The sequence below is a fragment of the Diabrotica virgifera genome, chromosome 7, assembly GCF_917563875.1.
Source record: "Diabrotica virgifera virgifera chromosome 7, PGI_DIABVI_V3a".
Classification (NCBI taxonomy): Eukaryota; Metazoa; Arthropoda; class Insecta; order Coleoptera; family Chrysomelidae; genus Diabrotica; species Diabrotica virgifera.
In genome coordinates, this window is record NC_065449.1 from 139,366,613 (window position 1) to 139,510,791 (window position 144,179).

General features: G+C 33.5%; 3 protein-coding genes and 3 long non-coding RNA genes across 6 annotated transcripts in view; 2 read left to right on the forward strand and 4 right to left on the reverse strand.

Annotated features, from left to right (window-relative positions):
- Positions 1-35,907: 35,907 nt before the first annotated feature.
- LOC114333897 (zinc finger protein 664-like) lies at positions 35,908-77,482 on the reverse strand. The gene is made up of 2 exons (XM_028283894.2): positions 77,100-77,482; positions 35,908-37,305 (listed from the first exon to the last, which is right to left on the reverse strand). Exons 1-2 carry the CDS (start codon positions 77,347-77,349, stop codon positions 36,350-36,352), a joined length of 1,206 nt encoding a protein of 401 aa, XP_028139695.1. The 5' UTR covers positions 77,350-77,482; the 3' UTR covers positions 35,908-36,349.
- Positions 77,483-80,439: 2,957 nt separating this feature from the next.
- Positions 80,440-81,651, reverse strand: LOC126888058 (uncharacterized). The gene is made up of 2 exons (XR_007699369.1): positions 81,297-81,651; positions 80,440-80,951 (listed from the first exon to the last, which is right to left on the reverse strand). It is a non-coding gene; the product is annotated as an uncharacterized LOC126888058 (long non-coding RNA).
- A 336-nt stretch (positions 81,652-81,987) lies between these two features.
- Positions 81,988-87,624, forward strand: LOC126888059 (uncharacterized). The gene is made up of 2 exons (XR_007699370.1): positions 81,988-82,092; positions 87,506-87,624. It is a non-coding gene; the product is annotated as an uncharacterized LOC126888059 (long non-coding RNA).
- A 2,117-nt stretch (positions 87,625-89,741) lies between these two features.
- On the reverse strand, positions 89,742-92,279 carry LOC126888060 (uncharacterized). The gene is made up of 2 exons (XR_007699371.1): positions 91,707-92,279; positions 89,742-89,922 (listed from the first exon to the last, which is right to left on the reverse strand). It is a non-coding gene; the product is annotated as an uncharacterized LOC126888060 (long non-coding RNA).
- A 70-nt stretch (positions 92,280-92,349) lies between these two features.
- Positions 92,350-114,052, forward strand: LOC114336167 (phosphatidylinositol-glycan biosynthesis class F protein). The gene is made up of 3 exons (XM_050656076.1): positions 92,350-92,479; positions 94,960-95,896; positions 107,411-114,052. The coding sequence occupies exon 2, from the start codon at positions 95,240-95,242 to the stop codon at positions 95,894-95,896; it is 657 nt and encodes a 218-aa protein (XP_050512033.1). The 5' UTR covers positions 92,350-92,479; positions 94,960-95,239; the 3' UTR covers positions 107,411-114,052.
- Positions 114,053-129,628: 15,576 nt separating this feature from the next.
- The window catches only part of LOC114336164 (CAD protein), a 206,016-nt gene continuing 191,465 nt past the window's right edge, over positions 129,629-144,179 (reverse strand). Inside the window, exons 11-14 of the mRNA XM_050656981.1 lie at positions 141,163-141,374; positions 140,864-141,072; positions 131,838-132,012; positions 129,629-129,907 (exon numbers count right to left, since the gene is read on the reverse strand). Coding sequence (XP_050512938.1) covers positions 129,710-129,907; positions 131,838-132,012; positions 140,864-141,072; positions 141,163-141,374 — 794 coding nt within the window. The 3' untranslated portion in view covers positions 129,629-129,709. The remainder of the gene's footprint in view (positions 129,908-131,837; positions 132,013-140,863; positions 141,073-141,162; positions 141,375-144,179) is intronic.

The window sequence follows — 144,179 nt, forward strand, 5'->3', positions numbered from 1 at the left end:
TTAGCGTCGCAACCACTACAACTACATAAACCATTTCGGCGATAATGATCAAATGGATTATACTTTTGGAACTAGATACCTTCTAATCGGTATTACCGAATTTGATCACTAAATATGAGTTTGAAACGTATTGAGAAGTAGTGTCTGATGCATCCAAGGTCAAGTAGGATAACCGAAGGTATTATAGGACTATTGAGCTTGAAAAACCGGTTTTCCTATAGGAAATAGATTTGATCACACTTATGAAGGCTATAACTTAAAAATTCGAATTTTTCCAGATAGAGGTATACACCGATAGACGCATCTGGAGTCCTCCTTATTTGTTGGCGCAATTTGTAGGTTGAAATTTTGAGTAATTGTCTAAAAACCAAAATTTTCAAAGTTTAGTTTTTCGGTTTTTCAGCTGTACTGAGCCGTGTGTATCTCTGATCTTAACCACTTAAGCACTATTTGAAAGCTTAACTCAACGCTATTAATTTGGTGTACTTTTGGTTTTCCTGTCTCTTCTTGAACCTAAGATTTATACCCCCAAAAAATATGCCGTTTTGTACCTACCAACTCCTATAGCTGGCTTATGGGTGGTCGAAAGTCACAAGCTATACCGGTTCTGAATCGGCCCTGACCCCCTCTTAAAACATAGAAAAGAAATTCAGATCGGTATAACTTTTCCACAAACATACACACAAACATACAAAACATTTTCCCCTTTTTAAATAGAAATTGAGTAAAATTTCTGAGATCGGTAACTTTTGAATGATATATACAATTTTCAAAATGGCAATGGGATAAGACAGAGAGATTCCCTGAGTCCTCTGTTGTTCAACCTGATCATGGACGAAATAATAAAAAAAGTATTAAAAAAGTATATTATTCAAAGTATTATAAAATAACAAAAAAAGGATACCAAATGGGAGAAAAACCACTTAAAATAATCTGCTATGCAGACGACGCAATACTAATCTCTCAAAGTGAAGATGATTTACAACGTATGCTGCACGAATTTAATATAACCGCTAGAAAATTTAACATTTTAATTTCCCCAAAAAAGACTAAATGCATGGTTACAACAGTAGATCTAATAAGGTGTAAATTAGAGCTGGAGGGTCAAATAATAGAACAAGTCATGGAGTTTAAATATCTAGGCATCAAACTATGCAACTACGGAAAGCTCGAAACAAAAGTGGAAGATCAGATGAATAAAGCAAACAGAGCCGCAGGTTGCCTGAATGAAACAATATGGAGAAATAAAAACATCAGAAAAGAAGTGAAAGGCAGAATTTACAAAAGAGTCATCAAACCAATAATGACATACGCGGCAGAAACACAACCTGATACAGAAAGGACAAAAAAAGCTATAGAAACAGCAGAGATGAAAACATTGCGAAAAATCAATGGTAAGACGCTGTGGGATATAGCTAGAAGTGTAGATATATGAAGGGGATGCAAGGTGGAAAACATTAATAACTGGATGAAAAGCAGAAGGGTAGAATGGAACGACCACATAAGCCGAATGACAACAAATAGAGTAGTAAGAACGGACAGAGACGGTTCCCCAATAGGAAGACGATCAGGGGGAAGACCACGAAAAAGATGGAATGACAACTTACTGGAGGCACATTGAAAAACAGACAGAGTAATGTCTATATAAAAAGAAGAAGAAGAAGAGAAGAATTTTCAAAATTAAACATGCGTTGAAAATCGGACTTAAATTTTCGAAATTTTTGGGAGATTTGGGGACGAGAACGAAAAACAGACCCTAAATGGGAATGGCCGTAACATCCACACCCTTGTACCAAAATGGATGGTTGACATATTTCTCTCTTCCTATATTTTAAGATTGGATTTGGCCCAATTTTTTCAATTCAGTCACATTTAGAAAATCGAAAATTTCTTGTATAATATAGTGTCGCATGTACGGGAACAGCCGTTCTCTGGGATATAAAAAAATAATAAGCATCAAGGAGACCAAAGCGAACTATAAACTATTTTTCTCGGTTAGATCTACATAGATCAAATTGAAAATTTGTAGAAATACTCCTTATAATGTTTATAAGGACGTAACGTAGAGAACATTCCAAAATTTTAGAAAAATTTTCCGAAATTTTCCCTCTTGTCGGAAAATCTTTTTGGAAAATTTTGGGTAAAACTCACCGTCATGCCCTTTTAAGTGTTGTACATAGCGTATGTAACAATTTATAGCTAAATCGATTCAAAAGAAACCGAGAAACACTGTTTTAAATTTTTTTTTGATAATACCTCCTCCTCGATAGCCTAAAAGACTTAAGCTTTCTGTTCGTTTGCCCCAACATTTTTGTCAGACAATTAGATTTTTTGTTCAAGAATATAATTACTTGTAACTTACTGCCTTTGTCGGAAAATTGGTTTTAAAGATAAGGGATGCACGAACCCAGCAGAATTTAAAAGTATAATTTATTAATAAAAATTAAATTTTTTTGTCCGACTTTGGATTTGACCCAATATTTTTGTCGGACACTTAGATTTTTTTATTTAGAATATGTGGGTACAGCTCTACGTCATACCCTTTTAAATGTTTTACTTAGTGTGTGTACCAATTTTCAGCTATATCGATTTAAAAATAACCGAGAAAAACTGTTTTAAATTTTTTTTTTGATAATACCTCCTCGTCGATAGCATAAAAGGATTCAGTTTTCTGTTCGTTTGCCTTAACATTTTTGTCAGACAATTACATTTTTTGTTTAAGAATATAACTAATTGTAACTTACTACCTTTGTCGGAAAAATGGTTGTAAAGATAAGGGATACACGAACCCAGCATAGTTTAAAAGTATAGTTTATCAATAAAAATTAAAAATTAAATTTTTTGTCCGACTTTGGATTTGCCCCAATATTTTTGTCGGGCACTTAGATTTTTTGATTTGGAATATAACTACTTATAACCTGATACATGAGTCGGAAATTTTTTTTTAATTCGAGAAAAAAAAACTACAGAACGATGTTTGTCGTTGTTCAAGGAATATGTAAGCAAATATCAGATCACAATTTTTCTAAAATTTTCCCTCTTGTCGGAAAATTTTTTAAGAAAATTTTGGGTTCCGATCTACGTCATACCCTTTTAAATGCTTTACTTAGCGTGTGTACCAACTTTCAGCTAAATCGATTCAAAAGTAACCGAGAAACACTGTTTTAAATTTTTTTTTTGATAATACCTCCTCGTCGATAGCCTAAAAGAATTAAGTTTTCTGTTCGTTTGCCCCAACATTTTTGTCAGACAATTACATTTTTTGTTTAAGATTATAATTACTTGTAACCTACTATTTTTGTCGGAAAAATGGTTGTAAAGATAAGGGATGCACGAGCCCAGCATAATTTGAAAGTATATTTACTAATAAAAATTAAATTTTTTGTCCGACTGTCGAGTTGCCCCAATATTTTTGTCCGACACTTTGATTTTTTGATTAAGAATATAATTACTTATAACCTACTAATGTTGTCGGAAAAATGGTTTTAAAGGTAAGGGTTGCACGAACCCAGAATTGTTTAAAAGACAGTTTATTAATAAAAATTAAATTTTTTGTCCGACTTTGGATATGACCCAATATTTTTGTCGGACACTTAGATTTTTTGATTTAGAATATAACTCTTATAACCTGATACTTGTGTGGGAAATTTTTTTTAATTGGAAAAAAAACTACAGAACGATGTTTGTCGTTGTTCAAGGAGTATGTACGCAAATATCAGATCACAATTTTTCTAAAATTTTCCCTCTTGTCGGAAAATTTTTTTAAAAAATTTTGGGTACAGCTCTACGTCATACCCTTTTAAATATTTTACTTAGTGTGTGTGTACCAATTTTGAGCTAAATCGATTCAAAAATAACCGAGAAATCTCTTTTAAAATTTTTTGATATTACTTTCTCGTCGATAGCCTAAAAGAATTAAGTTTTCTGTTCGTTTGCCCCAAGATTTTTGTCAAACAATTACATTTTTTGTTTAAGAATATAATTACTTGTAACTTACTACCTTTGTCGGAAAAATGGTTGTAAAGATAAGGGATACACGAATCCAGCATAATTTAAAAGTATAGTTTATCAATAAAAATTAAATTTTTTGTCCGACTTTGGATTTGCCCCAATATTTTTGTCGGACACTTAGATTTTTTGATTTGGAACATAACTACTTATAACCTGATACTTGTGTCGGAAATTTTTTTTTATTTCGAGAAAAAAAACTACAGAACGATATTTGTCGTTGTTCAAGGAGTATGTACGCAAATATCAGATCACAATTTTTCTAAAATTTTCCCTCTTGTCCGAAATTTTTTTGGGAAAATTTTGGGTACAGCTCTACGTCATACCCTTTTAAATGTTTTACTTAGTGTGTGTACCAATTTTCAGCTAAATCGATTCAAAAGTAACCGAGAAAAACTGTTTTAAAATATTTTTGGATAATACCTCCTCGTCCATAGCCTAAAAGAATTAAGTTTCCTGTTCGTTTGCCCCAACATTTTTGTCAGACAATTAAATTTTTTGTTTAAGAGTATAATTACTTGTATCCTACTACTTTTGTCGGAAAAATGGTTGTAAAGATAAGGGATGCACGAACCCAGAATAGTTTAAAAGTATAGTTTATTAATAAAAATTAAATTTTTTGTCCGACTTTGGATGTGCCCCACTATTTATGTCGGGCACTTAGATTTTTTGATTTGGAATATAACTACTTATAACCTGATACATGTGCTGAAATTTTTTTTTAATTCGAGAAAAAAATACAGAACGATGTTTGTCGTTGTTCAAGGAGTATGTACACAAATTATCAGATCACAATTTTTCTAAAATTTTCCCTCTTGTCGGAAAATTTTTTAAGGAAATTTTGGGTTCCGATCTACGTCATACCCTTTTAAAAGCTTTACTTAGCGTGTGTACTAATTTTCAGCTAAATCGATTCAAAAGTAACCGAGAAACACTGTTATAAATTTTTTTTTGATAATACCTCCTCGTCGATAGCCTAAAAGAATTAAGTTTTCTGTTCGTTTGCCCCAACATTTTTGTCAGACAATTACATTTTTTGTTTAAGAAGATAATGACTTGTAACCTACTACTTTTGTCGGAAAATGGTTGTAAAGATAAGGGATGCACGAACCCAGCATAATTTGAAAGTATACTTTACTAATAAAAATTAAATTTTTTGTCCGACTGTCGAGTTGCCACAATATTTTTGTCCGACACTTTGATTTTTTGATTAAAAATATAATTACTTATAACCTACTAATGTTGTCGGAAAAATGGTTTTAAAGGTAAGGGTTGCACGAACCCAGTATTATTTAAAAGACAGTTTATTAATAAAAATTAAATTTTTTGTCCGACTTTGGATTTGACCCAATATTTTTGTCGGACACTTAGATTTTTTGATTTAGAATATAACTACTTATAACCTGATACTTGTGTCGGAAATTTTTTTTAATTGGAAAAAAAACTACAGAACGATGTTTGTCGTTGTTCAAGGAGTATGTAAGCAAATATCAGATCACAATTTTTCTAAAATTTTCCCTCTTGTCGGAAAATTTTTTTAAAAAATTTTGGGTACAGCTCTACGTCATACCCTTTTAAATATTTTACTTAGTGTGTGTACCAATTTTGAGCTAAATCGATTCAAAAATAACCGAGAAAACTCTTTTAAAATTTTTTGATATTACTTTCTCGTCGATAGCCTAAAAGAATTAAGTTTTCTGTTCGTTTGCCCCAAGATTTTTGTCAAACAATTACATTTTTTGTTTAAGAATATAATTACTTGTAACTTACTACCTTTGTCGGAAAAATGGTTGTAAAGATAAGGGATACACGAACCCAGCATACTTTAAAAGTATAGTTTATCAATAAAAATTAAATTTTTTGTCTGACTTTGGATTTGCCCCAATATTTTTGTCGGACACTTAGATTTTTTGATTTGGAATATAACTACTTATAACCTGATACATGTGCTGAAAATTTTTTTATTTCGAGAAAAAAATACAGAACGATGTTTGTCGTTGTTCAAGGAGTATGTACACAAATTATCAGATCACAATTTTTCTAAAATTTTCTCTCTTGTCGGAAAATTTTTTAAGAAAATTTTGGATTCCGATCTACGTCATACCCTTTTAAATGCTTTACTTAGCGTGTGTACCAATTTTCAGCTAAATCGATTCAAAAGTAACCGAGAAACACTGTTTTAAATTTTTTTTTGATAATGCCTCCTCGTCGATAGCCTAAAAGAATTAAGTTTTCTGTTCGTTTGCCCCAACATTTTTGTCAGACAATTACATTTTTTGTTTAAGAATATAATTACTTGTAACCTACTACTTTTGCCGGAAAAATGGTTGTAAAGATAAGGGATGCACGAACCCAGCATAATTTGAAAGTATACTTTACTAATAAAAATTAAATTTTTTGTCCGACTGTCGAGTTGCCCCAATATTTTGTCCGACACTTTGATTTTTTTATTAAGAATATAATTACTTATAACCTACTAATGTTGTCGGAAAAATGGTTTTAAAGGTAAGGGTTGCACGAACCCCGTATTGTTTAAAAGACAGTGTATTAATAAAAATTAAATTTTTTGTCCGACTTTGGATTTGACCCAATATTTTTGTCGGACACTTAGATTTTTTGATTTAGAATATAACTACTTATAACCTGATACTTGTGTCGGAAATTTTTTTTAATTGGAAAAAAAACTACAGAACGATGTTTGTCGTTGTTCAAGGAGTATGTACGCAAATATCAGATCACAATTTTTCTAAAATTTTCCCTCTTGTCCGAAATTTTTTTGGGAAAATTTTGGGTACAGCTCTACGTCATACCCTTTTAAATGTTTTACTTAGTGTGTGTACCAATATTCAGCTAAATCGATTCAAAAATAACCGAGAAAATCTGTTTTAAAATATTTTTGGATAGTACCTCCTCGTCCATAGCCTAAAAGAATTAAGTTTCCTGTTCGTTTGCCCCAACATTTTTGTCAGACAATTACATTTTTTGTTTAAGAGTATAATTACTTGTATCCTACTACTTTTGTCGGAAAAATGATGGTAAAGATAAGGGATGCACGAACCCAGAATTTTTTAAAAGTATAGTTAATTAATAAAAATTAAATTTTTTGTCCGACTTTGGATGTGCCCCACTATTTATGTCGGGCACTTAGATTTTTTGATTTGGAATATATCTACTTATAACCTGATACATGTGCTGAAAATTTTTTTTTTAATTCAAGAAAAAATACAGAACGACGTTTGTCGTTGTTCAAGGAGTATGTACACAAATTATCAGATCACAATTTTTCTAAAATTTTCCCTCTTGTCGGAAAATTTTTTAAGAAAATTTTGGGTTCCGATCTACGTCATACCCTTTTAAATGCTTTACTTAGTGTGTGTACCAATTTTCAGCTAAATCGATTCAAAAGTAACCGAGAAACACTGTTTTAAAATTTTTTTTTGATAATACCTCCTCGTCGATAGCCTAAAAGGATTAAGTTTTCTGTTCGTTTGCCCCAACATTTTTGTCAGACAATTACATTTTTTGTTTAAGAATATAATTACTTGTAACCTACTACTTTTGTCGGAAAAATGGTTGTAAAGATAAGGGATGCACGAACCCAGCATAATTTGAAAGTATACTTTACTAATAAAAATTAAATTTTTTGTCCGACTGTCGAGTTGCCCCAATATTTTTGTCCGACACTTTGATTTTTTGATTAAGAATATAATTACTTATAACCTACTAATGTTGTCGGAAAAATGGTTGTAAATAAAAAAATTTCAGGAAATTGACATCTTCGGCGCGTCCGACTGCGCATATGTCCCGTGAAAATTGTCCGACAAGGTTACCACATTATTGTAAAAATGTTTTATGGTAGATACCGTTAAAATTATCCATGTGGTAATAAATTTATTATTTTCATAAATTTGACATATTTAGCGTGTCCGACGCGTCATATGCCCCAATATTTTTGTCCGACAAAATTGTTTTCGTTGTTTATATGATAAAATCCATTGATTAAAATAGAATGACCAATGTGGTAATAAATTTTTTTCTTGCATAAAATTGACAACTTCGTCACCGCTTGACAGACAAACGCCCCACTACCATAATGCGCCAAGCTCAAAATTTGTCCGACTCCACAAAAATAACAAGTACAAAAAGTTTCAACGGTGTGGTCATAAATAATAATTGTATATGCGGGCCCAAGGCCTATTACACAAATTTTTTCAAAATAAGTCTAATTCTCAAACCATTATGGAATACCTTTCTGAAAATCAAACCTCATGGAAGTTTATCCCCCTAGATCTCCTCATTGGGCTGGGCTCTGGGAAGCTTCAGTAAAAAGCGCAAAATATCGTATGCGTAGGCTAATAGGCTGTTCTTCTTTCACTTTCGAACAGTTTTACACTGTCATGGTTCAAATTGAAGCTGTGATGAATTCAAGGCCTATCTGTTCCATGTCCAGCGACCCTTCAGATTACACCTTTCTCAGTCCTGGGCATTTTATAATTGGCTCCAGCCTGTCAGCGCATCCTGAGCAAAACTTACAAAAAATTCCGGAAAATAAACTATCCATGTTTCAGCAAATTGCAAAAATACAACAAAGTTTCTGGAAAAAGTGGTCGGTTGATTACTTGAACCGGTTACAAAATTCTCCAAAATGGTCCCGACCAAGGGAAAACGTAAAAGTCAATGACTTAGTTCTTCTGAGAGAGGATAATGTACCTCCTCTAAAATGGCCTTTAGCACGGGTAGTTGATACAATGCCCGGGCAAGATGGCAAAGTCAGAGTGGTCAAGTTGAAGACCGTCGATGGTCAATTCACAAGGGCAATCTCTAAAATTTCGGTTCTCCCTAATCAAGGTAAAGAAGAGTAGGTTAGACCACAAGGCTCTAACGCCGGGGGGAATGTTGGAGAACTGTATTCTCCACCCAAAATAAATTCTATTTCACCAACAACAAATTTCCGCGCCGCCTCTGAAAAAGTCATAAGTAATTTTATTACGCAGTGCCTGAAGAAATCTTCCAAGAATGTTACTCTCCGCCTTCTTTTTTACCCAAGCACCCCAAACGGAAAAATTTGTTAACGGGATGCAAGAGCGGGGTGCAACAGTCAGTCAACTATCAACACTTCTTAAGAACGCACTTACGCTTGTTCGAAGAGTATTCTTCACGCGGCAATTAGCATAAAGCCGGTACATAAAGTGTAGAAATATGTGTAGTGGCGTCTTTCACGGATAGTTGTAACTCAATTGTTCACATGTAAAATTCTATTTCTTGCCCTTTTTCAACTTCATTACAGTCATAGCAAAATAAAAGTGTTTTATTTACATAAACAATTCAACAGGCCAGAATTACAGCATCTTACGGTTCATTAAAAGTTCTCCACTTAGCTATCGAAGGCTTAGCGACACATTGAACTTACTGCAAGTGCAAAACGCTGGAAAGAGACATTGGAACTACTCCAAACTCTCCATGGAGGAATGTTGAACACCGGCGTCCCTCCACACATCAAAAATGCCACAAATGATTTCTGAATATTAATTGTCGGAAATTTTTTTAACTTAATACGTATTTTCTGAAAATAAAATTATATAATAAATATACTTACAATCATAAAATGTATAAAAAAAATTAAAAAAAAAATAAAAGTTTTTATTGGGATTCGAACCAGCTATCAGCGCGGTTGGTATATTGGGGTTCATTCGCCTTAAACGCTTCGCCACGGAGGCAATGTGTCATTATGTGCGAAGATCGACTAACTAAACGGATTAAGCTTTTGACATTTTTGAATTAAATTAAATTATTTTGATTTTGAATTGAAATGATTTAGAATTGAAAAAATACAACAAAACGTAGAGTAAGAAAACAATATATTAGGTGAACATTGATAGAAATTTTGATGGTAATCAAATTATGTAAATAAAAGTATTACATACTATGTATTTTGGTAGGTTCAAATAGGTAGGTACCTATGATACATTTACAATTATTACGTACCTGTTGCTTTTAAAAACTATTTAAATGTCACTACAATTATAAACTTTTTTTTCTGTCCTCACAACAATAAAACTAATATATTATACATTTGTTTACCTTCATATTGAACAATTATTTATTATTGACAGATCATTTCAACACCCAATCAGAGCCCGTATAACGACTAATACCATACTGTCGGTGTGCGCATGCGCGCAGATCAATATAAATTCACCCTCAATCTCAATCGCGACTAAAGAAGTATAACTTCAAAAACTACTAATTTACCGACTTCTCCCCCATCTCCCCTCCAAACCCGACGCTAAAAATAGTGTAACTTTTTACTGAACATTATGTGGACCATATTGAATAATTTGGTGTTGGAGGAAAACTTTAATTGTGGATGTCTGGGTTATGCTTTTTTTTGGATCAATTTTATCATACTATTTATACTCGTAGACGATTTTACACGAAATAAAACAAAAAACCAAGTTATGGTACGGGAGCAAAGTATGCTAAATGTGCAGTCACTCGAGCGCTTTGGGGACCTATTGGGTTGTGAAAAGTAGGTCCTAAAACCAAAAAAAGTTAAGTAAAGTTTTCCATTTCAGTGGGCGCTTGCCGTTTTTTAATTGAATTTTCCATTTCCAACAATCGTTTTTTCCGATTATAACGCCATCTATCCATAATTCAAAAAAATGATTCGAATAAAAGTTACTTATTTTTACGTAAGAAATCCAAATCTGCAATAAAAAATGAGGGCTCCTATTTAATATTTTAAAGTAACACCCCACACCACCTCATTGGGGGGTCGTGTTTGATGCCATTCGATAGATTTTTCAAAAATATCGAATAATTGTATTTAACAGTTTTTTGATCTGATGTTCATTTCGCGAAATATCGCGGGATTCGTATTTAAAATATTAAATTTACCCCCACCCCTCTCCGTGGGAAGTCGTGTTTGGTATCATTCGATAGATTTTAAAAAAATATTGATCACATATTTTTTAGTTTTTCGATCTGTCATTCATTTCGTGAAATATTCGCTTTTTTCTTGTGAAACTTTGGGACTTACCCATTTCCTTACGCCCGGCTCAAATCGTCAGATTTTTGAAATATACACTCTTTTGCATGTACTTAACTTACCTTATCTTAATCTGACAATTTCGAGTTTTTTTAAGGATAGACTTTTTTTTTCGGGTCCCCCTTAACGAACTCCCCTGTGTTAAGAGCCAATATATGGTAGAGGTACATCTGCAGGGTACCAGGTTTCTCCCCATATGATAATCTGATGCGCTCGAGTAACTGCAAAAATCCCCGCTTGGGCTCCCCTACCATTATAGGTTATTGGGTAAAAAGGAGGTAGGGATAAGATTAAACTCCGTGAGTGTTAAAAATGAGGCAGAAATAAAGATTAGTCGGACCATGTTAAGGGGAAATAAAAATTCGTGTTCGACCTGTTGTCCGATTTAAGTGATTTTTTTAATATGTTATAGAGCCGTTTTCTTTAACAATATCGTTGTAATAAAATTTTTGCTAGACAGGTAAATTGTCACTGTACACCGGGTGTATCAATCAAACTGTGTTTTTTTTTCTCAACGTTCACCACACCCTGTGGAATATTCTAGCATTTATAAAATACTGAAATTAAAACCCAACTATAGCCTCACGTTTTCTTAACATTCTGTTTTTTATTTATTCTCTTATGTTGGATACCTAATAAAAAAGTTAGGTACTTTAACAACTAGCCATGTTCTTCATCAACACAGGGTGTTTCTAAATAAGAACGGCAAACTTTAAGGGGTAATTCTGCAAGAAAAAATAATGACAGTTTGCTTTATAAACATATTATGTCCGCAAATGCTTCATATGACCCGTATGAGCGTATGACCCGTATAATGTAGAATATAAAATTCTTAATTGTACTTATGTTAAACAATGCGCAATAACTACTTCTTAAAACCCGCCAAATTTCATTTGCATATCTCAACCGGTTTTAGAGTAATAAATCGTCAGTTTGTAAGAAAAATTTCAACACCCCGTATCTCGGAAACGAAGCATTTGCTGACATAAGTTTATCCAGCAGACTGTCATTTCTTTTTCATGTAGAATTACCCTTTAAAGTTTGTCTCATACCCTGTATTGATGAAAAACACGGTTAGTTGTTAAAGTACACCTAACTTTTTTATTATTCCACATAAGCGATTAAATAAAAAAACAAGATGTTAAGAAAATGTGAGGCTATAGTTGGGTTTTAATTATAGTATTTTATGAATACTAGAATATTCCACAGGGTGTGGTGACCTTTGAGAAAAAAACACAGTTTGATTGGTACACCCGGTATACATACAATGAGAATTTACCTGTCTAGCAACAATATTATTACCGCGATATTATTAATTAAATCGGACGACAAGTTTAGGAAATTCGAGACTTCAAAAATGACCAATTTTTAAGGTGCTGCGTTAATTTCTTGGAGTAGTGTACATATAAAGAAAATCTGAAATAACAGTAGTGGTGGAGGGTAAAGAAAAAATAGGACCTAATAGCCACGAGCAAATAAAAATACCACCACTACTGTTTTTTACTCAGTTAAGTACAGTAAACTAATTAAAGAAAATTTCACACTTGGTCAATCTTTTCTCCAGTGTGTACTCTCAAATGTATTTTCAAATTACCTGCTACACTAAACTGCTTAAAATAGATTTCACACTTGTAAGGTTTTTCTCCAGTGTTCACTCTCAAATGTGTTTTCAAATTATGTGCTTTAGAAAGCTGTTTAAAACAGATTTCACACTGTTAAGGTTTTTCTCCAGTGTGCACTCTCAAATGTTTTTTTAAGTATCTGCTTCACTAAACTCCTTAAAACAGATTTCACATTTGTAAGGTTTTTCTCCAGTGTATACTCTTGAATGTTTTTTCAAACTATGTACTTGCTAGACTAAACTGCTGAAAATAAATTTCGCACTTGTAAGGTTTCTCTCCAGTATGCAATCTCATATGATATTTTAGAGCACTAACTTGAAAAACTAGGTTAAAACAAAAGTTTCACTTTTAAGAATTTTCACTAGTGCGCGATTCCAAAATCACATTCCACAATTAAAACTTTCCTTGTTCCAGTGTTCCCATACAACAAAGTTTGTCCGACTAGACACCGTTAAGCTATTAACAAATTTTCAGCTTGCTATTAATCAACTTTTTTTTGATACGAGGGATTTAGGCCTAATATATGAAGTTGCCTGGAGATACTGAACGTGGACGCCACTCCAGACTAGTTTGAGAACTATAGAAATTATGAGCAACAAGAAACAATTATAATTTATACAATAACCTGGAATCACTTTTAAAAAATCACTATTTATCTTGTATTGCTATAATTACTTGTTAGTAGAAACTGAAATTAAAAGCAAAATACTAATGACCAACATATTTATAATAAATAATTTATTAAACAATGTATAAATAATTTATATACATATAAAGAACATCTGAAATAACAGTAGTGAGGTGGGGGTTAAATGAATGATAGGACCTAACAGCCACGAACAAATAAATATACTGCCACTATCTACTGTTTTTACTCAGTTATTATAGTAAACTAATTAACCTTGAACCGGGCGCGCCGCAGTAATTTGCTGCCTAAACTCAATTTTTCCAGGTAAAGTGTTAACGGGATACGCTATGTACGTGATCTTTTTAAAATTATCTTACTGGTTAATCCTCAGTGGGTACCAATCATCGTTTCGTGAAATTCAAGTACAATTAGTTAGTTACCGTACTTTGTTGTGAATAGTGCATACTTCCACGTGATGTAACCAAGTTCCTGTTCAGGATGTTTTCGAAGCAACCAGTTCCTTACCAAGAAGACGAAAATCCTGCTAAACGTGGTAGATTGTTACAGCAGGTAATTTGAAAATACATTTGAAAGTACACACTGAAGAAAAGATTTGCCAAGTGTGAAATTTTCTTTAACCTTCGGCCTGGCGCACCTTAAAAAATTACAACGTCGAGCGCGCAGCAGCAATTTGCTGCCATGTAGTTCATTATTATTTTCGACAATTTTTTTATTATTGATTAACTGTATAGTTATTTATTTTGTCAAAAAATAAAAAAGCTTTATTAATTTAACTAATTTTAATAAATTGTACAAAAAACTTTAATTTATTTGATCGTTACTTAACACTTTACCTGGAAAAATTGAGTTTACGCACCAAATTACTGCGGTGCGCCTGGCTGAGGGTGAATTAGTTTAGTCTAATGACTGAGTAAAAAACAGTAGTGTTATTTTTGTTTGTTCGTGGCTATTAGGTCCTGTCCTTCCTTTACCCTCCGCCCCCACTACTGTTATTTCAGATTTTCTTTATAAATTATTTATACATTGTTTAATAAAATATTTATTATAAATATATTTGTTATTAGTATTTTTGCTTTCTATTTCAGTTTCTACCAACCAGTACAAAATAGCAATACAAGGTAAATAGTGATGTTTTAAAGTGATTTTAGGTTATTGTATGAATTATAATTGTTTGTTTTCAACAGTTTAGTCAAGTAGGTCATTTGAAAAAACATTTCAGAGTGCACACTGGAGAAAAACCGTATTAATCAATTTTTTTTGATACGAGGGATTTAGGCCTAATATATGGAGTTCCCTGGAGATACTGAATGTGGGCGCCACTCGAGACTAGCTTGAGAACTATAAAAATGATGAGCAACAAGAAACAATTATAATTTATACAATAACCTGGAATCACTTTAAAAAATTCACTATTTATCTGGTACTGTTATAATGTACTTGTTAGTAGAAACTGAAATTAAAAGCAAAATACTAATATTTATAGTAAATAATTTATTAAACAATGTATAAATAATTTATATGCATATAAAGAACATCTGAAATAACAGTAGTGAGGTGGGGGGTAAATGAATGATAGGACCTAATAGCCACGAACAAGTAAATATACTACACTATCTACTGTTTTTGCTCAGTTATTATAGTAAACTAATTAACCTTCAACCGGGCGCGCCGCAGTAATTTGCTGCCTAAACTCAATTTTTCCAGGTAAAGTGTTAACGGGATACGCTATGTACGTGATCTTTTTAAAATTCCCTTACTGGTTAATCCTCAGTGGGTACCAATCATCGTCTCGTGAATTCAAGTACAATTAGTTAGTTATCGCACTTTGTTGTGAATAGTGCATACTTCCACGTGATGTAACCAAGTTCCTGTTGAGAATGTTTTCGAAGCAACCAGTTCCTCAGCAAGAAGACGAAAATCCTGCTAAACGTGGTAGATTGTTACAGCAGGTAATATGAAACGTGGTAGATTGTGTAGCAATTGTTACAGTGAACAAATTAAGTCGATTACGTCTATGAAATATACAAAATGTAGTGCATTCACTTGGAAACAACATTCTAAATCTAATATTGTATGTACAAATTGTGATGATCAAAGAAATTAAAGTTTTTTTCTACGATCGTTTCATAACATGCTCATTATTCACTATTTTTAAATAGATAAAAACACCCATTACTTTACCCGTAATAGTTCACTACTTACGGGTCATTACTCACGGGCTGAAGTTAGGTTCAAGTGGCGAATGTCACTTTTAATATTAGTCTTATGCAAACTGCAAATAAAATTACTTAAACTTGTTTATTTAACACAATAATTATTGTAATTTATATCAATAATTAGATAACATTGAAAAAATTTTAAAGGATTTTTAACTGTAAAAATGGGTCAGTATATTTTTTACTTTTATACCCTGTTTAATATTATAATTTTTACATTTATCATTTTCAATGACAGTGACATAAGCATATTTGCTGTGTTTATTGGACTTTAAAACTTATATTGTGTTTATTTTATAAAGTTATATTGTAATTTATATCAATAATTAGATAACATTGAAAAAATTTTAAAGGATTTTTAACTGTAAAAATGGGTCAGTATATTTTTTACTTTTATACCCTGTTTAATATTATGAATTTTTACATTTATCATTTTCAATGACAGTGACATAAGCATATTTGCTGTGTTTATTGGACTTTAAAACTTATATTGTGTTTATTTTATAAAGTTATATTGTGTCATATATTTTAAATATAGTATATACAGTAGAGCGTCGATAATCCGAACTAATTGGTACAGGGGTAGTTCGGATTATCAAATTGTTCGGATTATCGAACATATGTTCAAAATAATACATACAAAGTTCATAAACCTAGTACATATGTACTGATGTGATCTTTATTATTGATATGAGATAATATTTTTATATGTCATTTAATTTAATCAATGCATTAATAATAATCTAATTAATTTACCAGATCACATATCAATATGTTTTCAATCTCAGGGCTTTTTATAAAATTAATTACTTACTTACGTGGCTTCTAAGTATTTCTTAATGGTTCCTAATCGGGATAGGAAAGAAAAGAGTAAAATAATAACATATATGGGTTACAATTGTAATCAAAATATTGTTTATTTTATTTAAATGGCAATCACTGCTTAATATTTGCTATATCTTATTATTCTTAAACATAACATTTACACATGGGAATCTTATTTCCTTTTGGTTTCCAATTGAAAGTTTTTATTAACATTTAACTATTATGATTTATTAGCAACAATTCTATTTAAGTTTGATGAAGCTTTTCTGATATTATTGATTATGTTTCTTCAATTTTAAATGTGGTATTTAATACGAAAAACCCATACATTCATGTCCAAACAAATGAGACTGACCTTTTTCTGGTGAACTGAGAATGTCTTCACACAAAACCCGTTTCCTGCTATCCTTGGCTGCAATCAAAACCTCGTCCTGGCTTCCAGTAATGTTCTCCTCTGAAACTAGCTCGTATAGCTCTCGTTTCCTGCTTCTGTCGTGATGCTGTGTTCTACCTTTTTCGAAACTGCAATCAGCTACCGGGAACTCTTGGCTCAAGGAGGTTCTTTTACTCTCAACCTGGCCTACCTCTCGTTCCACGATAGATACTCCACACTCACGGAACTACACCGGCTTTCTCACTCTCCGTACACTACCGTCTACCACTGGACTTCACTTCTCGACAGCTCAAAACATTCTGATCTCTATTTGTCATTCATTCCCCTACTTTCTAAATATCCCTTCCAGATTCACAAATCAAACTTCCACCACCAACTCTCATTCGCAGTATTCCTCAAAACCAATTTTTAAACTTTCTAAATATGCTTAATGGATTTCAAAAGAAAAATAGTTAATTCCCATTCTAAAATTACTTTCTACTAATTACAAAATTTTAATGACCTATTCTCTATTTCTACTAAGTCTTATTTAGCATCGGCTAATGATCGAACCTTCCGCGAACAACGATTATGACCTATTATCGATTTCACTTGAGTCTTATTTAATCACTTCTTAAAATTAAATATAACAATTTGTTGTATACAGGTTGTTCTAAATTTATATGCCCGTGGTTGAGAAAATTGAAAATATTTTATATTAAATTGAATTTTGTTTATAATTATCAAATTTTAATTTTCATATCAAATAGAAATATAACAAATCCCCGCCTTGTATTCGATAAAATTTATCTGCATTTTTAAATAAATTTTCTCGAGGCAAAACCAACTCCCTGTATATTTCTTTACTTTAATCTACGTCTTATACCCTAACTTACTATCTACTTCATGTCATTCTGTCTTTTATTCGTGATATTTGTATACATCGTGAATATTATAAATTCCTCGGATCTTTTCCGAGTTCCTGTGCCTCAACTCATAACTATTTATCCCATTTTCATTATTCACGATGTACGGGCCTTCGAAAACAGGCATCAACTTTGCGCAAATGCCACCAGGAAGATTTGATACTCGTAATGCCCTCACGAGTACTTTTTCATCCTTTTGGAAAGTCACTGGTCTTCTTTTTCTATTTTGTTCCTGTCTTTGGATATATTTTTCGTTGCTTCGCCGTAATCTTCTCTGTACGGTTTCAATCACCTGTTGATATTCTTTTGGATCTTGGTCTTCCCATGGCCTTATCGGCAGTACACCCTTCATGATGTATTCTGGGGTCTCTTTTGTTACTGTGCTCGGAATTGTATTTAGATACCTTTCTATTTCCGCCATTTTCCTGTCCCAGTGGCGATGTTGACCATCTGTTGCAATGCGAAGAAATTTCGTCACTTCCTGTATGAATCGTTCCGAAGGATTACTCTGTGGATGCCTGATGCTGACAAAATTTGTCTCTATTCCTCGTTCTCGAAGTTGTCCCTTGAAACGATCATTTCGGAAATACGTTGCATTGTCCAGTAGAATCTTTTTTGGTGTTCCTACTATGGCTATAAAATTGTCGATTTTTCTTAATATTTCTTCCCCCTTTGTGGTGCGGCAACTATATAATTTTACGTATTTTGAAAACACATCCACCATTACCAGAATATGTTTGTTCCTTTTAGTGGTCATAATTAGATCGCTTAACATATCTATTGCTACAATGTCTAGTTTGTTTCGGGCTTCAATATTTTTGGCAACATTTTCGTTTTTGAAATTCCGACTCTTATACTTTTGACATACATCGCACTTCTGGGTAATTTCCTTTGCAATGCGGTAATCCTGTCGGCTGATGTAATTTTCCCTAAAAACGAGCCAAAGTTTTCTGCTACCGATATGCCCATTGTCCTCATGTAATTTCTTTATTATCTTTTCGGCCAATGTCTGTGTCACTAAATATAGTTCCTTTCCATCTATTCTCTTAAAATATATGTTATTTTCTACTTCCGCTCTTCTTTTTTCTCTTTCCTCTAGGTCTTCCTGGTTTGTCCTTATCTCATTTAACGAATATATCCCTTCTTCTTGTATTAATCTATTTAGTCCCACCTGTAGAGTAATTGTTTCCTTTTTTCCGGTGTCCTCATCCCGTGTTAGAGCGTCGGCTATTATGTTGTCTTTCCCTTTTATATATCGGAACTCAAAATCATACTCCTGTAATAATAGAATGCCTCTATGTATTCTATTATTTACTAATCTATTCTTCATGATATGTACTAACGCTGCATGGTCTGTTTCGATTGTGAATTTTGCTCCCAATAAGTAAAACCTCAATTTGTTTACGCAGTATAGTACACTGGCAAACTCCAATTCTGTAACACTATATTTTCTCTCATGTTTTTTAGTCACTCGAGATATAAAACATATCGGCACTTCTTGGTCGTTTTGTATTTGAGACAGAACTCCTGCAAATTTTTGTATGGACGCATCAGTTCGGAGTATAAAAGGTAAATTGTAAATAGGGTGGTATATTTTCGTTCCTTTTGCGAATTCTCGTTTTAATGTTTCGAAAGCTTCCTCCTGTTCTTCTTTCCAATTCCATTTTATTCCTTTTTTAAGCAATTTTATCGGAGGGATTTCCTTTTGGCTCAAATCGGGAATCAGCTTTTTAAAATAATTAATCGTGCCAAGAAAACCTCTCAATGTTTTCAAATTCGTTGGTCTTGGGTATTCATCTATGAGCTTGACTCTGTCTTCGGCTAATCTTACTGTTTTGATGTCCAATTGAAAACCCAAATAAATGACTTCTTTTTGAAAAAATTGACATTTTTCAATGTTTAATTTCAATCCCGCTGTGTCCAATTCATCCAGAATTATTTCTATGTGTTCCAGATGACTCTGAGTATCTTGTGAAAAAATTAATAAATCATCGATATAATGAACTATGAAATCTTCATGGCGATTCAAAATGGTATGTAGAGCTCGGACGAGTGCAGCACAAGCACTCTGCAATCCAAATGGCACTACCTTAAACCGGTAGACAATACCATCAATAGAAAAAGCGGTGTAGTTTCTACACTTTTCAGCTAACGGTATCAACCAAAAACTGTGTTTTAAGTCAATTTTCGAAAATATGTGTGACCCGGTGATTCTTCCAAAAATGGCCTCGATGTTTAGAGGTGATTCATATTGTGATACAGTGTGCTGGTTGATATTCCTGGCATCTAAACATAATCTCAATTCTCCATTGCTTTTCTTTACTATCACAATCGGGTTAACATACGGTGAATCACATCTTTCGATGATTTGATCTTCCAACATTTTATTTATTTCTTCTTTCACCTCTTGTCGATACTTGTATGGAATCGGGTAAGTCTTTGATCGAAAATTTCCCAAGTTTTTCACCTCAAATGAATGTTCGTACTTTTTAGCCACTCTGTTTTCCTCATTGATCAAATTTTCGTAGTTTCTTAACATCAACCGCAATTCTTTTTCTTTCCCTTCTCCACATATTAATTTTCTGTCTTCTTTCTCAGATTCTTCACACATGTTTACCGTGCATTCTGCATCCTCGTTTGCATATACCTCCTCTTCAAATACCACTGTTTCAATCATATTCTTTTCACTTTCATTTTTTAGCTTTATTTCTTCTTCTCCTGAGCTCGTCTCTTCTTTTGAGGAATCCCAGGTTTCCTTTGTTTCTGATACTCTCAAATTTTCTTCTTCTGGGCTCAACTCTTCTTTTGAGGAGCCACAGGTTTCATTTTCTTTTATCTTTTTCTGACCTTTTCTCCTTTTTTTTTCTTTGTCCTTGCTTCGCTGCCAAATTCATTTCCACTGTTTGTTCTTTACTTGATTCGTCCGTATTTTGTTTCTCATGTTCCTTGTCCTGTTCTTTTTCTTTTTCTTCTGTTAGTTTCATCGTATTATTTTTAAAATCTATCACTACATGTTTTTCTGCCAATTCGTCAACTCCTACTATCATGTCATGTGACATGTTTGGCATTATTACACATTGTAGTGCATACATATTCTTACCCAGTCGTACCATTACTCGTATGCCTTCATTTATAGTTGCCAATGTCCGTTTGTTTGCGCCCACTAAATTTACCCTAGGTATTTTGTAAATTAAATTTGTTAAGTTAACTTCTTCTATTAGTTTTCTGTTGACCAATGTTATTTCAGATCCAGTGTCTATCATAATTTTAATTGGTTTCTCGTTGATAAATCCATCCACAAATTTTAAATTAACTCCATTTTTCTTTTCGTTGTTTCCTGCCAATTTAATAAACTCCTTGGGGTGACAAAAGATTCCTGTTTGATTTTTGGTTTTTAGTGAGCGCCGTCGTGAAAAGACGCCGGTTGCTCATCGTTGTTTATATTTTCGTCATAATGTCTCTCTCCGTCATATTCATCTGTCTGGGTATTATTTACTTCTCTTCTATTTTCTCTAGGTCTGTCGGATCTGTTTCGGTTTTCTCGATATCCCTGTTCATTTTGTCTACCATTATTTCTGTTTTCTTGATTTGAGCGTGTGGTGTTTCTATTCTGGTATTCTCGATTTCTGTCCTCATTCCATTGCCTATTTCTTTGTTCATAATTTCCTCTTCCGTTGTCTCTATTTTCGTTTTCCCTTCTGGGATTAAAATCTCGTCTTGTATAGTCCCTCCTATATTGATTTCTATCTCTGTAATCTTGTGTTTCTCGGGGCCTGTAATCTTCTCGCGACCTTCTTGATTTTCTTTCTCTTAGACGTGATTCTCTTATTTGTAGGAATTGGCATAAACTATCTATGTCTTTGTAATTTTGCAATGTGATATGGTCTTCCAGCGTTTCCTCGAAATGTCTTGCAATCAGTTCGACTAATTGTTCCGATGAGTAATTATATTGTAAATGTTTTGCATTATTGTAAATTTGCAAAGCATATGTCCTTTCTAGCGATGTGAAATTACGTGTAATTTCAGAAATTGTAAGTTACACGTGTAAAATTACCCAAAAATTACAAACCAGATGTAATTTATGTAACTTATGTAATTTATGTTCATTGTATTAAAAAATCAATTGTTTGCATTCATATTGAATATAATAAACACAAAGTAACTACATACTTATGAAATAAAGAAAAGTGGATAAGAAATACATACAAATAATAAAGAAATGAAAACATAGGTTCTTTAGTTTTGTTTTAAGCGGCTTTTATAAATCACAACTTCCTTTTTCGCAGACAACTGGAGACCTTCTTGTTATAAAACGTCGAAGTTTCAATTGTTTGCTCTTCCAATGAGCCTTGTGTAATTTTTTTTATCTCCGGCAAATCCAGAACTGCATCCTGAAATTAAATAGGAAAGTGTAAACATAGAGAGTAAAAATAATGGGTTTATAATATAATATATACAGATCTAACTACCTTGTTTTCGGCATCTGAAGTATCCTTCTCGACTTCCGTTTTTTTTTGGGGTTGTTCTGTGCCTTTACCCTGAAATTGATAATTTTGGAATATAAACAATAAATATGTATGTGTTTACACTAATTTACCGATTTCATTAAGACGTTTTCTAAAATGTTCACTTTGCTTTGTCTCAAAATGCGTGCTGGTCTCTGTTCCCTAGTTTCCATTCTTTGATCAATTTCATCATCGGTCATTGCAAAGTCAGCAAAATTAAAATCATCGTCGGAATTTCCATTTCCTGTTGTATTTGAATGCCATGATGATATTGTCTGAAAACATAAGATTTATAATTTTTTATTCGAAAACGGTGGAATGCATTGGAAAATCGGAAAAGAAGCAAACTGCATATATCACATGCACATATCACATATCTAAAAAATGCCTAAATTTAAAATTACCTCGTCTAATTCTTCCTCTTCGGAAATATGGTTTTCAATTACTTCTATCTCCTTCTGTAAGTTTCTACCTTCTATCGAAACGTTGTTCTGTACAGTCTCTTCTATAGGATATTGACTTTGTATGTGATGTTGTCGTGAACGTTTCAGCAATTTTGAATTATATTGTATATAATTTAAATTTGCTGCCCTTTGAGTTGTTAGGCGATTTCTTCTCTTCGTATGAATGCTGCTCTGGGAGCTAAAGCTTCTCTCTGTTGCCGCAGAAGTGCACGGCATTGTCAATATCCTGACTGCAACTTTGGAGAGGCATGAATGTCCACAAAATCCTTTCCACCATGTAACCAAAGAGACATTATCGAGTATGTTCCATAAAAATGTTTCGCCAAAAAAGTCTGTTTTAGCTAAATAGTTTCCTAAATCCTCAGTAATCTTTGACACTCCTTCATCACCAATCTCTATCGTGGTCGTGGTTGACATAGTAGTAATGTATTTCATCGCTTCAATCCTTTCGGCTGATGATAAATTTGCACCAACAGACCGAGGGTTTAGTAAGTCTGCGGCAAAATGGATCGGTTGAAGGGCGTATTCCTTCCTTGATATAAATTTATCCATCGCTTCTGTTTTTTCGCAATCCGTTAGTTTCACGCATTCTAAATGAGTAGATATGTTACTACCGATTTTCGCGAAAGTTTCACAAACCAAATGAATTGACGAAGAATCTCCTTCAAGACGTGTTATTGCTTCAGTAATTGGCTTAAGCAATTCAACAAGAGCGCTAGAATTTATCCAGAATCCTTCATCAAGTAAATTTGCTTTTGCGCTGCGTATTCTATCTTGAATTGTTTTATCTGGAGATATTGCTAGACGTTGTAGGACGGACTTGCATTTAGTCAGATCTTGAAGACATTTTACATGTGAACCCCATCTTGTTTTTACAGGTAGGCTAAGAGACACTCCACACTTCATCTCATTTCTTATTTCTGTGAATTGAGCTCTCAGTACTTGACACTGGTTAATAGTTTTAACGATATGTATAATATGTGACAAATGTGTCTCTATTGAAGATAATTTCAAAATATCGCTGCACAATAAATGTAATGTGTGCGCTAAACAGCCGTATGATACAAGATGGGGATACATCTCTTCACATTGTCTCACAGCCTTCCTCATATTCTTTGCGTTATCAGTCACAATAGCGAAAAATTTTTTAGGTCCATACTCCTCCAGAACTTCAACCATTAATTTTGTTATATATTCTGCGGTATGCTTCTCTGCTTTTGTTAGTACTGATTTGACAAATAACGGTTCGGGTGTTGTAACAATGAAATTAATTACACTTTCATTTCGCAAGTTGGACCAACCATCGCATTGCAATGATAAATTGTCAGCTTGCTTAATTTTATCATTAACTTGAACTTCAACTCGCTCGTACTCTTCGGTCAGGAGACGATTTGATAACATATATCTCGATGGTAAGGTGTATGAAGGTCTAATTTTTTTAAAAAACAATTTCCAATCTTCATTCTCGGTAATTGAATGTGGTGCTGAACTGGTGTAAATAGCTCTAGCAAGCAAAATATTCAATTCGTTATTTTGTTCGTGTGTCATTCGATCACAAAATGATTGTATTCTGTTGATTTTTGTGCAAACAGGTGTTTCCACATGAATGTTATCAGAAGCAGATGTTGATGCTGTGGAAACCGTTGATGATGTACAAGCAGCATCAGTGTTATCGTTATCCAATTTTGCCGATGTGATCTTTTTCATGGATGTTTCAAATGGAAATTTAGAGTGATTCCCCTTTGACTTTGGAGTTAAAATATTGAATTTAAGTTTTATCATATGCGGCACATAAGTGCATTGTTGAAGATGAGATTTCATTCTTGTAGCATTTTTTGCATGTACACTCTTGCAAAATTTACACCTCACATTTATGGTCTTTTGATTAGAAGAACCCGCAGGTAACACTTCAAAATAAAGCCAGATATCTGTCTTACGTTTCACCATGTTTTATGACCTAAAAAAAATATTCAGGTAGACTTAAACATTAAGAAGGGAAAAAACATTATTTTTCAAAGTATTTGATGGGCACGAGGGCATAAAAAATTGTTAGGCATCCTTAAATAGAAGAAAGATTAAAATTGAATCTGTGTAACAATTTAATGAAATTCGAATAAGCAGAATACTGGATCGGACAACTACATTATTTTGCCCTCAACGTTATCAAAATTTTTTATTTAGTAAGTTATGTCAGTGTAATTCAATTACACATGCTACATGCACAAGTACCCCGTTGCTCCTATCATTCTTATAGTTATTGTACAGTAAACTAATCTAAAAAATCGAATAAAACTTGGTAAACCGAATTCAGAATTAAGTACTGTAGCCACATATAAAATGACGCGCGTTAGATTTAACGTACAGTCGATATGCGATAGGCCCGCCCCTGTGTTTCCCAATCTAAGGTTGCTATGGACATCACCGGCACGTGTTTTGCTGTTTGTAGAAATAATATATTTCTTACCTTATAGTTTCTGTGCTTCCTTATAAATAAATGTAAAGTAACCAACGCTGCGTGAATGAATAGAGAAAGAACAGTCGAAAACTAACTTATACATACACATTACACATACAATAACAGAAATGTAAACATAACCTGCCTGACTCAGACTAAGGAACGACTAACGAGCGACGAGCGTAATAGCACCCACTGGTTCGCGCGCGCCGGCACCGGCGCACCGCACTTACGACAATTGCGCGCGCATAAGTTGCCATAATATATGTAATTTTACCAGTAATTACATAAATTACGGTAATTTATGTAAATTTATCATAAGTTACGTTAAATTTCATAAATTACGTAAATTCCAAAAATTACATAAATTACATTAAGTTACGGGTATCATGTAATATTACCGTAAGTTACGTGTAATTTATGTAACGTAAGTTATGTAATTTTACAACTCACATCACTAGTCCTTTCTGATACACCCATCCTATCATTGTATTTCCCATTTTGCAATTCCTTGTTAATTTCCAATAGTTGGACCTTTCCCCAGAAATAATTCAAAAATTTTTGTTCAAATTGTTGCCAATTTCCGAATTCTTCTTCTTTGCTATCGAACCATAGGCTTGCTTCATATTTGAGATGGTTTCTGATAGTTTCTTTTGCTGTTTCGAAATTTCCGATGTGTTGTATTTTCTTTTTCAGGCTATTTATGAACGGCACTGGGTGTAATCTTCTTACATCCCCGCCAAACCTTATCTTCACGTCATCTGTGCTATGTATAACCATTTCTTTTCTTTCTCCGACATTTTGTTGAGTATTGATTTCCGCAATCTTTCTTTCCACTTCTTCTCTGTCTGCTTGAATAGCGTTTTTAAACTTGTTTTCCAAATTTTCTATTTCCTTTTTCTGGCAATTCGTTACCTCCTTTATTTTGATTTTGATTTCTTTAATCTCTAACTCCTGTTTCTCGCTCTTTTCTGCAATCTCTTCTATTTTTTTAACCATTTCCTTCTTAATACTCTCTATATTTCTGTTGTTTTCTTCTATGGCTTGTTTTGTTTCCTGTTGATTGTCATCCATTTTTTGCTGTGTTTCATCCATTTTTTGATCCACTTTATCCATTTTCTTTGATGTTTCTTCCATGGCTTGTTTCGTTTCACGTTGATTTTCATCCATTTTTTGTTGTGTTTCTCTTTGATTGTCATCCAGTTTTTGTGACTGGAGTTGCATCAGTTGTAATAGTTTATCTATTCCTGATAATTCCTCATTTTCTGATGCCATGATTGTCGTGTCTAAAATATCTTCTTGGTCTGAATGTTCTTTTTGTTTTTTGTTGTCTTTGCTTTGGCTTCTTGTCACAGACATTTGTTTTCAAGAAGTACTGTCCCCGCCAAATATGAAATTTTACTAGTATGTTACCAAGACGACTTTTTCTCACCCAAATATTATAAATTGTCAATAAATATATCAAATGTAAATATCGTAAAAATAAAATATTAAATCAGTCATGTAAAATTTGTACCTAAAGAGATCTAAAATTTTATGTTATCAAATGTAAGTATCTCACTTTTTTCCACAGGCATATAAATTTTCAAATACCGGCTTTACTCTTTCTATCCTTCAAATTTGCCACTAGAAATACTTTCAAAATGCCTTCCACGTTGGACGACAGTTGATGTGATCTTTATTATTGATATGAGATAATATTTTTATATGTCATTTAATTTAATCAATGCATTAATAATAATCTAATTAATTTACCAGATCACATATCAATATGTTTTCAATCTCAGGGCTTTTTATAAAATTAATTACTTACTTACGTGGCTTCTAAGTATTTCTTAATGGTTCCTAATCGGGATAGGAAAGAAAAGAGTAAAATAATAACATATATGGGTTACAATTGTAATCAAAATATTGTTTATTTTATTTAAATGGCAATCACTGCTTAATATTTGCTATATCTTATTATTCTTAAACATAACATTTACACATGGGAATCTTATTTCCTTTTGGTTTCCAATTGAAAGTTTTTATTAACATTTAACTATTATGATTTATTAGCAACAATTCTATTTAAGTTTGATGAAGCTTTTCTGATATTATTGATTATGTTTCTTCAATTTTAAATGTGGTATTTAATACGAAAAACCCATACATTCATGTCCAAACAAATGAGACTGACCTTTTTCTGGTGAACTGAGAATGTCTTCACACAAAACCCGTTTCCTGCTATCCTTGGCTGCAATCAAAACCTCGTCCTGGCTTCCAGTAATGTTCTCCTCTGAAACTAGCTCGTATAGCTCTCGTTTCCTGCTTCTGTCGTGATGCTGTGTTCTACCTTTTTCGAAACTGCAATCAGCTACCGGGAACTCTTGGCTCAAGGAGGTTCTTTTACTCTCAACCTGGCCTACCTCTCGTTCCACGATAGATACTCCACACTCACGGAACTACACCGGCTTTCTCACTCTCCGTACACTACCGTCTACCACTGGACTTCACTTCTCGACAGCTCAAAACATTCTGATCTCTATTTGTCATTCATTCCCCTACTTTCTAAATATCCCTTCCAGATTCACAAATCAAACTTCCACCACCAACTCTCATTAGCAGTATTCCTCAAAACCAATTTTTAAACTTTCTAAATATGCTTAATGGATTTCAAAAGAAAAATAGTTAATTCCCATTCTAAAATTACTTTCTACTAATTACAAAATTTTAATGACCTATTCTCTATTTCTACTAAGTCTTATTTAGCATCGGCTAATGATCGAACCTTCCGCGAACAACGATTATGACCTATTATCGATTTCACTTGAGTCTTATTTAATCACTTCTTAAAATTAAATATAACAATTTGTTGTATACAGGTTGTTCTAAATTTATATGCCCGTGGTTGAGAAAATTGAAAATATTTTATATTAAATTGAATTTTGTTTATAATTATCAAATTTTAATTTTCATATCAAATAGAAATATAACAGTACATACGTTTTAATTACAAGGAATAAAACACCTGCGGTCATATTTTGCCCATATTGTCATATTAAATCCAAAAATTCGGTCCGCGATCATATTTTTTAGTTTTATAATTTTTTTTTGCGTTCGGATTAGCGATCGTTCGGATTACTAGGGTTCGGATTATCGACGCTCTACTGTAGTTATATTATTATATTATACAGTATGTCCCTGTAAGTTGTATCCATATGGAAAACTTTTTTATTATTAATTTTACGAAAAAATATTATTCTTTATAAAAAGTTCTGCATGGTCCAAAACCCGAGATTCAACCATCAGATATCAAATTTTATGAATTTTATACGAGGTATGTCAAAAAGTTTGAATTTCACTCAAGAGTAAAGTAACTTTATTTTTCACAATATTGCAAATTGTTATTCTGAAAAGTTGTTTGGAATTATAAACTATATTATAATATGCAATTACATCCTTCTAATTGAAAAAAAAAGTGTTTTTTGAAAAATTATGGATAACTAACATTATTTTCAGTTATTTCAATTCTGATAACTCTTTTATTATTAATTTTACGAAAAAAAGTGATTCTTAATAAAAAGTTCTGGATGGTCTAGAACCTAAAATACAACCATCTTATATCAAATTTTATCAATTTTATACGAGGTATGTCAAAAAGATAAATTTAGATCAAAAGTAAAGTACCTTTATAGTTTAGAATATTTCAATTAAAAGGATGTAATTACATACTGGAACATAGTATTTAATTCAAAATAACTTTTCATAATAACAATTTTCGATATTGTGAAAAATAAATGTATTTTACTCTTGAGCGAAATTCATATTTTTTGACATACCTCGTATAAAATTGATAAAATTTTACATAAGATGGTTGTATTTTAGGTTTTAGACCATACATAACTTTTTATTAAGAATCACTTTTTTCGTAAAATTAATAATAAAAGAGTTATCTGAATTGAAATAACTGAAAATAATGTTAGTTATCCATAATTTTTCAACAAAAAAAAATTTTTTCATTTAGAAGGATGTAATTGCATACTAGAATATAGTTTTTAATTCCAAACAACTTTTCATAATAGCAATTTTCAATGTTATGAAAAATAAAGCTACTTTACTCTTGAGTGAAATTCAAAATTTTTGACATGTCTCGTATAATATTCAAAAAAATTGATATTTGATGGTTAAATCTTAGTTTTTGGACCATGCAGAGCTTTTTAGACCATGCAGGGACATACTGTATATAGTAAAATACAAATGTACATTATAACTTTATAAAATACGTCCACCGATAATAGCCATTTCCTATTTATTACAATGACAGTACGTACAAATTTGTACTTATAATTTTTCGAAAATGAATATAACTTGAATAGACTATTTCTTGTTGTATTTTTTACAATACATAATTAAGACAGCATTTACTAATAGTAAGCAACTAATTATTGAGCCGTGTACTATTGGTAAACAAAATTTATTTTTGTAACTTATAATTTAAATCTCGAGTAGTTGATAATTATATTTTTTACTAATTAAAATAAAAAAGGTGGTAGAACAAGTATAGTATTCTACTTGACTGTAATAGCCATCATTACATGCTAGTTAAATAATATACCTACTATTTTTGTACAATTTATTAAAATTAGTTAAAAATAAAGCTTTTTTATTTTTTGACAAAATAAACGATACAGTTAATCAATAATAAAAAAATTGTCGAAAATAATAAGGAACTACATGGCAGCAAATTACTGCTGCGCGCCCGACGTTGTAATTTTTTAATTTGCGCCAGGCCGAAGGTTAAAGAAAATTTCACACTTGGCAAATCTTTTCTCCAATAGAAGACGCCACAGAAAAAGACAAAGATGCATACTATGAGACTAGAGAGAGAATACGACAGAGTACCAAGATTTGATATCAAAATAGTAATGGGAGACTGCAATGCTAAAGTGGGAAAAGAGGATATATATGAAAATATAACAGGAAAATACAGTAAACACGATATATTAAATGATAACGGTCAAAGAATTATAGGTTTTGCAACAGAAAGACAAATAGTAATAAAAATCACACACCAACGCAGAAAAGATATACATAAAAGAACGTGGATTTCCCCGGATAAAAGAACAATAAATCAAATAGACCATATATTAATAGGGAAGAAGCACGTCCATAATATAATAAATATAAAAAGCATGAGAGGAGCGGAATGTGACTCGGACCACTTTTTGGTAAGAGGAGGTTATAAAATGAATGCTAATATAAAGAAAGACAATCAAACTGACAAAGAAATCAAAAAACAATTCAACACAGCAATACTAAAAGATAATACGACACAGAAGAAGTACGAGCAACGAATAACCAGCAGACTAAACGAAGAACCAGAAACTCTAGACCCGCAAGAAAAGTGGGAATGCATAAAAGAAGCAGTTTTAAACGCCAGTAAAAAAACATTAATTAAAGGTAATAGAAAACAAAAAGCAAAAGAATGATATGATGAGGAATGTCAAAAAATAGTAGAAGAAATTAGAAAAATAAGAATAAAAAACTTAACAAATAATAGTGACATTAGCACACAAGAATATAGAGAATTGAGGATAATGATGAAGAGAACATGCAGAAATAAAAAAGAAAATACAACGAGGATAAATTCAAAAGAAGAAAAATTCCAAAAAAGGAAATATGATCCTTTTACCAGGAAACAAGAAAAATGGAAAGAGGATATCAGAAACATAACCCATATATATGAAAAATGATGAAAGAAAATTAATAAATGAACCAGGGGAAATAATGAGAAATTGGCAAACTTCTTTAGACAACTGCTAAACAAAACGACGAAGAAAGGGAAATAAGCCAAGTAACTGAAGACGACCATGCAGTAATAGAAACACCTACTAAGGAAAAAATAGAAAATGAAATAAGGGGGACTAAAAAATAATAAAAGTCCAGGAATATCAGAAATATCGGCGGAAAGGATAAAAGCAGGAGGAAAAACACTACACAAAGAGATACATAACCTGATAAAAAGCATATGGGAAACAGAAAGAATGCCAGGAGAATGGGTCAGAGCAAGGATATGCCCCATACATAAGGTGACAAAATGAGATGTGAAAATTATAGAGGCATCGCGTTGCTAGAAGTCGTTTACAAAATCTTGACAAACATCATAAGAAAAAAGCTAAATCCATACACAGAAAAGATATTGGGCGAATATCAGGCAGGATTCAGAAGCAATAGGTCGACGACAGACCAAATATTTGCGTTAAAAGAAATCCAGACTATGTGCTACGAACATAAAATAGCAGTATACGTCCTGTTCGTCGACTTTAAGCAGGCCGACGATACGGTAAAGCGGCAACAGATGTATGAACTAATGAAAGAGATGGGCCTACCAAGTAAAATCGTCAGGATGGTAAAGATGACTATGGATTACACCACAAATGAAACAGCATGGAAGGGGCATAAATCAAATAATTTTGAAACAAAGGAAGGATTAAGACAAGGAGACCCACTATCAACGACTCGTTTTAATGTAATACTGGAAGGAATAATTAGAAAAAGTAAAATAAACACACAGGAAACGATTTTTAAAAATGGCCACCAATGTATATCATTCGCAGATGATCTAACATTATTATCGACAAGTAAGAAGGAGCTAAAAAAATTAATGAGCAATATAATAAGCAAAAATTTTTGGTCTTCTCATAAATAGGTAAGGAAAAGACGAAATACATGATAATGGGAGAAACAGATAAAGAAAAAGAAGACAATTTCACATTGGAGATAAAAGGAGAAAATTCATGCGCATTTAAAAGAGTTTCAGAATTTACTTACATGGGTGTAAAAGTAGATGGAAAGGGAGATAGGGAAGGGGAGATAAAAGCAAGGATAGCAAAAGGAAACAAAAAGTATGGAGCATTGCGACCATTGTATTCAGTCAGCCTTATCTAAAGTATTTGAAAAAATGGTTTTGCCAAGTTTGGATAATTGTTTTAGGAACATTATTACGGACAACCAACATGGATTTGTAGGCGGACGTTCTACTCTCACTAACCTCTTTTTGTATATCGATGGTATAGGTACAGCAATGGATGAGGGTTACGAGGTGCACTCTATATACACCGATTTCAGTAAGGCCTTTGACCTACTAGAACATAATGTCTTAATTACAAAGCTGAGAAACTTTGGTATCACTGGTTCTTTATTAGCTTGGTTTACTTCGTATTTGCAAGGAAGAACATTGCAAGTAAGATCAGCAGGATGTGTTTCTAATGGATTTGAAGCCGTGTCAGGGGTTCCGCAGGGTTCCCATTTGGGTCCTAAGCTTTTTCTGTTGTTGGTAAATGATATTGGTAGGAACTTTAAATCTGAATATCTGATATTTGCAGATGACTTAAAGATATTTAAATGCATTAGGTCAGAATCTGATTGTGAGGGTTTGCAGAGAGACTTGGATTCTTTAGTACATTGGTGCCAGGAAAATAATCTTAGATTGAATGCTTCGAAATGCTCATATATTATTTTTTCACGTAATAAGACTACCAGTGATTTTAAATACAAGATAGGAGATGTGGATTTATCTAGGGTTCAGGTAATTAAGGATTTAGGTGTGTTACTGGATAGTAAGCTAAGTTTCGTGGACCATTATGATGCCATTATTGCGCGTGCTAATCGGACATTAGGGTTAGTCATCAGAATGTCATATGATTTTAATAATTTGTTTGTAATTGTGAGATTGTTTTTGAGTTATGTTCGTTCATTACTAGAGTATTGTTCAGTGATTTGGAGTCCAAGTTATGAGAATCACAAATATCGAATTGAATCGATTCAAAATAAATTCGTTAGATATCTGCGGTATAGATTAGGTACTAGAGGAATGCAATTGAATTCCAGTCAGGTCATGCAGATGTTTCATTTGCACCGTCTAGAGGATCGCAGGCGATACTTTGACCTTAATTTCGTATTTAAGGTGTTAAATGGTATTATTGTTGCACCTAGCATTCTGGGTCGAATAGATTTTTATGTTCCAGCTAGGAATTTGAGAAGATGTCCCTTGCTATTCGCTAGATCGTGCAATACACGTCATGCAGAAAATATGCCTTTAAATAGAATTGTTTCTAGTGTAAATGAGTTTCCAAATATAGACTTTATGGGAGTCACACTAAATGTTTTTAAATGGACTATTTCACGTGAATTATTTTAATTTGATTTTAATTTTTTGATGTCGTTAGTTTAATTGTAAGTAATGTAAGTTAACTTGTGTTCAATGTTTAATTTTGACTCTTAATTTTAATTGTAAAATGGAGTTTTCCGTCAATAAATATTAATTTAATTAATGAAATCCAAATATGTCTCAAGAAAAACAAAAATAAGCATCTACAAAACAGTTATCAGACCTACAGCTACATATGCATGTGCAACATGGGTGCTAAAAAAATCAGAAATAGACCTTTTAGAAAGATGGGAGAGGAAAGTACAAAGAGCAATATATGGAGGCGTGAAAATAGATAATCAATGGAAAAGAAGAAATAATAAGGAACTGGAAGCTAATAATGAACCAAAAATAACGACGTCAATCAAACCACAGAGAATCCGATACTTAGGACACATTGAAAGAATGGGAAAGAAAAGAATGCCAAAAATGGTTCTATCACGTAAACCAATACAAAAAAGAAGAATAGGTAGACCAAGAAGGGGATGGAAGGACAGCGTATATGAAGACTTACAAAAAAGTAATATTGTAAACTGGAAAGAAAAAGCTTTGGACAGAAAACAATGGAAGGAAGTGGTGAAGAAATGTATGGAAAGACTATAAGGAATATTAAGTGTAGAATTAAGTATTTTATATAAACAAATGTAATATTGTATATAGTAGTATAGGATATAGCATTAAATAGATATGTAATACTAATTGTAAAGAAAAATTAAATCTTTCAGCCCTAGGCCTTCAAGGCCTGTTGAGCTTAATAAATAAATAATAAATATTTTCTTCAGTGTGTACTCTCAAATGTATTTTTAAATTACTTGCTTCAATAAACTGCTTAAAACAGATTTCACACTTGTACGGTTTTTCTCCAGTGTGCACTCTCAAATGTGTTTTCAAATTATGTGCTTTAGAAAATTGCTTAAAACAGATTTCACACTTTTGTAAGATTTCTCTCCTGTGTGCAATCTCATTTGCTTGATTTGCTTGATATTTCAGAGCACTAGCTTGAGAAAATAGGTTAAAAAAATTTCACACTTGTAAGGTTTTTCTACAGTGTGCATTCTCAAATGTATTTTCAAATGACCTATTTGACTAAACTGTTGAAAACAAACAATTATAATTTATACAATAACCTAAAAATTGAAAATGGTTATTCGACAAATATATTTATAATAAATATTTTATTATAAGGAGGTATTCCAATTGAACTCATTAAGCACAGCACGACACAGGCAAAAGAAATTTTAGTTGAAATATTCAACGGATGCCTTTCAGGCAATAGTGGCGTGCCCTCTGAGTGGAAAAACTCCATAACTACCCCTATATACAAAAAGGGTGGTAGAAAAAATTGTAATAATTACAGAGGCATTAGTGTGACCAGCTCAGTTGGAAGACTGTACGGACGAATAATAAAGAAAAGGATAGAAAAGGAGTGGCAAGATTCCGAAGAACAAAGTGGATTTAGGGCAGGTAGATCATGCACAGATAACATTTTCTGCATAAGGCAATTACTAGAAAAACGTTCTGCTAGAAATCTAGAAACTCACATGGTATTTGTAGACTTAAAAAAAGCATACGATACCGTTCCCAGAGAAAAAATGTTTGAGGTATTACAACAAACCACTTTAAATAGAAAATACATCCAAACAATAAAAGATCTCTATGCTAATGCAACAACAGCAATTAAAATTGGAACGAAACTTTCAAATACCTTTGAAACTTCGAAAGGCCTTTTGCAGGGATGCTGTCTGTCGCCCACTTTATTTAAAATTTACCTTACACATGTGTTAAAATATTGGACTAGGAAATGCCAAACAATGGGGATACCAGTAGAAGATTCTTATTTGTATACGTTGCTGTTTGCTGACGACCAAGTTGTGATTGCTGCTGATAAAGATGACGCCAGTTACATGATTAGAAAATTGAAAGAGGAGTACCAAAAATGGGGTTTGGAAATGAGCATGGAGAAAACTGAATACCTTGTAGTCGGAGGTGATACTGAAGACTTAGAATTAGAAGGGGAATACATAAAAGGATGTGATGAATTTAAATATCTAGGTTCAATTTTTGACAAAAACTCCACATGCGATCAAGATATAGAATATCGAATAAGCCAAGGAAGAAAAGCTATAAAACAGCTAAATGGCATTTGGTGGAGTACAGGACTGCAGAATCAGACAAAGAAAAAAATCTACCAAACTATCGTGGAAGGAATTGTCCTGTACAACTCGGAAGTGTGGGAAGTAAAAGACCGACAAAATAAAAGACTTCAAGCTTTAGAAATGGACGCGCTTAGAAGAAGCTGCAGAATATCTAAACTGCAGCATATCCCAAACGAAGAAATAAAAGAAAGAATGGAAGTAGAAAAGGATATTATAGACAGAATAGAACAAAAAAGATTAATATGGTACGGGCATGTCCAGAGAATGGGACCAACAAGATGGCCCAAGAAAATGATCCAGTATGTACCACCCGAGAGAAGAAAAAGAGGCAGACCGAAGAGAACATGGATACAAGATGTAGAGAAAGCAATGAACAGTAGACAACTCAACGAGGAAGATATTCGTGACCGAAAAGCATGGCGAATAGGATGCGGGAAACGGCGAATGCTGTAGAACACCCGATATATATATATATATTTTATTAAACAATGTATAAATACATAATTGATATACATATAAAGAAAATCTGAAATAACAGTAGTGGGGGGAGGGTAAAGGAAGGACAAGACCTAATAGCCACAAACAAACAAAAATACTGTTTTTTACTCAGTTATTAGAGTAAACTAATTCACCCTCAGCCAGGCGCACCGCAGTAATCTGGTGGGCAAACTCAATTTTTCCAGGTAAAGTGTTAAGTATTGATCAAATAAATTAAAGTTTTTTGTACAATTTATTAAAATTAGTTAAATTAATAAAGCTTTTTTATTTTTTGACAAAATAAATAACGATTCAGTTAATCAATAATAAACAAATTGTCGAAAATAATAAGGAACTGCATGGCAGCAAATTACTGCTGCGCGCCCAACGTTGTAATTTTTTAAGGCACGCCCGGCCGAAGGTTAAAGAAAATTTCACACTTGGCAAATCTTTTCTCTAGTGTGTACTCTCAAATGTATTTTCAAATTACCTGCTACACTAAACTGTTTAAAACAGATTTCACACTTGTAAGGTTTTTCTCCAGTGTGTACTCTCAAATGTTTTTTTAAAGTACCTGCTTCACTAAACTGCTTAAAACAGGTTTCACACTGGTAAGGTTTTTCTCCAGTGTGCACTCTCAAATGTGTTTTCAAATTATGTGCTTTAGAAAACAGTTTAAAACAGATTTCACACTGGTAAGGTTTTTCTCCAGTGTGCACTCTCAAATGTTTTTTTAAAGTATCTGCTTCACTAAACTCCTTCAAACAGATTTCACACTTGTAAGGTTTTTCTCCAGTGTGTACTCTTAAATGTTTTTTCAAACTACTTGCTAGACTAAACTGCCGCAAACAAATTTCACACTTATAAGGTTTTTCTCCAGTATGCAATCTCATATGATATTTTAGAGCACTAGCTTGAGAAAATAGATTAAAACAAATGTCACACTTGTAAGAATTTTCTCCAGTGTGAGATCTCATGTGATATTTCAGAGCACTAGCATGAGAAAATAGGCTAAAACAAATTTCACACTTGTAAGGTTTTTCTCCAGTGTGCAATCTCAAATGTATTTTCAAATTATCTGCTTCACTAAACTGCTTAAAACAGATTTCACACTTATGAGGTTTTTCTCCTGTGTGCACTCTCAAATGTTTTTTCAAATGACCTACTTGACTGAACTGCTGAAAACAAACTTCACACTTGTAAGGTTTTTCTCCAGTGTGCGTTCTTATATGTTGTTTCAAATGATGTCTTTTAAAAAACTGTTTGAAACAAATTTCACATTTGTAAGGTCCCTGTCTAGTCTGAACTTTTATATTTTTATTTACAGATTTTCCTTCAGCGTGTCGATTAGTTTCCATAATTTTCATTTTATTCTCCTCTTGAGTGAAACCTAAAATAGAAACCAACTATAAACATTTACTACAAGAGAAAAATGAATACAGACATACATTAATAAACAAAATTAAACATAATCAACCAATCGGTAGAAGGAGTATCAACCGCACAAAAAGATGGAGTGACAACTTTCCATAGAGGTATCAATCCGCTGATGAACAAGCAGAGTTGCTTATAAGGCGGAAGAAGAAACATAATCAAATGGCAGACAGCGAAATCTTAATAATAATATAATCAAAGCTGGGACTTCTGCAAACAGACCATCTCACATATTATCAATACGTCCCTGAGAGTATGCTTGAGAATGACAACTACAAGCTATGCTGGAACCACACTGTACTCACAGATCAAATAGTGGCACAGAATAGACCAGATCTCGTACTAGTTAAAAAATTAACAAGACAAACAACACTTATTGATGTTGCGATACGTAACAACAATAATCTACGTACTACCTACTGAAAAGATCGCCAAGTACAGAGATCTGGAAATTCAAATACGAAGACAATGGAGAATGCAAAGTACCCAGACAATACCGATTATTATGTCTACTACTGGAGTCATTCCGAAGAACCTCCTCGAAAATATAAAAAAGCTGGGTCTAAATGAAAATCTGAACTTGCACATATCTTGCGAGTCCCCTTCCAAAACGGAGATAATAACAGCTATCAAATCTCTGAGAAATAACAGGTCCCCGGGAATCGATAACATTGCTGCCGAACTACTTAAAACTGACCCGCATCTAACCTCTGAACTTTTGCTCTCCATAATCCGAGAGGTGTGGGAAACAAACTGCATTCCAGCGGGCTGGAAAAAAGGTAACATTATTAAACTTCCAAAAAAGGGCAACCTCACACTGTGCAAAAATTGGAGAGGAATAACCTTGCTTACCGTCATAAATAAAATTTTTACGACCATCATGCATAAAAGAATAACAAACAAGGTTGAATTTCTAGCGAATCAAGCAGGTTTTAGACCAGAATCTTCCTGCATAGATCACATTAATACTGTGAGGGTAATAATGGAACAATCGGTTGAATGGAACACACCTCTATACATGGTTTTTGTTGATTTCGAACGAGCCTTTGACAGCCTATCTCATGCTGCTATATGGAAAATTTTAGAGCTAAGAAACATTCCTCATAAAATAATTTCCATTATAAAGTCACTGTACACTGAGGCGACGTGCAGCGTGACACACCGTTTGGTATGGACTACTGTTCTACTAATAACCATATATTTAGCTCCTAGTAAAGTTCAAACTATAACTTTGGGTTTCATGTTGCATAATTTTTTAATAGAGGAAAATACAATAGTTCCTAATTTGGATCAAACTGAAGATAATTCTAATGCAAATATTTTAGCACAAATAGGTATCAAAACAAAATAAAAACACAAATAATCAACCTCAAACAGTCAACGTAAAAATTCTGGTTAACATTAAAATGTTAAATTTATAAGTTTTTAAAAGTTTATAAATTTTATAAAATCCTTAAAATCAGCTGTAGAACGCAGTACTACCATGCCAATGTAACGTGATACAGGGTGACGGTGACAAACAAAATTTCGACCAATCACGTGCCGAATTTCATACAATTTTCGATACAAGAACTTGCATTGATACAATGCACAAATGTACGTACAAAAAACGATACAAGAAAATGTATATAACTTTCTATAGTGGAGTCACTGAAGGTGGATATGAGCTATTACCTTCGATTTCGTTGAACCTCCATCGATTTGCATGAAAATTGGTGAGTGGTTAGAGGATATCTCAAGGAACATAGGTGACATGGTGCCAACTTGCGCTTTTACCCTGGGGGTGGATGCCACCCCTTCTCAGGGGTGAAAATTATTTTATTAAAATTAACCCCATAATTCGATAGAGGGACAAATTTGAAGCAAAATTTGTTATATAAAGTTTTTGAAATAAATCAACACTTTTTAGTTATTAGGGATCAAAGATTTTAATTTTTCTTGAGAAAAATGCATGTTTTTAACCAATTTTTTATCAATAACTCAAAAAGTGTAAGTTTTTACAAAAAAGTTATTATTATCAAAATTGAAGCTACAAAAAAACGAAATAAACCTCTTACTAGAAAAACCTTTTAATGTTAACTAAAAGTGAGTTATAGGTAATTGAATGTATATTCTTTTCGGCGAGTAAAAAACTCTAAGTATTCAAGCTAAAATAACGGGAAATTAATGCATTTTATAACATAAACTTATTAAAAATTTGTCAAAGTACTTAAAAATATTTATCAAATGAGCCCCTGAACATGTTGATAGCGTTAAAATTTATGCTCCGAAATTTTTTCAAATTTATCTTTTAAAAATTTTACCAAAAAATGTTATTGTTTTTTTTTTAATAACTCCGTTCGTGTTTACGATATCAGGTTCATCTAAAAACTGTTTGAAAGTTAATTCCAAGTGCTTTAAGCATGTTAAACCTAATCATTTTAAACCCCTTACTTTTTTAAAAATAAAATGTTAAATTACCCCGGTTGCATGGTTCCCACAGCAAACGTTTCTATCTCGGTTATTTTTTGCCCTATAGAAATAGTAAAACAGGCAAAATATTTGGCACAGAAAAGATTAAAATTTGGTTTTATATAATTTTTTACGTATATGAGTATTTTTGGAGTGATTATCAAAAGAATATGAGAATTACAATAATTTTAAAAATTATGATTTTTTAAATTATATCTTTTTTTAAAAAATATGCATTCTAGACCGGTCAAAATTATTGAAAACATTACTTATGCTAATATAAAGAAGTTCTTGTAAGGATTACAATAAATTTTAATTTTTGTGGAAATGGCGTATGTTTTATTTTTCACTTTTCCCTCAAAAATTCGAAACGGTTCTTTTATTTTCATTATAACTTGCTTAATTTTGACGCTATTACCTTGTTCTGAAGCTCATTTGATAGGTATTCCGAAGTACTTTGACAAATGTTTAGCAGGAATATTTTATACGTTGCATCGTTTTCCCGTTATTTAAGCTTGAACACTTAGATTTGAGTACTAGTCGAAAAAAATACACATTCAATTGTCAATAACTCACTTTGAACTAACATTAGTTTACTTTTTTATGTGAGAAATATATTCAATTTTTTATTATCTTTAATTTCAATAATAATAACTGTTTTGTAAAAGCTAATAGTTTTTGATTTATACGTGAAAAACTGATTTAAAAAATGCATTTTTTTACGAAAAAATAAAATCTTTGGTCTTTAATAACTCAAAAAGTGTTGATTTATTTTAATAACTTTATATAGCAAATTTTGCTTATAGTTTGTCCCTCTATCGACTTATGGTATTATTTTTAATAAAATAATTTTCACCCCGCGAAGGGGTGGCATCCACTCCCAGGGTAAAAGCGCCAGTTGGCATCATGTCACCTTTATTCCTTGAGGTATCCTCTAATTACTCACCAATTTTCATGAAAATCGATGGAGGTTCAACGAAATCGGAGGTGAAAACCTTCAGTGACTGCACTACTAATAGTAGAAACGACATTAGAAATGATACAAGAAAATGCATAGTGTCATACAGCCTTAAGACCATGCAGAAAGCTGTACACTCGCAACGGTCAGATGTGTACGAAAATTTTTGGGAGATACACCTACATAGCAAGTCACCTAGGGCTCGATAACACGGAAAGAGTCCCACCAGAGCTCAATCCTTTTGATACCGTAGGTATCTGGGATGAGTTAATTTTCCCTTAGAAGGAGTGTGAGCCGTATGGCTGAATCTGAATATCATCAATATGTTGCAGCAGGCAGCTGCATTTCTGTCTTGTAAATGTGTAAGACGCCGCTTTTTTAAACAATCCTTTTATTGTGAAAACAACATCTAAGTTAGTTTTAATAAGCTCGTATTTTCGTAAATATCATTTTAAATCTTTTGCTAGTAAGATTTAAGAATTTTAGAAAGTTATGTTAGGTTCAAAGATAACGAACACATAGTTCCCATTTTACATCTTCGCATCTTCTTCTTCTTCTGGTGCCTATCCGTTACGAATGTTGGCAATCATTCTGGCAATGATAATCTTATTAGCTGCTGCCTTGAAAAGCCCTGTAGTGGATGTCGCAAACCAGGTCCTTAAGTTCCTGAGCCAAGATATTCTTCTTCCGATGTCTCTTTTACCATTCACCTTTCCCTGCAAAATGCCTTTTAACAGGACTGATAGTTTCTGCCTTTTCGGAACGATTTTTAAAAACAATTTTTAAAAATACAAGTGCGAGAATTTACTTTATTGCGATCTAATAGTTACAATATAAAAAAATGCGACTTTACTCTACAAAGAAATATATCAGACTGAATTATATTCAATGAAATGAAATACATTACACATTTGAAAAATAAGCAATAATACACAAGTTGCAGTTTGGAAATAAGGTCGACCATAGTTCAGGTGCTGACACATCGGATTCAGAGTATTGGCCTATATAAGGTCAATGGATATAACTCCTCCACCCTTAGTTTCTGGAATTTTTCATGGAATTGAAAAATGACCTAGGTTGGGCCTCTGGTGGATTTTCTTCAGGATCATCTTCTTGGATGTGAACATTGTCCATGGGACTATCGTCTTTTCTTTGTGATTTCGTTCTTCTTTTTATAAATTTAATAACAAAATATGCAAGAATTATTATAATCAAAAATATTACTGTTAGGTTCCAAAAATTAGGATGAGTGATTTTTGAGTTTTTAAGTATTAATGTTTTAATTTCTTCTTGTTTCTTCTTAATTAAATGAATCTTGTCCAGTTGAACATCTTGGATATGGACTTCGGGAATCTCTTCTTGATGGGTGTGAGGAATAACTATATTCGGAAGTAATAGTGGCTGACTTTCGGAAATGAAACGATTATTGCTAAATGTTTGATCTTCTGTGCTAAACTGGCATTGGAAAGGAACTGTGATGAGATAATTTCCAGAAATTAATTGAAGGTCTGTGTTAGTACAGTTCATTTGAATTTTGGTTTTGGTTACCAAAACAGCGATGTAGTGGGACTCATCTATTTGCTGGATCATATTTCTTGAAATGTGAACTTCTATTCTTTGGCATCTCGTAGGATTGGATTTTAGTTGAAGGAGTTGAAATAGACAGTCTTCTTCACTTTTGCTTCTTAGAGGATTTTCGGGACAGAAGAATTTGGGCTTCAGGTTTGAGCATGGTACAGATGTGTATTGGTAAAAATTTTCATTCATTATCAGATAAGTGTTAGGGGGCACTATGGTAGTATGATTTACAGTAGGAATCGAGTATAAATGATAGTAGGAAAATTCGTCGGGATAAGCTATTGGAACATGGACAATGAAAACAATCGTCAAGTTAGAGTAGTACGCTTCTGTCTCTAAGATATTATAATAATTATTTATGTCTGATGTGATATTTGGATAAATTAGTTCGTTTCTTGAATGATATTCTAAAATTTGAGTTAATATTGACTTTAGTTCATTAATTTTTACTATACTACTATTTAAAATACCTAGTCTCGCAAATGTTATAGAGTTTTCTATATCTGTTAGTAAGTGTACTATAATATTTATACTTATACTTAATTGATCTAAAATATTTCTAGTTATAAGAAAATCTTCAAAATTAAAAATAAACTTATTAAGGTTTGAACGAATAGATTCTAAACCAGAGAAAATTACTTCTTGGTTACTTTTTATGAGAGAAATAGTATTATTAAAATTCTCTACAATCTCAGTCGATAATGAAATTTGTTTATTAAGTTTAGTTACAATTTTATTTTGGTTACTTTTTAGTTCTTCTAGTGCGCTATCATAATGTTTTGCGTCTTCTGTATCTAAGTTTCCTGTGATACATTTAATTATTGAGCCTAGTCCGTCTATAAGACCTCGTTTTGCTCTGTGATCAGGTAAGAGTGATTGGAGTTTTTGTTCAGCTAGTTGTAGCTGGAATAAAAGGACGCGATCAAAATTTTCTAATTCGGAATAATAAGGACTACTAAGGCCGTCTTTAATTGCAGCTGTTACATTTTGGTAGGAAAGTCTTAGAGTATTAATTTCTTTTTGAATTGGTTCTAAATTAACATAATGGATAAATGAATGAGTACTAGATTTAATTTTTTGCAGTGCCTAATTTATAAGGAAGTATTCCGGGATTATCTTTGAGATTCGTAAAGGTGATTTCTTTATTCTCGACTTGTTGAAGGCCCAGGATCATCATCATTGTCATTAGGAACCTGTAAGAGTTTTTTCCGGTTAGTTTTTGGTCGTCTTAAATTTTGTTTGTGTAAAAGTCTTTTTGGAGTAGCAACTTTAATTTTTGCATCTTCAACAACTTTATCTTTCATAAATTTGGGATTAAGTTTATTTCGTACCAGTGTAGTATTTTTTCTGTAAACATCACTTCCTTCTTCGTATGTGAGTGGTTCATGTCGATCTCTATTATTATATTCGATACTTTTGTCTTTTTGTTCGATCAATTTTTTATTAAGTTCTTTATAGATTTCTTTGGTCCTATCTCTATGTTTTTCTATGTAGTTATTAATTAGTTTTTGGTTTATATTTATATCAAAAATTTCTTTAGTGTTAATGTGGCCATTTATAATATCTATCGGCTTTTGTTGAGTTACTGAGTGTATTGAGTTATTATAGCCTAAAATAGCATAAGGCATTTGATTTAGGATATCAATTTTTCCATCAGCTTTGCTTCTAATTATTCGTAGATGTTCTATTAGAGTGGAATGAAATCTCTCTATAGCTCCTTTAGATTGGGTACTGTTTGTAGTTACATAATGAGTTTTTACTTTATGTATGTCCAAAAATTCTTGTACAACGGAGTTTTTTAATTCTGTGCCTCGGTCCATAGTTACAAGATCAGGAATTCCATGGTGTGTCATGAAGGTTAGAAAAGCTTTTACAATTTCAGTACTTGTCAATGCTGAAAGAGGGTATGCTTGACCGTATTTAGAAAATGTGTCTATTATAGTAAGAAACTTTTGGCCTTGGCTTGAAAAAGTGTCTGCAAATATTATTTCGAATGGTTTTGAAGCTGTGGGAGTAATCATTAGTTTTTGATTTGGCGGATTACGATCATATTTATTTATTTGGCAAATATTACAATTATTTATAAAATCTGTTACATCTTGTTTTATTCCTGGCCAATAATAGGTGCGTTTGATCCTAGTTTCTGTTTCTAGAATACCTCGGTGATTGGTTTTTCCTTCGTGAAATGACCTTATTTTTTCATGTTGTTCATCTTTGTTTACTATATCTTTTAAGATGCTGTTACATTTTATTAACTTGTAGGCAGAATTTTTAAAAGTGTTTTTTAAAGTTTCTAATATTTCTGGTATAAAAGTGTCTTCCTTGAAGTACACAGCGTATTTGTATTTTGGGTCAATGTAATTTTTAAATATATTTATAGGTTCTTCTACAATATTATTTTTTGAAATTTGGATATAAAGTCTTTTTCTGTTAGGAAATATTTTTTCAATTTTTGGTTTGACGGCTGAGTGTAAAACGAAATCAATTACAATTTGGTGATCAAAAACATTAAGATGCTTATCAGAAATGAGCATTCCTAGTATTGGATCTTCTAAACTAGTATGTACAGTTTCTCCGTCATCATCATCATCATCATCATCTTCTTCAATATCGTTGTCTTGGTTATATCCTTGTTCTGTTTTCTTCGTTAACGTTGTCGTCGACATTTACAGCCATCGAATTGCTATCATCATCGTCGTTTTTCGGAGTTTTATTAATTTCTTCCATATATTTTAAAAATTCATTACAATGAATCTCTATTCGAGATAGGGAGTCTGCATTTGCATTGCAACTTCCTTTCTTGTATTCAATTATGTAATCAAATTCCTCTAATTTTAAACGCCATCTCACTAATCGCGAATTCGGTTCTTTAAGAGACATAAGCCACTGTAAGGGTTTATGATCTGTCATAATTTTAAACTGTCTTCCAAAAAGATAAGGTCTAAAATACTTAGTTGCCCACACTATCGCGAGAAGTTCTTTTTCTATAACACTGTAGTTTTGCTCGGACTCATTTAATGTTCTCGAGGCATATGCTACTGGTTTATCTTGACCATTTACTAATTGAGATAATACAGCTCCTACTGCTGCATTACTTGCATCTGTAGTTAAAATAAAATCTTTATCAAAATCTGGATATTGAAGTATAGGTTCATTAATTAATAGATTTTTATAATCTTCAAAACATTTTACAAATTCTGGAGTGTGTTCTATGTTAGCATCCTTTTTTAAGCATTTCGTTAATGGTTTAGTTAATCTGGCAAAATCTTTTATAAATCTCCTGTAATATCCTAGCAATCCTAAAAATCCTTTTATTTCGCGTGCAGTTTTTGGAATTGGGTATTTGACAATTGCATTAATTTTATCTGGGTTTGACTTCACACCTTCTGTAGTTACAATGTGACCAAGATAGGCTACTTCCTTTCTGAGAAATTCACACTTATCTAGTTGTATTTTAAAATTATTTTCTTCCAAACGTTTAAAAACTTTGTCTAAATTTACAATATGCTCTTGAAGTGAGGTAGAAAAAATAATTATATCGTCTAAGTAGACAAGACAGATGTCATCTTGAAGGCCTCGCAGAATATCGTCCATAACTCTCTGAAAAGTTGCAGGAGCATTCTTGAGCCCAAATGGCATACGAACATATTCATAATGACCATTCTCAACATTGAATGCTGTCTTGGGAATATCGTCTGGGTGCATCTCAATCTGATGAAAGCCACTAGCTAGATCAAGTGTACTAAAATAGTTGCATCTGCCTAATTTATCAAGTGTATCGGTGATATTTGGTAACGGATATTTATCTGGAATTGTTTTTTCGTTCAGCTTTCTATAGTCTACAACAATTCTCCATTTCTTTTTTCCTGACGCATCTGCTTTTTTTGGGACAACCCAAATGGGACTACTGTACGCTGAATTACTGGGTCTAATGATTCCTTGTTCCAACATTTTGTTTATTTGACTATTCACTTCTGGTTTATGAACAAAAGGATATCTATACGATTTACTATAAATAGGTAGTTCATCCTTAGTTTTAATAACATGTTTAACTCTATTGGTAAATGTAAGGGGTTTATCTTCGCTATGAAAAAGATTAGAGTATTTATTGCAAATTCTTAGAATATTTTGTTTTTCTTCAGAGTTCATATGAGAGGTACGGATTAAATCTTCGATATTAATATTTTCTGTTTCATCGGCAGGCACTATGTCTGCATGGAATAATTCATGACAATTTTCGTCAAAAGGGACAGTATCGATTGGAGCATCTAATGTGACAAAAATTTCATCTTGGGTTCGGTTAAAGATTTCTACTAGGGCGAAACCATCTATTGCATTCGAAAGACATGCAGGGATTACACATTTTTGGATTGTTTGGTCAGGGATAAATATACATCCTGATTTTTGGGAAACTGGAATTTTGGCTACACTACAAGATAAGGGGTCCAATTTTTGTTTGAAGATTATCTTTAAATCGAGCACCTTCTCATGAAACTGATGTGATTCGTTTGGTTTTTGTTTTAAATTAACAAGATCTTGATTAAGGCAATTTTCATCTCTTTGGTCGGCAAAATTTAAAATTAATGTATTTTTTATACCATCCCAATCAGTATAACCGCTAATAGCAATAATTTCTTCAGCTCTTCCTTCTAGTTTATTTAAAATTCCGTTCAATAGCAAACAATTTTGAAAACTACTAGGGTTATTTGTATCGAAATAATGCCTTAAGATAGATTCAGTTGCATTTATGAATCTGTAGAGTTTATTTATATTTCCATCAAAACGAGGAATAATCGCCAAATTGGCAATATCTAATTTAGGTACAATAATAGTAGTATTTGAAGTACTTGGTGAAGTCATCCTATCTTTATTTATTACTTTTCTTTCCTATATACTAATCTATCAAAAAATAAAATAAAATAATAACTAATACTACACTTGACTATTATTTTCGCAAAAGGATTCAATAGATAAGAGGAGTCTGATAAAAATGAACAAAAAATTTTTAGCTTACCACATTTATGCACTTCTGCTTGTTCCTGGAATCTGGATGTCCGAATGGAGCCCAAAATCACTGACAGTTTAAAAGTTTATGAAAAACGGAAACCCGGTTCTTTTTTCGTTTAAGAGTTAAAACCCACGAATATCCTCAATGGAATTCGACAAAAAATCCACTAAGACTGCGCCACTGATAGTTTCTGCCTTTTCGGAACGATTTTTAAAAACAATTTTTAAAAATACAAGTGCGAGAATTTACTTTATTGCGATCTAATAGTTACAATATAAAAAAATGCGACTTTATTCTACAAAGAAATATATCAGACTGAATTATATTCAATGAAATGAAATACATTACACATTTGAAAAATAAGCAATAATACACAAGTTGCAGTTTGGAAATAAGGTCGACCATAGTTCAGGTGCTGACACATCGGATTCAGAGTATTGGTCTATATGGGGTCAATGGACATAACTCAGGTCATATTTTGTTTCATTTCTTGTGATGTGGCCGAAATATTCTAATTTTCTTTTTTTCACCGTACACATTATTTCCTTCTCTTTGTTAGGTTTTTGGAGTATTTTGGCATTTAATATTTTGTCAATCCATGATATCTTAAGAATTCTTCTACATGTCCACATTTCGAACGCTTCCAGTCTCTTCGTTTTTACTTCTGTTACAGTCCAAGACTCTACTTCATATAAAAAGATGGAGAATATATAATATAGGAGGAATCTGAGTTTCAGTTCTAAATTCAAATTGTGTGATTTGAACAGCTTCGACATTTGGCTTGCTTTTTCTTTTTCTATTCTAGCTTTTATTTCTTGGAAGTGGTCCCACTACTCATTTAATGTAGTGCCAAGGTATGTGTATTTTGGCACACATTCTACTACTTTTTGGTTGATGTTAAACTGTACCATCTCGCATCTTGCAAGGGTAAAAACATGTATGGACTCTCTTTTGTCAAATGGCGTTTTAATACGCTTAACGAACTAACGGAATATGCAGTGATTTAGAATAGAGTCCCTTCAGCCCGAAACGGCGAAAGTTCGTCTTTCAACCTCTCGGCGCAGTTCTCTCTCGCGAAGGGATGGTACGCATTTTGTGTTTTGTGTGTTAGTATATGTGTCTTCCTAATAAGCCGGAATAAATGAACGTTGTGCATAAACTCTCGCTAATGAACACGCTCATAATCGTTTAATCGCGTATGTTGTTAAATTGGTTTAATATATTAAAAGTTTTTTGCTTAACAGACAATTATTAATTTCTCTCATTCTCCTCAAGTAAGTTCAATCTTATGTGTCTATTCGTTGTTTAAACCAAACAAAATGCATCTTTTGAACCAGTTTTCTAAAGTTAAATCTTAATTATTATCGAACGAATAAAGTACGTTCGTAAACGTCGTCTTGCTCTTAAAAATTAGCTGATGTCCAATTAAGAAAACGGAACTAATTAACGTTTCCCAAACGTTGAGCAGAGATCCAAATAAAAACCTCACCACCTTTAACATACAGTAAGTCAATTATAACTATTAAATAACACAATATTCCATCTTTAGTGCAGTCAGTTGGTAAAACATATTTGTAGCAAAAAACAAGTAAAATCCTTTATAAAAGGTATATTTATTAAAATTCCCTAAAAAGGGCTACATCATAAGCAGAACTAGTTTTCAATCTGATAATAAATCATCATTACTGCTGACATGCTAACCACCTAAATGAAAATATTAGGGTAAAAATCCTTTAAACTTAATCAGTCATGGAAACATTGACTATAATTATTAAATTAAACATGGATGCAGGGTAGCGTCTGACGCCAAATTGAGTTGTTCACATGTTGAACGGTTGTTGGCAACTAAGTAGTTGCCTTGTTTAATTTAATAATTGTAGTCAATGTTTCCATGACTGATTAAGTTTAAAGGGTTTTTACCCTAATATTTTCATTTCGGTGGTTAGCATGTCAGCATCTTGTCAGCACTGATGATGATCTGTTATCAGATTGAAAACTAGTTCTGCTTGTGATGTAGCCCTTTTTAGGGAATTTTAATAAATACGAGCCCCTTCCCATTTCAGTTGGCCCACCTTTGGAATTTTTAGTTTATGGCAATTACCACAAACAAATGATAATCTACATATTTTTATAAGTTCGCATAGTAATTATTATTGCCTTTTTTAATAAGATTTATTGAAAAAATTACCCCTGTGATATTTTTATTTAGTTCAAACACTAATAATAAAAAAATCGCTAAATCGTGGCCTTTGATCACTTACATTGATTTTTTTCATAATTATCTTAAAATCCTGTGCAAAATTATATCAAAGCAATTGTCAATTAATGTCAAATAGATTTTGTGATATTATAAAGCCTACTACCGTTTGTCAAGATAAAATTATCAATGGGAATCGGTGGAAATAAAGTGATGAATGAGAACATTTTTGTTCAATCATCAATAGATTTTTGAATTCTGGAAAATCCAATTCGGAAATCGCGAATATGCTTTAATTGTCACAGTATAGTATAAGAAATATTAGAAGATACAAAACCTCAGGTTTTGGCATTACCAAACCTATAAATTCAGGAAAAAGTAAAATAAACGAAGCAGATCAAAAGGAATTAAGACGCATTATAGTGAAAAAACGACGTGAAACTTATCTAGATTTAAGTGTTTTGTGAAGTAACCTCGTTGGAAGGCACGTTTCTAGATCAACATATCACCGAGAGGCCCACAAATTATTATCTGCTTACTTACAAATTAAGTGAATAAAGTTGAAAAAATCAATATGAATTGTTTTTGAAAAATTTAATTTTATCTCAGACTAATGACAATCCAGTCTTAACATTACAACACCAGAAAAATAGGTTAAAATGGTCAAAAGAGCATTGAGGTTGGACAAATTCACTAATGGATGCAATACAATGGAGTGATGAATCCAAATTTGAAGTGTGTGTGTTGGAGTCGAATAGGGACCTTGCATAAAATTTTAAATTCGAAAAAAATGTTATAAATCACGACAGAACATAATTTAAAACATGTAGTAAAAATAAAAAAGTTGTTTTTGTGTTCCGTTTGGCCCCTAAAGACGATTCTAAATTCAAATTAAAGCAGCTAGCCCAAAACGCGTCGTGACGTCATATGATTATATGTTTACATTCTGAACCAACAAAGTAAAAAAATTGTATATAATTTTAAATTAGACATTATAAATGTCAGGAGTTACAGTTATGTGACGTTACAAGTGATTTTGATCGTTTGAACTATTCATAGAAAACTTGTACTTTTACAAAATGGTTTTAAGTTTCCATAGTAAACCTTCTTTCATTTCCTTCAAAAACTGTATCAAACTCCAATCTCAACAAACTGGTATATATATTATCAGTGCTGTTTTTGTAACAATATAAGGTTCCGGTACGCAATGGTTCCGGTAAGCTTAGGTTCCGGTACGCAATGGTTCCGGTAAGCTTAGGTTCCGGTACGCAATGTTCCTGGGGGTCTGGGGAGTGTTCATAGGGGGTTCACCCCCGGGAAAACTTTTTAAATTTATCATCAATAAGGGCGTTTTAAAGCTATTTGGGAGCAAGGGAAGAATTCAGGAATTTGTCTATAATTTTGTTGATTTTTTAAATTTTTTGTACCAAGAGGTGCCGGTACGGCGTACCGGCGCGTACCGTCACAAAAACAGCACTGTATATTATTATAATGACATACGATAAATGTCATTAGAATATAAATATTTTTCCCTTATTCCCCGATGATGAGCTGACCAAATACCCAAGTAGATGGAGATGGAGGCCAATAAACTAAAGGAGAAGAAGAATATGGGCATGAAGATAACTCAAGATGGAACACTCGATGCTGCTATAAAAGACAGAAACATACAGTGTAGAAAAGCCATATCCATGATGAACGGCATTCTGTGGGACCAGACAATATCTAAAGCGAACAAACAGCTCATATACAATAGCATTCTTAAAAGTATAATCACATATGGCAGTGAAGTTTGGTCACTGAAACAAAGAGCGCAGAAAATGTTACTAGTAACAGAAATGGACTTCTGGAGAAGAGCAGCAGGCAAATCAAGAAGAGATCGGATACCGAACGAGAGAATACGAGAAATGATGGGAGTAACACATACAATAATTGATGACATAAAAACAAAACAACTGGTATGGTACGGCCATGTACAGAGAATGCCAAATGACAGGATCCCTAAACAGATTTTGGCATGGACACCACAAGGGAGAAGAAAAAGAGGAAGGCCGAGAAGAAGCTGGAGGGAGGGAATTGAAAAAGAACTAGAGGAAAGAGAAATCCCTCCAGGTCTATGGTTAAACAGAGAAGAATGGCGGTTAGGAGTCGGAAGGCGTCGGAGAACGCTGTAAACCGATAGTAGTAGTAGTAGTAGTAGAAGAAGAATATACCTAAATATAACCATAAACATAAAAATCTAATAAAAATATGTGACGTCACGGGTCTTATGAACTATTTTAAATCGCAGAAGATTTTAAATTTATATTTCTAAGTTATTATGAGTTTTTGAAACGTGAAATTTTGAAAATCTCATTTTTAAACAAAACTGAACATTATTATGTAATAAAAAAAAATTGAGCAAGTTCCCTATTGGAGACAGTAGGAGTCGAGTTATTCCCCGAAAAAATAAAGATTTTCAGCCTTACTTTCTCAACAGAAAAGTCAAATTTCCTACGTTTATCGTGGTCTGGGGCAGCATGTCGGCGAAAGGTGTGGAAAAGTTGCATTTTATCGATAGAATTTTAAATACGGGCAAATAATATTTGAAGGTTTTAAATACAGTGGAACCTCGATAGATTAATCGAGACCGCGGCCGATCCGGGTTATCGAAAATCCGGGTTAGCCGGAGAATATGGTAAAAATTAATAAAATATAAATAAATATCAAAACAAATATACATTATAATTGCAAAAACATTAAATAGACATGCACAGTACATCTAAATTACGTACAGTTGTACAGTATTGTTTATTTCTTGGTAAAAAACTCAGTCAAAGTGAAAAAATGTTTGTTTTGTCTGATGAAAATCGGTCCGGGTTAGCCGGACTTCCGGGTTAAAAAAAACATGGGGGAAACATCCTGCTAGGTCCGTCAAAGAATTCAAGCAAAACTTGCAAAAAATATGGGATTCATTTACACCAGAGTGTTGCCAGAACTTTGTAAAAACTATGCCTCGAAGAATTTTGAATCTAATTAAAAATAAAAGGGATGTCACTGAGTTGTAAACTTTAACATTTGTTTTGTTAAAATTAGATATTGTTTATGTTTTTTTTTATTTGTTGTTATTCTGTTTAATTAATTGTTTTTATTAATTTAAACCATATTTTGTATTCTTCTGGAAATCCACAAATTATCGATGAATTAAAACTTCCAAAGTTTAGGTTGCTTGACTTTTGTATTTGGTTTATAAAATTGGATTTTCTTTTCAATCTGCAATGGGCCAACTGATATGGGACGGGGCTCGTATACCGTTTATAGAGGATTTTACTTGTTTTTTGTAATATATGGTATACAGCCAGCTACAGGAAAACCTTTTTCCTTGTGGATTTGTAGCAATCTCAACACCAACCCTCTAGTATATCTATTAGTCTAGTTTCTTTCGTCAATAAAATACGCATGTACATGCTGTGCAGATTTAGCTTTAACTTGCTCCGGTTAGATATCGTATTCACTCCAAGTGTGTGATTTTTAGAGAAGTCTTAAGTGCCAGCCATTTCCATGTATATTATTATCTCAGAGGTATATCGATGATGCCAGGATACATTCTCGTTTATTGGGCCTTATTTTTTTATTACGACTAATAATATTATTGTGGCATTAGATGCAAAACTAATTACACAACAAACAGGCTTCACGCCAGGCAAATCTTGCACAGGTCAAGTACTGAACCTAACAAAGTACACAGAGAAGGGATTTGAGCAGAGAGATATAGTGGGAGAGTAGTCTTGGTAGATCATGGCGGCATAATAATATGATACAATAAATCACTGCCAACTAAGATCTATAACACTGTGCTTGACTATGATCTAGTAGAGATCATTAGGTCTAAGTCATTGCTATATAATAGAAGTTTCTATCCTGTGTCAAATGGGAAGAACAGCTGACGAACTCAGAAAAGGAATTGTATTGTAGCTTAATCCAATACAAATATAATATTTTGGAGCCAAGCAGTATAAATATGTCTTTACGATGTATAATAAAACATAAAAAAGAAAATGTAATGTGGCATTTTTTGTCACAACTTTATTTTAAAAATAAATATGATCTATAAACATTGTGTCACATTACATCAATGGAAATTAGACGTCTATAGACGTTCTGTCCATTAAAGTGTTAATAAGTGATTCAGTATTCGTTCATAAATTTAAAATGTTCATATTTTATCGTTCATATTTGAGTGTATGTGTGAATGAAAGGGCCCTAATTAGTTTCTTCAATGTCGTTATTGATTGAGTAAATTGCATATAATAGAACTTTTTGTACTTTACTATACCTCGTTTTTAAACCAAAGGTAATTCAAATTTACAGCACCGTAATGCTTGTTTGTAATTGGTCCAACCACAGGCAACTTTACTCCACTGTACTGTATATAGAGGTTCCACAGTAAAATCACTCTTCTGTCGGCGCTTTGATCTCAGGAAGTAATACCGGCAGTACGAAATTGGTAATTCACCAGTGGTGGATGCGGGTTTTCCCTGTTAAAAGCCGTACGTTTCTATGCGAATAGCAATGCGAGAGTGGGGCAAAAGCGACTGCCAACATTGCGCGGTCGCCATGCGCGACTACAGATTTTACTTCCAATTTTTCGGAGAGTGGTTCTACTGTCCCTCTTTATACTGTGACTATACTAAGTATGACATTTTGACACTATTGGAATTTAAAATTCGTAGTTTAGTTAAGTTATATCAGCGATTTTTGTGTTTTCTATGTTATTCTTTTATATTTGAGATAAGTCTTTAGCGACATATTAGTATAAAGCCCACAGGATCAACCAAAAGAGACGATAAAGCTGAGCCTCGATTTTTGAACCTTCGCTTCGTTATCGAACGTATTCGCTACGTATACTAAACATATACGAAGCGAATACGTTCTATAACGAAGCGAAGGGTCAAAAATCGAGGCCCCGGTGTGTTTCTAGTGACATTATTGGGTGTGACCCCAAGTAGCACTGAACGGGTTTATTAAGTCTTTTAAGGATGCTTTAAAACTGTAGAATAAAACTAAAATTAAAACCATTTAGTTTTTAAGTAAACCTTAAGGTTGCAATAAAACCGCTTTCAGCATAAAAGGGCCCACTCTGAAAGAGGTCAATAAAACCAAAAATAAAAACCTTCTTAAAACTTTGTTTTCTTAAGCAACTGGTTTTAAAGCTGCTGTAGAGGTGCTTTTAAAACCATGTTTTAAAGACACTTTAAGTGCAGGCAGTTTTATAGCAAACTTAAAAAGGTTTCTTAAGTGGAGACTTAAGACAATTTACCATATTAAATGATTCGTTAAACAAGAAACTGAGTTTTGCAATGAAACACTCAGAGAAATTGGGTGGAGAAGGTAGACCGGAAGATATTACACAGAAGTTTAGCCATGATTTTCTAAGTCCTGCCTTTTGCAATAGTGGAAGGGTAGACGAGGTACTTATAATTTGTGGAAATATCCACAAATTTCATGTGACATTTTCCTGTAAAAACTATATTTTCCCAAAAAATAAAAATAGGGTTTTGCGATGAATTTCTGCCATATCCGTAGAATGACAGGATACTATGGAATTTACGAAGAAAATTTTTTGGGCAGGAGGGTTGCAAACAGGCTAACGGAGTATATATGTATACAAACATGTAAGGAAAATAATGAAATTTTTATGATTTTCTGGGTCCTGCCAACTAAATAAATTAAACTAGTAAATTAAAAAGTCACACTATTTTGAGCGTCGGGTTTGGGGGGTAGAGGGGGGAGAAATCGGTAAATTCGTAGTTTTTTACGTTTTTCGTCAATATTTCTAAAACTATGCGGTTTAGCATGAACAACCTTCTATACAAAATTGTTCTACATTAAATTTTAAATAAAAAAGGTCCTATGCATAATCTTTCTAAAATGCATGGTTCCAAAGTTACGGAGGTAGTATAGTATAACTGGTCCAAAAAAAGGCTTAACCCAAACGTCCAAAGTAAAAGTTTTCCTCCAACACCAAATTGTTCTGTATGGTCCACATATTGTTCAGTAAAAAGTTACACCATTTTGACCTCCGGTTTGGGGGGCAGATGGGGGAGAAGTCGGTAAATTAGTAGTTTTTTTACGTTTTTCGTCAATATTTCTAAAACTATGCTTTAGCGTAAACAATGTTATATACAAAAATGTTCTACATGAAATTTAAAACAAAAAATCTTGTATACATAACTGTTATAACATCAAGGGTTCCAGAGTTACGGAGGGTGAAAAATCGAGGTTTTCGATACTTTTTATATATTTTGGGCAATGTATGGTATAACTATACCAAAAACCCAGACATCCAAAGTGAAAGTTATCCTCCAACACCTAATTGTTCTATATGGTCCACATAATGTTCAGAAAAAAGTCACACCATTTTGAGCGTCGGGTTTGGGGGAGAGAGGGGGAGAAATCGGTAAATATAAAAAGTATCGAAAACCTCCACTTTTCACCCTCCGTAACTCTGGAACCGTTGATTTTATAACAATTATATATTGAACCTTTTTTGTTTTAAATTTTATGTAGAACATTTTTCTATAGAACATTCTTTACGCTTAAGTATACTTTTAGAAATATTTACGAAAAACGTAAAATAACTACTAATTTACCGATTTCTACCCCATCTCCCCCCCAAACCGGACGCTCAAAATGGTGTAACTTTTTACTAAACAATATGTGGACCATATAGAACAATTTGGTAATGAAAGAAAACTTTTACTTTGGATGTCTGGGTTAGGCCTTTTTTAGGACCAATTATACTAAACTACCTCCGTAACTTTGGAACCGTTCATTTTAGAAGGGTTATGCATAGAGCCTTTTTTATTTCAAATTTAATTTAGAACAATTTTGTATAGAAGGTTGTTCATGCTAAACCGCATAGTTTTAGAAATATTGACGAAAAACCTAAAAAACTACGAATTTACAGATTTCTCCCCCCTCCCCCCCCCCCAAACCCGACGCTAAAAATGGTGTGACTTTTTTCTGAACATTATATGGACCATATAGAACAATTTGGTGTTGGAGGATAACTTTTACTTTGGATGTCTGGGTTTGGGTCTAACTATACCATACTAAACATATTTATTTCAAAATGATCAAAAAAAATGTTGGCATGACGTCTCCTACTGTTTAAGTAGGCATACTTGTCCCTTGGAAAATTATGCGCAAAATTTTTACCCTGATTCCGTGATTTTCTGAGTCCTGCCTTTAAAAAGTTATAATACTCAAATGCAATCAATACTTTTTCGGTACTCGGCAGGAAGGTTAAACGGTTCTTGTAAGACGGCAGGAGTCCTAGATTTGTAAGAAAATTCATAAAAAATTCCACGATGTTCTGAGTCATGCCATTTTGCATATGTTTCAAGAATCTTAATATAAGTCTATTTACAAAGAGGCAGGATGATTTTATAGTTATTTCGTATACAGGGTGGGGCATTAGTGTGACAAAGTCCAATCACTCGTTTGTCGTAAAAGATACGAAAAAAAGTTATTTAGGTAAAACGTGGGGCAAAGAGAGGATCATAATTTAAAAATATTTTCTAATATACAGGCTACCCGTATTGACAGGGTGACACAAACTTATGTTTTTTTTTAATGGAACACCCTGTATATAATTTTAAGATTCCTAAGATAATTTTAAGACAATTTAACACAATTCACATAATCCAAAAATGTTTCCTAAGGGAGCTAGAGCTCCTTGAAGATGGAGCCTTGTAATTAGATTTTTTTTATCTCCAGAACGCTTCCATTTCGATAGACAAAAACTGGTCCGTCTTTTTATCTTCCAGATATAAATTGATTTCATCAATTGCGAATCTCTAGTACCGGTCATAGGAGTCCGTTTTGGGTAGGGCAACGGTTATTTTATCGCATAACTTTTTTGTCTTTAACTTTTAAGCATTTTTAACACTTTATTTTTAAATTGTGAGGTATTCTAGTACTAAATGTTACTCTTGCTGTAAGACGGTAAGATGCAGCGTTTTCTAGAAAAATAAATTTCAAAATTTTTCGTATTTTGAATTTAAGAAAAATTTGAAAAAAATAATAAAAACGGTGTATTTACCGACTTAAAGCAAGAGTAACTTTTACACCTCATAATTTAATACTCTACTGTCAAAAATGCTTAAAAATTAAAGCAAGTTATGAGATTTCGTTGATCTACCCAAGACGGACGCCTATGACCGATACTAGAAATTCACAATTGATAAAATATTCATCTCTGGAAGAGAAATAAACGTACCAGTTTTCGTTTTTCTAAATAGTTTTCCAGTTTACTCCACTTAGCCTCTTCTACTCAAATCCGACTCTCACCTTCACGTTGGTGTCCCCTGTTAACCGAGAAACCCAATCTGGAGATCCGGTATCCAACCCGGGTGGGAAGTTGGGTCGGGAACTGACGAGAGCGGGTGAAATGGCCCTCCGAAAAGAGGGTTTGGCGTTGGGTTAACTACCCAACCCTGTAAAAATCCATAGTTACGAAATCGAAAGTTAAAGATGCCGGACGGAAATCTCAACGACGACCTATGCAACGAAATAAGGACAATGATCTTAAAATATTTACCTGGAACGTTCGCACACTAAACGAACCTGGAAATATCCGCAAACTATGCGACATATTAGCACAATATAACTCCGATATTACTGCAATACAAGAAGTACGATGGACAGGTCATGGCATAATCCAAAAAACAAACTACAACATGTACTATAGCTGCCATAGAACTAGACATGAATTCGGGACAGCCTTTATAGTCAATAATAAAGTCAAGCATTTGGTTATAGATTTTAAGCCGATTAATCCACGAATGAGCTGCTTAAGGATCAGGGGCAAGTTCTTTAATATAAGTCTTATTAATGTAGGTACATGCCCCAACAGAGGACAAGGAAGACGAAGAAAAAGACGAATTCTATGATGAATTAGAAAGAGCTTATGACAGTTGTCCCAGAAGTGACATTAAAATAGTAATCGGTGATCTGAATGCAAAAATCGAAAGGGAAGAAATATATCTACCGCACATCGGTAAATATAGTCTCCATAATAATACCAATTCGAATGGACACCGAGCAGTCACCTTCGCAGCCGCAAAGAACATGATCGTAGGAAGCACATGTTTTCTACACAAAAAAATACATATGGGAACTTGGACCTCGCCCGATGGATTAACGAACAACCAAATTGATCATATACTCATAGATGCTAGACATTTCTCAAACTTGATGGATGTCCGGACCTATCGGGGCGCTAATATTGATTCAGATCACTTTCTAGTTGGCACAAGAATTCGAGCTAGAATCTCAAACGCGAAGAAGGAGAGAAGTACCAAAACAACGCGTCTTAATATTGAACTCCTCAAAAATCCGCAAACGGTAGAAAGGTTTCAAAACTATATCGAAACTAACTGCATAATTAATGAGAATCTAACAACCAGCGAACAATGGGAAATGTGTAAAAGTAATATTAAAGACGCAGCAAATAATATTCTAGGGCCAGAGAAACCACCATCACGCAATGACTGGTTCGATGCTGAGTGTGAGGATATTACAAGAAGAAAGAACGATGCATATAAACAGATGCAGCAAAGAAGACCCCGAGAAAAACAACAAAAATATAAAAACCTTAGAAGAGAAGAGAAGTGCATTCATAGAAGAAAAAAGAGAATTTATGAAAATAGAATACTGGAAGAACTTGAGGCATTAAAACAGGAAAATCAAACAAGAAAATTCTATAAAACTCTGAATAATGCAAGAAAGGAATTCAAACCAAGGCTAAGACTATATAAGGATAAGGAGGGGCACATACTAAATACAAAAGAAGAAATATTGAAAAGGTTGGTGAAACACTATAAAGAACTACTTACCATCGAAGTAGAAGATCCAAATCAACCGAACCCAAGAGCAACCAACAATACACCATTAGAGCCTCCATCAATTCAAGAAGTACGGGATGTAATAAAACACCTAAAAAATAATAAATCTCCAGGAAGTGATGGTATATCCGCGGAACTTATTAAATATGGGGGTGCTACCCTGACTAATCAAATATATAAAATAATACTGAAAGCCTGGAATGAGGAACAAATCCCGGAAGAGTGGTGTATTGGAATCGTTTGCCCGCTACACAAAAAGGGTGATCAATTGGAATGTAGAAACTATAGGGGAATAACCTTCCTTAATACAGCTTACAAAATATTTTCGAGCATCTTATATGGTCGCCTAAGTGCACATTCAGAGGAGCTTCTTGGAGAATATCAAAGTGGTTTGATATCGACCTTTCCCTGGTCGATCAACAAAAGACCAGATCTTTGTGCTAAGGCAAATACTGGAAAAAACCAATGAATTCAATATCGACACATACCATCTTTTCGTAGATTTTAAATCGGCCTATGATAGTGTCCTAAGAGATAAATTGTATGAAGCCATGGATGAATTCCACATCCCTGACAAACTGATAAGATTGGTTAAGGCTACAATGCGTAAAGTCGTTTGCAAAGTCGAAATACAGGACGAACAATCACAGGCGTTTGAAACGAATGTTGGGCTGCGACAGGAAGATGCGCTGGCGTGTCTCCTCATCAACATAGCTCTGGAAAAGGCGGTCAGAGATGCCCGAATAGACAACAGAGGAAATATGTTTAATAAATCATCCCAAATTGTGGCATATGCCAATGACGTGGACCCGCACAACACGCAAACTAGAAGAAATGTATACCACCTTCTCAAATGCCTCAAAAAATATGGGCCTGAGAGTAAACGAGGAGAAAACTAAGATGATGGCATCAACACCCAACAATAGAGCCAGAAACATCGGTCACCAATTCTCTGTTGATAACTCTACCTTTGAAGTGGTGGACAAATTCACATACTTAGGCTCCCTGATCACCAAGGAGAACGTCATGACGGAAGAAATCAAGCGAATGATAATCCTAGCGAACAAATGCTATTTTGGACTGAGTAGACATATGAGAAGCAGAAACTTAAGCCAAAAAACAAAAATAACCATATACAAAACCCTTATACAACCAGTGTTGACATATGGATCGGAGACATGGACCATCTCCAAGGCAGATGAAAACCTTCTGCTTATATTTGAACGAAGGATCCTGAGAGGCATATTCGGTGGCATCTGTGAAAATGGTATTTGGAGGAGGAGGTACAACTACAATGTATACCACAGATATAAACATATATTTGGTGGTAAAGACGTAGCATCTCTTACAAGAATAGGAAGACTAAGATGGGCAGGACATCTAGCATAACAACCCTCCTAGAAGAATCCTTATGTCACAACCTGTCGGAAGTAGAAATAGGGGTAGGCCAAAACTTAGATGGAAAGATGGTGTAGATGAAGATGGGAGAAAAATAGGTGCAGCAAACTGGCAACGGTTGGCAATGGATAGGACTGACTGGCGTAATAGACTTGGGAAGGTCGAGGCTCTTTCATAGGGCTGTAGCACCATTGATGATGATGAAATAGTTTTTCTAAATAGTTTTTTTTTATTTTTTTTGAAGTTATACTTCTTTAGGCGCGATTGAGAGTAAAATTTCATAATCTGCGCGCATGCGCACAAAGACAGTATGGCGTTTGGTTGCTAAATCTTTCTAGTTATGTATAAATATATCAGTGCAAGAAGGGGTGTGAAAAGAATATATTAGTGTTTTTAGTAAATATATTTATTATAATTTTTGTGTCTTTGGATTTGTCTTCCTCAGGAGTAAGATGAGTATTAAAGACATTTTATTGTATACTTATTTATTATAATCTTATCCGTTTTATCCAGTAAGAAATTCGATTAAATTCAGAAATACACAAGCTAGAACTAACCTTATGTTGAATTCTCCTCTATTCGTCATGTGCAGCTATTATAATGCCTTAAGTATTTACTGCGATATATTTAACTGCAGTTTAAAGCAACTTACTTCTATGGCCAAGATCTACCTAGGTGATTAATAATTTATTTCTTTACGTTCAATAGTATGTTGTTCCTTGCTAATCTTTCAAAGTATGTATCAGCGCAAATAAGCCATTAAAATAATATATTAGTGCTTTTTAAATGTATTATTTATTATAATGTTTGTGTCTTTGGATTTGTCTTCCTTGGTCGTAAAATAATAAAATAAATATCTATTTTTATATTTCACTTGTCACCGTGATGTGTAATTATGTATATGCGAAACGTCAATAACATGCAGCTTGATAGCCTGGTTGGTAGGGCATTGGACCAGAGATCGAGAGATCGCGGGTTCAAATCCCGGACGATTCATATTCTTTTTTTTTTAATTTTTGGTAATTATTGTTAATTTTTTGTATTGTAACTGTTAAGTATATTTATTTCGTTGAAATTATATAATAGAAGTATAACTTCTTACGTGCGTACAAAGTACACACACATTCTTTTTTTCAAATTCAAAAACTGAAAAATTTTTCAAATCGATTTTTCTAGAACACGCCGTATCCTACCAACTTAAAGCAAGAGTACCTTTTAGTACAAGAATACCCCATAGTTTAATAATCCAGTGTCAAAAATGCTTAAAAGTTAAACACAGAAAAGTTATGCGATAAAATATCCGTTTCCCTACCCTAAACTGATGCCTATGACCGGTACTAAAAATTGACAAATGATGGAATCGATTTATCTCTGGAAGATAAATAGGTGTACCAGTTTTCGTTTTTCTAAATAGAAGTGTTCTGGAGCTATTTAAAAAAAACTGATTAGAATACGCCAACTTTAAAGAGCATTTTCGGACGAGGTGAATTGAGTTAAATTTTCTTAAAATTATCTGAGGAATCTCCGGGTTTCGATTGTTAGAAGAGTTTCTGGACACTCTGTATAATAGGTACAATCCCTACTATAACCAATTAATTGTAAAATTATTGATTTTCTTCCTATTACTTTTATTACGTTTACTTAGATACAAATATGATCTAATCGCTTAAAATAAATATATGTTACAGTTTGGTATTAGATTTGAAAGGTGTGTAAAAATCCGAGACAGTACTCAGGAAAATAATATTAAATACCGTATGATTCTTTTAACGATATAAAAATTAATTTTTATGTATTAAATATCATTGCGGTTATCCTGCCACGTTGTAAACGGTTTTAGATTAGTGTTTTTTAAGCATACTTGACATGGCATGACTCAAAAAATTGTGGTGATATGAATATGTTTGTATAACAACCAGCAATAATTTTACTGGCTTAAAATTTTATTTTTATACTCGAAATAACTACACAACCATCCTGCCTCTTTGTAAATAGCTTTATATTAACATTCTTGAGATATGTCCAAAATGGCATGACTCAGAAAATCGTGTAACTTTCCACGAATTTTCTTACAAATTTTTAACACCCGTGTTGAGCTGCCCCCCCCCCCACTTGCAAAAATCAAAAAACAAATAGCCCTGATTTATGAGCTATTTATGAGCTCTCATATTCCGCAAACTAAAAATTTTGAGCTCGTTCCACTGAGCAGGAATTTGATACTTTAGTGGGGGGGGCTGAGTCAGCCCCCCACTACTTAAAAATAGGAATATTGAATCGGTTTTTGCGACAGAATTACGAGCTATTTATGAGCTCTTGAAATTATATAGTTTAGATTTTTGAGCTCATCCCCTTCACCCCCCAAACAACCCTTTAATTGATTTAACTTAAGAGAAAAATGCTGAGAAAACTTAAAATATATCGTATTGCGGATATAATTCCTATAGCTTATACACTCTAAGAATAAACTAGTAAATCACGTGCATTTCGATTATTGAGCTACAACCCCTTCGCAAGAAAACCACCCTATCTTCCCGGCTTAAAGAAAGTTGTACTTAAAATGCATTAAACTAATTATTTGGCGACTACATATCATTGAATAATTTATAAGCTTCCAAATTACGCGCATTTAGATCAGTAAATTGCAATTTATTTTGTATAGTGCAGTCACTGAAGGTAAAAAATTAACGATTACCTTCAATTTCGGTGAACCTTCATCGATTTTCACGAAAATTGGTCAGTGGCTAGAGGATACGTCAAAAAACAAAGGTGACATGGTACCACCTTGCGCCTTTACCCTGAGGGTGGATACCGCCCCTTCTCGGGGGTGAAAATTGTTTTATTAAAAATAACTGCACAAATCAATAAAAGAACAAATTAAAAGCAAACTTTATTATATAAAGTTAATAAAATAAGTCAATACTTTTTAAGTTATTAAAGATCAAAGATTTTAATTATTCGTGAAAAAAATGCATGTTATGAAGCGGTTTTTCGTAAATCACTGAAAAACTGTAAGTTTTTACAAAAAAGTTAATAGTAGTTTAATTCGTATAGCTTATATTCTAAGAATATACTCTTAAATCACGCGCCTTTCGATTATAGAGCTACAACCCCTTGGTAAGAAAACCATCCCATATTCCCGGCTTAAGAGAGAGTTGTACTTAAAATAATTTAAATTAATTATTTGGCGACTACATATCGTTTAATAATTTATGAGCTTGCAAAATATACGCATCTCAATTATTGAATTGCCATTTTCTTTCTATAGTGCAGTCACTGAAGGTAAAAATCAACTATGACCTTCGATTTCGGTAAATCTCCATTCATTTTCACGAAAATTGGTGAGCGGATTTTGATGCTATCAACTTTTCACAATATTGATTCAGATCACTTTCTAGTTGGCACAAGAATTCGAGCTAGAATCTCAAACGCGAAGAAGGAGAGAAGTACCAAAACAACGCGTCTTAATATTGAACTCCTCAAAAATCCGCAAACGGTAGAAAGGTTTCAAAACTATATCGAAACTAACTGCATAATTAATGAAAATCTAACAACCAGCGAACAATGGGAAATGTGTAAAAGTAATATTAAAGACGCAGCAAATAATATTCTAGGGCCAGAGAAACCACCATCACGCAATGACTGGTTCGATGCTGAGTGTGAGGATATTACAAGAAGAAAGAACGATGCATATAAACAGATGCAGCAAAGAAGACCCCGAGAAAAACAACAAAAATATAAAAACCTTAGAAGAGAAGAGAAGTGCATTCATAGAAGAAAAAAGAGAATTTATGAAAATAGAATACTGGAAGAACTTGAGGCATTAAAACAGGAAAATCAAACAAGAAAATTCTATAAAACTCTGAATAATGCAAGAAAGGAATTCAAACCAAGGCTAAGACTATATAAGGATAAGGAGGGGCACATACTAAATACAAAAGAAGAAATATTGAAAAGGTTGGTGAAACACTATAAAGAACTACTTACCATCGAAGTAGAAGATCCAAATCAACCGAACCCAAGAGCAACCAACAATACACCATTAGAGCCTCCATCAATTCAAGAAGTACGGGATGTAATAAAACACCTAAAAAATAATAAATCTCCAGGAAGTGATGGTATATCCGCGGAACTTATTAAATATGGGGGTGCTACCCTGACTAATCAAATATATAAAATAATACTGAAAGCCTGGAATGAGGAACAAATCCCGGAAGAATGGTGTATTGGAATCGTTTGCCCGCTACACAAAAAGGGTGATCAATTGGAATGTAGAAACTATAGGGGAATAACCTTCCTTAATACAGCTTACAAAATATTTTCGAGCATCTTATATGGTCGCCTAAGTGCACATTCAGAGGAGCTTCTTGGAGAATATCAAAGTGGTTTGATATCGACCTTTCCCTGGTCGATCAACAACAGACCAGATCTTTGTGCTAAGGCAAATACTGGAAAAACCAATGAATTCAATATCGACACATACCATCTTTTCGTAGATTTTAAATCGGCCTATGATAGTGTCCAAAGAGATAAATTGTATGAAGCCATGGATGAATTCCACATCCCTGACAAACTGATAAGATTGGTTAAGGCTACAATGCGTAAAGTCGTTTGCAAAGTCGAAATACAGGACGAACAATCACAGGCGTTTGAAACGAATGTTGGGCTGCGACAGGAAGATGCGCTGGCGTGTCTCCTCATCAACATAGCTCTGGAAAAGGCGGTCAGAGATGCCCGAATAGACAACAGAGGAAATATGTTTAATAAATCATCCCAAATTGTGGCATATGCCGATGACGTGGACCCGCACAACACGCAAACTAGAAGAAATGTATACCACCTTCTCAAATGCCTCAAAAAATATGGGCCTGAGAGTAAACGAGGAGAAAACTAAGATGATGGCATCAACACCCAACAATAGAGCCGAAACATCGGTCACCAATTCTCTGTTGATAACTCTACCTTTGAAGTGGTGGACAAATTCACATACTTAGGCTCCCTGATCACCAAGGAGAACGTCATGACGGAAGAAATCAAGCGAATGATAATCCTAGCGAACAAATGCTATTTTGGACTGAGTAGACATATGAGAAGCAGAAACTTAAGCCAAAAAACAAAAATAACCATATACAAAACCCTTATACAACCAGTGTTGACATATGGATCGGAGACATGGACCATCTCCAAGGCAGATGAAAACCTTCTGCTTATATTTGAACGAAGGATCCTGAGAGGCATATTCGGTGGCATCTGTGAAAATGGTATTTGGAGGAGGAGGTACAACTACAATGTATACCACAGATATAAACATATATTTGGTGGTAAAGACGTAGCATCTCTTACAAGAATAGGAAGACTAAGATGGGCAGGACATCTAGCATAACAACCCTCCTAGAAGAATCCTTATGTCACAACCTGTCGGAAGTAGAAATAGGGGTAGGCCAAAACTTAGATGGAAAGATGGTGTAGATGAAGATGGGAGAAAAATAGGTGCAGCAAACTGGCAACGGTTGGCAATGGATAGGACTGACTGGCGTAATAGACTTGGGAAGGTCGAGGCTCTTTCATAGGGCTGTAGCACCATTGATGATGATGAAATAGTTTTTCTAAATAGTTTTTTTTTTATTTTTTTTGAAGTTATACTTCTTTAGGCGCGATTGAGAGTAAAATTTCATAATCTGCGCGCATGCGCACAAAGACAGTATGGCGTTTGGTTGCTAAATCTTTCTAGTTATGTATAAATATATCAGTGCAAGAAGGGGTGTGAAAAGAATATATTAGTGTTTTTAGTAAATATATTTATTATAATTTTTGTGTCTTTGGATTTGTCTTCCTCAGGAGTAAGATGAGTATTAAAAACATTTTATTGTATACTTATTTATTATAATCTTATCCGTTTTATCCAGTAAGAAATTCGATTAAATTCAGAAATACACAAGCTAGAACTAACCTTATGTTGAATTCTCCTCTATTCGTCATGTGCAGCTATTATAATGCCTTAAGTATTTACTGCGATATATTTAACTGCAGTTTAAAGCAACTTACTTCTATGGCCAAGATCTACCTAGGTGATTAATAATTTATTTCTTTACGTTCAATAGTATGTTGTTCCTTGCTAATCTTTCAAAGTATGTATCAGCGCAAATAAGCCATTAAAATAATATATTAGTGCTTTTTAAATGTATTATTTATTATAATGTTTGTGTCTTTGGATTTGTCTTCCTTGGTCGTAAAATAATAAAATAAATATCTATTTTTATATTTCACTTGTCACCGTGATGTGTAATTATGTATATGCGAAACGTCAATAACATGCAGCTTGATAGCCTGGTTGGTAGGGCATTGGACCAGAGATCGAGAGATCGCGGGTTCAAATCCCGGACGATTCATATTCTTTTTTTTTTAATTTTTGGTAATTATTGTTAATTTTTTGTATTGTAACTGTTAAGTATATTTATTTCGTTGAAATTATATAATAGAAGTATAACTTCTTACGTGCGTACAAAGTACACACACATTCTTTTTTTCAAATTCAAAAACTGAAAAATTTTTCAAATCGATTTTTCTAGAACACGCCGTATCCTACCGACTTAAAGCAAGAGTACCTTTTAGTACAAGAATACCCCATAGTTTAATAATCCAGTGTCAAAAATGCTTAAAAGTTAAACACAGAAAAGTTATGCGATAAAATATCCGTTTCCCTACCCTAAACTGATGCCTATGACCGGTACTAAAAATTGACAAATGATGGAATCGATTTATCTCTGGAAGATAAATAGGTGTACCAGTTTTCGTTTTTCTAAATAGAAGTGTTCTGGAGCTATTTAAAAAAAACTGATTAGAATACGCCAACTTTAAAGAGCATTTTCGGACGAGGTGAATTGAGTTAAATTTTTTTAAAATTATCTGAGGAATCTCCGGGTTTCGATTGTTAGAAGAGTTTCTGGACACTCTGTATAATAGGTACAATCCCTACTATAACCAATTAATTGTAAAATTATTGATTTTCTTCCTATTACTTTTATTACGTTTACTTAGATACAAATATGATCTAATCGCTTAAAATAAATATATGTTACAGTTTGGTATTAGATTTGAAAGGTGTGTAAAAATCCGAGACAGTACTCAGAAAAATAATATTAAATACCGTATGATTCTTTTAACGATATAAAAATTAATTTTTATGTATTAAATATCATTGCGGTTATCCTGCCACGTTGTAAACGGTTTTAGATTAGTGTTTTTTAAGCATACTTGACATGGCATGACTCAAAAAATTGTGGTGATATGAATATGTTTGTATAACAACCAGCAATAATTTTACTGGCTTAAAATTTTATTTTTATACTCGAAATAACTACACAACCATCCTGCCTCTTTGTAAATAGCTTTATATTAACATTCTTGAGATATGTCCAAAATGGCATGACTCAGAAAATCGTGTAACTTTCCACGAATTTTCTTACAAATTTTTAACACCCGTGTTGAGCTGCCCCCCCCCCCACTTGCAAAAATCAAAAAACAAATAGCCCTGATTTATGAGCTATTTATGAGCTCTCATATTCCGCAAACTAAAAATTTTGAGCTCGTTCCACTGAGCAGGAATTTGATACTTTAGTGGGGGGGGCTGAGTCAGCCCCCCCACTACTTAAAAATAAGAATATTGAATCGGTTTTTGCGGCAGAATTACGAGCTATTTATGAGCTCTTGAAATTATATAGTTTAGATTTTTGAGCTCATCCCCTTCACCCCCAAACAACCCTTTAATTGATTTAACTTAAGAGAAAAATGCTGAGAAAACTTAAAATATATCGTATTGCTGATATAATTCCTATAGCTTATACACTCTAAGAATAAACTATTAAATCACGTGCATTTCGATTATTGAGCTACAACCCCTTCGCAAGAAAACCACCCTATCTTCCCGGCTTAAAGAAAGTTGTACTTAAAATGCATTAAACTAATTATTTGGCGACTACATATCATTGAATAATTTATAAGCTTCCAAATTACGCGCATTTAGATCAGTAAATTGCAATTTATTTTGTATAGTGCAGTCACTGAAGGTAAAAAATTAACGATTACCTTCAATTTCGGTGAACCTTCATCGATTTTCACGAAAATTGGTCAGTGGCTAGAGGATACGTCAAAAAACAAAGGTGACATGGTACCACCTTGCGCCTTTACCCTGAGGGTGGATACCGCCCCTTCTCGGGGGTGAAAATTGTTTTATTAAAAATAACTGCACAAATCAATAAAAGAACAAATTAAAAGCAAACTTTATTATATAAAGTTAATAAAATAAGTCAATACTTTTTAAGTTATTAAAGATCAAAGATTTTAATTATTCGTGAAAAAAATGCATGTTATGAAGCGGTTTTTCGTAAATCACTGAAAAACTGTAAGTTTTTACAAAAAAGTTAATAGTAGTTTAATTCGTATAGCTTATATTCTAAGAATATACTCTTAAATCACGCGCCTTTCGATTATAGAGCTACAACCCCTTGGTAAGAAAACCATCCCATATTCCCGGCTTAAGAGAGAGTTGTACTTAAAATAATTTAAATTAATTATTTGGCGACTACATATCGTTTAATAATTTATGAGCTTGCAAAATATACGCATCTCAATTATTGAATTGCCATTTTCTTTCTATAGTGCAGTCACTGAAGGTAAAAATCAACTATGACCTTCGATTTCAGTAAATCTCCATTCATTTTCACGAATTAACAATAACAACTTGGGGTTTTAACCTGGGGTATATGTCACCCCTTCTCGGGGGTGAAAATTACTTTATTAAAAATAACCCCACAAATCGAGAGAGGGACAAATTGTAAGCAAAATTTGTTATATAATGTGATTAAAATAAATCAATATTTTTTGAGTTATTAAAGATAAAATATTTTAATTTTTGTGAAAGAAAATGCGAAATGCTTTAAAGCGATTTTTCATAAATAACTCAAAAACTGTAAGTTTTTACAAAAAAAGTGTTTATCGCTAAAATTGAAGCTAATAAGAAATATAATTGTTTATCGCTAAAATTGAAGCTAATAAGAAATATAATAAATTGCTTACTTGAAAAACCCTTTAATGTTAATTTAAAGTAAGTTATTGGTAATTAAATGTATATTGTTTCTGCGACTATTCAAATCTAAGGATTCACGCTTAAATAACGGGAAAGAGATGCATTTTATAACACTTAGGTACTAAATACTTGTCAAAGTACTTAGAAATACCTATCAAAAATGAGCTCCAGAAAAAGTTGATAGCATCAAAATCCGCTCACCAATTTTCGTGAAAATGAATGGAGATTTACCGAAATCGAAGGTCATAGTTGATTTTTACCTTCAGTGACTGCACTATAAAAAGAAAATGGCAATTCAATAATTGAGATGCGTATATTTTGCGAACTCATAAATTATTAAACGATATCTAGTCGCCAAATAATTTATTTAAATTGTTTTAAGTACAACTCTCTCTTAAGCCAGGAATATGGGATGGTTTTCTTGCGAAGGGGTTGTAGCTCAATAATCGAAAGGCGCGTGATTTAAGAGTTTATTCTTAGAATATAAGCTGTAAGAATAAAAGTACTATCAACTTTTTTGTAAAAACTTACAGTTTTTCAGTGATTTACGAAAAACCGCTTCAAAACATGCATTTTTTCACGAATAATTAAAATTTTTGATCTTTAATAACTTAAAAAGATTGACTTATTTTAATAACTTTATATAATAAAGTTTGCTAATAATTTGTTCTTTTATAGATTTGTGCAGTTATTTTTTATAAAATAATTTGCACCCCCGAGAAGGGGCGGTATCCACCCTCAGGGTAAAGGCGCAAGGTGGTACCATGTCACCTTTGTTTCTTGAGGTATCCTCTAACCACTGACCAATTTTCGTGAAAATCGATGAAGGTTCACCGAAATTGAAGGTAATCGTTAATTTTTACTTTCAGTGACTGCACTATACAAAATAAATTGCAATTTACTGATTTAAATGCGCGTAATTTGGAAACTTATAAATTATTAAATGATATGTAGTCGCCAAATAATTAATTTAATGCATTTTAAGTACAACTTTCTCTTAAGCCGGGAAGATAGGGTGGCTTTCTTGCGAAGGGGTTGTAGCTCAATAATCGAAATGCACGTGATTTGATAGTTTATTCTTAGAGTATATAAGCTATAGGAATTATATCCGCAATACGATATATTTTAAGTTTTCTCAGCATTTTTCTCTTAAGTTAAATCAATTAAAGGGTTGTTTGGGGGTGAAGAGGATGAGCTCAAAAATCGAAACTATATAATTTCAAGAGCTCATAAATAGCTCGTAATTCTGTCGCAAAAACCGATTCAATATTCCTATTTTTAAGTAGTGGGGGGGGCTGACTCAGCCCCCCCCCCCCCACTAAAGTATTAAATTCCTGCTCAGTGGAACGAGCTCAAAATTTTTAGTTTGCGGAATATGAAAGCTCATAAATAGCTCATTAATCAGGGCTATTTGTTTTTAATTTTTGCAAGTGGGGGGGGGGGCAGCTCAACACGGGTATTTTTAACTATGTGTAGTAAAAAAGGCGTAATTAAACATCCTGCCATTTTGAATAATGTCTATTTAAATTATTTCTTTTATAATACAATTTATTTTATGACTCAGAAAATCACGGAACCAGGGTGAAAATTTTCCACAGAATTTTTCAAGGGACAAGTGCAGTTAAACATTAGGAGACGTCATGCCAACATTTTTTTCGATAATTTTCAAATAATTATGTTTAATTTATTAAGTTGGCAGGACTCGGAAAATTATGAAAATTTCATTATTTTCATCATTACATGTTCGTATATCCATATACACTCTTAGTCCTTTTGCAACCCTCCTACCCAAAAAATTTGCTTCATAAAATTGATAGTATCCTGTCACATTTCTTCACCCTTCACATTTTTTTCCTCGTGGAAAATCTAATTTTCCCAGGAAAATGTCACAGGAAACCCGTGGATTTTTCCATAAATTGTAAGTACCTTTTCTAACCTTCCAGTATTGCAAAGGGCAGGACTTCGACAGGAAAATCGTGGTTGAAGTTCTGTTAATATCTCCCGGTTTAAGGTATTATTGTAGAACTTGATGAAGCAAAATTTGGCAGGAGAAAGTACAATGTTGGTAGGATTGTTCACGGTGTTTGGGTGTTCGAAGCAATAGAACGGAACTCCAAGAAGTTCTTTTTAGTGCCGGTCGAAAAAAGGGATACAGACACTTTGGTTGGACTGATTGAAGAATGGATTCTTCCTAGGACAACAATTTATTCTGATTGCTGGAGAGCATATGATGGTTTGTCACATGAAGGATTTATCCACCAAACAGTTAACCATTCCAAACATTTTGTTGATCCCGTTACCAACACCCAAATGAACAACATTGAACGGCTTTGGAGAGAAGTTTGAATCTCCGTTCCCAAGTATGGTGTACGACAAAGCCACTTTGTAGGTGATCTTGCCGAATTTTACTTTAAACGGACATTTCCAAGTAAGTCAGTAAGATTGCATCACATTTTTATGGCTACCGCCCAGCTGTACCCACCAGCCGAATAAGGGTATTGGGACCGTGCAAGATCGGCAAAGCGACCCCTACTTCTACGCTCTGCAACTTTATTTGCACTTTTAATTATATTGGCCAATTATATTAGTCCTGGTTACTGGATAATTGTCAAGGCCATAGCCCAAAAAAATAATAAGAAGAAAAAATAAGATTTAGGTTAGGCTATCAAAACGTAAACGTATGTATTAAATAAGATTTAGGTTAGGCTATCAAAACGTATGTAGTAAATAAAATTAGTTATTAAAATGCAGTACTGCAAGCAAAATAGAATTATTTTTTTTTTTTTATTTAGCTAATGCCTCGACAACTAATGGCCATTGGCATGGTAGGTACGGTAATTTTGAACAGTTAGATACCTAGTGTCATGTGTAGTGTGTGTGTTGAGTAAGTGTCTTGTTACTTTGCAAAGTCGACGTCATTTTCTTTGCGAAGAGACGCTAATTGTATCCGAACGTCTGCGGTCCCTCCGGTGAGTACCGATCCCACAAGGACAGAAACTATATTCATTTATTAATGAATAAATTTACCTCTATATAATAATTGCATATCATATCAATATTGTGGAGCAATATATAATTTTTCTGCTTCATTGACAGAAGGTATGAAATATACGTCAATTTGACAATTTCAGAATTATTTAAGATAGTTGCAATATTTCTCCGTGACTCGCGCTCTGTCGTTTCTCGTTTCCCTTTCAAGTACTTGCACACCGCGAATATATATATAATCCGGTTCTCTTCTACCGTGAGGTGTCGAGAATAAGGGTAAGTTTATCATAAATACTATATATTATCATATCAAATTTTTATATTTTACATATTTCAAATTCTTATATTTTACATATTTCAAATTCTTATATTTTACGCATTTAAAATTCTTTTTTACTCTGTAAAAAGCAATTTACAACGTGGCAACATTGTGCATGTATGTCAAATTCCAATTATTACGCATCTGCGCAGGAGTTCGTTTTGCAATTTGAAGAAATGATTTCTTTTTGAGATATTTTTTTATTTTTCCATGGTTTAATAGTATAAATATTGGTATAGTCAGTTCGCTAAACTCAGACACAACTGGCTAGTGTTTTAGTAAATAATTTTGCCAATTTGGTAAATTAGGCAAAAAAAATAATTACTAAATAGTTAGTAATTTTGCCAATTTTGGCAAAATTGGCCAAAAATAAAAAAATTACCTACTAAAATCACTAGCCAGTTGTGTCGGAGTTTAGCGAACAGACTAAGTATATTTGTTTATTTCAATGCCTTTTATATTATTTTGTAAGAAGCAGTTTTATATTTTTTATAAGACTTTTTTATGTAATTTCATGAATTTTGTCCTGTTTTTCAAGGATTTTTGGTCCTTATTTCATTTTCTGTAACAGAATTCATGAAAAAAACACTTTTTTTCACTTTTTTTGGCCAAGTAAAAAAAACTGCAAAAAATAGCATTTTCCCATTTTCTAGATTTTTACCTGAAATATTTAATAAACAATATACAAATGTTAGTGATATTGGTATCTATAAAATATTTCCATTTTACCATCCTATCTTTTAAACATAGGAGATACATAGTATTCCGGACAACATCAAGTTTAGGGCAACCAAACATAACCAATTTGTAGTTGACATTTGAGGTAATCTAAAAACACTGACAGTGTTGCCATGTTGTAAAATATTTCTTACTGTAACATCTAAAATTTAAAATTGAATAGAACACAATATATATAATTTAAAAATCGAAAACAAATGTTAGATATAAATCAGAAAATATATTATATAAAAGCATTAAAATTATATAAAAATCAATAGTGGCAATAGTTAATAGAAACATTAAACAATGTGAAGATTTCTAAACTGTAACTAATAAAATATCTAAAATACTAAATAGTAATAAAAAGAAACTAACTTAAATGAATAAACTAACCTATGAAATAAACATCTAAATTATAAAAAAAAAACATTTTAAACAAGGTCTAAATTCATATGTCTAAATTATAAACAGATATGGCAACACTGTTCACAAAATTCATGTTGCATGGCCGTTGTAGTATAAGAGCTGTGAGACATTTTTGAGTAGGTATTTTAGGCAACCTGAAAATTTTTCAGGTGACTCTTCTATGATAGCCTAATACAAAAATGCCGGTCTGGCTGGAGGGTAGCGGTTATTTTCCCCAAAAATCCCCCCCAAATTAAAAAAAAGGGTAAAAATTGTTATTACAAAAAATATTATTGATATGACTTGAAAGTAAATTTAAATATTCAAATATAAAGAAAATAAACAGACCAGGCGATTTGAGGGCGATTTTAACTCTGCAAGATACTTGCATGGGCGCCCCAGGATTACTTTCAGGGGGTGCATCTGAACTTCAGAAGATGTCATCTAAATCTGTACATACTATTAACGAGTATAAAATATACAACTAGACATGCGTAGCTATGTACATTCCTTCCGGACACAGGGAGGTGCAATTGTTATTTTGACAGGGTATTTTTTAATTTTAAAAATAAATATTCTAAAAAAGACAGGTTTTTTGGTGAAATTATCCAATTGCCATGTGATCAAACAAATTACGCGTGCATATAAATGAAACCGCTATAGGTAAGCAGCAGTGTGAGAAAGAGCTTATACCCATAGCTGTTTGCGTCCTCTGTTGTAGCTGAGCGAGTCCGTTCACTCGAGAAAATCACGTGACCTGGCGATAGCCATGTTGTTGTGCCTCGAAACGTTAGAATAATTATTATATATATTACAGTATTTTAAGTAATTTTTCTTAATAAAAGGAAAATAATACGTACTATACAATAGATTTTGCAAATATGATAGAAAAAGACAAGTTTATTATTATAAATATATAGGTAAAAAAGTATAAAACTTTTAAACTAAATTAATTCTGTGTCCGAATCTTGTACTTCTTCTTCAAACTCCTCATCTGAGCTTAAATGTTCATTCTCTTCTTCTTCGTCAGACTCCCCTCGAGACTCAGATCCTCTTCTACATGATCTGTAAATAGTTGTAATATGTATTTAGAATTAATTAAAAATTAATCAGTGATTAATTAATTGAGTTGCTACGTATTCTCTGTCCTTTTATACGGAGTCGAAGCCTGGACAATCACGGGCGCATCTGAAGAAAGACTTGCCATTGTTGAGATGTGGTGTTATCGAATAATCTAAAAAATATCATGGAAACAACACTTAACAAACAAGGAAATATCAAGAAAGATGAAAAAGGCAAAAGAAATACTCAACACATGCTTACATACAATGCTCAATACTTTTCCTTATATAACCAATCACATCACGTTTTTTATTTCGTAGTATATGACCAAAGTAGGTCATGTTTCTTTCCTTCATAGTGTTGAGTATTTCTTTTGCCTTTTTCATCTTTCTTAATGTTTCCGTGCTTGTTACGTGTGTCCCTGATATATTTAACATTATTCGATAACTCCACATCTCAACAATGGCAAGTCTTTCTTCAGATGCACCCGTGATTGTCCAGGCTTCTACTCCTTATAAATGGACGGAGAATACGTAGCAACTCAACTAATTAATGACTAATTAATTTTTAGATAATTCTACATACATATTACAACTATTTACAGATCATGTAGAAGAGGAATCTTAGTCTCGAGGGGAGTCTGACGAAGAAGAAGAGAATGAATATTTAAGCTCAGATGTGGATTTTGAAGAAGAAGTACAAGATTCGGACACATAATTAATTTAGTTTATAGTTTAATACTTTTCTACCTATATATTTATAATAATAAATTTGGCTTTTTTCTATCATATTTGCAAAATCTATTGTATAGTACGTATTTTTTTCTTCTTTAATTAAGAAAAATTAGAAAACTATGATATATAATAATTACTCTAACGTTTCGAGAAACAACATGGATATCTTAAGGTCACGTGATTTTTCTAGCTACAACAGAGGACGCAAACAGCTATCGATATACGATCTTTCTCACACTTCTGCTTACCTATAGCACTTTTCATTTATATGCACGCGTAATTTGTTTAATCACCTGGCAGTTGGAAAATTCCAACAAAAAAACCTGTCTTTTTTAGAATATTTATTTTTAATATTTAAAAATACCCTGTCAAAATAACAATTGCACCTCCCTGTCCGGAAAGAATGTACATAGCTATGCATGTATAGTTGTATATTTTATACTCGTTAATAGTATGTACAGATTCAGATGAAATCTTATGAAGTTCAGATGCATCCCCTGAAAATAATCCTGGGGCGCCCATGCAAGTATCTTGCAGAGTTAAAATCGCCCTTAAATCGCCTGGCCTGTTTATTTTCTTTATATTTGAATATTTAAATTTACTTTAAAGTCACGTCAATGATATTTTTTGTAATGACAATTTTTACCCTTTTGTTTAACTTTGGGGGGGAATTTTGGGGAAAATAACCGCTACCCTCCAGCCAGACCGGCATTTTTGTATTAGGTTATCATGGAAGAGTCACCTGAAAAATTTTCAGGTTGCCTAAAATACCTACTCAAAAATGTCTCACAGCTCTTGGACCATTGCCTTAAACTTTATAATTTATGTTGTCCAGTATTCCTATTAGTCATATACCTAGAGAGATAGTTTTTTGTGTCTCCTGTAAAATTTGGATAAATGGAGTTACGCAGTTTACAGATTAGGTCGGCGTTATACTACTTGTATTGTTATAATACTAACCTTTTTCAGTTTTTTTATTTTCTCCAAATGAGTTCAGTTTATTTATATCTTGGTATAAGAGTAGTTCAGTATTTGTAGGATATTCCTTTAAGTCTAAATAATCATATGTGCCATGTGTACTTTGTCTATTGAATTCCTCCTTAATTTCGCATTTAAAGCCATCTACAAGGGTATCACTATCACCTAAGTCATTATACTCTATTTTTACTTTACATATTATCTCCTCACTGAATTCTTGTTTTACTTCCATTTTATTAAGTTCATTTTGTGTATTTCAATAACTAAAAAACTTTGAAAAGTGATAACATAACTGAATTATAAAAAAAACTGAATTATGTATACAAAAAATTACAAATACAACACAAACACAACGAAAACAAACAACAAACAACAAACTGTCACTGTCAACCTTTCTTGAAATGTCAATGTCAACGATAACTGTTTATTCATATTCTTTTTTATTCACTTTTGTTTTTTGTATGTACTATCACAACCACCTAAAACTAAGTCGAGAAATGAGAAAATTGGTAACGTTGAAGGTAGTCCTGTTATTTTTGTTGATTTTTATTGTATTATTATTGTTGATTAAAAACGAAAAGGATATGTACGTCTTAGGTATATTGTAATAATTGTGTGATTACTAATAATTATTAGATATAGTACAACCTGTTAAATTCACAACGTTGCTTTAATAACTCCAACAAATATAAGTCGATGCTAATCGTCAATGTTAATAATTCATTTTAAAGAAGTGGTGGCGTGGATTATTACCTGTATTTAGGGCGAGTTTACTTATTTGTATTTTTAAAGTTTTATGTTTAGTTTATACTCTATTTCCATTTTTTGAAAATAAATAATGATTTCTGAACCGATTTTGTAAACGTGAGGGATTTTCATAAAAGTAGGAAGTTTTGGACATCTTGGGTATTAAAGCACCCTAATATGTCTGTGTAGATTTTGGCGTTCGATCCGACCATCACTTGTGACATCATTGCCGTATCCTCTATTTTTTCATATTATCACGTTACAATTTTTGTGATATTATACACGAGCGTGACACCCTCAAAAAAGCGCTTAGTTTTCGAGATACTGACCACAGAGGGATGAATGGCTAATTTTATTCATACTTTATATTTTCGAGGGTGCTGAAAACGAAAATGAAGTTTATTTTGAATTTTATGTGGGGGAACATTGTCAAAATCGCAATTTTAACCTAAAAATAAAAAAAAAGAAATCACGTTTTTTTGCGTTTACCTCGCTACAACTCTGTTCCATTTTAATATTTTTTTCTGAAATTTTTACACTATATAGCTGTAACATTTCTGAAGACAAAGGTATCTGCCTCAAGTTTTTATTCTTATTAGGGAATCCATCGACCTGTCAAAGTTAAATCACGTGATCTTTGGTTGGCACACAAAACCGTTCTTAACCTAAACTCAATGTAATTTTCGATTTTTCGTATTTGTTTTTCGTCGTGATTTTTTAGCTAATTTGGTATTAAAAGACATTCATTAGATTAATTACTTCATAAACTTTTCGTTTTTGGTGATTTTAAGTGCTGACAACATGCCTGTGTCTTGTATAGTAGTGAACTGTGGAAGTCCAACTGATCGGGATAATGTTAATTTTAATTTGTTTTTGTCCTGATTTTGAGCTAATATAGTATTTAAAGACATTCATTAGATTAATTATTTTATAAACTTTACGTTTTTGGTGATTTTGAGTGCTGACAACATGCCTGTCACTTGTATAATAGTGAACTGTGGAAGTCCAACTGATCAGAATAATGTTAATTTTAATTTGTTTTTTGTCGTGATTTTGAGCTTAATATAGTATTTAAAGACATTAATTAGATTAATTATTTTATAAACTTTACGTTTTTGGTGATTTTGAGTGCTGACAACATGCCTGTGACTTGTATAGTAGTGAACTGTGGAAGTCCAACTGATCAGAATAATGTTAATTTTAATTTATTTTTTGTCGTGATTTTGAGCTTAATATAGTATTTAAAGGCATTCATTAGATTGATTATTTTATAAACTTTTCGTTTTTGGTGATTTTAAGTGCTGAAAACATGCCTGTAACTTGTATAGTAGTGAACTGTGGAAGTCGAGCTGATCAGTTAATGTTAATTTTTTTCGTGTTCCCTCTATAGGGCTTTTCATTCACAGTTATTTGTTTTGAGCTTCTGTCATATAATCCGTGTATAGTAATATTATGCACGGATTATACAACATCTAACAGATGCTCGAAACAAATGACAATCGATGAAAAGCCCTATTAGAAACTCATTTATGTTTCCTCGCCTAACTAAATTATCAAAAAACAGGACGCACTCATGCTAGGAATTATGGTTTTTATTAATATTATTACAATTATTTATATGTGACACTAACGTAACTAGTGACATTAATTTTTAGGCCAACGTGACAAACTTTATTAATTCTAAATTTTAACATTTATCTCCTATTTTGTTAAAACAATATTATTTTGTTTTTCATTCTATTCAAAATAAATGCAGTTTTGACAGGGAATTTGTTTTGTTATTTATTTATTCCATATAGACCTGGATCCCGCGTACCAAAAGAAAGTTGATTAATAGCAAGCTGAAAATTTATTAATAGCTTAATGGTGTCTAGTCCGACAAACTTTGATGTACGGGAACACTGGAAGTTTTAACTGTGGAAAAGGTTAAAAATTTGGAACGTCAAACTACGAAAATGTTTATGTAATTTGTCAGATAAAACTTCCAATTGATTTGCTACCAATTCATTAAACTCTCATGCAAAAACCAGACTGGTGAAAAAATCACCAACTGGGCATTTTAATGAGTAGAACACGAAGACCATGTCAAACTACAGGAATCATGTTGGTTAGTAATATAGCAGTCTGATTTTTGCATGAGAATTTAATGAAAGGATAACAAATCCATTGGATGTTCTGTCCGACAAAATATAGGGGATGTTTTTGTAATCTGATGTTCCAAATCTGAGTTTCCAAACTGTTTCACAATTAAAACTATACCTGTTCCAGTGTCACAATACATCAAAGTTTGTCCAACTGGACACCGTTAAGCTATTAACAAATTTTCAGCTTGCTATTAATCAATTTTTTTGGTACATGGGATCCAGACCTAATAGGTTTGTTCGTAGTATGACACAAACGATTAGCAACTGCTGCCAACCATCAGATGCATGAGCAGTTAATAGTTAGCATTCATAGACTATGAATGCGCATGTGTCTGATGGTTGGCAAGAGTTGCTGATCATTCTACGAACAAACCTATCAGTAATCACTATTTGTGATATCCATGGGTAGTTACTAACAGAAAGAGGCAGTATTCGATTTTTAAATAATTTATTTTAGAGTCAAAACATAGTCATACCTTAAACGATAAATGTATATTATCATTACAAGTTGATACTAATTACAAAAATAAATACACATTTAAAAGACCAATACATAATTACTCATGATGAAGAAGTACATTATAATTAAAAATGAATAACCATTTTCATATCGCTGCAACACAATGGCAAAGCCATCTTATATTTCAGTTCGTTTAGTGAGCACAACAAGCTCTCTGACCGAACAGTTTCAAAACTCATTAGTTTTTCATCAGAGAGTGCATATGTTGCTATCTCCAAACCATGTAGCAGTAACATATGTACATGCATTGGGTTCTTCTTCGTCTGTCTTGCCCTGGGCATACTCAGCTAAAAATAGGATTGCTGCAGACTTCACTATTACCGGCCATACGCATACAATCTGCATTTGCTATGTCATCAGAACTGGCTATCACCCCGCCCAAGCATTTAGTCGTTTAGCATTAGATTTTTGGAAATGCTTCACCTAAAAAAATATTTTATTTTTTTGGAAATTCTTCAACTACAAAAATTTATTTTTATTAGAGTATTTGCGTTCTTTACAATGATTGAGAATATTTTATTTAAAATCAGACATTCATATAATATAATTTTAGAACAATCATGACAGTAATTCAAATAGATGGCAGTAATAAATCATTTTCAGATAATTATGGAGTTCGCAGTTTACAGATTAGGACGACGATATGTCTGGTTTCAAACAGATATATAAACGTAAAGAAATCTAATATTTGGAACCAATTTATCCAAAAGACACTAATACTGTTATCCATATATTTCTTAATGGTGAATAAATAAAATAAAGGCATACCTTTCCAACAATAATATGGAAATCAGGAAATCATTAACAATTTTTACTCCATTCAAAACAAATCCAGCTGTAAAATATTTATGTGCCTGAAGGCTTTTGAATGCTTTCATCTGCTGCTTAGAGTAGCAACTGCGAGATTCCACCAGATATGTATAAATATCTATAATAGTAACTTGATGGTCTGCACTTTACTGTAAAATCCAATTCTGACTGAATTGCGTATGGATCTAAATCCCCAATTATTTTCAGCTTCAATAAATATCTAAAACAATAAAAGAAATAATGTTATTGCTTGCAAAATTCATCATTATTGATAAATATCCGGGCAAAATGAACAGTAAATAAAATTTGTTTCGCCTACCTTTCTCGCAACATCTGGAGTTTCCAATAATAATTTCCTTAAATAATCAGTTTGCATTGTGGTAAAGTTTATAAAGTTCACAAAAACAGGAAACGAAATCCAAATGAATCCAAAATACGACGATAAACAATGAAAAATCATTGAAAAATAGATACAAACATAACCTCTGTTAGTTTGTGTGCCAACCAGAGGTCACGTGGTTTGGATACAAGAATCTACAGGTCGAGCAAGTCTCGTAAATTTCACGATTGCGAGCCACGCTTCACGCAACCGTGTTTGCGTACTTGTGTTTCGAGTTGCGTGGTCGTGCGGACCGAGTTTAGTAGATAGCTGTATGAGCTTTCGTAACGTTCGGTTGTGTGACAGTTCAGTGTGGAAGTGATAATTCAAAAAAAACGCAGGCGACAAAAACAAAATAGGAACTACATAATAGAGGTAACTAACAAATTTCCTATCTGTTGAATTCCTAAATTTCCTGTACTTTCTTTGAATAAAATAAATTATACATTATCTAGTTAGGTAAAAAAGAGACAGCTTTGCATTACACGGTTAATTATGGGGGATACTACCGGGGGGGCTAACCCCCCCGGTGATGAGGAGATGTTAGATAATATAGAAAACACTGAAAATAATAGTAGTTTAAAGAATACACCATTACTTGATAGCAATGCTAATTCAATCACTAATAATAACAATGAAATAAAAAAAGGAAAAAAACATTTCTATTATCAGTACACTGATACCGGTCCCTTTGAGGTATTTATGGAGTCAAAAGGCGATAACGTCGGTAATTATAGTTTTTTGAAATTAGCAAAATACATAAATGACAAAAAAATCGAGAATGTACTTAAACTTAGCAAAAAAGGAAAAAACCGAATTAGCGTTGCTTTCAAGAAATGGGAGGATGCTAATAAATTTGTTTTAAATGACGTGGTCAGAAATGATGGATATGAATTGTTTATTCCGGCAAATAACGTAACATGTAGGGGAGTCGTTAATAATGTAGATACTAGTATATCGGATGCAGATCTAATCAAATTTTCGGGATTGGCTTCGGCCAACATTAAAGTACTAGAAATAAGACGATTTAAACGGAAGTCTAAATATGACACGGAGAAATATATTGATACAGAAACGGTCGCATTTACCTTTTCGGGAAAAGTAATCCCGAAGGAAGTGAATATATATGGGATCCCTTTTAGGGTAAAACCATACATGATACCAGTGGTTCAATGTTATCGGTGTTTTCTTTTTGGACACACAAAAAATCTTTGTAGAGGGGGAGAAAAATGCAAAAACTGCGCGGAAAAAATACATGAAGGGGATTGTTCGATGAAATGTTTACATTGTAATAGCAGCTTTCATATAAGTACCTATGAGGAGTGTCCAGAGTATGTGAGACAGCGGAATATTAAGGCTGTCATGTCTCTGGACAATCTTTCATACTACGAGGCATGCGAGAGATTTCCTTATGTTTCTACTAGAAAATCGCAAGAGAATAATATATTCAGAATGAGCCAGGAGGAATTCCCAACATTACATAAAACTCAAATAAATAATTTAGAGACAATTCCCATCAATATGCGATGGATAGAAAATGTAAAGAGTAACCCTGAACACCTGTTTAGTAGAAAAATGGAGAATAACTCAAACAAAAATAAAAGAAAGGCTAATGAAACAAATAAGACATACAATAAAGAAGTACACAATCAATATTTATTATCTCCAAATGGGAGAAGCGAAGAGAGAGCTCGTGCAGTAAACAATGAGACTCCTGGATGTTCCCGTACAGAGCAACTAGAGAGGGACACAGAAAAAACACTGAATGCGATATTAAAAAAACTAGATTGGAAACATAAGGAACATATAATCAATTACTTGAACCAGCTATTTATACATGAAAGCTCATCGAACCAAAAGTTGCTAGATTTAGATGGATATCAAGAATCCACTTATTATCCAATGGAACATAAAAAGTTTAAGCAGTAACTATAACAGTCTGAAATATTTCATAAGCGAACATAGACCCAAATTAATTCTATTAAATGAAACTTGGCTAAAAAATAATCATCACTTCTATCTAAGAGGATATGAAATACATAGGTTGGATCGAGGGGATGGTTATGGTGGCCTAGCTACTGTGGTTCATAATAGTCTGGATCACAAAATAGTATATAGGTATAATAATAATGTTAGTAAAATTCAAATTTTAGCAATAAAAATAATAGATTGGGACATTACAGTTATTAACATTTATATCCATCCTAGGGCAAAAATAAATTTAAATAGTTGGGTTGGACGCATAAATAAAATCAGGGGAAATAAAATTTTAATGGGGGATATGAATGCACATAATGCACTTTGGGGAAGTCAAGTGTCTGTTAATGTTAATGGAAGAATAATTGCTGAATCCTTAGAGGATTTGGATCTAGTTTGCTGCAATGATGGGAGACCCACGCGGATTACCCTACCTGGACAGAATGCCTCAGCGGTAGACCTAACACTAATTTCCTCGGAAATTGCAAATATATGCCAATGGGATGTGTTAGAGGATTCTGGAGGCAGTGATCATTTTCCAACTTCTTGCAAAATCGCAATTGTAAATGAAAATATAGTAACACAAAAAAGTCATAAAAGAAATACAAAGAATGTCAATTGGGAGAATTATGCTTCAAAAATGGAAGACTTGATGAAGAATGGGTGTGAAGACTATAATTCATTTACACAAATTATGGAAATGGTGAGTGATGAGGAAATACCTCTCTTGAAAACAGAAAAATCTATAAGAAAAAAGAAAAGCCCTCCCTGGTGGGATAAGGAATGCTCTAATTTAATAAAAACAAGAAAAGAAAAAATTAAAAAATATAAGGAAGAAGCAAGCAATGAAAATTATATTGAAATCAAAAAAATATTTGCATACAGTAAAAAAATATTTAAAACAAAAAAAAGAAATAGCTTCAAAAGCTTTTGCAATGGATTGACAAGGGACACTCCTCTATCTGAAATATGGCGAACAGTTAAGCTATTCTCCACATATCAAAATGCTGTAATCCCTGCTAAACTTCCCAACAAAAACATAGCTCAGAACATATTAAATAATTTGGCAATTGACATAACAGATCCTGAGTTCATGGTTACCCTAACTAACGAGGATGTGGAGGACATTTCAAGGCAAGAAATAATAAGTGTCATAAATAAAAAGGATAAGGCTACTGGCTTAGATCTTGTAACATATAGCATGATAAACAGACTTCCCCTGGTGGCGCTAGATACATTGTCAAAAATATTTAATCAAATAGTTAAAAGAAACACAGGTTTTCCACAAGAATGGAAAAACACCCTTGTCATTCCCTTTTTAAAACCCAATAGAGACCCTTTATGTGAGGATAATTATAGAAACATAGCTCTAGAGTCATGTGTAGGCAAAATTTTGCAAAATATAATTAAATTAAGAATAGAACAAATAACGGAAAAAAAATCGATACTAAGCCCTAAGCAGTTAGGTTTCAGAAGAAACAAAGGGTGCAACGATAACTTAGCTTTAACAATTAATTATATTAGAACTGGATTTAGTAAAAATTTAAATACAATTGGAATTTTTTTGGATATCAGTAGGGCATATGATACAGTCAATATATATTTGCTATATAAATACTTATTAAAGTATGACATCCCAATAACTTATGCAAACTTGATCTTGCAATTTTTGCTCAACAGAAATATCTACGTTAAAGACAAATCAAATAATATATTAGGCCCAATGCAAGCATCCACTGGATTGCCTCAAGGGTCTCCACTCAGTCCAATATTATTTAATCTCTATACTAGATCCCTACATGATTTAATAAACCATGAGATGGAGTGTTTTCAATATGCAGATGATTTTGTAATTCTGGTGCAAGGATCTGATATATACAAGCTAATTAATTCCTTAAATACCCATATAATAAATTTACAGGAGTGGTTTGAGAAACACAACTTTAAAATTTCAGCACACAAATCAAAAGCAATAATATTTAGAAAAAGAAGTCAGGCTTATAACTTCCCACATTTGATATATCAAAATATGGAAATTCCATGGAAAAATGAAATAAAGTATCTGGGATTTCATTTACAGTGCAATTTGAATATGACAATTCAAATTAACGACATGATAACTAAAGCAAACAAAGGAATAAATGTCATGAGAGCAATTTGTGGTACAAAATGGGGAGCTGACCCGAACATTCTTTTGAGTTTATACAAAGGAATAGTTAGATCTCATTTAGATTACGCAGCCAATCTTTTAAACCCCTGCAGTAAAAGTTTGATGATGAGGTTGGAACAAGTACAGAATGTTGCCTTGAGAATCGTAACGGGTTGTCTACGTTCTACACCCATCTTAATATTGCAAGCAGAATGTTCAGTAACAACGTTACAAGTTAGAAGGGAGATACTAGCACATAAATATACCTATACTCAAACAAATGCCGGAAAAAAACAATATCATAGTAAAGAGTCTAAATAAGCTAAACGAAGCAATAAATGCAAACAATAGATTCTGGAGGAACAAGGTCATACCTGATTACTCACTAGCATATACAAATATACTCAAAAAAACAAAAAACATAATTAGATATAAAATCAATCCTATATATGAGGTAGAAAGAAAAACTCTTCTATACCCCATTACAATTAAAAGTCTAGAATTTGAAAAATATGAAATTGAATCGAACGAAAGGTTCATAGCTAAATATGGTGGAATATATAATAATCATACCCACGTATATACAGATGGATCAATAGACCCACAAACAAATCAATCGGGATTTGGAATTTACATCCCAAGCATCAATTATAAATATTCGTCACGACTCCATAACTACACACAAATCTGCACAACTGAAATAATAGCGGTATACAAAGCCATGTCGGTATGTATTGAAAAGGAAATCATGAAAGCAGTGATCTTTGTAGATTCAAAAAGTGCCTTATCCAAAATATCTAGTCACAAATGGGACCAAATGGATTATGTAACTATAATGACCAAAAAACTACTGGTAGATGCAAATAATATGGGATTTTCAATAGGATTAGAATGGGTACCGGGACATCAGGGGATTAAAGGCAACGAGGTGGCAGATAGCTTGGCCAATATTGGGAGAGAATTAAGAGTACCATATGATGTAAAAAACATCAGCACAGATATCTTTTGTGTTACAAAAAAGAACATCTTGACTCAATTTTACAATAACTGGTATTCCCAAATTAAAGGTAAATATCCGGACTATTATGGACTGCAGGATAGTTTCCCTATAAAACCTTGGTATAACAAATGTGGATATTTGGGTAGGAACAATATTACTAACCTTAATCGTTTACGAAGTGGACATTGCAAAACTCCTTGTTATCTCCACAAAATAGGCAAAACGGAAACACCGATATGCGAATGCGGTACTATGGGAACATTGGTACACATCATCTTTGAGTGCCCCATAAATAAACATAAAGATATGGATTTGTATCTAGAACTAATAAAAGCTGGAACAGACAGTCCAATATCTTTACAGAGCATTTTATATAAACCCTCGAATAAAGTTATTAAGATAATCAATAAATTTATCAAATTTTTTCAAGTAGATCTATAGAATTTTGAAAAAATAATAATAATAACAATAACAATAAATAAATACTTCAGAAAATACAGGGAATCTCCTAAAATGTCAAAAATTATATTTGTATCCTTAAAATCCTTAATCCTAACCGAAGGTAGCCAGCCCTAAACCTATGTGAAAATGTTTGGAAGCTACCCCCAAACGAGAAAAGTCTTAAGTTAACCTTAAATGTTGTAACACTTTTCCCCCTCTAGCTACAGAAAAACAAGAAGAAGGACAAGGACCACATAGGACCAAAAAAAAAAAAATAGATCTGAAGTTGACAGGACACCTGGTTGTGCATTGCCTTGAGCAAGACGCGCATAACCAATAACATGTACTGGGTAAATGATTAAAAAAAAATCGAAACCCAAAAAAAAGGAAGAAGAAGAAGAAGAAGAGTCGTGCGGACCAATTCGCGCAATCGTACTTGAGACAGGTGAGGTGTTTGAAAATTTGTGTAACTTGATTGATTGCTTGATTCTGTGGTGTGAAGGTGGTTAAACTTTTGTTTTATTTTTTTTTGTTTTGTTTGTTTTTGTTGTTGCGAATATATCGCAGAAAGTTTTTAGATGAAGTAATTGTATGATGAAGATAACACAGAAAATACAAGAGGGCAGCATACTTTGCAAAACAACTGTTACAATTTGAAATCAACAATTTGTTAAGTTGTTGTCTTGCAGGTAAAAAAAGTGACTTTTTAAAAAAATTATATCTTGGAAACTAAAAATTATTTTTTATTTATAATTGAAACATGTAAAAGTATAGTACTCTCAAAAAAATTTCAACCAAAAATATTCATTTTTGTAGAGTTGACTGCAATTTTTCGACAACAGCCTTTTTTTTGCGGTGAGCAGCATAACAAGTCCAGTCTCATCTGAAATCAAAGTTTCTTGTAGTTTATACCTCTGGCTAGTGAATGAACAAAGGATTTTTTATTAGATGAGGTCATTTTTGTTTTATAAAAAAAACTACTTTAAAAATGAGAAAAATTGGGGTCAAAAATGTGTTTAAACTTATGTAAAATCTTCAAATTTAATTTTTTTTAATTCCTTCGTTCATATTCTAGCCAGAGGTATAAACTACAAGAAACTTTTTGATTTCAGATGAGACTGGACTTGGTTATGCTGCCAACGCAAAAAAACTTAAACTCTACAAAAATGAATATTTTTGGCTGAAACTTTTTTTGAGACTACCTTAAGTACTATACTTTTACATGTTCCAATTATAAATAAAAATAAATTTTAGTTTTCGAGATATAATTTTTTTAAAAAGTCACTTTTTTTACCCACAAGACCTATGTAACCCCTTAAAAAAATGTTTGGAAGAATATGTTTGATGGCCAAGATGCATACATATATTTAGAAGGAAAGTTCCTGATTTCTGTAGTATAATACATAATACCGAAGAGGAAGTAGCCCTAAGCGCCGGACTCCACTTGCGATTTGTAGTTGTGAAGATTGAACACATTCTTTCAAATAGAAGTCAATCCATGATTATTTAGTCACAAATGGATTGACTTGTATTTGAAACAATGTGTTCAATCTTCCTGATTACAAATCACAAGTGGAGTGCGGCGGTAATAACACCAAAATATTCCATATAGGTCCATAGAAGGTACACAGACATTGAAAAATTCCTGGAATATCCCCGAAAACATGTTCCCTGAACATCCCAGGAAAATCCTGTGTCAGCATTTTAAACATTACCTGAATGTCTTATTGGAACATTCCATGAATGTCCACGAATGTTCTCTGGACATTCAAAATATATTTTGTAGACATTCCCTGGATATACCAGAAATACAGTGATGAGCGCTCTAATAACCGGCAAAATAGCACAAAAGATGTATTAAGTAGTGAGATAAAAAGACATGAAACTAGTCGAGCTGGGAAATTTAGCGATATTAACTTATACATTTAGATTGTATTGATTGTGTACCACCTTCAGACGTATCAGACGAGTTTGGAAACTACCACTGTCACAGTGACAGTTTTAGTTGACATACTCCTCCGATATGTGTAAAGGTGGGATCAATATAACGTAAATTTAAAGGTTAATTTCGCTAAATTTCCCAGCTCGACTAGTTTCATTTCTTTTTATCTCACAACTAAATATGTTGCCCATATTTTGCCGGTTATTAGGGCACTCATCACTGTACATCCTTGCTGATGTGACAATACCTCCTATCTGTTTTTTCATGAGTTTTGTATGAGAGATGGAAAAACATGTTTTAAGGTCACCTCCTGTGTTCATATGTAAGTTTTAACTTGTTTTGTAGTTCATAGATAGTTTAATTTACTACAAAACAAGTCAAAAAATATCATATGAAAACAGGAGGTGACCCTAAGACAAGTTTTTAGTCTCTCTTACAAAACTCATGAAAAAACAGATAGGATGTATTATTACATCACTGACGATATGTGGCCATACCAAATAATACATCCTTGATAAATATAAACATTTTTATTGAACAAAATCTTTTCATACATTTTTTTAATGCAATTTACTGATATTCCTAAATATTTCAAAAAAATGTGTCACATTTGCTTTGTAAACCTTTCTTTTGCCTTTCGTAGCCACATATTCGTTTCCTTCCTGGTTTTTTGTAGACCACTTCTCTCAGCTGATTCTAAAAAAAATAAAATAAATGGTAATTTTTCTATCCTTTACAATTAACAATCAGAAGAAATATTATTTACAGATAATGATATGCATAATAATAATAGGTTTGTTCTAGCATCAGTTTGAAACCATCAGCGAATAGTGGACAGCGCGAGTAGAGGGGATCGCACTGGTGACTGTATTATGTTCTTTTACTGACCAACTGTTTGCTGATGGTTTTTGACTAGTTTGACTGTTTGCTAGAACAAACCTAATAATAATGAATATTTTGTATTTTGACAATGACATCTGATGTGGAAGTCAAAACATTAATAAAATTATTTTTTCAAGTTAACTTTCACATGCGCGTCTTAAAATTGTACTTTTAATACTTATATCATAAATAACTATTAAAACTATCTTAAGAGGAAACAGTATCGATCAACAGGTAGCGAAAATGTGTTCCAAGATTGCGGCTATAATTTTGAATATTTTTTCGAGATATTTGGCACACATATTCGTAATATAATAAAGAATGGCGGTACAGAGCCCAATTTGAAAAATATATTAATATGTGGAAATTACTCTGTAATTAAATACAATATAAAAAAACGAGCTTGTACCGCCATTAAGAAGAACAAAAAAATACACTTTCTTCAAATACAACTTTTTTATCCGATTTTGTGTTATTTTGGAACTACAAAAATTTTTTATTTCATTAGTAGTTCCAAAATTACACAAAATCTGGGCATCGGATAAAAAAGTTTATTTGAAGAAAGTGTATTTTTTTGTTCTTCTTAATGGCGGTACAGGCTCGTTTTTTAAATATTGTATAATTACAGAGTAATTTCCACATATTAATATATTTTTCAAATTGGGCTCTGTACCGCCATTCTCTATTATTTTACGAATACGTGTGCCAAATGCCTCGAAAAAATATTCAAAATTACAGTGACAATCTTGGAATACGTTTTGGCTACCTGTTTATCGCTACTGTATTACCTTAAAACATTGTAATTTGCTAAACCAGTATATTTTACTCTACTACTACTCTACTAGCTACCTCATTTTCCACTGTTTCTAAAGACTTGTTTACATGGGTAGAGTTTTGAGGAGAGTAGAGTAGCGGTAGTACTCTACCAAAAATGGCTTGATACCATTCACATGAGGAGAGTACAAGTATAGTACTGATGTTAGTATAGTGAAACCGATTTTTGTATTTTTAAACACTCTTGATTATAAGTGCACCTTAAATTCTTAATTTTTTGCTTAAGCTCGTTTACTCCAAAGCCCCCTTTGCCATTCTTTCGACGATTTCATCCTCCGCAGCTTGCTGCAAACTTTTATTTCTGTAGTATACACTACCTAAATTCCATAAACACTGGTATTCGCCGTATTATAGCTCTACAAGTTTTAAAGTTTCATCTTCGGTGAACTTCATTTTCACTATTTACACAAAACACAATTCCAGCCAGAATGACAGCGCCCCCATGTACTCTCCTACCTACTCTATTCTGCCATAATTGAGCGTGTTCCATGGGTAGAGTGTGTAGCCGAGTAGACATTTTGGCAGTAGTGGTGGTCATAGAGTAGTTACTTTGCCATAGGTTGCTAGTCACTCTACTTTAACTCCAACTATCACTCTACCAGCTATTCTACTGTGCTGAGCATTTTTACAGGTAGAGTTACTCTACTCTATCAAGTACTTGCATCATTACTCTACCCGTGTAAACAAGTCTTAAATCTACTGAATGAAAATCTACTTAATCTTAATCTACTCTTAATGAAAAATGTCTAAAATCATTTACCCACCTAGTATTATTGTAGAATTTAAGACAGTCCAGTGCCTTATAAATAATTTCAATATGAATATTTTTTCCTTTAATTCTCCTTTGATACCACTCCATTTTAGATTTTGGGGAACTTATTTCATTGTGTTTATAGCCCATATTTATTGAAGGAACCCAATCTGGAGATTGTTATTATCGATTAAGTCGGCTGGTTTTCCTATAAGATTAAAATGTTAACATCTTCAAAAATTGTTACTGTTGTAATTGTAACTTACCAGATATAAAATGATTACAGCAGACAGGACAGGAAAATTTTCATTTCGCTAGTAAAACCTGTACATTGTATTGCATTCAACCATTGTTGTCTCTCAGATACCTTATTTAGTTCAGTTTAAAAGTGAACTTTATCTTGACTTTATCACAATTACTTTGCATTTCACACTTCAAAACACAACACCAATGAAGCATATACATGTAATATTATTGAATCAGTAGAAACGATTATATTTAAATTTGGTAAATATAACTCCGCACGACCACGCAACTCGAAACACAAGTACGCAAACACGGTTGCGTGAAGCGTGGCTCGCAATCGTGAAATTTACGAGACTTGCTCGACCTGTAGATTCTTGTGGTTTGGATTGCCTAATCATGATAAAGGTTATGAATTTTTCAAAGAAAAAGGTGCGGATTTGTGCATTGCAAAGTTTAATCGCAAAAGTTGTGTGACGAAGTTTAAAATTTACCTTTTCAATCACGTTTATTTTAAAGTAAAGAGTACAAACAAGTTTTCTGGTAAGTTTTAGATCAAAATGTTTTATAGAAAAAAAAAATAGTGCAACTTTTAATGTCAACATTAGAAATCCCCAATATAACGCTTATTTTTTGAGGGACAGACAATCTAGGTCTAATTTCTCACATTTAGTACTATCCTTGGATTATAAGATTTCATTTGACACCTCATTTGTCATTTTACCTAGTATAATAGAGAGTTATCAAGTAAAATTCTATCCATCCGTTATTTTGACACGTAAACGCTATTTTTTTACGGTATAAGTTTTAACGTATATGTAATTTTAGAATTATCAAGTGGTTGAATTTCTGCTTCACGTTAATAGTTGACAGTTGTCAGTCAAATTTCGTAATTGACAGCAAAATAATTAAATTTGTTTAAATTTTTTTCTGTTTTTGTTTTCTTTCACCCAAGATACATATTTTGTAATTTTGACTTGTTTTGTACAATTTGGATTTCAAATTTTTCTAAAAAATATGGAAGAGATCTTAGAACAGGCAATGTTACTTGAAGCCAATGACGATGAGTACTTAATACTAAGGGCCGGTTGTTCGAACGCTAATCAACAATGATTATTATCAAATATTTAATTACTGTCACCAACTGTCAATGTCAACTTTGTTTGGGTTGCTGAAAACATAATTGATTACAATTATGAGACTAGTATATCAATTAACATAACAATTATTAACATAATCGATTAATAAATCTCATAATTATTGTAATTAATTTTGTTTTCAGCAACCCAAACAAAGTTGACATTGACAGTTGGTGACAGTAATTAAATATTTGATAATGATCATTGTTGATTAGCGTTCGAACAACCGGCCCTAAATCTCGTTTTAAATGATGATAACGTTCAAAATCAAAATGTACAGCCGGTTCCTAAAAAAACTGATACGACTCTTAGTAAGATTTCATCATGTTGAGCAGTGTATTTGATTGATCTGACATTATATTTATTATGACAGACAAATAATAAAATACACAAACAACAAACAACTGATTCATGAAAAAACTAATAAGTATTTTAGAAAAATTTAAACGCAGGATGAAAGATTACATTATTACCGAGGGCGGAAAGCCCCTTAGAATAAACAAGCAGTTTCTATTGAATGAAATATTTGAAATTAAATATCACACTTTTTTTTATTTTCAGCCCTGTAACTTATTAAAATAAATATTATAGAAGTTTTCAGGGACTTTCAGCCCTCGGTAATAATGTAGTCTTTCATTCTGAGTTTAAATTTTTCAAAAATATTTATTAGCTTTCTCAGGATTCGAAAAAAAAATGAATACAATTAAAATACATTGGGAATTTTGACATGCGTCACAATTTTGCATTAACTCAATGTAAAAATCTAAACTGTTGAATTCCAGCTTCCCTAATTATTTGACATCAAAAGACATTAGAAACTATTTGTAGATGATTCAAATCTGTATTGAAAACAACTGTTAAAATTGGTCTACGTAATTAAACATATTCCAAAATTTTGTAAAAATGTAATACATTTCAGTTTTCAGCCCAAACTTTCAGGCCACACACAATGCAATAATGTTCACATTTTTGAACTGTCAATATTTTTATTTTATCATCTATTGTTTAAAAACAATACAGTTGATAAGATACCCTCAGTTGCGGAGAAAGTATTAATAATAAAGATTAATAATAAAGTCTAATAACCGTAGAACAGAATAAGCTATCTGACAAATTTTATTTGGCAGTGACATTGACAGTATGTAAATATTAAGTATTTATCCTTCAAAATACACTGCTCAATTTTCTACAAAATACGCGTCAAGAGTCGTATCAGTTTTTTTTGGAACCAGGTGTACATCCTGTCTTAGATACCTTAGAACCTGAACAAGCCAAACAGTATTTTCGGTTTGAAAAACAGGATATTCCAAGGCTTGTACAATTGTTAGGGATACCAGATATAATTGTAACAGAAACTGGCCATACCTGTACTGGTAAGTAATACTGAGAGGAACTAAAACTTTAAACTCAACCAAACCAAAACAGTCAACCAAAACCAAGCCAAGAAAACAAAGACAAAACACCTGTTAACATACAAAATAAAATTTCATAACACAACATATTTATTTATTACATGAACATGACAGAACTGAAATGGCCGAGTCACTCCGAGTCCTGCCGAATTGGTGCGATTCGCTGCTAACGTTACCGTATTTTAAGCCCGCTATCCGACCTACCGTAACGGAGCACGTTAACGTTAAAATAATTTCCGTTATTCAATATTCATACTGCGCATGCTCCATTGCTAAAATAACGGTACCGTATTCTCCTCGAGTTCTAGAGAGTTATCAAGTAACCCTAGGAGAATACGGTAACGCTATTTTACTGTATACTTTAATGTTATTTATAACGTTACCATATTCTCATAGAGTTACTTGATAACTCTCGACTTGATAACTCTCTAATGACGGAGAAGTAAACGTTATTATTCTATTATTCTTGTAGGTACATTGATTGAAATTATGAAAGAAATATATAGAAAACAGCATGGCAACACTGTGACGCACAAAAATAAAAATTCGGTCACATTCAGCTGTGCGTAGGGTGCTTTAATATCCAAGATGTCCGACGTTTTAAATCTTACTCGAAGGTTGGCAACACTACATGTGCGAAGTTATCGTTTATTGTAACGTGCATGTCAATGTCAAGTGTCAAGTATAAATAAGTTAGGTTAATAAGTTAAAATAATAATAATAATAATAATATACCACAATCCACAATTATTATGGATGTTTCCCAAGATACACATCGATTATTAATTTGTAACAATATTTTAACGTGCTTGTATTTGCCAGTAATAACATTAGCATTGAACTTCAGTGGAAACTTATACAATATTGGAAAAAAAGTTACTTATGTGGAATATGCCTTAGCATTAGCAGAAATTTTGAAATATTTAAGATTTTATTTTGTTCACAAAAGTGTTAAAAGGAAATTATCAATAGGAAATATTATCAAGTCAATAATAACATGTGCCCTTATGCTAGTAATATTTTATGTGGGTGCTATACTGTTTGGGGCGCCTTTCTTGTCAGAACACTATGAAACCTTATTTTTTGCTACATTAATGACAGTGTTAACAACTATTCCGATTTGCTTACATTTAGATCATGACAATGTGTATAACTTGTTTTCATCCTTATTGGATTTTGATGGAAATAAGCTGCAAGAACATTTTCTGATAAATATTCGCTTCACTGTATTTGGAGCATGGTTAGGAGCAGTATTGATACCTTTAGACTGGAATAGACCATATCAGGATTGGCCCATTCCTTGCTGCTATGGAGCAGTGGCAGGCTGTTTTGTAGGAAATTTATATACAGTTGTACAGTACTATAATTATGGATACACTTATAAGAAAAAGGGAAAATTTGGACTTTAGGTGAGTGATTACTTTATGGAAATAAATGTACAGTGGAACCCCGATAAGTTAGCCCCCAATGTCCCGGAAGTCCGGCTAACCTGGACCGATTTTCATCATACAAAACAAACATTTTTTAAGTTATACTTCTTTAGGCACGAGGGTAAATTTTTACATTCCCTGGCACATGCGCACACTGACAGTATGTTAGTCGCTACATCTTTATGTAGCGCAAATAAGGTGTGCGTGAAAAGAATATATTATTAGTGTTTTTATTCAATTCAATTCAATTCAGTTTATTGATGTCAATATACAGAGTATTTACATAAGTCAAAGTCTGTTAAAATGCATCATTGAAATACATTGGCAAGCTAACACTTAATAAGTAAAATCTATAAAATTTTATCACCTAGTCTAAATACTTAACACAAAGTTAGAATATTAGCATAAAACACAAGAGCACACAGAACATTTAAGAGAGCTGTAGGACTATCACAACAGGGTAGCCCCGAGATATTCCTCCTGAGAATAGTAAGCACCCACCAAAAGAAGTTCTTTGATTTTTATTTTGTATGTATCTAAGGGCAGTTCTCGAATTATTAGGGGTAATTTATTAAAGAAATGTATAGCCAGACATGATGGGCCATCTCTGCACCTCTCCAGCCTACGAAACTTTGGGGCAAGGTTCCCTCTAAAGCGTGTGTTAATATTATGAATCTGTTCATGAGTCTGGAATTTATGCATATTGCATTTTACATATATAAGATTATCATATATATACTGGCAAGGTAATGTTAATATTTTCCAATCTATAAAAACTTGTCTGCAATCGGCTCTATATGGCAAGCCGGCGACAATGCGAATGGCCCTTCTCTGCAGTCTGAATACATCCTTCGCTCCTGCACTATGGCCCCATCCGAGAATAGCATAGGAGATATGTGAGTGACACATAGAAAAATATGCCTGCTTTAGTATGGAAGCGGAAACACAGGATGAAAGTCCACGAAGCAAAAATGTATTTGATGATAGCTTTGCCACTAAAGAGGTGGTATGAGCATCCCATATCAGACCAGGGTCCAGCAGAACACCAAGAAATTTAGCACAGGATGCATTGTCCAGTTCATCAGGAATATTTCTAGTTGAAAAAAGTAAGGACTGTGTTTTGGTTGTATTGAGAAACAGCCTATTAGAATGGAACCATTGTTCTGCCTCCGACACTGAACCCCACGAACTCCCCACTGCTGTTACCAAATCCTTACTGCAGGATGAGATTGTTGTGTCATCTGCAAAGAGAGTGAAATGCACAGTTTGACATGAAAGTGGTAAATCATTGATGTATATCAAGAATAATAAGGGACCCAACACAGAGCCCTGAGGAACTCCTATGCGCAAGCATCCTCTCTCCGATTCAACACCTGCAAATCTCACCCTCTGGCAGCGGTCCGTCAAATAATTTTTTATCAATGATATACTGGAGATTGAGAAGTTATATTTACTCAATTTAGCAGTAAGAATTTCGTGGGACACACAATCGAAGGCTTTACTTAGGTTGCAAAAGTTGGAAGACACATAGTTACCTTGTTCAAAAGCATCTTGGATGTATGTTACAAGATTCAAAATACCCTGAACAGTCTTCAAACCCTTTCTGAAGCCAAATTGAGATTCAACGAAGAGCCCGTTAGACTCAAAGAAACTTGCTATTTTTCCAGCAAGACATTTTTCAAATATCTTCGAGAATATAGGTAACAGAGAGATAGGTCTGTAATTAGACATTTGATCTGTCTCTCCCTTTTTAAAAACCGGAATGACCACCGCAGTTTTTAAAACTTCAGGAAAACCCCCTCAGCTATACACAAGTTTATGAGCTTGGTCAGAGGACATATTATTAGATTTTTTATCCCTTTGATTAAGCTGAGAGTTAAATTAAATGGGTCCTTACTTTTTTTATTTTTGAGAGAGTTCACAATATCTCTTACCTCATTAAAAGAGACTGGTTGGAATTCAAACATCTGTTCAGCATAAGGTGGTGCATAGCTGAGTGGGTCATTGTGGGGTGCAGGAGTACGGCTATGCAGCTCGGAGGCAATGTTTAAAAAATAATGATTAAATTGATCAGGTGTTATATTAGAATTAGTTTCAGTTTTTGTGATGCCTCTATACTCATTAATGATATTCCACATTGTTTTAATCAGGTTATGAGAGTTTGAAATTAGTTGGTCATTGGTAGCTTTCTTTGCTGCTTTTATTGCTTTCCGATAAGTATTCATTTTTAATATTTTTTATGTATTCCTGTAGGTAATTTGGTGCATCAAGCTGTTTATTAAGTTCTATAAAAAATTGAATATTATTACGCATTGTTCTCAAGCTATCATTAAACCAACTCACCACACCCGCCTGACCCTTTCTTTTAGAGTAAGACTTTTCCGGGAAACAGGTCAAGAATGCATTGGAAATGATGTGAACAAAATAGGAAAACTTATTATTCGCATTCATATTAGTGTCATTAATAAAGTCCCATGAAATGTTCTCTATCATAGAGAAGAACAAGTATCTTCCTCTCTCAGTGATGGGTTTAAAAAACACTTTTTGAGGATCAGAAAATTGTTCTCCTCCCATTAAGGTAAATTCCAGGTATATACCTCTATGGTCAGATATACCAGGATCAACAACTTGTAGCTGAAGGTCCTGTGGATCCAAATTGGAAAAAACATTATCGAGACAGTTTTTCTGTCTGGTGGCTTCGAAATTATTTTGATGAAAACCGAAACTATGCATTAGGTTACATAATTCTGTACAGTGAGGAGAATCTGTATTAAAATGAATATTAAAATCCCCAAGAATCAAGATTCTCTTAGTAGGGTTAAGTGATTGTAAAGCTCCCTCCAGTACTTCAATAAAAACGTTAAAAGAGCCTGACGGAGGCCTATATACAGTTAATAAATATAACTTATATTTTTCAATATATGCACAACATAATTCAATTTGTCCCTGTATGGACAGATCTTTTACGTTATGCCACTCTTTAAAGAGAATGTTTTTATTTATTAAAATGGCTGCTCCACCTCCCTTACAGTTTGTTCGGCAGAAGGCTGAAGCTGGCAGAAAATTGGAGACTCTTAAGGACCTGTATTCCAGATCTGATAGCCAGTGTTCAGCCAGACAGAGTGCATCCGGTTCTCTCCCAGTCATGAAGGCCTCCAGCTCATTAATCTTATTTTTTATGGACAAAACATTAATAAATAAAACCTTAAAACTAAATTTTGAATAAAATGTCTTATTATAATTTATATTATTTTTGTCTTGCGCAGGACTTACACTTTCCAGTGGTGAGTCTCCATAAACCCCATTCAAAGCTATTTTGGTAGAGTGGGGGCTGCAGGTTTATAAAATGGTTTATTAGAGCACCATTTGGCCAAAGTTCATCATCCATGAAGGTGACCTTGTGATTTGAAGGGACGCCCACCTTAAAAGAACTACAGTGGTTGTCTTTTTTGGTTCGTAGTTTATAACATTGAATTCCATTGGTAATTTTTAATTGTTCTAAATACTCCCTGACATCCTTGGCTTCAGTCTTTGGATCGAGACCGGATATAAATATCCGGATATATTAGTAAATATATTTATTATAATTTTTGTGTCTTTGGATTTGTCTTCCTCGGGAATAAGATATTCTATAATAATAGTAAGTATATTTAAAGTATTTTTGTATACTTCACTTGGTCTATTAAATTTGTCAGTATGTATGAGAAATCTTGTAACCTGTCAAAGCAAAGGGAGTATAGCGCAGTGGTAGAGCACGTGACCGGAGATCGAGAGGTCCCGTTTCAAATCCCTGTGTGTTTTCTGTTTTTTATTTTTCTTATTGTTTTAATAAAAATTTTTGGAAAGTAGTAAGTAAAAATTAGTTTAATCTTTAAATAAAATACAAAGAACCTGTTGAAAGTATATTTATTTCGTTGAAATCATATAATAGAAGTATAACTTCTTACATGCGTACAAAGTACACATACATTCTTTTTTTTTTTCATTTTGACTGAGTTTTTTACCAAGAAAAACAATACTTTATACAAACGTATGTAATTTAGATGTACTGTGCATATATTTATGTATTTCATGTTTTTGCAATTATAATGTGTATTTGTTTATTTACAACAATGTACAAACTACAGGGCTATAAAACTGCTTAGCCACACCATGAAAATATGGGAAAGAGTAATTGATAGACAGAAACGTGAAGAGACTGAAATATCCAAGAATCAATTTGGCTTTATGCAGGGTAGATCAACAACAGATGCAATTTTCATTATAAGGCAGTTGATGGAAAAATACAGGAGTAAAGAAACAAACGCTCATATGGTATTCATTGATCTTGAGAAAGCATATGATAGAGTTCCTCGAGAGATTCTGTGGTGGGCACTCAATAAGAAAGGAGTCCCTGGTGAATATGTAAAGATTGTGAGGGATATGTATGAGGGAGTAACGACTAGTGTCAGGACAGGTGTGGGAGAGACTGATAAATTTCATGTGAAAGTAGGATTGCACCAAGGCTCTGTGCTTAGTCCATATTTATTCTCATTTGTTTTGGACCAGATAACAGCGAAACTACAGGGTAACATTCCATGGTGCTTAATGTATGCTGATGATGTTGTGTTAGTAGGAAATAGTGAAAGAGACTTAGAACAAAAATTGGAACAGTGGAGACAAGCTCTGGAGGAAAAAGGTTTAAAACTTAGTAGGACAAAAACAGAGTATTTGGAATGTTCATTTAAAGATGGAGCTACTACAAATAAAATGGTACCTTTGGATGGTGAAATGATTGTGAAAAGCAATAGTTTTAAGTACCTAGGATCGCTGTTACAGAGTAATGGAGAAATTGATGGAGATGCATGCAGTAGAATTAGGGCTGGATGGATGAAGTGGAAAGAAGCGAGTGGTGTGTTGTGTGACAGAAAAATTCCAATGAAGCTGAAGGGAAAATTCTATAAAACAGCCATAAGACCGGCTATGATGTACAGAACTGAATGTTGGACAGTGAAAAAGAAAGAGGAACAAAGAATGCATGTGGCGGAAATGAGAATGCTTAGATGGATGAGTGGAGTGACAAAGAAGGATAAAATTAGAAATGAGTATATTAGGGGAAGTCTAGGTGTGGCACCAATTGATGCCAAAATGAGAGAGCATAGGTTAAGATGGTTTGGTCATGTTCAACGTCGAGACGTTAATCACCCAATACGAAGAATAGCTGAAGTGCAGATTCCTGGAAGGAGTAGGAGAGGAAGACCAAAGAAGACCTGGGGGGAGGCGATAAGGCAGGACATGTTGGTAAAGGGGATTAACATTGATATGACCCAAGATAGAATTGTGTGGAGAAATGCAATTAGGGAAGCCGACCCCACATAGGGATAAGGCAAAGAGAATGATGATGAATGTGTATTTGTTTATTGTTTATAAATATTTTACTAATTTTTACCATCTTCTCCGGCTAACCTGGATTTTCTGGATCGGCCCCGATTAATCTGACTTATCGAGGTTCCACTGTAATATGTAAGTGCTTTCATAGCTGGTAGTATGGAATACTTAACTCTAAGTTTATTTATGGAGAGCTGAGAACAATACGGTTTTAAGTGCCATTTTAGAAATTTTTCAGGAAACAAATTTCTAATTTTATACTGTCATAACTTTGTTTTCTGAAGGACTGTAAATGTTAAAATTATTTTATACTCCAGTGTGGTAAGTTGTGAAAACTCCTCACATTAGATGTCATAAGTAAGAATCTAATGTTTGATTTTATAACATTTTTATGACATGTGCAATGTACTTGGATGGAACCTTATGGAATTAAAAGATAAACAGTTCGAAGAAAATTTTCCAAAATATTAGTGCAATAAAAATCATAATTAATAAAAAACAAAAAAAATAATTATAGCTTATAGCTACAGTGGAACATCGAACTTAGTCCTAAGCCTTTCTACCTTTAGGTGTAAGGCTGGTGGAGTTGAGTTTGGCATTGTAGTCTCCATGCTTTCCGATCTTGCGCTAGGTTTCTTGCACTTTCCAATGTCAATCCCTTCTTCTCGACTTCTTTCCTGATTTCATCTACCCACATAACTCTTGGTCTCCCTCTTTTGTTTTTCCCCTGCACTCTCGTTTCGAACACTCGTTTTGTTAGCCTCTCGTTCGACATTCTACACACGTGCCCGAACCATCTAAGTTGTCCTTCTACTATTTTTTCATTGATTGGTTCTAGTTTTAGGTTTTGTCTAATTGTTTCGTTTCGTATTTTGTCTGTCCTTTTTCTGTTTGCTATTTTCCTCAGGAACCTCATTTCCATAGCATTGACTCTGGATTTTTGTCTCCCCGTCAATGTCCATGTCTCGCTGCTATACATGATTGTTGGTCTAACTACTGATTTAACGACTGCCGTTTTTACTTTTTCCGGTATCCCTTTTTTCCCAAAAAATGTTGTTTTCATAGTGTTAAATAAGCTTCCTGTTCGTCCCATTCTCTCGTTTATTTCCATGTCTTGTTTACCATTTGATTCGATTATTACTCCTAGGTATTTAAAATATTCCACTTGCTCTAGTTGTTTCCCGTCTAATTCTATTGCGTGTGTCTTCCTCGTATTTGAAATTATCATTGTTTTTGTTTTCTCTGTATTAATTTTCATATTTATGTTTGATAGTTCTTCTTCTAGGATTTCAAGATTGTTCTGTAAGTCTTCTCTGTTTTCTGCTATCAATACCATGTCGTCTGCAAATAGTAGCTCCGATAGTTGAGTCTGTTTCATTTGCCAGTATCCTAATGTTAGTTTTCTCATTCTTCTCTTGGCTTTCTTTATCGCTTCATCCAGTACCACTGAGAATAGCAGTGGACTCAGCACGCATCCCTGTTTGACGCCTTGACTTGTAGAAAATTCTCTGGATTCCTCGTTATTGGTTCTTACTGTATTTGTATTATTTTTGTACATATCCTTTATTACTTCTATTATGTGTCTGTCGACTCCCCTTTCTGTTAGTGTCTTCCAAACGTCCTTTCTTCGGATTCTGTCAAACGCCTTTTCCAGGTCAATGAAGCACATATGTATCTCTCTATTTTTCTTGATTACCTTCTCACTTACTTGTCTTAATGTGAATATTAGGTCTTGCGTGCTTCTGTCCTTCCTGAATCCACACTGTGTGTCTTCCATAGTTGTTTCTATTTGTGTTTTTATTCTTGTCTCTAGTATTCTTGCTAATACCTTCCCAGGGATACTTGATATGGTGATACCTCGGTAATTATTACAGTTTCTCTTGTCTCCCTTTTTGTGTATTGGTAATATAATGTCTTTCTTCCAGTCCTTTGGTAATTCTGCTCTATTTATGATATCATTCATTAGTTCTTTCATGCTATCCATTCCCTCTGTCCCCATGAATTTTATCATTTCCGGGGTGATATGATCCTTGCCTGGTGCTTTGCCCAGTTTTACTCTTTCTATTGCTTTCTCTAATTCCTCTCTTGTTATGGATTCCACTTGTTGTTCTTCATTCCTTTCTTGTATCTCCCCTATGTTGTCCTTGTCTACATGAGTTAGCTCTTTGAAATGTTCTCTCCATCTTTCCATTATTTGTTTTTCTTCTGTTAGTACGTTTCCATTCTTGTCTTTTATATTCGGCATCGTGTGCTCTTTCTTTTGTCTGAGTTGTTTTAATGCGCCGTAGAAGAGTTTTTGGTTTTCCCTATAATTTTTTGTCATTTTTTGTCCAAATATCTCCCATGACCTTTCCTTTCCTGCTTTCACCGCTATTTTAACCTCTTTCCTTTTTTCTTTATATGCTTCGTAATCTTCCGGGTGTTTTGTGCTTAGGTATCTTTTCCATTTGTCTTTTTTGTTCTTTATTTTCTCTCGTATTTCTTCCGTCCACCATTCTGTTCTCCTCATGTTAGTGTTTGCTATTTTTGCTTTCCCGCAAGTTTCCTCAGCTGCTTTGATTATGCTGGTTTTTAGATATTCCCATTTTTTTTCTATATTTGTATTTTTTGCCCTACCTTTCAAAGTATTATCTAATTTTTCTTGGAATTTCTTCTTATATATTTCCTCTTTTAATTTGTAACTTTTTATTTTTTCATTTACTACCTTTCTTCTCTTTTCTTCTTTTTCCTCTGTTGTTCTCATTCTCATTATTACTAGATGGTGGTCACTGCCAATCTCCGAGCCTCTTTTCACTTTCGTATCCTGTACTCTTTTCCATTTGTTGCTGCTTACCAAAAAGTAATCTATGATTGATTTTTCGTTTCTGCTGTCTTGTACTCTCGTGTATTTGTGTACTTCTTTATGTTTAAATTTTGTATTTGTTATAACTAGTTTATTCTCCATACATATTTCTATTATTCTTTCACCATTTCTGTTTAGCATTTCTTCTCCTTCTTTTCCCATGCACTCCTCTATTCCGCTGTTGTTGTTTCCGACTCTACCGTTGCTGAGAACAATACGGTTTTAAGTGCCATTTTAGAAATTTTTCAGGAAACAAATTTCTAATTTTATACTGTCATAACTTTGTTTTCTGAAGGACTGTAAATGTTAAAATTATTTTATACTCCAGTGTGGTAAGTTGTGAAAACTCCTCACATTAGATGTCATAAGTAAGAATCTAATGTTTGATTTTATAACATTTTTATGACATGTGCAATGTACTTGGATGGAACCTTATGGAATTAAAAGATAAACAGTTCGAAGAAAATTTTCCAAAATATTAGTGCAATAAAAATCATAATTAATAAAAAACAAAAAAAATAATTATAGCTTATAGCTACAGTGGAACATCGATAAGTCAGATAAATTGGGACTGTGCGGGTTATCAAAAATCCGCGTTAGCCGGAGAATATGGTAAAAATTAATAAACTACAGTATACTTACAGAAAAACTCCATTATAATTTCAAAAACATGGAATACATATGCACAGCACATCTAAATTACGTACAGTTGTATACAGTATTGTTTATTTCTTGTTAAAAAACTCAGTCAAACTGAAAAAATGTTCGTTTTGTTGATGACAAGTGGTCCGGGTTAGCTGGACTTCCGGGTTATCGGAGGCTGACTTATCAGGGTTCCACTGTATATTAAAAAAAAAGGTAAAACAAATTTAATTAAAATTTTCCTAAATTAAGTTTAAAAAAAATTTCTCAACCCTCGTTATATCACTTCTATTTTAGAAATATAAAATTTCAATAAACATAAATAATTCACTTAATAAAAAATAACTTTTACCATATATCGCACCTCCGCTTAAATAGTGTCACAACACAAAAAAAAACAGTTTTATTGCACCAACAGTTTATATATTATAATCCGGTTCTCTTCTACCGTGAGGTGTCGAGAAAACCAACAGTTTAATAAAACTACAAAATCTTATCTCAAAAAGGGTTACGTTTATAGTTCAAGTATTTGTCGTTAGATGACACTAGAGTCATTATATGATTAACCAAAATCAACTGTGCACCTAACATAAACAGTGTCACATATCGACTTGTGCAAGGTATTTGTCCATTTAAAATGTGTATAAAGCGACATTTGTCGAGTTAAGACAGTCTATACTTTATTCAAAACAATCTGCATATGTGCTCAAGAAAAGTGACATATTTATCACTTATTTATCTTTCTTTTTGCAGTATTTTTTGTTTAATGTTCTTACTTGTATTTAAAGTTACATCATTAAAAAGTACAGTAGACTACCTCTATAACGAGAGCTGAAATGGCGGACTGATTAACTCATAAGCGGATCTCGATCTCGTTATATCAAACAATTATTGTAATATTGAAATGTTTTGATGCCTCTTATGTAGTTTATTAGGTGTCGATGGTCGACCTGAACAATGAGACTTCCATCGTAAATTGAAAATTTCCTACAGTATTCAATATCAGTCGATAGATAAACAGAAAGAATTTTATGACAGGCGGTGAAGTTTATTACAGCACTGGCTTCAATAATAACACAGATGTTTGGGCATGTAGGTGTTATAGTTCAATAGCAATTTCATGGGACATCTAGTGTACCTCGTTAAAAGCGAAACCACGTAATATGTGTGTTCGTTATAGGAGAGTCCACTGTATAAGTCTGTTAACCAGATAATAATAATATTATATTCTGTACTGCCACTTCTGCAAGAGCCACTTTTGATAAATACCTAATATTTCGTAAAAATGTTCGCTATTTTATCTGTATAGTGTCACAACTTAAAAAAAATTTTTTTTTTATATTTTTAGCATACTTAATAAATTATTTTGTAGAGCTTTAAAAACCTTTGTAACTGACTAAAATAGATATTATACTAATCTTAACAGTTTTTGAATTAAATCTAGAAAAGTTATTGCACAAATTTTAAACATCTTTTCTCAATACATACTTTGCTTTTTTGAATTATGACACTGTTTGAGCGGAGGTGCGATATTATATCATAATATATTAATTTAAGTGTTTAATATACATAGTTCTAAAACCATTTTTTACAATTTTATCTGCAAGTACATTATATTTGATTTGGTTTCCTATCAACATTGTTCTAAAAATTCAATTTGTTTACTAGTCCATTTACTTTTTGCTCCGCATTTTAAAGAACCACTAGGATTGAGATGAAATTTGGCATACACATAGCTAACATGTCAAAGAAAGAAAGTGATTTTGTGCCAATGTGTGATTTTACTCTGGGGGTGAAAAAACATACGTTCAAAATAAGTCCGGAAGTGGATAAACTGGCTAATTCTAAGCAACTTTTGTTCTATAGTTTTTTCACTAAGTCAATACTTTTCGATTTATTTGCGAGTGAATATGATCATTTTTCAACAAAAAAAAAAACATGTTTTTAGACTGTTTTCGCAAATACCTCAAAAAGTAAGTATTTTATCAAAAAAAAATTCTTAGCAAAAATTTAGCTTATAAAAAAAGAAAAAATTAATGTTGTGTAATGAAAAGTAGGTTCTTATTTGTCAAATTGATGTACTAGTACACAAAATGAGACTAGAGTAACTATTGTGGCTATGATTTTAACATTTTGGCTTTGTAACTCGATGGTTTTGGTGCAAATCTGATTCAAGCAAATTTTTGTTTTTTTTTTGTAACAAAATAACTGGACCTCAGAGGTAAACTACACTATGTTATTTCAAGCAACTGTGCAGTAGAGCAATTTGAATGTTATAAAAATCTGATATATCCCATAATTGTTTGAAAAACAATGTGGCCATATTTTAATAATAATATATAACCAAATTATATAATCCAACTAATAAAATAAGTTTAAAGGATCTTATTCAAAACAACACCAAGTCAACATAATGTAATTTACCTCAGAGGTCCAGATATATACTTCGTAGATAGAGTATAGTCACAACTCATATGGTGAGCCTATTATGCAGTTTGCGACACTCACTCGTAGCAGCAATTTTCCCTCTCTTATATGGTATATTTGTAAACCACATTATTTTCTACACGTTAGATTATTTTAATTGATAGATTAACCTGTTTTAGTTGGATATTAAGATTATTTTATTAATTTTTTTTTAGAAAACTGAAGAAGTTACAGTCAAAACCAAAGAAAAGGCTCCTCAAACTTAAGCTTCCGATCCCAATAATTGGTGTTCCTATTTAGGCAAGATATTTTACCCCATAAGCAGAGAATAAACTAAATTTTTAATTTCCTTTCTACTGCACAAACCTTTTTTTTATTCAATTCCATATATTTTTCAAAGTTTAAATGCAAATTGAAATAAATACATATGTATGTATTTAATATTTTTAACATTTATATACTTTATTTATTTAAAATTATAATTAACAGTTACATTTGAACAGTTGTGAAAGGTAATTCCTGGTAAGTTTTGCTTCAACACATTTTGTTTAACAACAATAATTGTTTTTGTATTGCGCATGTTACCATGGAAACGGCGATCATATGTATGGAAACCGGCGGAGAATCCGTGAGAAAAAATATTTCTCACTGTAATGGACAATTTTTCTCACTGCATGAGTAATTGTTCTTTTTTTGAATATATGTAAGTAGTGATAGAAGTTACACATTTTATAGCATCCATAGAAAAATTTGTTTTCTCTCTTGGTCATTTTTTGAAAAATACTTAATTTTTGAGTTATTTGCAGCTTTTTATTGAAAAAATGCCTTAATTAATGATTTATAGACTTTTTTCAAGAAACTACTAATTGAATTGAAGCTATTAGTGCATGAAGGGCTTATTTTTTCAAAAATGCCAATAATGGTACGAATGAAAGTGTTATATCATTTTTTGCGTTAATAAAGACTTTGGTGCATAGATGTCGCTAGAGACACTAAAATCCAACGTTAAAAACACGTCAAGTCAAGTTTTGTCTAAAGTGGTCCGAGCAAGAAGGTCTTAACCCTTGATATTTCAAAATTTTTAAAAAATGACTTGACACCTTCATGCACTAATAGCTTCAATTGCAATTCTACAAAAACATGGTTCCAACCAGGGTTGTATATTACGCTATAAGTGTATACCTACAGCACGCAGCGGTTGCAGTGATACATGCTTGCGGTGCGTAGAAACTTTTGTTTAAATTTAAAACTGTTTTTAGCTAGATAGAAACCAGTTAACCTTGTCAAAATATTTATACTTGAACTTGAAAGTTTAAAGATTATAAAGCTTTTTGTAGAATTGCAATTTATGTAGATAGTAATTTTTTAGAAATTTTTTTTCAAAAATCACTGATTAAAGCACTTTTTTAAAACAAAAAATTGCAAATAACTCAAAAAGGAAGCATTTTTCGAAAAATTACCAAGAGAGGAAAAGTATTTATTTCAATGAGACAAGCCTAAAAGTTTTATTCGGGGCAATATGAGAAATTTTTTTTTATAACTTATTTGTTAATAACAACTTCCGTACCACTTGAAAAGTGGGCCGGAGATAAAAATTATTTATTAATTCCATGAAATTACATCTCATTCCGTGTTACTTATAGTAAAAATTAAAAAAATATATATTTGTACTTTGAAAAATACAGTGGTGGGCATAAGTCAGTAGTTAACGCTGTCGGACTCGGTTCAAAAATAGTGATTTCTTAATATTGTTCTGAAGCTATTTCTTTGTCGCATCTTATCTAATTTACTATAATAATTGGGAAATAAGCCACAATTTAAGTTGGAAATTAGTTTTATTAACGTTTCGACATAAAAATATAACGTCAATAAAATTAATGTCCAACTTAGATTGTGGCTTATTTCCTAATTAATATAGTAAAGTAAAAATAGTGGTGATGCGGCAACGTGCTTGCCTTACAAAATTGGTTGCGGTGAGAAATGGGGAGTATGGCACATGTTGTTAGTTTATGATTGTCGGTCACAGGCACAGTGTAGGTACATGGCAGTCTAAGCCCGTGTAAAGGATACTACAGAAGAACGACTCTGTCTGGTTACTTCGTACTTGTGTTATCATGCAGATTACTAGACGATATGCAATGAATTCTGCCAATGCATTAGACATGTTCGAAAGAAAAATGTTACATAGGATACTGGGCTCAATAAGTGAAAATAACAACTGACAACTAACAATTAGATATAATAAAGAAATATACGAACAATATAGTGTACCAACACTAGCACAATACACTAGAGTGCAGAGATTACAGTGGACATAAGAACAGAATCACCTGAAAATTGCTAAATACAAGAATGCAAGCTAAAAGACCTGTTGGAAGACCAAAAAAGAGATGGAAAGTAGTGATGTTGAAAAAGTAACTATTCGTTACAAAGTACTCGTTACTTACGAGTACCGAAAGTAACGATTACTACACAGAGCGGCAAATCGTTACTTTGATTACTCTGATTACTTCGTACCAATCATATCAGAGCGAGTAACGACTATTATGTCTACTTTGACTACTCTGATTACGTCGTACCAATCGTAACAGAGTGAGTAACGACTAATGTATCTACTTTGTACTTCGTAGTACTGATTACTTCGTAGTTCGTGAAGGTCGGTAGTATATCGGAATACCTATACGAAATACCTACCTACTGAGAAATACGATTCTCGATATGATTACCAGTACTCAAATACAAAAGTAACAAAAGTAATCATAGTAGTCAAATCATTTTTATCCCTTAAACAGATCGGTGAAGGTCGTTGGTATATCGAAATACCTATACAGAATAACTACCTACTGAGAAATACGTTTCTAGATATGATTACCGGTACTCAAATACAAAAGTAACAAAAGTAATCATAGTAATCAAAGTAACGAATTCTGTAAATGATTACTTTATACAAAATACCTACCTACTGATAAATACGATTCTCGATATGATTACCGGTACTCAAATACAAAAGTAATCAAAGTAACGAATACTCTAAATGATTACTTTATACAAAAGTAACGATTTGTAACGAATACTCGAAAGTAACTATAATCATCATCACTAATGGAAAGACGAAGTAGATGAGGAAGCCAAAAACCTCCTAAAAACGCGTTCGTGGAAAAGAACAGCAGGAAATCTAGATAATTGGAGAAGCTAGCTGAAGGAGGTCAAAGCCCGATTTGGGCTATAGTGCCATTAAGTATGTAGACCTATTCCTACAAGGCAGATGGTTTGCAGGTTACATTAAGAAGTTCCAACAAAGTGTATCGGTATTAGACGCCCGGCGTAGTGGTCGCCATTCTATGGTAGTGACAGAAGAAAATATGGAACTCGTTGTTCAAACATTTTTGAGACGTCAAAGCAATCCGTAGTTCGTACATCGCTTCAATTAGGTATATCTCGACGAAGTTTACATCGCATTGTAAAGAAATTAAATTATCTGACCATAGACTAGAATTTTGCAAGTGACACACTGCAAAACCATTGCTCATGAGTTAAATCTTCCTGGAGTAACAGTGTGGGCTGGGATTCCCACCGGTGGTCTAGTTAGTCCGTATTTTTTTGAGGGCAGCGTAAATGCAGAAAATGATCTTAAACTGCTTATTGATTTAAAGGGTACTTCTGAAAATAACCCAGAATTTCCAGGTATTCGCTATTTTCAACAAGATGGATACACTTCGGACTTGCAGTTCGGGAATACTTGAATGCCGTGTTTGGCATGTGTATAAGAAGACGAAGAATTGAGTGACCAGCACGGTCACCCGACCTAACGCCATGGTTTGCTCTGTGTGTGGGGCACTCAAAAACAAATTGTTAGCTACCTCATTATTTAAATCGTGGTATTTAACATTTGTAAACAAGAATTCAAGAGGAATTCGATGCAATCCGCAACAACCCATAATTTATTGATAAAACCTGCAAAAGCGTAAGTAACGGTGTCATAGCTGCATTGAGGAAGGTGGTCTGTATTTTGAACACAAACAGTAACTTCTTCTCTTCTTTCTTATAAACCTTAGTGTCCTTCAGGGCATCGGATGTCGGGTTCCGCCTCTTATCCATTTCTTCCGTGCGCTTCTATTGGTTCTTCATATCTCTTATACTCATGTGTCTCCTTTTACCTATATCCTGGATCTGGTCCATCCATGTCTTCCTCGGCCTTCCCGTTTTTCTTTTGTTTCCTATTTCGGCTTCATGTACCTTCTTTGTTAGTCTTTTTTGCTCCATTCGTTGTATGTGGCCAAACCAGCCTAATTGTTTGTTTTCGATCTTCCTCATTATCGGTTCTTGTTCCAGCTCTCTCCTTATATCTTCATTTCTGAATCTATCAAACTTTGTAACTCCAGCTATTCTTCTTATGTAAACAGTAAGTTTAAAACCATAATTACTTTTGTATAATAATTATATAATATACTCAAAGTAATAAACTAGTTTTCTGTATGGCTTTTTATGCAAATTGGTTAACCGACTTTGCCCATCCCTGTATATTAATCGAATAAAAAAGGTTTGGTGCAGTAGAAATGCAAAAAAAATTAGTCGGTATATTTGAACCACCAGTTAGAAGAAGGGAATGAATCCAAAAAGTAGATTTTCGGGAAATCAATAAAAACTGTATTCGTTCTATTTAATTTTTTCTTGTTTAATAATGACATCTACTATAAAGTACAGTTTATATAAGTTAATGTGGATTGGGGAAAAACCATCCAGTGATTTTCGTTATCTAGAAAAACGATAAAGAAAATCTTGGATTTACTCCTTTCTTACAACTTATATTTTTTTGACATGAACAAAGACACAAAATTGTGTGAAAACGCTTATTTTATTTAAAGTAATTTATAAAAAAACAAACAATACAAAAAACATCATTTCCATAAACTACCCTTCTTCCTCAATGATATTATCTGATGCAGGAGTTGGCCATGTAAGGATGTTTTCGTAAAATTCTTTTTTATCTTCTGGAATATATGGAATTATTTTCCGAACGTCTTCCATCCTTTTCTCATTTATTGGTATTTTTGCCCTGTGTGCTCTGGTAGTAGGCAATGAAGGGATCACCCCATTTTAAGTTTTTTTCTAATAATTATTTTTCCAGGTATTTTTAAAGTCGAATATGTCGTCTGAGTTGATTGTTGTTCCGAAAATCCTCTTGTTTTAGAGATCATTACATTGTTTTCCTCTGGTACGTAAATCCTATCTTTTCTCCTGATAAGTCTTTTTGCTGTTCCGAAATTTCGATCGCACTGTAAAAAACGAATGTCCACGCACAGGAAAGTACTGATAAACTTTATCTAACCGTCCATTCGAAACCAACCTGACCATGAACCGTATCAGGGTATTGTTTCTATTCTGTCATAACAGGATTCATATTCTGGATTGTCTTCCAAATTAGTCTACATACATCATGAGGTCCTCTTTTAGCTTCTCTTTCATGGTACGTGTAAAAATCTGCACAACTTGTTTTGAAATCGTGGACACAAAACACGTAAAGCCCTAATTTCCTAAAATAAAACATTTCCTGCAATGATATTTTTGGAAGCGGAAGGTTTTGCATGTAGTCGGAACACAATAGCTCCAACATTTTCCTTTTCTTGACATCTCAACACTTGTTGCTGCTTCCGGTAAAACTTTTTAGCTCGTCTCAGGTGTACCATCTTTTCTGCAACTGCTACACGGTTGGCGTTTTCATTCAGCGTTTGACTTGTTATTGTAGCCTCAAGTTCTTCACAAGTTCAAACAGATTCAACCGTAAGTTTGAAGAAAGAAATAATTCCGTGATTTATTTCCTTCTTAAAACTGTCGCACATTTTTCGTCTTTGAATATCTCCGTAACTTATACGGTGTTTATTGCCTACTTAGCGCGAACAGATGGGTCTTGCCTTACAAGGTATAGTTTTGTTAAAAAGTCGTTTCGCCATATTTGGCGTTTATTCCCTTCTTCTAAGTGGTGGTTCATTTGTTCCCGTTGTAACCGTTTTTCAGGGGTAACCGCTCGCCTAGTTCGAAAACATGAAAAATCTAAATTTTACAAAATGGAACAAGGGGAGTCTGAAAATCATCTACAAAAAAATGTGATTGTTATTATTGCAGAATTCACAAATTTATTATGTTTACCAAAAAGATATTGAAATCTGTTTTTGTTGTTGGTAAAAGAAATTTTAATGTGTAAGATAATTGAGGGGATTAGATGCTAAGGGGTACAAGTGATAAAATGGTTTAATTGAGAAAAATGAAGAGTAAATTCTACAGCGAATTAATCACTTATCAAATTTTGTACTTGTTTCTTTTTGCCACTTTTTAATATCCAATACCTTACAAGCAAAGGGATACAAGTGTATTTATACCTGTTGGCCGAAAACTCTTTTTAAATATTTCGTAATTAGTCAAACTAGAACCTGCGATATGTCGCCACCAGTAGTTTAATTCACCTGTCTGTATTTCTTTGGCACTAAATTTTTACTACTATCTAGTAATATTTTGTGCACTTAACACAATTTACAATATTTTGTCACTTGTACCCCTTAGCTAATCCACTCAATTCAAGATAATTTTGGTTACGTCAGGTTTGACGACAATGTCTTCCCCTTTTTCAACAAACTTGTTGAAAACCTTTACTGTTAAATTTGTCTATAAAGTACATACAATAGTTTGTTTATGTATCTAATACAAAAATATTTTAATGTAAATATTGTGTTCCTTGTATATCAGTTTTCAGATATGTATATTTGTATAAAATTTATTGTATTTAGGAGATTTATGTGCATACTATGTTTTTAAAATGTTTAAATGATCAAGACTGAATAATAAAAAAAGTACCTACCCTGTATGCGTCTAATTATGTACCGAATTCGGTCCCTATTTACTTACTTACTTACTTAGTCCTAGGCCCAAAAAGAAATAACAACCTTGTTGTTATTTCTCTATGCCTAGGCCTTTCTACCTTTAGGTCTAAGACTGGTGGAGTTTAGTTTGGCATTGTAGTCTCCATGCTTTCAGATCTTGTGTTAGGTTTCTTGCACTTTCCAATGTCAATCCTTTCTTCTCGACTTCTTTCCTGATTTCATATATCCACATAATTCTTGGTCTTCCTCTTTTGTTTTTCCCCTGCACTCTCGTTTCGACATTCGTTTTGTTAGTCTCTCGTTCGACATTGCCCGAACCATCTAAGTTGTCCCTCTACTATTTTTTCATTGATTGGTTCTAGTTTTAGGTTTTGTCTAATCGTTTCATTTCGTATTTTGTCTGTCCTCTTTCTGTTTGCCATTTTCCTCAGGAACCTCATTTCCATAGCATTGACTCTGGATTTTTGTCTCACCGTCAATGTCCATGTCTCGCTGCTATCCATGATTGTTGGTCTAACTACTGATCTAACCACTGCCGTTTTTTACTTTCTTCGGTATCTCTTTTTGCCCCAAAAATGTTGTTGTCATAGTGTTAAATAAGCTTCCTGTCGTCCCATTCTCTCGTTTATTTCCATGTCTTGTTTACCATTTGATTCAATTATTACTCCTAGATATTTAAAATATTCCACTTGTTCTAGTTGTTTCCCGTCTAATTCCATTACGTGTGTCTTCCTCGTATTTGAAATTATCATTGTTTTTGTTTTCTCTGTATTAATTTTCATATTTGTTTGATAGTTCTTCTAGGATTTCAAGATTGTTCTGTAAGTCTTCTGTGTTTTCTGCTATCAATACCATGTCATCTGCAAATAGTAGCTCCGATAGTTGAGTCTGTTTCATTTGCCAGTATTCTAATGTTAGTTTTCTCATTCTTCTCTTGGCTTTCTTTATTGCTTCATCCAGTACCACTGAGAATAGCAGTGGACTCAGCACCGTTTCCTATTTACGTGTACCATTTGACAATGGCCGTGGTTAACATGTTCGCAGATATTAATAAAAAATATTAAAATCTTTAAAAGTTGAAGAGGAAATTTCAGTGAGAGTAACAGCGGAAAGTAAGGCTGCCGGAGCTTAAAAAAAAATACTGAAATCAAAATTACTGTGTTATTAAAGGAAAGCTGTTAAAGTGAAGATACAGACAAGCTTATCTAAAAAATTACTGAAATAGTCCACAATCATAAAAGGAAAGTGCCACTGAAAGGTTAAGCATAAATTTTTGAATTTGCGAAGTTCCGAGCGGAAAAATCCTGCCTGAACGTCGGGTTTTCTAGGAGGGTTCGCTGAAGATGTTAAACTTCGTACATACTGCTACATGATCAGGTAGTCCCGCGTTAAAATAATTATTGTAGAGCGGACATCAAGGGGTGAGAAAGCCGAGACCATATATACATATAAATGAATTATGGTAGATGTAGTTTTTGTAATCCTTGCAGGAGAATTAACGTGCATTGTTAGACCATACGATTCAAATATGTTGACCAAGGACATTTGGGTGGCATAAGCAGCATAAATGTCCCCGCATAGAATTTTTAAGGGGCAGGCCATCTAACAGATTTAGCAAGTTATGAAAAAATAGTTCCATGAAGAGTCAGATGATATATATAAAAGCAAATAATGTAAATATTAAGATTTTTGTTACTTATCTTTACTTCACTTAACAGAAAGTCATATTTTGTTACCAAAAAAATCATTATTTAAGAGTGTTAAAACCAAAAGTGGTTTAAGTCATATTTTTGAAATGATGTAATAATGTAAGTCTTGCTGAAAAGTGATGTTGAGCGTTTGTTTTTTTTTTTGGGGATTGTAACAAATGTCAACTGCAGCCAGTCCTCCGTGATTTTTCCGTTTTTATATATTATGTTGTTTTTACACAAATAACCAATCGGCTATTCTGGTTGTAAAGAACCTCTCACCAAATCAAAACTGGTGATAAACTGCAAAGATCTCCTCAATAACCGGGCAAAAAACAATCAAGTGTCTTTAATATGGGTGCCGGGTCATGAAGGGGTGCATGGGAACGAACGAGCAGAGAAGCGAAACAAGGCTCGAGAGAATCTTTTGAAGGCCCAGAACCTTTATGTGGCATCACTAAAGATGCTACGATAACGAGGTTCAGAAATGGCTGATAAAGAATCATCAAAATTATTGGAGAACCGCTCAAGGGCAAATCCAGACTAAAAAAATAATCAAGAATATTGATAAAAAAGTTCGATGAACATCAATAAACGAGAGATCAAAACGGTCACTGAAATGGTGACTGGATATTGCCGTTTAAGAAATCACCTATACAAACTAGGTAAGGAGAATAAACCATGGTGCAGAAAGTGCGAAATGGAAGAAGAGACTGCCATACAATACTATGCCATTGCAGTGTGCTAGGTGATGTAAGGCAGGACTTCACTGGTCAAATGAGGTTTGAACCAGAATAGATCTTAAAACTACCAATACTGTTGGCCTTCGTTGAGGTCTTATAACCAAGTGCCAGAGATTAACGAGTCTCGCCTGAGTTAAGAACAAGAAGAAGATATTATGTTGTTAAAAAGTGTAACTAACTTATCAAGAAATTGTTTGTCTAATTTACAAACAGTTATAGGTCTGGATCCCGTGTATGAAAAAAAAGTTGATTAATAGCAAGCTGAAAATTTGTTAATAGCTTAAGGGTGTCTAGTCGGATAAACTTTGATATATGGGAACACTGGAACAGGGGCAGTTTTAATTGTGGAATAGGTTAAAAATTTGGAACGGTCAGACCACGAAAACGGCACATTTATTTTGTCCGACAGAATAGACTTAAACTCTCCGAACAGAGATTAAACTCTCATGCAAAAACAGACTGCTATTTATCACCTGTTATAATTCCTGTCATTTGACATATTCTACATGTTCCACTCATTAAAACGCCCATTTGGTGATAAATAGCACTCTGATTTTTACATGAGAGTTTAATCTCTGTTCGGAGAGTTTAAGTCTGTTCTGTCGGACAAAATACATGTGCCGTTTTCGTGGTCTGACCGTTCCAAATTTTTAACCTGTTCCACAATTAAAACTTCCCCTTTTCCAGTGTTCCCATATATCAAAGTTTGTCCGACTAGACACCCTTAAGCTATTAACAAATTTTTAGCTTGCTATTAATCAACTTTTTTTTCATACGCGGGATCCAGACCTATTTTAGGATCTTTAGTATTTCCCAGTGCCCATTGTCCGGATCTTTTGCTTTGTTGTTTTTTAGTGTTGTAACGGCATCTTGGGATACCAATAAGTTAGTTAAACTTATGCGAATTACTTTGGAGGGTTCCAAAGCTATGGTGAGAATTGATGGAGATATTATAGAGGCATTTGACATTGACAATGGAGTTTGGCAAGGTGATGTCTTATCAACAACACTTCTTAATCTAACTTTAGAAGCTGTTGGAGATGAACGGCTGTATTAATACAAGACCTATGCAAATATGCACATATGCGGATGATGTTGCCATAATAAGTCGCAACAAAAGGGTATTAAGCGAAAAAGATATACGAGCTGAAACGGGAAGCTGCTACAGTATACAGCTGCTATAAATAAATGAAAGTAAAACAAAATAAATGAAGTGCACAAAGTCGAATAAACATGAGCATCTGAGCCATGACATCACTCTAAAAACAAAGATAAGGCTCCTTAAATGTTACGTGTACTCAGTGCTTTTATACGGAGTAGAAACGTGGACCTTGAAGGCGGAAACTCTATCGAAACTTCAAGCTTTTGAGCTATGGCTGTACAGAAGGATCCTGAAAATACCATGGACAGACAAAGTCACCAATGAAGAAGTACTACGGAGGATGAACACAACCGCAGATTTAGTCAACATCGTGAAGGGCCGTAAGCTGCAGTACTTAGGGCATATAATGAGAAATCAAGGCAGATACCAGCTACTCCAGTGTATTTTACAAGGTAAAATTGAAGGAAAAAGGACCCCAGGACGAAGAAGAATATCCTGGCTTGCTAACCTGAGAGCATGGTATAGAAAGACCTCAACTCAACTATTCCGTATAGCAACTAACAAAGTCATCATAGCCAGAATGATCGCCAACGTTCGGAACGGACAGGCACCCTAAGAAGAAGATCTGAAGGTAGACAACCATACCTACGAATATGCCTCAAATTTTCCCTACCTAGGCTCAATACTAAATGACAACAACACCAGTCAAGAAATACATACACGGATTTTTAGCGGTAATACGTGTTTTTATGCATACAAAGACTTAATGAAAAGTAAGTTACTGAATCGTGAATCTAAGCTTAGCATGTACAAAACAGTAATTAGACTAGTGATCACATATTTATGATTGTGAAATGTGTACCCTCTCACAGTGGCGACGCGTGACTTTTTCCAAAGTGTCACCAAAACTAGATGTAAAAAAATCTTCATCATCATTCTCTTTGCCGTATCCTTATGCGGGGTCGGCTTCCCTAATTGCATTTCTCCATACAATTCTATCTTGAGTCATATCAATATTAATCCCCTTTACCAACATGTCCTGCCCAATCGTCTCCCCCCACGTCTTCTTTGGTCTTCCTCTCCTACTTCTTCCAGGAATCTGCACTTCAGCAATTCTTCGTATTGGGTGATTAGCGTCTCGACGTTGAACATGACCAAACCATCTCAACCTATGCTCTCTCATTTTGGCATCAATTGGTGCCACACCTAGACTTCCCTTAATATACGCATTTTTAATTTTATTCTTTTTTGTCACTCCACTCATCCATCTAAGCATTCTCATTTCCGCCACATGCATTCCTCTTTCTTTTTCACTGCCCAACATTCAGTTCCGTACATCATAGCCTGTCTTATGGCTGTTTTATAGAATTTTCCCTTCAACTTCATTGGAATTTTCCTGTCACACAGCACACCACTCGCTTCCTTCCACTTCATCCATCCAGCCCTAATTCTACTACATGCATCTCCATCTATTTCTCCATTACTCTGTGATACCGATCCCAGGTACTTAAAACTATTGCTTTTTACAATCAGTTCACCATCCAAAGATACTATTTTATTTGTAGTAACTCCATCTTTAAATGAACATTCCAAATACTCTGTCTTTGTCCTATTAAGTTTTAAACCTTTTTCCTCCAGAGCTTGTCTCCACTGTTCCAGTTTTTGTTCTAAGTCTCTTTCACTATTTCCTACTAACACGACATCATCAGCATACATTAAGCACCATGGAATGTTACCCCGTACTTTCCCTGTTATCTGGTCCAAAACTAATGAGAATAAATACGGACTAAGCACCGAGCCCTGGTACAATCCTACTTTCACATGAAATTTATCAGTCTCTCCCACACCTGTCCTAACACTAGTCGTTACTCCCTCATACATATCCCTCACAATCTTTACATATTCACCAGGGACTCCTTTCTTATTGAGTGCCCACCACAGAATCTCTCGAGGAACTCGTATCATATATGCTTTCTCAAGATCAATGAATACCATATGAGCGTTTGTTTCTTTACTCCTGTATTTTCCCATCAACTGCCTTATAATGAAAATTGCATCTGTTGTTGATCTGCCCTGTATAAAGCCAAACTGATTCTCGGATATTTCGATCTCTTCACGTATCCGTCTATCAATCACTCTTTCCCATATTTTTATGGTGTGGCTAAGCAGTTTTATAGCCCTGTAGTTTGTACATTGTTGTATATCTTCCTTGTTCTTATAGACAGGTACCTACTAGTATACTGCTTCTCCATTCGTCTGGCATTTGTCCAACTTCCATAATTCTATTAAATAAACCTGGAAAAAATCTTATTGAAAAAAATTATTTTGAACCTCACAAATATAAGTTTTTGTTTTCAATCCTGCGAGATAAAATTAAACAAATCACTGTTCCCAAATTATATGCATGTAATTATGTATACATGTATTATATGCATGTAATAGGTATAACAAATAATAAACAAACTAAACAGATTATTTTACCATAAAATTAACATAAAAAAATTAACAAGTAGGAAACAGAACATATTTTTAAAACTAGTGTTTATATTTTAAATCTTCTATCTTCAATAATTTCATTTTTTTCTTCAAAATTATATATAAAAAAATATACAAGGAGAATGACTTTTCAAGTAGTTGATCGATTACGCAGCAACACTCTTCCATGTTCAAATGCACGCACACTGTAATCTGTCTTTTTTCTTTAAGTTCCATCTTCTATCGAAGGTTGGAAATCATCATGGCAATGCGGACCCTGTTGACTGCCGCTCTAAATATCTCTGCACTACTGCATTCGAACCATTCCCGTAAGTTCTTAAGCCAGGATGTTCTTCGTCTTCCCACATTTCGCTTTCCTCGGATTTTGCCTTGCATAATAAGTTGTAATAATGCGTATTTTTGCCCTCTCATCACATGTCCCAAGTACTCAAGTTTTCGTCTTTTGATAGTTAGTATTATTTCCGGTTGATTTCCTATCCTTCTAGTTACTTCCACATTCGACATTCTTTGAATCCATGATATTCGTAGGATTCTTCTGTAACACCAAAATTCAAAGGCGGCCAACTTATTCAAATGGACTTGTTTCAACGTCCACGCTTCCAAGCCATAAAGAAGAGTAGAGAACACGTAACATCGAAGCATCCTTAGGCGTAGTTCTAACCTTATATCCCGACAACAAAGAAACTTTTTAAGTTTAATGAATGATGCACGTGCTATTTCAATAAGTGTCTTAATTTCTTTGGTTTGGTCTACATTTGATGTTATCCATGTTCCTAAGTATTTGTAGTTATCCACACTCTCAATCACAGTATCTTCAATAGTTAATTGGATGTTTACGTGTGCTGATTTAGTTATGATCATGCATTTAGTTTTCTTTAAATTCATCTTCAGTCCGTACTCATGACAGCGTTCATTAAGGCGTTGCATTACGTTCTGTAAATCATTGTTGTTATCTGTTATTATTACTGTATCGTCTGCAAAACGTAAGTTGTTCAAAACTTCTCCATTGATAGATATACCTTCTATTGAATTTGAGAGCGCTTCTTGAAATACCTCTTCACTGTAGACATTGAAAAGTAGTGGAGACAGCACGCAACCCTGACGGACTCCTCTCTGTATTTTGATATCTTGGGTGTCCTGGTTGTCAACTCTTATCTTGGCAGTTTGATTCCAATATATATTAGATATAATTTTCATGTCACGACTGTCAATATTTTTGCCTTTTCAAAGTCTACAAAACATAAGTACATATCCTGATTCATGTCCATGCATCTCTGGGCCAGCACATTCAAGCCGAACAAAGCATCTCGTGTGCTCATACCATTTCTAAAGCCAAATTGTGTGTCACTGATTTCATATTCGAGAGTTTTAACAATTCTACTGTGTATTATTTTCAAAAATGTTTTAAGTGTGTGACTCATTAAAGATATTGTTCTGTGATCCGAGCAGGTTATTGCACTTGACTTTTTGGGAATTGCTACAAAGGTCGATTGCAGCCATTGTTTGGGGATTGTGGCAGTCTGATATATTAGATTAAAGAGTTCAACCATTACATCAATACAATCTTCATCAATAAGTTTTAATAATTCGATGGGCACATCATCTGGTCCAGTAGCTTTACCCTCTTTCGTGTTTTTAATGGCATAGATGACTTCGTCTCTTAATATTGGTGGTCCGATATCCTCTGTGATTTCTAATGACAGTTCTCCTCTTTCATCATTAAAGAGTTGTTGGATGTAATTGGTCCATTGACACAATCTCTCCTTCACGTCAGTAATAATATCCCCTTTATCATTTTTAAGGGTATTCGTTCTTGTGCTTTTTCTAGAACCTGTCATTTCTTTGATTTTTTTGTGTAAATTAAAGCTGTCATACTTTTTATCAGGTCTTCTATTTCTTTGCATCTGTCGGAGAGCCACTTCTCTTTTGCCTCTCGAATTTTATTTCTGATGTTTCTCTGAATTTCTTTGTATTTATTCGGGTCTTTTGTTTTATGTTTTCTTCGTTCTTCCATAACTTCAAGAATTTCTACTGTCATCCAAGATTTAGTTTTTTTCCCAAATGGTTTGAGTGTTTCTTTTCCAACTGATACTAAGGCATGTTGAATTTTCCCCATTTTTGGTCAACAGTCAGAGTTTCCGCACTATCTTCTTTGACTTTCCTTAAGTTCTCGTTTATTTTAAATTTCGTTTCCGCATAGGTCTTGTCTTGTTTGAGCCGCCTTGTATCCATGATTTTATTGGAGCTAGTTCTCTTTACCTTCTTTAGTTTCACTCTCATAGACAAAACAACCGGGTTGTGATCGGAGGATATGTCCGCTCCTGGATAAGTTTTAGATGATATTATAGAATTTCTATATCTTCTGTTGACGATAATATAATCTATTTGATTTCTGACTATTTTGTTGTTATTGTCAGCTGGTGACTTCCATGTATATAGTCTACGTTTAGGAAGTTTGAACAAGGTATTTGAAATTATGAGTTCCTCATTGATACAGAAATCAACAAAATCAACTGTAATCTGTAATAGCTACTAAACTAACGTTACCAAATTAAAAAATGGTTACAATACTGATATACACAGCGTGCCCGCGCCGTCTCTGGAGCCGTCATTCCTTCAAAATTTTCAGTCGCGAACGATAGCGAGAATCATCTTTCGTTACCAGAACTAGAAGGTGGTAACAGAATATAATAACGTGCAACGGATGCACATGTATTCACATGTAATCTCGCCAATATTTTCGTGCGTCTAGTTGGCTATTTACTGAATTAGGTACTATATTAACAAATATTTCTGTTGGTAAAAAATATAAATGAAATTATTTCATAGTAGTCATAAAATATTTATTTGCAAGATTTTTAACTGTTACCAATGGTAACAGTGGTTACATGGACGCTTCACCAGTGCCCTCTCAACTACTGATGAAAATCAACTGAAAATATTTTATCGCAAAATACTAAGAAAGGTATTTGGACCAATACATTGCAGCAATGATTCGTGGAGAACTAAAATGAACCACGAGCTGGATGAACTAATGCAGAGCATAGATATTGTTAGACTTGTAAAGTCGTCAAAGACTAAACTGGCTTGATCGTTTAGAAAGAATGCCAGATAATCGAGCTGTGAAAGTAATCCAGAAATGGAAGCACCAAGGAAATAGAACAAGAGGAAGGCTCCGTAAAAGATGGATAGATGACGTAAAGGGGATCTTAAAACCATAAACATCAGGCTGTGGCGAAGGAAAGCATCCGACAGGGCAGACTGGAAGAACATTGTTAAGCAGGCCAAGACTCACAAAGGGTTGTAGCACCATTAGAAGAAGAAGAACGGCATATCCTATCCCTGAGTTGAGGATAGAAAGTCCTATTTCTCCTACGTATCTTATCACCAGTCGTGTCCGATGTAAATAATTTTCTGTGTAGTATTGTCATGTTTTTAAGATCTTGGATCGCTCCGAGATAAGATTTCAGTCGCTATCTTCTATGCTGTTGGATGACTTATGGAACTTGTTGCTAACATTGATTTTATGTTTTTATGCATATTGTAACTCAGTGGCGTGCGGTGACTTTCCCGAAAGGGGAAGCGATTCAATAAGGATATAAAAATATTTTCTTAAGGGTCGAGGGTCGAGCAACTTTCCACCTGATAACACTCTGATGCGCAGGGGCTCTCTATCAGCAAAGTACTTAATTATGTGAGACGTCCTGCGTACAAGGACTCACACACTAAATCCGTGACGATTGTGGTACTCTATTCCCGCTATTTCTAGTGACTAGTGATCTATCATTGATCTGTATTGCTAGCTCGGGCATTGAGTCCTCGCGCCGGGCTTGGTTTTCTAAAGAAAAAATATTCTAAAGAAAAAATATCTATTTAAAAAATATATACTCCGAGGCATTTTCCACAACAGACAACTTTCACTAAAATGGCACTTATTTATACTCGAGGTCTATTCTCCTATCAACTTCTGATAATTGTTGAATGCAGTCTTTTTTAATGGATAATAGGGCTAACTTTCAAAGTCTGTCTTCGCTTGTTGAATTTCTTTTAAACTCTTAATTTGAAACTTTTAATGCATCTTAATACTGCAAAACTTCGTTCAACTGATGCACTTGTGGCTGGGATAGTTAGTAGTACTAATTCACACAACTTGACCACTTCACACAGCGACTTGTTTAAACCAGTAGTTATAAAGAAATCCCAGATTTCTGGGTATTTCTTTATCATTCATGTCAGTTGTTTCATAAATTATACTTAACTGAGAATGCAAAGCTGGGATATCAAAAAATTTTCATTATTTAATCGTAATGACATAAATTCCTCTGTGGGAAATTTTGATGAATTATAATTAGAAATATTAAGATTATAATTCTACAAATTTTAAATCGTTAAAATTTTGAAAGCTAGAATTCATTTGTTGTAGAATATTATCAAAAGGTCTCTTTGTTTCCTCTGTTTTCTCTGTCTCCGAAATTATCAATCTTCATTATTTTTCTTTCATGTTCAAACCCCATATGTTCAGTTTTATCCCAAATATTTTTAAACTGCTCTTGTTTTTTAATTATCTTATTAATAAAGTCATCAATTTGTCTTATACAAAATGCAATACCATTTGATTTCTGTAAAATGTCAAATAAAAGATCAGTAAAAGGAAATATCTCTGCAAAAAATTTAAATCGAAATATTCTTTAAGCGAATGTATGTAATACCTAAGCACCCCTTAGCAGCAGTAACAGTCGGAGCATCTCACTTTCGGGAAGGCGATACGACGAGCGCTTCCATGGTATACCAAAATTCGCGCGACTAGTGGGTGCGGTCATTAGGTGCGTTCGCTGGTACAGTTGACAAATTGTCGCCGACAATTTCTAACCTCACTTAATATAAATAATACCGTTAATAGATAAATATACAAGGTATATTTACTTTTAATTAATATTATTAACTAATTATTAAATTATACTAGGCAAATATACCTTGTATATTTATCTATTAACGATATTATTTATATCATTTTAAAGTGCGCATGCGTTTTGCTGCTAATTTGTCGCCGACTAGTCGCCGACAGGCTCCCGCGAACGCACTTATTGAACCCTGACCAATTTTAAAAGGGACAACTGCATGACAAGCGGCGATTTTGAGATGCGCTTCTGTCAGGAGTGGACCAAATAGTTGAATTGTGTGCATATTGAGTTCGTTCGTACGCGATTAATTTTTAATATTTTTCAATGCCTATTGGCTAGGTAATATGTAGATTATTTGGATTAGGGAAAGAAATTTTATTATTAAATATTAATTAATATATTTTCTTATATCGACGAATAAATAGGGAAGCGGCGCTTCCCCCGCTTCCATGGACCGCACGCGTCTGTTGTAACTGTCGTGTTGTTCTATTTCCCTGCATTCGTTAGAACACCATTTTTCTTTGGCTTCTCAAATTTTTGTTATAATTTTGTCAATCTATGTAGTAGAACGCTGGTAGTATTCATCTGCGATTTTATTCTTGAATTTACGTTTTTCATCTGTTATCTTATCGGACATTTCTTTTTTTCTTTCGTCTGCCGGAATCTCTCTATTATGTCCGACGTGCTCACGTTAATGTTCTTTATTTCCTCTTTTAGTTGTTTTCGTACTTTTTAGGTTTTTGGATTAGCGAGTTTCTTTACATCTATTGAGTTTAGATCGGATTTTTCTGGACCCGTTTTACTCTCATTATTCTGCACATTAACAGATTGTGGTCCGTAGCAACATTGGCATCAGGTTATATGTCAATATTCAGTGGCATGGTGGACATTGGTGTATATTCGACGATTGTATGTAGAGCTTTCAAGTGTATTATTTAACAGCAGTTTCTAATCCTGGCAGAAATATATAACCCTATCGTCTGTATCGTTCTTTTCCGCTGGATAGAAATATTCTACGACCTCGTTCACCTTACCTCTGCCAACTTTTGCATTGAAATTCCCCGTAACCAAGGTTACTCCATGTTTTTTGTTATTTCAGGTTCCAAGTTGTTCGTAGAATTCCTCGGTGGTTGCATCATATTTATCTGCTGTCGGTGCATATATTTGTGGTAGGTATATTTTTATCTAATATTTATAATATAGTAATAATTAACAGTAATATATGTCAGATTAATATGTGGGGCAACTATTATTGCGGTGCTGTTTCTGTGATGTGTTGTTTCCAGCTTAATAACTTTTATATTATCAAAGTATATTATTGTCCAGTCCAGAGTTTGGCCGTTGGGTTTTTTGTGACAATAGATAATTATTTTTTACTAGAAATACGTTGACAAGTTTTGTCTTTCTAAAATGCGTTTCTCTGGCATCTTCAAATAGTAGTAGATCTTAAACGTGCATATCCTCCTTCTTTTGATGCCTATTCGTTTCGAATATTGGCGATCATTCTGGCTATAATTATTTTATTAACTGATGCTTTAAATAGATTAGTTGTTGTCGAGAAGAACCATCTCCTCAGGTTTTTTAACCATGGTCCGTGAGCCAAGGTGGCGCACGACCATGCGAAAGCCCTGGACATCGGGGCGGATCTGATAATTGAAGTTATTGAGAAAAATGAAGTTAAAGTTTTTATACTAGAACTTTTTTACTGTAAGATATAAATAGACTAAATTTATAGGATAGGTAGTCCTAAAACTAATATTTATTAACAATATTTAAAAAAAAAACTTTAAAAAATATTTATTATATATTTTTTATACATAAAAAGTGTACATAGATCCTTTACGCTCTAGTAACTCAGAAAATATTAATTTTAAAACGTGTTTGACTTGCTTGAAAGATTTCTAGTTTGTTAAAACTTACTTTTAACATAAAAAACATATTTTGTAAAAATTGTCACATAGACCCTTCATGCACTTGTGTCTTCAATTATTCCAGAGCCGAATAAGAATATTGTCAGGAATTTCGGATGGATATCGGATACGCTCTGCGATGTCGCTATCCACCTTATCAAGGGAGGGAGTAGTAAAACTCAAGCTGGTTGATGTGGCTATTATAGCCTGCTACATCTCTCCCAATATCAACATGGCGACCTACCGGGATAAGGTGGATAGCATCATGGAAACGGCTATGGTAGAGAAAGACTATATCCCCAAGGAACGGCAGTAGAGGAGAGGTATGGAATGAGTGGATCTCCTCTGTCGATTTGTTAGCCGTTAACAACGGCAAGCATACTTTCGAGAGAGGGGACTCATGCACCCATATCGACGTTACGCTGATGTCAGACAAGTATGCCAGTAGGGTCACGAAGTGGGATGTGCTGGATGACAATCTATTCACATTCCACAAGTATATCTCCTACGAGGTCAACACCAAGGTGAACATCGGTGGCGGCCGAAAGGTTATGGCATTCAATAGGACAATCTTCACCGAAAGGTTTAGTGACTTCCGCGGGGAGGTCACGGACTTCTCCAGTCTTAGAAGTGCCATAATACGCGCGCATAAGGCCAGCACGAGCAGCACTCAGGTATCGTATACGGTACCGTATTGGTGGAATGAGGATCTGCAAAATCATCGCACGCACTGTTTCAGACTAAGGCGCATTGCACAGAGGCATTGATTAATAAGTACAATTGTGGAATATTTATAATCAATGACAGAGGGACAGAACCCAAGTAGCACCGAACGGGTTTATTAAGTCTTTTAAGGATGCTTTAAAACTGTAGAATAAAACTAAAATTAAAACCATTTGGTTTTTAAGTAAACCTTAAGGTTGCAATAAAACTGCTTTCAGCATAAAAGGGCCGACTCAGAAAGAGGTCAATAAAACCAAAAATAAAAACCTTCTTAAAACTTTGTTTTCACAACTGGTTTTAAATAACTGTTTACGTTTAGTTTTAATGCTGCTGTCAATAATGCCACTCGGTTTTAATGTGAATCTAACCTAAAATCAAGGCGTCGTAGTGCTGTGTCTGTTGTATTTTTCTTTTAAAATGACCAGTTCGTTTATATTTTAAGTACTTGCGACTTATTTCTTTCATACTAAATGCACTTCCACTTTTTACAACACACTACACCACTGTTTTCTCTAAAACAAATGACCGACCATTTTCGACATGAAAGAAGAGGGGATGTGTTTAGTTTTATTGTTTCTAACAAGAAACATAGTTTAGTCTTTACGGTATCCATATTGATTCAGTTAAGAGCGTTTGGTTTTAATATACCCTACTAATTTTTTTACTTAAACTTTTTTTAAGAAAGCAACTTTAAAGAAAACTAAAAAAATAGTTTTAAGGCATATGCTTTACTGACATAATAGTCTTGAGGTCAAGTAGTTTTAATAATAGGTTTTATTAGTCATATTAGGAGAATCTATAAAACTGCAATAAAACTAAAAGGTAAACAAACTAGAATCTAATAAAACCAAACAGTCCGGAAGTTCTTCATAAAACTGATTAATTTTAAAGTGAACTGAGAATAAACCATTTTAAAACTACAATAAGACAAATTATTTATTAAGGTTAATTAGTCTTATTTGATACTCTTATTAGATACTTTAAAACTAGTGACAAATGCTTAACAGTTTTAAAATTCTGGCAGTATATCTACAAGGTAACTTTAAAACCATTATCTTCTTAGTTACCACAATCAAACCTTTATAAACCTTAAATAAAACTAAAATGTTTTTATTGTGTTACTTGGGAACCCGGCAGGCCAAAGACGCGTATAATGACGCAAAAAATGACCTGAAGAAGGAGGTCTAAGCGCGCCTGCTGGACGAACCTGTGTGATGAGCTTGAGGATGACATTTGGGGTGAGGCCTACATGTCACAAAAACGCTTAAGGTCGAAACCCCTTATAGACTTACTGAGGTAAAGATTGATAGTAAATGAAATATATAGATTTGGACAGTTTTAACGTGACCTCCAACTACACTAGCGCCATCTACGTTGAGCTTTCCAGATTAGCTGCCATTGTGGCCATATTGAATTTCAGCGCCTGGGTAGGTTTTAACACTTTTAAAACTATTTCGATATCTTTTGTTAACAAATACATATACTAAAATAAAAATAAAGATGCACTAGAAATAACCAAACCAAGACACGTTGAATGTTACGAGAAGAAGCACTCCCGAATCATGATTTACAATGTCCAAACTATGTAAATCATGATTTGGGATTTACAATTATACATTGTAACTCATGATTTGGGAGAGCTCCTTGTAACATTCAACGTGTCTTGGTTTGTTTATTTCTAATGCATCTTTATTGTGATTTTAGTATAGTCTATTTGGTTTCTTATAATAACTTCTTCTCCGTTGTCTCTAGGTGATTTCCACGTATACAGAAGTCTAGGTGATAGTAGTTTGTAAGATGTGTTTAGCACGATTAAGTCATATGTTCACCTGCAAAGATACTTCGTCGTTTCTTCTTGTGACGTATATGTATATAAATGTGTTATAACGCATAATATGTACGTTAAAACAGTACAATTTTTTAGTACGTAGTTGTTTAGCGAAAACCTGTTAAGTGGCATTAAAAGAATTACATTATAGGTAAATGAAATAAACATTTTTTATACAAAATTAATCTTTATCATCATTTCGGTTTTATAAAAATGGAATGTACAATTTACCACATTTAAAACAGAACTTAACATTTTCCCAAAAGCATTGTGAGAACTGCCATCCTGACGTACATACCGCATTCAGCTTGACGAAAATATGCCGCTCGTGGATCTGTGTCGAATTCTGGACTTATCTCAAATACTCTGGGAAGAGGATGGAGAACGATCATCTTCTTTTTGGCACTAGTCATCAATTTTGGAGTTACTATAAAGTGACCACAAGCCTGATAAAATAATAAAACATTAATGAACATTGTAATATTTGAGTGGAAATGTTGAAATAGTCATTAAGGTACCAAGGGTATTATAAGGATAATAACGCTTGAGGTCAATGGTGTATATACCTAGGGCCTTTGGCCCGAGGGATATACGTTGACCGAAAGCGTTATTATCTATAATACCCGTGGTACCTTCAACGTTTAATGTCCGACTAAATTATTCTGTATATGCAAAAAATTTGAATGAATTTTGAATTAATTAGTTTTCAAATAAGTACGTTTACCATTTACCAGCAATAGTCGTAACGTAATTGTGGTAACCATAGTTTTACTACGGTTGTTATTGGTCAACTTAACAGTATTTAACTAGTTATTTAAATTTAATGCACTAGGGCTTTATTTTTCAAAATAACGCCCTAGGGCATTATACCATACTTAACTGGCTTCGAAATCATGTCATTATTGGTCAAATAATATACCAATCGGACATTAATATATTAATTATAATGTTTTTTGGTTATTCAAAATACAAATTCAAGGCATGACGCCAAAAAGTGTCATTTCTGACCATTATATTTAAACATTTCACTTATGGGCTTTAAAGATGTCATTATACTCTATTTTGTCTAAAAACTGAATAGTAGTTAATTGAAAGATTAATTGATTCCACTACGAGGTGTCGAACGAGTAACATCGTTATGTATTTTGTCGTGCTTTGTAAAACATAGTGCAAAAACTGTGACAATAGTGTACCTTCAACCAGAAATATATGTATGTATAAATCACTCATTATTAGTTAAGGTTGTTTTTCTATAGGCCTATTCGCGCTGTATACCCCGAACGTACCCAGAGGGAGAACGCCTGCATATTACAAAATTGGACGTTCAATAAGATCGAATATTTCCCTATGAAAACCTAATGAGCAGGCGATCTCCCTTTGGGTAAGTTCAGGATAGGTTCAGGGCATGCAGCGCGAATAGTCCTCATATTAATAAGAAATTTTCCCGTATCTCTAATTCCAAGAAAGTTATTATTATACCTACTAATGGGCCTACCTCATATGAACCTTGGGCCTACCTGTTAATATTCGATCCGACATGGGGGATTTTAAAATGTACCTGAGGTATCATAAAGCACTAAAGGATTATAGTGAGCCGAGATGGGAATACCCCTTATAAATGTATGAACCGTTTATATCTATACCCTGTTTTTACAATAGGAGGAGTAATTCAAATTTACTGCGCCATGTAATTGGTCCAACTTCAGGCAAAGTTTACTCCACTGTTATGAAATGTTGACATATATGAAAATTTGACACTACCTACTGGCATTTCATAGGTTAATTCCGTAAATCAGCGATTTTTTTGTGTTTTCTGAATTAATACATTAATTTTTAGATTTTTAGTCTGCTTTTATATAAAACTCAGTTGTTTTTAGAACTATTTAGCGACGTGTTAGTATAATATAATATTTATGGATTATTGTCGAAGGCCGACATGATCAACCAAAAAAAAAAGAAGTATTTGGTGATTGAAGCGAACCACTTAGTTTTTTGTACTCTTTTCAAATATGCAAACGGATTTTAAAAATCTGGATGTACAGGGTCACACTTGGATGTACTTTTGGTTGTTTCAAGGTCACCATGAATTTATATTTTTTGTTAATCCGGAACTGGATTTTTTTGCGATTGCTAGTTGGGTGGTTTGATTTCTAAATGAGGCATATGTGTACCAAATATCAAAAAAATATACAGGGTGGTTCTAAAGTTATGGGGCCAGAAAGATTGGCAAAATCAATAAAACACCCTGTAACTCGGTTATAAAAATCGGTGGGGAAATAAATGTATTAGATCTAGAACCGCCTCAGTGGTCTCTATTCATCATTCAAGCATTTCAGTTTCCCAATGAATATCTATTACTATTTTATTTAATATTACCTTATCATATTCTTCTTGACTAGTAAATCTCTCTCGTTGTATTCTAGTCATATATAAGACATCTGTTTCTGGTAGAATATCTTCTAATTTACTATATTCTTCTTGGGATATACCTTTTGATTTTACAAAGGCAGTTACATGTTGAGGCATTTTCAAATTTGGTGGACTGACATATCTGAAATAAAAATATAAATTATATACAATTAGTTCATCTCCTTAGCATGCTCAATACATTTTTCTTGACCTGTATTAATGTCAAGCTCCACAAAAATATAAATAAAAACAAACGATGAGCTTACAAGAAGTGTTATATACAAAATATAATATTAAAAGCTTTACACATGACAATACAATACAAATTATTATATCAACTAAGACTAGATATCAGATTGCTACAAAACTTTCAAGATCTTAAGTTTCGAGAAACCAATACTAATACTTTACTAGCTTTACTGCGAATAAGCTACAATTTTACTTTAAAATAAAAATTTATTTTGACCTTTCTATTTCCACTTCGAAAATCGTTATCAAAATACAAAACATTGAAACATTCTTCTAATACGGTATGCGGCAAAATAAACAGTAGGTACTGAAATGTGTTTGCCTTAAATTGTGTTATGCTCCGAAATGTACTGAGTGGTTTCCTAACGTCCTTGTAACGTATGAATGTGAATGTAATCACGTGAATGTGATGTTAATGTTAAATACATCAAGACGGTTCTCAGTTTTGCAGAAAAAAAAATTATCGTATAGTACTATTTTCGGTCATACGGAAAAAGGTCGCGAAAACGATCCAAGCTTAAAATCAAAAATGATTTCAGCAGGACAAGGCAACTTGTCACACGGCCAGGGAGTCTCTTCGAATGCTGCGTGATCACTTTGGAAGATCTCCACTCACCAGACTTAACGCCACCTGATGCGTACATATATGGGGAATTCTGAAGGAGGCAGACGGATCCACCGTCAACATTCCGGAATTGCGGACTAGAATGAAAGATTTTTTCGTGCTAGAGGGCATTTTTAACATCTGTTTTATCGGGAATGTGGTGGTGAATAATGTTTGCAAAGCTATATTATATATATTAAATATAAAATAATCATAAACATTTAAATATTCATTTCAGTACTGTTTATTTTGCTGCATACTGTACTTTAATTTTATCTGACTCATTCATATTGACAATTCAGACATATCATACTACCTACACTACATCCTACTGCATTCTGCCGAGGAATTTGCGGCGGCATTGGTTTCATTTAATTTACTTTCTGACGGACATTCTTAAGTTAACTCTTAGTCTACCAACGGTACTTCTAAGTACCACCAAATTCGATTACCCTTATATCCCAAGTGTTGAAGCAGATTTTTAAGAAAGTTCTGTCAAAAAATATCATTTATTAGTTATCAGCTAATGTTTAATACTTCAAATGTCATTCAAACGATTTCGTGTTAAATGCGCAATAAGATTTATAGGTACTCTAAAGGTTCGTTGGAAAAAAACTGGGCTTTTCATCATAATTGACTCTACAATCCATGCTGGGTCTTGGCCTGTTCCAGAATCAGCTTCCATTCCTTCTTATCCTTCGTCTTGGTTTTCCAATTTCGCACTGATAACACTCGCAAGTCGTCTTCCACGTGGTCCTTAAATCATGCTCTGGGCCTACCTCTTCTCACTTCATCCGGTCACTAGCTATAAATGTGTTTCGACGGCTCCGCCTCATTCATTCTCTCTAAGTGGCCTAGCCACTGCAGCTTGTTTATTATTTTGACAGATCTACCAATACTAGACTCACTATAAAGGTGGTAGCTCAATATTATAGCGTCTACGCCATAATCCATAATGTCTAAGGATTTTACGTTCAAAACAGTCTAACCGTTCTTCATCACTTTTTGTTATTGTCCACGTTTCTGATGCGTAAATGAGGACGGGCTTGATTAGAGTTCTGTGTATCAATATTTCTGCTTTTTTGAAATTATGTTTGATGTTCAAAGTTTCTTTAATCCATAGGACGCTCTATTTGCTCGATATATACGTCTGTTAATTTCTACTGTTACTGTATTACTTTGGTTGATTTGTGAGCCTGGATATACGAGAACTCTCTTACTCCTTCGAAAGTATATGTTCCAACCGTGATTTTAGCTTATTTTAAAAAGTTATGACCGAAAAAATAAGGCGAACTTAAAAGTATCGTCGGGAAGTAACTGTCAAAAAAATCTAAAAGTGATGCGAGACTAAGGGTTCAAGTTGATTTCATGTAATCGAATGGACTATCTTCCAATAAAGTCATCCCAGCAATGCAACTGATAAATATTGGCAATATCATTTTAAAGTCACCTACTTTATAATGTATAATATAGTATTGGTAATCTTTTTTCGGAATATAGCAACTTCCAATGCAATAAGTTAGATTCTGGATTTGCAACTAACCAGTGTAAATTTCAAGGCAACGTCGCGATGTTTCATATTTAATTCATTTGTTCGACAGCAGTGAACTGAGGTGCACCATCGGATTGCATCGTTTATGCGAAAGCCAGCGTAAAGGGATTACAGTCGAACAAAAGAATTAATTTTAAAACATCGCGAAGTTATATTGAAATTTACACTGGTTAATTGAAAATCAGAGGTCTCAGTTCGGTGCAGTCGAACAAATGAATTAAACATGAAACATCGCGACGTTGTTTTGAAATTTACACTGGTTAATTGCAAATCCAGAATCTAACTTATTACATTGAAAGCTCCTATATTCCGAAAAAAGATTTCCAATAGTGTATGTCTATTAATTGTCAATATGAACGAGTTAGATAAAATTAAGTTAGGATATTTTACCATGCAACAAAAACAAAATTTGTTTAGCGTATTAATGTATTGAATTTTGATAAAGATTTCCGAAGTGGAAATCGAAACCTCAAATAAACTTAATAAGATGCCACAAAAAATAGCTTCAGAACAATATTGTTAATGTTTTTATTATTCACTTTTTTTTAAGCGTATTTTCAAGGTTCATGAAGTTTTATTCTTTATCTTTTATTTTATTATAACAGCAGGTCTAATAAGGTGTAAATTAGAGCTGGAGGGTCAAATAATAGAACGAGTCATGGAGTTTCAATATCTAGGCATCACACTATCTAGCTACGGAAAGCTCGAAACAGAGCCGCAGGTTGCCTGAATGAAACAATATGGAGAAATAAAAACATCGGAAAAGAAGTGAGAGGCAGAATTTACAAAAGAGTCATCAGACCAATAATGACATACTCGGCAGAAACACGACCCGATACAAAAAGGGGAAAAATACTAGAAACGGCGGAGATGAAAACACTGCGAAAAATCGATAGTAAGACACTGTGGGATAGAGCTTGAAGTGCAAATATATGACGTAGATGCGAGGTGGACAACATTAATAACTGGGTGAAAAACAGAAGAGTAGAATGGAACGACCACATAAGCCGAATGACAACAAATAGAGTAGTAATGACAACTTACTGGAGGCACATTGAAAAACAGACAGAGTCATATCTACATAAAAAGAAGAAGATCTTTTATTTTTATACGGTCTATTTTTGATAATTTATAATTTAGTTGCTAAATAGTGACCTGTGTCCGCATCTATACGTAGATATGTTATTTGATATACCTATCTTCGAGTAACTATATAAGAATCATCATCATTCTCTTTGCCTTATCCCTATGCGGCATCGGCTTCCCTAATTGCATTTCTCCACACAATTCTATCTTGGGTCATATCAATGTCAATCCCTTTTATCAACATGTCCTGCCTTATCGTCTCCCCCCAGGTCTTCTTTGGTCTTCCTCTCCTACTCCTTCCAGGAATCTGCACTTCAGCTATTCTTCGTATTGGGTGATTAACGTCTCGACGTTGAACATGACCAAACCATCTTAACCTATGCCATTTTTATAATTGATGCCACACCTAGACTTCCCCTAATATACTCATTTCTAATTTTATCCTTCTGTGTCACTCCACTCATCCATCTAAGCATTCTCATTTCCGCCACATGCATTCGTTGCTCCTCTTTCTTCTTCACTGCCCAACATTCAGTTCCGTACATCATAGCCGGTCTTATGGCTGTTTTGTAGAATTTTCCCTTCAGCTTCATTGGATTTTTTCTGTCACACAACACATCACTCGCTTCTTTCCACTTCATCCATCCAGCCCTAATTCTACTGCATGCATCTTTATCTATTTCTCCATTACTGACTAGAGATCTCGGACCGTGTATCCGAGTCTGTCACCTTAACATCGAGGGCATAAGCCAGGCAAAATGCCAAGTGTTGCAAAAAATCCTACACGATAACGACATTGACCTGGTTGCCATACAAGAGACCCATACTGAAGACAAAGTCCAGCTTGATTTAAGGGGAAAGATACCTGGCTACGATTTACTGGGAGCCACCTATGATAAACATTACGGCGTCGCAACCTACATTCGCTGCAATATAGAAAATGGTTTCCTACTTTCTGCTTCCAATGAAAATAATATACATGAAGTAGTCACCAAGATTGGAGATATTACCGTAGTTAACATATACAAACCTCCAGCCACTACATGGAACCCAGAAGTGCTAAAGACTCATCCACATCCTACTATATACATCGGCGACTTCAACAGCCACCACGAAATGTGGAAGTACACCACGAATGATGAAAATGGGGAGGCACTAGTAGAATGGTCCGAAGAGCAAAACACATACCTAGTTTTTGATGCCAAAGACAGAGGAACATTTAAATCAGCTGCATGGAGAAAAGAATATAACCCAGACCTATGTTTTGTCTCAAAAGATACCAATGACAGACCACTAACAACTGCGAGAAGTGTCCTTGCAGACTTCCCACATACTCAACATCGTCCGGTGCTTATCACCATCGGAATATCAATTCCAATAATTAGATCATATCCTCGACCCAGGTGGAATCTTAGAAAAGCAAACTGGAAGAAGTTCTCTGAACAACTAGACCGGACCTTGAGCTGGGTCCCTCCAACCAGCAAACATTATGAGAGGTTTGTGGGCGCAGTAATAAGCACTGCCAAGAAAACCATCCCTAGGGGGTATCGCAAAGAATATGTGCCTGGATGGACTGAAACATGTGAAGACTTATACACGAAGTTTCTCGAAAGTGGTGACCGAGAAATAGCCGATGAGCTTTTACGCAACATCGATACAGCTAGACGCCAAAAATGGATAAAGACTGTCGAAAACCTTGACTTCAAAAAATCAAGCCGGCAGGCATGGTCCTTGTTGCGGAAAATTGGAGGAGCTAACCAGCTGGAATCCAGAGAGTCTAAAATGTCTCCTAACAAGGTTGCCTCCCATATAGTATCTCTATCCAGAGCTCCACGAGATCGAATACATACTACCAACGTGAAAAGGGCATTAAAACAAATGAACAGAACGAACTCCGAATATTCAGCAATACTTATTTCTGAAATCACACATGCGCTGAAAGAAATGAAATCAGGTAAAGCACCTGGCTTTGATGGTATCCATCCAGAGTTCTTGATACACAGTGGTGCATACACGAAACAGTGGCTTGCAATGTTCTTTAATGATATACTTCAGTCAGGTAACATTCCTTTCTCACTTAAGCGAACAAAGATAATTGCAATTCCGAAACCGGGCAAATCAAACGATAAGCCAGAAAACTACCGCCCCATAGCTCTACTCAGCATGGTATATAAACTATTAGAAAAGCTTCTCCTCAACATAATTAGTCACAGGATACTAGAAAATGTCCCCATTGAACAAGCTGGCTTCCGCCCTCATCGAAGCTGTACGGACCAAGTGCTGTCATTAACAACTTTTATAGAAGCTAGTTTTCAAAAGAAACAAAAGACAGCAACAGTATTTATAGATCTAACAGCAGCATATGATACTGTTTGGAGACAGGGATTAATATATAAACTGGCCCGCATTATCCCCTGCAGAAAGATAATTAACCTCATTGACAACATGCTGACCAACAGAGCCTTCCAGGTTATAATGGGAAAGGAGACGAGTAGACAGATGAAACTTAACAATGGTCTTCCACAGGGTTCTGTCCTTGCCCCTTTACTTTTCAGCCTCTATATTGCTGACATGCCTGAAACCGAATCTCGGAAGTTTGGATATGCTGACGACTGGACCCTTGCAACAAGCCACCAATCTTTAGAAACTACAGAAATCACTCTCACGAATGACTTATCCATCCTCAGCGAATACCTTAAGAAATGGAGACTACAGCCAAGTACTACAAACACTGAAGTATCAGCTTTTCATCTAAACAACAAGTTGGCAAACAGAGAATTGCGAGTGTATTTTAATAACAAGCTGTTAAAACACAATAAATACCCGAAATACCTTGGGGTTACTCTAGACAGAACGCTCACATTCAGAGAACACCTGACGAAAACAGCAGCAAAATTGAAAACACGCAACAATATAATACAGAAACTCTGCGGCACTACATGGGGGTCCACAGCATCAACATTAAGATCCTCTGCTCTTGGCCTTATATATCCGGTGGCAGAATACTGTGCTCCAGTGTGGCTAAATAGCAGGCATACCCACCTGGTCGACACCCAACTAAACCGTACTATGCGTATGCTAACAGGCACAATTAAGCCCACCCCTACAATGTGGCTACCTACCCTTAGTAATATAGCACCACCCAACCTACGCCGCGAACATGCATTGGTTAAAGAATATAACAAAATAATGGACAGTCGCCAGCTTCTAGTCCACAACGACATCCCCGATATTCTTGGAAACCGTCTCCGATCCAGGTTACCCCCTCTACAATCTGCTCAAGCGCTGCAGCAATCCAACTTTGACTTAAATACCCGATGGAGAGAAGATTGGGAAAGTAGGACAGATCCGCATTACCATAGTCTACCGGACATCATAGGGAAACCTGGCGAATTTGAACGTCCCCGTAAGATTTGGGCAGCCCTTAATCGAATTCGAACAAACTGTGGAAGATGCGCCGACTCCCTCCACAGATGGGGTAAACTCCCCTCGCCTTCTTGTGACTGCGGCGCTGCAAGACAGACGATCAGTCACATTGTTCAGGACTGCCCACGCAGAGCATACACAGGCGACCCTATAGACTTTGTAATGGCAACCGAAGGGTCAATCGAATATATAAAAAAAAATTGGACATCTGTTTGTGATGCATTGTATAATGCATAAATCTAAATATATTCTGTGATATACTTAAGCCATACGCTAAATAAATAAATCTCCATTACTCTGTAATACCGATCCCAGGTACTTAAAACTATTGCTTTTTACAATGAGTTCACCATCCAAAGATACCATTTTATTTGTAGTAACTCCATCTTTAAATGAACATTCCAAATACTCTGTTTTTGTCCTACTAAGTTTTAAACCTTTTTCCTCCAGAACTTGCCTCCACTGTTCCAGTTTTTGTTCTAAATCTCTTTCACTATTTCCTACTAACACGACATCATCAGCATACATTAAGCACCATGGAATGTTACCCTGTAGTTTCGCTATTATCTGGTCCAAAACTAATGAGAATAAATACGGACTAAGCACAGAACCTTGGTACAATCCTACTTTCACATGAAATTTATCAGTCTCTCCCACACCTGTCCTAACACTAGTCGTTACTCCCTCATACATATCCCTCACAATCTTTACATATTCACCAGGGACTCCTTTCTTATTGAGTGCCCACCACAGAATCTCTCGAGGAACTCTATCATATGCTTTCTCAAGATCAATGAATACCATGTGAGCGTTTGTTTCTTTACTCCTGTATTTTTCCATCAACTGCCTTTTAATGAAAATTGCATCTGTTGTTGATCTGCCCTGCATAAAGCCAAATTGATTCTCGGATATTTCGGTCTCTTCACGTATCCGTCTATCAATTACTCTTTCCCATATTTTCATGGTGTGGCTAATCAGTTTTATAGCCCTGTAGTTTCTACATTGTTGTATATCTCCCTTGTTTTTGTAAACAGGTACTAGTATACTGCTTCTCCATTCGTCTGGCATTTGTCCAACTTCCATAATTATATTAAATATACCTGCTAGCCACCTTGTTCCTGTCTCTCCCAATGCTCTCCATACTTCCCCAGGAATATCATCTGGTCCTACCGCTTTTCCTTTCTTTATTTTTTGAAGCGCTTGAGCCACTTCCACGTTTGTTATTTTGGTGACCATTGCTGCTACTGTCTTCGTTGACTCTACAGGCTGTCTGGCAAATTCTTCATTTAATAAGCTGTCAAAGTACTTTCTCCATCTCTTTTTGACATCCCTTTCGTGAACTAGTATTTTATTATTTTCATCTCGGATACATTTAATCTGATTAAAATCTTTTGCTTTCTTTGCTCTCTGTTTGGCTATTTTATATACCTTTGCTTCGCCTTCCCTGATATCAAGTTATTCGTATTCGCGGTGTGCAAGTACTTGGAAAGGGAAACGAGAAACGACCGTGCGCGAGTCGCGTAGAAATATTGCAACTATCTTAAATAATTCATATTGTCAATTGAAATTGTCAAATTGACGTATATTTCATACCTTCTGTCATTGACGTAGAAAAATTATATATTGCTCCACAATATTGATATGATATGCAATTATTATATAAAGGTAAATTTAATTAATTGTATTTTGCTTGCAGTACTGCATTTTAATAACTGATTTTATTTACTACATACAATTGTTTACGTTTGCTAAACATAACCTGCATCTTATTTTTTCTTCTTATTATTTTTTTGGACTATGGTCTTGACAATTATCCAGCAACCAGGACTAATATAATTGGCCAATATAATTAAAAGTGCGAATAAAAGTACAGAGCGTAGAAATAGAGGTCGCTTTGCCGAACTTGCACGGTCCCAATAGGTTTGTATAGGAGTTTGTATAGGATCGTACAGAAGTAACTATATAAGAATATTATAAGAATAAGTACCTCGGACAATGCCTCATTAACGGCAGTTTCCTTTTCCAAGATTGATGCTAGTTAAATATGTAACGAAGTTAAAGCTTACAAATATTTACCTTAGTTGCACGTTATATAAAGTCAATAGCCTTGCCAAAGAATGAACGGTCCGTCCGTTTTTCAAATCGCCCACCAAAGTAATGGTAAGTCCATTGACTGTACCAATTTCGTCTCTTATCGTAAAAATATCCAATAGAGCTTGGGTTGGATGCTCACCTATACCATCACCAGCATTTATCAAAGCTTTTCTGCAGTGATGTGAAGCTTTCTAAAAACAAACGAACGTTTATTATCTATTTAGATAAACTTTTATCAAATTAATTATAATAATATATTCAAATTAATTAATAAATATTACTTGTATTGATCCAGGAACGGGGTGTCTTAAAACTACTACATCAGCGTATCCTGCCATAACAACCACAGAATCTTCTAGTGATTCCCCTTTTTTAACCGAAGAACTTGTTTCGTCCATATATATTACTCTCCCACCAAGTCTTTGCATGGCTGCAGCGAAACTACAACACGTTCTTGTGCTCACTTCATAGAACATAGAAGCCATTATTTTGCCTACAAATAAGAGACGTTAATCTATATAAAAAATTAATCCATTAACAAAACTCTTTTTCATTACATAATTTATGAACGAAGATATTTCCATAATCAAATATGAAGTCTGAAAATTGGCACTCCCCCATAACTGTAGCTTATCTATAGTTCATCACTTGTTATTTTTAATGGAACACCCTACTTATATTATTGTAGTTTTACATTCGGTATAAAATCTTAGGACATATAAAATTTTAGCCAGATTCTATTTATACAAGATTTGTATTATTTGATAATTCATTATTTTTCAAAAAAAATTGACAGGCACAGTATTTTGAACATAGCACAAATAGAATTTTTACATTTTTTTTCTTTCACAATTTACGCTATTTTTTAATCCAGAGAAAGCTAACGTTTTCATTAGTAATTGCACGAGAGCTCTAAAATTATCGATTTGTTTCCCTAGTGACACTTTGACAGTTTTAATTTGTGACCCGAAGGGGAGTGAATTATATCAAAGTGTCACGAGGGCAGCAAGTCGATAATAATTTTAGAGATCGAGTGTAATTCGCTGAGATTATTTCATGAATAAAACTGTCTTTTTATATCATTTTAACTAATATTTTATTGATATCGTCACCTGAATATTTCTTGGTGTTCTCTGTAACGAGTTGTAAAACATTAATTGTCATTAATGTCACTTTTTTTGTGTGAATTTGATGGCCTTGGCCGAGCCAATTAGCCAGAAATTTTGTTATTTTAAAAACAAACAAATTTGATTTTTCAATCAGAGGAATTTTTTCTGTATTTCTAACTAAATACATAACAAACTAACATTATTATCTACAATTATTATCTAAATAATACTCTGTTTTGGTTGTTCATTTTTTTTGTAAATTTTTATTTTTTTTTGTATTTTTTGTTGTATTTTTTTGTATTGTTAATTTGTTTTTTTTTATTATTTTTTATATTTTTTTTATTATTTTTTATAAATTGTTTTTTTTTTACTACGCTAAGACGTAAACCCGATTCAACCTCGCGGAGGTTTACATCTTCTTAGTTTTTTTTCTTTTTTTTTGCTTTTCTTTTTCTCTTTTTTTGTTCTTTTCTTTTTTCAACTATAATATACAATAATTACTTAAATCTACAGAGTTTAAAAAAAATAACAACAAAACAAACAGGTTTGTTTTGTTTTAACAAACATGCCTGCTTTGTTTTAACAAAATTTCTTAAATACAGGGTAAATTTTATTGCTACAATCTATATTTACAGTTTTTGATATGTTCGTAAATTGTTTTTAATATATTAATATCTTCAGAAAATATCAAATTGTTCAGGTAGACGGGAAGTGGAATTTTTAATATATTAAGATTATCATAAAATTTGTTTATATTTACTGATTGATGTGAACATTCGAGGAGAATATGTAGTAGATCACCTTCTTTTCCACACTCACAGTTAGGTGACTCTGTGAGACCCAAACTGTACATATGAAGGGGGATAAGAGCATGATTACATCTCAATCTATTTATAACTCTTATGAAATGGCGATTTGATACAGAATGAAACCATCTTTTAATGGGAATTTCAGGCTGCATTTGTTTGTAATTACTACCAGTTCTCGTGTTTCGATAATACCTTTGCCAATTTTCTTTTTGGTGTCACTGAATGTTCATTTAATTAATTAAATTAATTAAATTTATTTTAATTTGAATTTAATTTAATTTAAATTTTTAATTTATTTAAATTTAATTTAATTAATTAAATTAATTCAATTAATGTCACTGAATGTTCATTTTTGCGTAGTAACGAAGGGCATCTGAAGTAACGCTTGACGACGGTATATTATCAAAAACTATAACTGTAATTTTTATAATTGATGGATTCGACCGTTACTTGATGGAAGTTCATTTTATCTCACAATAAAACACTGAAAAAACGTTTGTTTTTCTATACTTCCACAAAAACAGACACTTCTACATACGCACTTCACCTTCTAGATCATAATCATTCTTTCAATGAAGAGTTTCAAATTCTACATATTCAAAATAAAGGCCTTAAGCTATCACTTTTAGACTCAATGGAAATTAATAAATTGAAAAATACAGATATAATTCTGAATGACCAACTCGAGACAAACAGCTCCCCACTCCTCAACCTCTTCAGTTAAAGACTTAAAAAGGCAAACATATTATAAAATATATCACTTGAGAAAGGCACTTTGCCGAAACAGCTGTAGTAATAACATAGTTGTAATAAATTTTGTGGAAGTATAGAAAAACAAACGTTTTTCAGTGTTTTATTGTGTAATTTTTATTTCTGTAGCTTTCTATTGGTCAGAATCTGCTATGAATGAAATAATCAAATAAACAATTAATTGTCTTTCAAATAGTTGTTCCTTATAGGTACTTAAAGTTACTACTTTTGGGTATAATTCTAGAGAACTTCAATTGTATACATAATATGTCATGAAGTTTAGTTTAAAGATCTAGGCATCACACTATCTAGCTATGGAAAGCTCGAAACAGAAGTGGAAGATCAAGTGAATAAAGCAAACAAAGTCGCAATGAAACAATATGGAGAATGAAACAATATGGAGAAATAAAAATATCGGAAAAAAAATGAAAGGCAAAATTTACAAAGCAGTCATTTGACCAATAATGACATACGCGACAGAAACACGATTTGATACAGAGAGGACAAAAATAATGATGTAGACAGCAGAGATGAAAACCCTCCGAAAAATCGATGGTACGACACTGTGGGACAGAGCTAGAAGTGCAGATGTACGACGAGATGTAAGGTGGACAACATTAATAAATGGGT

Bases quoted from the DNA above. Each gene is read 5' to 3' on its own strand.
- LOC114336167 (XM_050656076.1), top strand. From the start codon at position 95,240: ATGGATGTTTCCCAAGATACACATCGATTATTAATTTGTAACAATATT.
- LOC114333897 (XM_028283894.2), bottom strand. From the start codon at position 77,349: ATGGAAGTAAAACAAGAATTCAGTGAGGAGATAATATGTAAAGTAAAA. The intron at 37,306-77,099 runs GTTAGTATTATA...TTTCTATTTTAG, and splicing joins AAATAAAAAAACTGAAAAAG to GTTTCACTCAAGAGGAGAAT.